The sequence below is a fragment of the Hypanus sabinus genome, chromosome 9, assembly GCF_030144855.1.
Source record: "Hypanus sabinus isolate sHypSab1 chromosome 9, sHypSab1.hap1, whole genome shotgun sequence".
Taxonomy (NCBI): Eukaryota; Metazoa; Chordata; class Chondrichthyes; order Myliobatiformes; family Dasyatidae; genus Hypanus; species Hypanus sabinus.
The window spans coordinates 18,587,751-18,731,929 of NC_082714.1; the positions used below are offsets into that span (position 1 = coordinate 18,587,751).

Here is a 144,179-nt window from a genome sequence, read left to right on the forward strand (position 1 = left end):
AGATTGCATCTGCTGTCGACCTTTTGCTGTGATAGGCAAATTACCGTGGGTCCAGGTCCAGGCCTTCAAAAGTGAAATTTTGAGAGTACAGAGTTTGTATTTTCCTGTCAGGTTAAAAGGCAGGGATAACAGGTTTCAGAAACCTTGGTTTTTGAGAGATAATTGAGATAATTGATAAATAAGAAAAAGAAGGAGGTACATAGCAGATATAGGCAAGTTGGAACAAATGAAGTACTTGAAGAATACAAGAAAAGCAAAATAACACTTTAAAGAGAAGTGCTGTTTAAAGAACTCATGAAGGAAATCAGGAGGGTTAAATGAAGGCACTAGGTTAACCTTGCAAACAAGGTGAAGGAGAATCTCAAGGGCTTCTAAGAGCAAAATGATAGCAAGGGAAAATGGTCATCTGGACTGGTAATCTAAACGTGGAGCCAAAAGAGATGAGATATCTTAAATAGATTTTTGTATCTGTATTTACTCCAGAGCAAGGCGTAGTGTCTATCAGGACTCTTGGCCCAGATGAAGGATCTCAGCCTGAAATGCTGACTCTTAATTCTCTTCCATAGATATTGCCTGACATGCTGAGTGCCTCCACCACTTTCTGTGTATTATTCTGGGTAATTCACAAAGTTAGTAACTTTCTCTCTCTAAGGATATGTTATTTTGACAAATGAATTGAAAAGTTGTCTCCAATACTGTACCACTGTTTATATTTGAACTATTCTCTTTTAGAGTCATTGGGATGTAGAGCACACAAATAAACTATATAGGCCTGTACCTGATTTTTTTTTTTGCCTGATCCGATTAAACTACATTATATAATTTATCTATTCAATTAAGTTCATAAGATTGTGCAACATAATTGTAACCATTGATGCACATATTATGGACCAGCTTCTTTGAAAACCATAATTAGGTACTTTGATCATAGAACAGAACTAGAGGCTATGCTTAAGGGTGAAACATGAAATGTTTAAGGGGAACATGAGAAGGAACTTCTTCACTCAGAAGGAGGTGAGAGTGTGGAACAAACTACCAGGGGAAACAGCAGATGTGGGCTTGATTTCAAAACTCAAGAGAAATTTGGATAAGTACATGGATGGGAGGGTTATGGTGCAGGTGTAGATTGATGGGACTAGGAGAATACTGGTTGGGAATGGGCTTGAAGGGACTGTTGTCTGTACTGTAACATTCTATGACTCTATAACTGATACTGTGCAAGAAGTTATTCAGCTCATTAATTGTGTCATTTCCCTTCTTTCCCCACTGAGTTCAATAATTTTCCTGTCCTGTCCCGTCACTTCTTGAAAGTCCCAATTAATAACTCCCAACCCCGGCAGTAGGTTCTGGCTCAATCTGCTTAATACATAATTTTAAAAAAACTACATTCCACATGTAGTGATTTCAGAAAACGTTATATCCGTACCCTTTGCTCAGTGAATTACTTTTTTTCACAAATAGCTTCCTCGATTTACTCTATATAAATAAGTCACTGTCTGGTACAGCTCGATCAGTCCTTTTTTCTTTAAGAACGATCCTAGCTTCTCCAGTCAGGTAGCTCTTTATTAATGGAAGTCTCATTCCCAGATGGATTGGAGATGCTATTCTGTTTGCAACAGTAATAAAATAGCATTTTTCTCATTAAAATGATTTTTGTGACGGATTGCCACTACAATAAACTTGCCTCTGCATATTTAATAGCACAATGCATGATTAATGAGTTGTATAAAACAGATGTTTTAAAAACAATGTTTTGTTGCATGCTTGTTGATAAAGTTAGGAGCACCTTGTTGTTTGTTACCATGGTGATCATTGATCTTAGGCAAATAATAATTGTATAATTTGAACTCCTGCAAATTGGGAAAACATATTGCTTACCAAGTCAAGTACATAGTTTTGTAACAGCACACATAATTTTATACAATTTGAAACAAACCCCTTGTTTCAGTCTGGCCATTATACACACGGGATGAAGCAAAATAGATTGTAACATTTACATAAATATTCTCCTTCAGCACCTCATATTGGTTCCTGTACCAGAGCTAATTTACATCAATCTAAGTTTCATATTACTCATGCTAGGTGAGAATTGATGAGAATAGATTTTGGAACTTCTCTTTGGCTGCTTTCATTTGAAAAGACTCTGCACACTAGATTCATTTATTGAGCTGACTCAGACCTGTAAATTTGATGATGACACATTGGTTGCTCAGAAACTTAATGGGTTTTTACATTTTCAACGTGATGGTCAGGAAGAGTATGCTTATGGTCATATCAGAACAGTTAAAAAAAAATACCTTGAGCCACTGCCCAAAGGAAGTGGTGGATTGTTTGTATTTCAAAATAAAAGGCCCTATTGTCTTGTGCAATATTCTGTAGCACTGGATGCAGGCAGCTCCAACGCATCCCAGTGACCAACTGTAGACCTCCATCATAACCTAAAATTAATGCTAATGCACAGGAACGCTAGAGGCTACAGTGATTCAGTCAGTTCTATCATAGGTACATCTCCAGCCAATACTGAGGACATCTACAAAAGACGATGTCTCAGGAAAGCCCTCTTCTCAATGCTGACAGCAGGCAGGAGGTACAGGAGCCTGAAAACCGATAGTTCAAATTCTGGTAACAGCTTCTTCCCCATGGCGCTCAAATTCCTGAAGGGCCTGAAAACCCTTACAGTGTAAATCAGTTTTTTTTTGTTCTCTCTCAATCTGCATTAGTGCCATTGTGTTCATTTTCTCATTTAAGTTAAAAGACCATAAGACATAGACTCAATGGGCTAAATAGCCTAACTTTGCTCCTGTCTGCCATTCCATCATGGCTGATCTATTATCCCTCTCAATCCCATTTTCCTGCCTTCTCCCTGTAACCTTTGATGTCCTGACTAATCAAGAACATATCAACCACTGCTTTAAATACACTCATTGATTTGGTGTGCACAGCCATCTGTGGCAATTAATTCCATAGATTCACTACCCTCCAGCTAAAGAAATTCCTCCTCATCTGTTTTAAATGGACATCCCCCTATTCTGAAGCTGTGCCTTCTGGTCTTAGACTTACTCATGATGGAAAACATCCTCCCCACATCCACTTGATCTCGGTGATGCACCATCAATAACTCTCGGAGACGTGAGGCAAGAGATAGGCTTTTATTAGCTGGAGGAAAGCACTGTCAGCAGCAAGAGACCATCACACAACATCCTGGAGACTGAGGGAGGAGCAGTGCCTCCAATTGCCTTCATACAGGGGTCTGTGGGAGGAGCCACAGGAGCAGTCAGTGGGGGGGGGGGGGGGGGGCGTGTCCAGACAGGTATATGTAGTTCACCACACTCGGCTTTTCAATATTTAATAGGTTTCAATGAGATTCTCACTCGTGCTTCTAAATTCCAGTGAGTCCAGGCCCAGAGCCATCAAAAGCTCCTGATATGTTAACCCTTTCATTTCCAGAATAGTTCTCCTGAACCTTCTCTGGACTCTCTCCAGTGCCAACACATCCTTTCTTAGGTAAAGGGTCTGAAACTGTTCACAATACTCCAAGTGAGGTCTGATCAATGCTTTATAAAGTCTCGGCATTACATCCTTGCTCTTACGTTCTAGTCTTCCTGAAATGAATGCTAACATAGCATTTGCCTTTCTTAACAACTCAACCTGCAAGTTAACCTTCAGGGATTCAGGGGTCTCATGTAGATAGGGTGGTGAAGGCAGCTTTTGGAACGCTGGCCTTTATAAATCAGAGCATTGAGTACAGAAGTTGGGATGGAATGTTAAAATTGTACAAGGCATTGGTAAGGCCAAATTTGGAATATTGTGTACAGTTCTGGTCACCAAATTATAGGAAAGATATCAATAAATTAGAGAGAGTGTAGAGACGATTTACTAGGATGTTACCTGGGTTTCAGCACTTAAGTTACAGAGAAAGGTTGAACAAGTTAGGTCTCTATTCATTGGAGCGTAGAAGGTTGAGGGGGGATTTGATCGAGGTATTTAAAATTTTGAGAGGGATAGATAGAGCTGATGTGGATAGGCTGTTTCAATTGAGAGTAGGGGAGATTCAAACAAGAGGACATGATTTGAGAGTTAGGGGGCAAAAGTTTAAGGGAAACATGAGGGGGTATTTCTTTACTCAGAGAGTGATAGCTGTGTGGAATGAACTTCCTGTAGAAGTAGTAGAGGCCAGTTCAGTTGTGTCATTTAAGGTAAAATTGGATAGGTATATGGACAGGGAAGGAGTGTAGGGTTATGGGCTGAGTGCGGGTAGGTGGGACTAGGTGAGATTAAGAGTTCGGCACGGACTAGGAGGGCGGAGATGGCCTGTTTCCGTGCTGTGATTGTTATATGGATTCCTAGACAAAGTCTAAGTCCCTTTGCAACCCTGATTTTTGAATTTTCTCTCTGCATAGTAAACAGCCTACACCTTTATTTCTTCTAACAACGTGCATGATCATACACTCCTCTGCCCTACATGCCATCTGCCATTTCTTTGCCCATTCTCCCAATCTGTCTAAGCCCCTCAGCAGACTCCCACCAATCTTCATAACTTCTGTAATCAATTCTGTCATCCAAATCAGTGATGCAAGTGGAAAAAAAACATTCCCAGCACAAACCCCTGCAGAACCAGCAGCCAATCAGAAAAGGCCACTTTCATTGCCCATACTTTGTCTCTTGCCAGTGTACCAACCTTCTATTCATTTAAAAAAAGTTGCTTTCTGTTTGTTTTTAAAAGCTTACCAATCCTCTAACTTCTCACTAATTTTACTATATTATTTGTTATAAACTGTATATAATTTGTTAATTTAAATGTATGCTAACTTCTGCAGTCATATACTGCCATTGCAGAAACCTAATTATCATGACTCTCATACTGTGTATGCATGTCTTTGACAATAAACTTGAACTCCCAGTATTTTACCATGATACATTTTGAAATCCCCTTAAATGATTTATTTCCTAGGCAACAGGGGCTTTATGAACACTTGAACTGGAAAATTCCTAGATTAGTCATATTTCAGATCAGAGAAATTACCTTGCATTAGAAACAGGAAGTTGTTTATTTCTGTGGAAGTTGTCCAGCATCAAAAAAAAAGCAAATTTTCCCTTTGCTTTAAGATTTTCCATTATAGGTAATAACTTCATTAATGATTTAAATGGTTGAAGTACTGCCAGATATCAGGGTGGAGATACATCTTCACCAAAGGAGGTGTAGGCGCTCCTTTCCTCTGCTAGCCTGTGGGTCTCCCTTGGGCAAGGTGTAGCACCTGCTAACCCCCCCCCCACCCCCACCCGATCAGGGTGGGTCATATGAAGTCATGGGAGCAGGTGGTGGATGAGCAGACGGTGCACATCACAAGTCCTGGTTATGCGACCACTGACGCCAGGCAATTGTTGAAGTATATTGATAATGGCTGAGGTTACCTGTCCTGTCAAGGCATTACCCAGAAGGCGGCAATGGCAACCTACTTCTATAGAGGAATTTGCCAAGAATAATCATGATCATGGAAAGGCCACGACTGCCCACGTCATACAACACGGCCCATAACGCACGAATGAACTGCTAGAAGGAGACCTTTGTAAATTGAAGAACAGTATAAAGATAAAACAAAGCATTATAAGTGGTACAAACAGGAGACTTGGGAGCAATGCTCTTTGTTTAGAATAGTTGTACTGTTTTAGACTTAACACTTAAAGATATAACAAAGGAATTAATCATGAGTGTCACTCATGGTGACCTGATATTGTAATATCAGGTGGAGGTTGTTATGCACATTTCTGGTCAAAATATTTGCCATGTTTTGGCCTTTTAAGTACTTAGAGAGTAGCTACTGTTTGGGAATAGAGGCCATGAAAGATGTTAGTTGTGTCTTAGTGAAATCAAGGATTTTTATATGTTTTAGAAATAAATTGCTTCTCTGCATCGGTCTGTTTAATTATTAACACTTCATAAACAGTTTACAGATTGTCGCGATTGAGGTGCAGGATGTAACAGAAGTCTTTACACTCCTCTAATCCTCCAAAAGACTTTCAATTGTACTTCCTAACTTCACTCTGCAAATGTGTGCAACCGCAGTTAAATCTTTTTTGCAAGATAAATGGCTTAATAACATCCTAAAGTATCTTAAAAATATACAACTGAGCTTGTTGAACAATTGCAATAAATTGAGTAAATAAACACACTTTCAATGAAGATCGACCACTGTGAGAAAGGGAGAGCTGACATCCACTTCAGGAAGGACAATAGTTACATTGAGTCAGCCGAGCCGTTCACAACGCTCACAAAACCACAGAAGCTGTGGGAAAATGTAGAAGGGCAACGATATAACTGTTACTGGATGAAATAAAACCTGTTCTCGGAATACATTGTATCCATGACCACACTTTGAAGAGGGGAGGATCATTTATACGGCACTTTTCTGAGTCTTGGGGGTACTTACAAGGATTTTTACAGCCAGGGATGTTTGTATGAGGTTTAGTCTCTGCTCCAGTTTAAAAAGCACAGCAGACAACGTGTGCATAGCAAAATCCCTGAGAAAGCATGTGATCACAGGAAATTGACCCTGACCAAGTAATGAAGGTCAGACGGTCGACAATCTATTCTGAATGAACACACTCAAATGTTTTAGGAACAGCTTCTTCCTCTCTGCCTTCAGTTTTCTGAATGGACAACGAACTCGTGTGTATTACTTCACTTTCTTTATTGCTGTCTTTTTGCATTGCTCATTTCATCTAATATATACACATCTTATTGCAATTTAGTTTTTTATTATTATGCATTGCAATGTATTTTTGCTGCAAAGCAAATTTCACAGCATATGCCAGTGAAGTTAAACCTAATTCTGATCTTTGAAATGGTGTCATAGAATCTGTCATGTCTATCTAACAGTTTCAGGTTAAAGCCTCGACTAAAAACTGAATGTAAGGCCATTGAAAAGTTCAAATCCTCAGAAAACATTTACAATAAATTTATCACTGTGGAATGGAGACAGTGGATAAAGTGGGCACACATTATCCTCACAGCAAGCTCCCTCTCCAGCTATGGAATAATGACTGTACAGTCTTGTTTCTGATGTTGAGTACTACATATTAAATACCAGTATGAACTCTTATGCTATATCTATGAGATGACAGACAAGATCTCCAAAAAAATAGGCAACACACTCAGTATAATTCCAGATTTTTCTGTTCAACTGCAGAACAGGACACAAATCCACAACTTTCTGACTTGGGTAAGAATCCTAATCCAGCAATCAGTGGCTGACAAAAACCAAGTTATGAATACATTTGGCATTTTTATGTGAACATTGACATCAGTATACTTTCAGATCTTTATTTGTACTTTGTCAACTGACCACAGCGAAGAGTTGTATGCCACCTTCATGATCACATCACTGATGATGTTCCCATTTTAGCATTTATTAAGGAGTTGCAGGATTTGCAGTGATAATGAAACAACAATAACGTATAACAACAACAATAACAATACCAATGAAGGTACTTGACCTGAAATACTGACAGTTAATTTCCCTCCTTGACTGACTGAGTTGCCCTAGAAGTTTGTTGTTGTTGCTCTAGAGCCAGCATCTTGTGACTCTTGTGTCTCCAGCATATTCCCAAGCCAGGAAGAAGTTCACAGTAGAGCACAGTATTGGCCCACAATGTTTTTCCAGTTTTTAACCTATTCCAAGATCTAATGCTTCCCTCTCACATAACTCTGTATTTTTCTTTCATCCAGGTGCTTATCTAAAGGTTTAAAAGTTCCTTAAGTACCTGCCTCTACTATTACCTCAGCAGCACATTCCATGCACCCCCAGTGTTAAAAATACACATCTCCAACATACCCCCTATACTTTCTGCCAATCTTCTCAAAATTACACCCTCTTGTATTAACTCTTCCTTTCCTTTGGAGAAAGGTGCTGCCAACTATCAATGCCTCTTATCAACTCATATAACCTCTATCAAGTCACATAACTTCTCTCCAAACACAAACGCCCCATCTTAATCAACCTTCTTGCACAAGACAAGTTCTCTAATCCAGATACACCCTGGTAAATCTCCTATTCTCCCTCTCTTTGGCAGTTGACATACCCCCAAAAGCTGACATTAATCAGACCCTTGAGATATTGAATGCTGCCATCACCAAACAAGAAACACCCCTCCCCAATGTATTTCAATTCATAGTAGAGAATTTTTAAATCAGGCTTGTTTGAAGAAATCTCTGCCTGATTATCATCAGCATATTACTTGCAGCACCTGGGGTCCCAACACACTTGGCCACTGCTATTCTACGGTTAGGAATGCCTACCGTACCATGCTTAGACCACATTTTGGGAAATCTGATCACTTGGCTGTCTTCCTCCTACCCGTGTACAGGGAGAGCCTAAAGAGCAAGGCTCCAGAGAGAAGGGCAGCAAAGAATTGGTTGTGGGAGGCAGAGGAGCAGCTGTGGAATTGCTTCAGGTCAGTGGACTGGACTGGGTTCAAGGACTCAGAAGATCTGAATAAATATACCATGACTGTTATGGACTTCATATAAAAAAGTCATTGATGAGTATGTCCCACAAAATCAGTCTTCCCCAACCAAAACACCTGGAAGATCCCCCTAATCTTCCACACTGCTAAGAATTCTGCCATTAACTCTGTAGTCTGACTTCAACTTTGACCTTACAAAGCATAACACTAAACACTTCCCATATTAAACACCACCTGCTACTTTTCAGCCCAGCTCTGCATCTTATCAGTGTCCCATTACAACCTACAACAATCTTCCACACTTGTCACAAAACCGTCAACCTTAGTGTTATCTGCAAACTTACTAACCCACCTTTCTACTTCCTCATCCAAGTCAGAGAGAGCAGGGGTTCCAGAACAGATGCCAGGAGGATGCCATTGATAGGAGATCTCTGGGAAGAATAGGCTCCATCTACTACCACCCTCTGCCTTCTGTGGACAAGCCAATTCTGAATCCACATGTCCCTGGATCTCTTACCTCTCAACTTTCCGAATGAGCGTACCATGGAGTATCTTGTCAATTAACTTACTAGAATCCACATCCTCTACCTTCATTAAATTGTTTTATCATTTGTTCAAATAATTCAATCAGGTTCATGAGTCATGACCTACTTCTCACAAAGCCAGACTGACAATTGCTAATTAGCCCATGAGTCCCCAAATGCTGCCTCCAAGAATAATCTCCAATGATTTGCCCACCACAGATGTAAAACTCGTTGGTCTAATTCCCAGGGTTATTTCCTTAACCTTTCTTGAACAAAGAAATAAAATCTGCCACCCTCCAATCTTCTGGTACTACTCCTGTGGCTAGTGGGGGATAAAGGTCATTGCCAGATTCAAGGTTAATATTCTCTTTCCTTGGTACCTCTGAGCAATGGAAGATCCTGGATTAGAGTTTGTTGATAGTACGTCTGTAGTGTAGGGGTGAACATAAGACCCTTTGCTTTGTATGGAGTCAGGCTTCACTACCGGAGCTACACCAAGTAAATGGAGAATACATTACCACTTCTTTGATTTGAGCCACACGGATGGTGGAAAGATTTTGGGGAGGTCAAGCACAGTAGTAATCTCAGTTTTTCCCAGATAAAATCATTTTCAGAGGCTAGTAAATGGAGGGAATGTGCAGACAGGCAACACATAAATTGTCACACAGACAGTTATCCTACTAATACTGTTTAACTAAGGAATGTTGCAAGTGTTTGGTGGAAGAACAGTCCAAGACATAGGTTGGAAGAATGAAAAACTAAGTATCGTGACTGATTCTGTAAGCTGTTTGAATCGGCTGCAGTGATGCCTAGTCTTGTGACCTTCAGATCTGAATGCTGTTTGCTTGCACAATTTGTTTGTTTTCTCTCTGTACATTGACTGCCTTTTGTTTTTAATGAGCTCTATTGGCGTCTTTGTTTAGTGGCTGCCTGTAAGGAGATGAACCTCAAGGTTGTATGAAGTATACGTACTTTCAATATGAATGTTCATTGATGAAAACAGGCTGATGTTAGGACAGAACCAGGCCAAAAAAAGTTCAATCTATGATGCTTTTCCCTGATGTGATTCTGCAAGATTTTCTACAAGTTCAGCAGATTCATTTTCTAGCCAAGTGAAAGCATTTTAGAAGTTGTTCTCATTATCATGTTTAAAAAGAACATGCATAAATAACAAGACCACCACCAAGTGGCCAAAGGCTGCATAACATGAGCCTATCCATTGAAGCATTTCAAAGCAAGCAGACGGATGCGCGTTTGTCTTTAAAAGGAGCATCTTGCGGCTGATTTGAGGGCATTTACAAGTCAACCACATTGTTGTGAACCTGGAATTACACATAGGTCAGACCAGGCAAGGGTAGCAATTTTCTTCCCCTGCAGGGTAGTAGTGACAATCCAGAGTTCTTTTTGCATGAGATTATTTACCTAGGTAGAGTTTGATAGCTGTTAACAAGTTTACATTTTAAATTATTTTCATGCACAAATCTAGTTCTCTAGAAGTAGAAATGATCTTCCCATGTTTATATTAAATATAAAGAGGTAAATTACCATAAGACAGGAACAGAGTTGGGACATTCGGCCCATCAAATTCTGCTGTGCCATTCAATTATAGCTGATTTATTACCCCTCAATTCCATTATCCTGCCTTCACTAATCAACTACCTATCAACCTCCACTTTAAAAATACCCAATGACTTGGACTCTACACCTGTCTGTGGAAATGAATTCCTTCTGGCTAAAGAACATCCTCATCTCTGCTCTAGTGACGCGTCCTTCTAATAGGAAGCTGTGTCTTCAGGTTGTGGACACCCCCCCCCCCCAATTATAGGAAACATCCTCTCCATGTTCACTCTATCCAGGCCTTTCAACACACAATAAGTATGTTCCTCCTTCATTCTTTTGAACTCCAGCAAATACAGGTCCAGAGATATCAAACCCTTCTCACATTAACCCTTCCATTTCCAGAATAATTCTTGTGAACTTCCTTTGGATCCTCTCCAATGCCAGCATCTTAAATAGGGGGCACAAGATTGCTGACAATACTCCAAGTATGACTGACCAATGCCCTGAAAAGACTAAAGACAAAAAGAGGAAAGAAATTAAAATTCAAAGCTACAGTAGGAAAAACAAGACATTTCATAAACACAAGAGATTCTGCAGATGCTGGAAATCCAGAGTAACACAAAATGCTGGACGAACTCAGCTGATCAGGCAATATCTATGAAAAGGAATATTCAGTTGATATTTCAGGCTGAGGTCCTTCTCAGCCAGTAACATTGACTGAATATTTTTTTCTGTAGACGCTGAGTTCCTCCAGCATTGAGAGCGCAAAATAAGGCTTGTGTTAACAATAAGAGTCCAGTTAAAGTCCACCTGCAATTCCAGAAACAAATTCATATCAAACTAAGATCTGCCCATTTTTCTCTCTACCCTTCTTATGAAGGGTCCTGGATTTGAAACATTTATTGTTCAACTTCCACAGATACTGCCTGATTGGATAAGTTCCATTTGCTACCAACAAGGTCATTAAATAATGCAATATAGATGAAGTTATCTAATTTCAGCCTTCAGTAACTAGTCTAACATTCCAAACATGATAAAATTTGTCACAGGAGTAGCAAACTATAGATAACCTACAGTGCCAAAACATACACTTTCCATTCATCATGATTCAGGGTACCAGCAATATTTTCTTAAATACATTTCAGATGAAGTAGCACTGAATGAATCAATATTAACTATAAATATTGGCAATGACTGTGGACCCACATTAGCTTGCAATAGAAGGGATCAGGTTACAAATTCTAACGCATCTAACGTTTGTAATCTGAAAGTGGGAAGGACAGAGACAGAGCAAAGGTAGTGCTGATTTGAGTCCTGCACAAATGTGGGAAGCAGCTTTGATGCACTCATTGGAAGAAAGAATTGATGGGGAGAAACTTCAGTAAAACTGGAGTATTCTCTTTTTTACCCCAAAACTGCCTGGTCCACTCAGTGTTTCTGTTTATATAACGCTACTAGCTTTAGTGCTTTCGCTCTCTCATGCATTGTACATTTAAAATATGTATTGCATGGTGCCCTCAATCTCAACACCCCCTGTTACCTTCCTTCTATTATTCTCAATCTCACCTTCACCCTCAACTAGGTAACATCTTGAAGTCAAAACCTCCACCAATGTCACTTCCCTACCCTCATCTCCTACAACAGCGGAGGCAAAGTCTTTGGGTATATTTAAAGCAGAGGATAAAAGGTTTTTGATTAGTAAGGTGTCGAAGATTATGGGGTGAAGACAGGAGAATGGGGTTGAGAGGGGATAATAAATCAACCATGATGGAATGGTGGAGCAGACTTGATTAGCCAAACCCCCTAATTATGTTCCTTATCTTATGGCCTTGAGCCTATTGACTCACCTTAAAAAGTTCATCCCCATTTCCAGTCCTCTACTCTCCACAGCACATCATTAATGCTCACATTCATAGCAAAAAAGTGGCATTTGCCCTGTGCTACGTCTCTATCTCACTGATAACCAACACTGGCGCACCTCAAACATGTGTGCCTTGCCTACTGCTCTACTCTCTCTACACTCATGTCTGTATGGCTAGGCACAGCTCAAATGCCATCTATAAACTTGACTATTGTTGGCAGAATTTCAGATGGTGACAAGGCAGCTTAAAGGGGATAGATCAAACGTTACTTGACTTAGTTTGAGTGGTGTCACAGCAACAATCTTTCATTCGTCAGTTAACTTAGTCAGCACCATCTTGGGCACTAATCCCCTCAGCATTCAGGACATTAACGAAAAATGCCTCAGAAAGGCAGCATCCATCATTGAGGACATGGCCTCTTCTTGCTACCATCAGGGAGGAGATACAGAAGCCTGAAGGCACACACAATAATTCAGGAATAGCTTCTTCCCTTCAATTAGTTTCCTGAATAGAAATTAAACCCACAAACACTAACCTCCCTCTTCTCTTTTTACACTACTTAACTTTAAATATCCTACTTACTGTAATTTAGTTTTTATGTATTGCAATCTACTGCTGCTGCACAACAAATTTCATGACGTATAGCTAACTGATTCTGCTGTAATCTCTTAGTCAGAACACTAAAAACACAGAAACAGGCTTTACAGTCCTTCATCTTATTTTCACAGCTAGAAACAGTTCAATTCCATAATCATATATTACGTAACAAGTTGCTTCACACTTCTAACCTCCCCCTAACACACAGCCTATGCTAGCATCATTTGCTCAGACCAGAGCTGCCTGACATTATTACAGCTCAGGGTGCTGGAGCTCAATTCTGGCACCATCTGTAAGCAATTTCTGTATGTCCTCTTCTTGGACTGTGTTTCCTCTGAGTACTCTGGTTTCCTCCCACAGTCCAAAGTCGTACTGGGTAGGCTAACTGGTCATTTTAAGTTGTCCCATAATTAGGTTAGGGTAAATTGAAGTTGCTTGGTCTGTGTGGCTCCAAGGACCTACTCCACACTGTATTCCTCAGTCTATATATCATTTGCCAAGAGCAACTTCTCTCCACTGATATCCAAATTTGCAACATGCCTGTAAATCTACAGTTACAGCTTATTTTCATTGAACAGGGAATTTGGTTTATTTCTGGTCTCGCTTTGTAGGTGGAATCCTGCATCCTTAAAGCTTTCTGAGTAACTTTTACTCAGCCCCCAGGACCATCATATTTATTTTAAATATAGTGACTGAACTGGGATGCAAAACTTCAGTTATGCACTAAATATTGTCAAAATAAGCTTTGAGTTCAGCCCTTTATTAAAGCTCCTACCTCACATGCTTTACCAACTGCTGTATCATTTTTGTACAATTTTAGAGTGAAAAACAGGAAAGGAGCACCATGCAAAAGTTTGGGCACCCCAAGAGACAAGAACATTTTTTTGAAAGAAATAAAAAAGAACTCCTACTAACTAAAAAAACCCATTGGGAGCACAACCCCGGAGCTACACATCATACAAGCTTCCATAGAAGAAAAACATCAATCCGCCAACTCAAATCCATTTAAACAAAAATCGGAAGGAAACCATATTAATTAACTCAAATCAGATGATAGGAACGGACAAATGAACCCCACCTTTTCTCAAAATCAAATCCAGGATCAAAAATTCGACTTCTGATTTTCTCCAAACTAAGACATTGCATCATCTGAGAAAACACTATATCAAAGTAGGAGCAGAAGCATCTTTCCAGTTCAACAAAATAGCCCTTCTGGCCAATAATGTAATGAATGCCATTACATGTTGGTCTGATAGAGAAATACCATGCATATATTGAGGGATTATACCAAAACTGTCAATTTAGGTTGTAAATTAATTTTTAAAACTTTAGAAATTGTAGAGAAAATAATTTCCAAAAATGTTTTAATACAGAACATGACCAAAACATGTGTCAATGTGGCTGTCTTGGTTTTGTATCTATCACACTGACAACTACAAAACATTTTAGACCAGGCATGGGCAAACTACGGCCCGTTAAGCTTTTTAATCCGGCCCACAGAACTTGATGAAATTATATTAATAAACCTTGTTAATGTTTTTTTCCCCACAATTCTGGCGTTTTCCCAATAGATGATGCACTCTATATACATTGACCTTTGTTGAGGTGCAGCGTATTACTCCACATTTGTGCTTTACTCTTTGTTCGGCTCGACCTATTTGTGTGAACAGGCGTTCAGCGTCATGAACATCAAGCCAGCCAGCCACAGATCCAAGTTAACTGACCAACACCTCAGATCCATCCTGAGAATTGTCACAACAAAACTAAATCCAGACTTTGATGCGCTGGCTAAAAAGGGAGACCAACAACACTGTTCCCACTGAAATTAAAATTAAGTTTCTTCGTTGTGTTATGTAAAAAATGCATTTGAAAATATTTTTTTCAATAAGCCTTACATGTTACATGCCATTTCTGTTAAGTGATGGACATGAGTAGTGCGCAGGTGCACGTACGTTCTCAAAATAAAAAATGCGCTCCAGATCAAATAACGGGCTCCGCATACTGGCGCGCTGTCACTGTTCTGTCCTTGTGCTGGTCGTTGTTGAGTTTTGGCAAAGGGGACAATTGAATAAGAAGGAGGACAAGTAGACCTGCATCTCCTACAGTTTTTGAAATAAAGACAGTCAGGAGGAGAGTGATGATGATAATATCTTGAAGGATAACAGAATTTTCAGTGCTTTAAAATTATAACTGTTACTATTAAAAAAGCTGTATTTTATTCATTTAATTTTCAGTGTTTTAAAAGTCATTTCAATAAATAGCTAAATACCATGGGACTTAAAAGACATATTTTGTTGTAATGCATTTGTTCATTTTCAATTGAAATTAAAGCACGTTTTCTACATATCCCATGATATTTTATTTTCTCTTATGAGGTGTATTACCAAAACACTCCGTCCATCTGCTCCTGGTCCGGCCCCCCTGTCAAATTTTAGAACCCTTTGTGGCCCACAAGTCAAAAAGTTTGCCCACCCCTGTTTTAGACAGTCTCTCCTTTATCAAATAGTAATGATGTACAATTTTAAATTGAATTAAAGAATGATTGGCACAGATCAAAGAACAGTTAACAAACTTCAGTTAACTTTTACCAAGGTTTCAGACTTTAATTAGCTTGTTAGGGCTGTGGCTTGTTCACAGTCATCATTAGGAAGGCCAGGTGATGCAAATTTCAAAGCTTTATAAAGACCCTGACTCCTCAAACGTTGTCCCAACAATCAGCAGCCATGTGCTCCTCTAAGCAGCTGCCTAGCACTCTAAAATAAATGATGCCCACAAAGCAGACTACTACAAGATAGCAAAGTCTTTTCAGGTAGCCATCTCCTCAGTTCCTCGTAATGTAATTAAGAAATAGCAGTTAACAGGAACAGTGGAGGTCAAGTTGAGGTCTGTAAGACCAAGAAAACTTTCCAAGAGAACTGTTCGTAGGATTGCTAGAAAGGCAAATCAAAACCCCTGACTGCAAAAGATCTTAAGGAAGATTTAGCAGACTCTGGAGTGGTGGTGCACTGTTCTACTGTGCAGCGACACCTGCACAAATATGACCTTCGTGGAAGAGTCATCAGAAGAAACCCTTTCTTGCGTTCTCTCCACAAAATTCAGTGTTAGAAGCTTGCAAAGGAACATCTAAACACGCCTGATGCATTTTGGAAACAAGTCCTGTGGACTGATGAAGTTAAAATATAACTTTTTGGCTGCAATGAGCAAAGGTATGTTTGGAGAAAAAAGGATGAAAAATTTCATGAAAAGAACACCTCTCCAACTGTTAAACACGGGGGGGGGGGGGGGGGGTGGACTGATCATGACTTGGGCTTGTGTTGCAGCCAATGGCATGGGGAACATTTCACTGGTAAAGGGAAGAATGAATTCAATTAATTATCAGCAAATTCTGGAAGCAATTACACCGTCAGTAAATAAGCTTAAGATGAAGAGGATGGCTTCTATAACAGGATAATGATCCTAAACACACCTTAAAATCCACAATGGACTACCTCAAGTGGTACAAGCTGAACGTTTTGCCATGGCTCTCACAATCCCCTGACCTAAACATCTTTGAACATCTGTGGATAGACCTCAATAGAGCAGTGCATGTAAGATGGCCCAAGAATCTAACAGAACTAGAAGCTTCTTACAAGGAAGAATGGGTGAAAATCCCCCAAAAGAGAACAGAATGCCGGAATTTTGATAGTGTCGGGGGCAAAAGTGACTGAAGTAGCCATTACTAGGGAGAAAGTGCTTGAAGGCATTAGTAATGATCTTCCAAAAATCAATAGATTTTGGCGTGGTTCCAGAGGATCAGAAAATTGCAAATGTCACTCTACTCTTCAAGAAAGGAAATTATAGGTCAGTTAGTCTGATCTCTGGTTGGGAAAATGTTGGGAGTCAATTGTGAAGGATGTGATTTTGGGGTACTAGAAGACACATGATTAAAATAAGCCATTGTTAACATGGTGTCCTTGAAGGAAAACTTTTACCTAATAAATCTGCTGGAATTCTTTTAAGAAATAACAAGGACAAACAATTGGCAGATATTGTATACTTGGATTTTCAGGCCTTTGACATGAAGCTGCTGAACAAGATAATCAGAAATAGGTTTAATATCACCAGCATACGCTGTGAAATCTAACTTCACGGCAGCAGTACAATGAAATACACAATAAATAAGAAAAAACTGAATTACTGTATTTGTCTATTAAATGGTTAAGTTGCAATAAGTATTGAGATAATGTTCATGGTGGGAGGGGTGGGGAAGAGAATCTCATTTAAACCTATTGGATGGTGAAAGGCCGACAGAAAGTATGTTTCCTATGGTGGGGAAGCCCAGGACCAGAGGACACAGCCTCAGAATAGAGCGACGTCCATTTAGAACTGAGATGAGGAGGAATTTCATTAGCAAGAGTGCCGAATCTGTGGAATTCATTGCCACAGGCAACGTGGAGGCCAAGTCTTTATGTATATTTAAGGCAGAGGCTGATAGATTCTTGATCAGTCGGGAAGAACGCAGGAGATTGGGACTGAGGGGGAAATGGATCAGACTCAATGGGTAAATAACCTAATTCTGCTCCCATCTCTATGGTCTAAACTGAGTCACTTTATGCCGGACCCATCAGAAGATTCAGATCCTCAGACATGGATCTCAAAGATAAACACTACACTTTTTTTTTTGCAGCAAAACTACTGTATTTCCACATTTAGGAAGCTTTGTGGGAAACAGAAGCTTTACCTTGATAGGAATCTTAATGGCAAGAATAGAATTAACAGTTGGGAAGGAATAACTTTGCAATACAAACTTCAAAGTCTTAGTGAGACAGATGATGGATAGTCAAGCAGATTATCTGTATCCAATGATTATAGCCAAATTTCCTATTGTCCTTGTGGGCAGGCCAAACTGCAGAAAACCTGATGATCAAAAAAGCCACCAAGATGCGAAAGCAAGAATCTAAAACAGTTCACAGCATTTACATCAAAACATGCAAACAAAAGCAAAGGGGAATACACACTACTGGACACAATACCACAGCAGTCACTGGACACCCAAAATCATGACTTCTTAGCACATTTACAAAATAACATTCTCCGTCACCCGAACATGTACAATGGGAGCAAAAGTCTGCCCCTTCTTCCAGGTCAGCCTCACGTTAAGCTCATCATCCTTGAATACAGCCCAGTTAGGATTTTCGGGAAAATATATTTTCAGGATGGCATAAAGCACCTTGAGTGTATCACAACACAAACAGATTTACATCTAACTTCAGAAGTCTTTCCCTTCTTCAAATATTTCAATCTCATCAATTGTGACATTTTGTCACAGCACTATGAAAGAAGTTTTACCCTAGAATCAGTGGAGCCAATAGGAACTTTCATGTATGAAGTGTCATTTCACTGTAAAAAAGATCAAACAAATTTTACTGGCGTAATAAAATTTTAGAAACAAACTGATAAAAGCAGAACCAAGCCCAACAGTTAAGAGTAGCAATCATTGCAGTTGGGCAGGTAATCACACCAACATTTGAAATGGAAATTCAGTTTAAGTACATAACTTCTTTAATACTCAACACATAACTTTATTACTCTAAGAAATAAAATGCTGCTCATCTGCATTTTGCTCTAAATCTATTTTATAATATTCAGCCACATTAAAAAAATCTTAACCTATCAAAAGACACTCTTGCAGGTTAAATACTTAACCATAAAAACAAAAATCTTAGTTTGTTGATGGACAAAGCAAATACAACACTATTTTTATAGAAAATTTTATTCAACATACAACATTTTCCAGCAAAAAGGCAATATACAGGAAAAGATTTCATACACTGCTACGTGAATTAAAAAGATAGAGGGAAGAGAAATTGTGAATTGCAGATTTCTATTTTACTGCACTCAACTAGACACGCTGCTGCAATTAGCTTAAAAAAAACCCAGTCTGAAATAAAACTACACGCAATGAATATCAACATCAGTGACTTTACCTGCAGACTCCTCCATGGGAATTTTATCCTTAGAGTGTTAAATTGTACATGTTCATCATTAAATATACATTTTTTTGTATTTTTTTAAAATTTTTACAAAGTCAACAGCTTACTACTTACGTTATTGAGCATGCCCTCTGTGCTAAAGGCTGTTTTTGTCATGTTATAATTTTTCACATCTCACCATGACAAAATAGAACATTCAGATTTTTCAACTTTGCCTTTTCCAGCCACCACTGTTTTAAAACCATCTCCCCACAGGCAGCACAGTAAACCCCACCTACTCCAGTCAGTTACCATTCGGAAGCACCAATGGCCATAGCATCAAAGTAAAACAAGCATAGCCAGATCTACAAACTCGCACCAGGCAGGATACAATGAGTACTGATTTATTATTATTGCCAAGGTGTTCTACAAAGAGTATGGTATGGGAACAAAAACCCAGGTCATGTTTAAAAACAAAATCAAAGACCACATTCAGCTGGGAGAAAAAAAAATAATCTCCTTAATATTAAGTGCCAACAACGTGCAAGATGTAGTACAGACACCATTTATTAATGCTGTGAAAGTAGGTGGTGTACAAATTCACAAAAATTCTGAATTCATCCAAACTACCTAAATAAAGAAAAACTATCCAAATGACTGTAAACATGAACATGCTGACTGCTTCTTCAAGCATTTGTGAAGTTTCACAACACTTGTAATTAGCAGCCAGTCAAAGATGTGAATCCTATGCCATCTGCTGTGGGTTATTCTAAAAGGCATGAAACCATTTAGCAAATGACTAGCTGTTTTCTTACTACTCAGCTCCTTCACTATGCTGCCACATTTTTTCACCTTTATAAGAAGAACTCACACCTGACTGCATTGCTCTTTGTAAAGGGTAAATCCATTTCTTTGCTCCATCTGGAAAATAGGCAGTCAATTGGTACAGGGAAGCCAAACCGAACAGCCTCAACAAAATAAAATTAGCATCAGCAGCAAATCCTGTCGCTGAAGACTTTTGACAAGGTGCACTTGTACCAAAGTTTTTTGTTACTGTTGTTGGATAGGTGCACAGTGTCTATTTGATTCTTTAAATTTATTTATTTTTTTTTAGACACACAATTTTGACCAAGTCATTTATTGGTGTCAGTTGTGAATCTTGATCGCTTTTTCCAGATATGCATAGCGACTTCTCTTTGGAGCTTTATTGAAGTGATCAAGTCCCAACCATGGCCTTGGCTGGGACATATTACCTGGAACAAGAAAAATACATTAGATACTTGAATAATTTTGATTATATGTAACTCAGTTGTTTGTCATAAATAAACTGAAGCTTTCGCATTGACTATCAACATCACTTAATTAGGACCACAAAAACTTTAAAATACAATCATCAAGGGTGTTAAAGCCCATGCATACAAATAAGAAACAGGTTCTCAGAGCTTCCCACACTTCTTAAAACACAATGATGCCACAGCCATTTCTCTACCTGCAGCATTCAGATTTCTCACTGTGAGCAAACATGCTTAAAATTTCTGTGACGAAAGTTCCATCATTATGGACAAAAACAGAATTGCTCAGTTTCATTTTACTCATTCACAAAATAAAATTTATTTATATCTAATGAAGGACCTCAAAGACTCAAAAGGATGAACTCTGAAGTGTCCCCTTCCCCAAACACACACGTTGCTGCCCGACTTGGAACTTTTCTGGCATTTTGTTTCTAGTTTAGATTTCCAGCACGTATATTCTTTTGATTTTCATTCTAGATTTCATTAGTAAAGATATCACCAAAATTTGCCACACATATATCCTCAGTGTATATGGGTCATTTATGCTTGTTTTAAAATTTGCATATTCTTGACACCATTAGCAAGGATCTGCTTTTATTGTTCAAAGTGATGATTACTGAACCAATGAAAATACTCCTTTTGTGCCTTTGGAGAAATACTTCACCAAAACAGCACCAGCAGTCAGAATAATCCAAGCCACTAGAACTGAAGCAACAGCTAGCTGGGTTACTGTGTTGAAGAGGGTTGTGAAGCAGTCTTTTCAAATTTGCCTGCCTAGAAATCTGCCACCATCATCTGCTTTACGATGACATACAAACCACAAATGTAACCAACAGGTCCATAATAGAACCAATTTCTATTATGTAGAAACGTGTAGACTGATAGCAAAAGAGGAATGCTAACACATCACTTTTCTCAATCTTACACTCTCAAAGGTTTTTAAACGTGGGCTATCGACTTTCTGTCCAATAACCAATTCTCATCATGTCAGTACATTGACTTCAAATTTCATATACTCTATTAACCAACCACTTGTGCGGGCCTTAAAAGCATTCCCAAAACTCAAATACACCACTTTCATTGATTTGTTCTACTCATATCCTCAAAATTGTTACATATTAATAAAATGTGAGTTTCCCTAAATAAATTCACATTGTAAAATGTTCATTATTACATGGTCAGAGAACACTACAGCACGGAAATAAGTACTTTGGCCCATCTAATCCAAGCCAAACATCAATCTGCCTAGTCTGATCAACCTGCACTCTCTTATCCAAATTTCAGTTAAATGTTGAAATTGATCCTACAGCTACCACTTTCACTGGCAACTTACCACCCTTTGTGAGAAGTAGTTCCTCCTCATGCTCCCCTTAAACAATTTACCTTTCATCCTTATCTAATGACCTCCAGTTCCAGTCTTACCCAACCCAGTGGGAAAAGCCTATTTACACTTACCCTACCAAAACCCTCAATTTTGTATGTCACTATCAAATCTTCCCTTAATCTTCTACATTCTAGGAAATAAAAGTACTAATGTAATCAATCTCTCCCTATAACTCAGGTTCTAAAGACTTGGCAACATCCTTGTAAATATTTTGTGTTCTTTCAACCTTAATGAAATCTTTCCTGTAGGTAGATGACCAGAACTTGATTCCAAGTTAGGTCCGATCAACATCTTATACAACTTCAACATAACATCCCAACTCCCATACTTAATACTTTGATCTATGAAGGCCAACGTGCCAAAGGCTCTTTATGACCCTATCTAATCATGACATCACTCTCAAAGTAGAATGAATCTGTATTCCCAGATTCGTCAGTTCTACTGTGGTCCTCAGTGCCTTACCTCTCACTGTGCAAGTCCAACACTGGTTAGTCCTTCCAAAGTCTAACATCTCACACTTACCTGCATTAAATTCCACCTGCCATTTTTCTAACTCATTCAGATCATGCTGCAAGCATTGATAGCCTTTCTCGCTGCCTACTTCGGTCCTAATCTTGGGTGTCATCTGCAAATTTACTGATCCAGTTGACTACATTACCATGGCAAACAACAGATCCAGCATTGATCCCTGCACCATACCACTTGTCATAGGCCTCCAGACAGAGAGGAACCCATCTATTACCATTCTCGGCTTCTCCTGCAAAACCAATGTCTAATCCAATTTACCACCTCATCTTGAATGCCAAACGATTGAACCATCTTGACCAACCTCCCATGCGGAACCTTGTCATAGGCCTTGCTAATGTCCGTATAGACAACAATCACTGCTTTGCCTTCATCAACTTTCCTGGTAACTTCTTCAAAAAAAAAACACTATGATTTGTTAGACATGACCTACCACAGGCATAAAACCATGATGACTACCACTAATCAGTCCTTGTCTATTCAAATAGTAAATTCCAGCTAACTGGGCCATCGGTTAATTGGCACAGTGGCTTGCTTATTTGGAGCAGTTTTTAATGAACAGAAACTAATTTTCAAGAAAATAGCTGGGACTCCTCCCTTAGTTTATTTGAGATACTATGCCACTTAACTGGGATAGGAGACTGTTGCAGAACTGCTTCTGACTGGCTTCAGTCACGTGCACTTGTGTGGAATCATCCACTTAGGCTGATAAATGCAGATGCAAAGAGCTTTAACTTTTGATAACTTATTTAGACTTAAAAATTTCAGACCCATGTCAAGATGCCACAAAAGATTTGATACTAGCTGAAAATATTACACTACACGGCTGTGCTGATTTTATTTACAGATAATCAAACACAGTAGCATACACTGGATGAATTCCTCTGTTAATAGCCTTTAGGAACTAATATAGGACTACAGTAGTGTTAGCAGTATTTGAATTTGTTCTGTATTTCATTTAAATACATAACTTGTCACTCAGTTAAAGTGTAGTCTGCCCTTTCAATACATATTTTTTAAACTATTCCTATATAAAGCTTCAGCTAATAGGGGTAGCCACTTAATTGGGCCAAAAAGTACTGGTCCCAATGAACCAGAATCCACTGTACTTCTAATTAGGGTGCCTTACAATATCTTCCTTCAGGTTTTCTGCACCAAACATCACAGTTGTGCTCATAAATTTAGCCCCCCTCCAGACTTCTGCCTTCACTGAAGTAATCAAGGGAAATACTGCATTTTTCAAAAAAAAGCCTGAAATCAACATATGGACTCTAATGTTCATTATTTATTCAAAATAATGGACTTCACAACATTTTAAAATGTTGCACATATCTGCTATCTCGGGTGTTTATGGGTTATTTCTTTGAAATTAATAAATTCTACTTTACCACAGAATTGTAAAATGTACGCCATCTCAAATTACATGCTGACATACTCAAGGGAGATAGCAGCTAAACTCCATGCAATCTTGAAAAGTCACATTCACTAGAAGGAATGAAGACTTATTTTTGATCTGAGCTCCTGCAACTTACATTATTTTAAAAACTCCTTTTTTCCCAACTGGCTAATTTAATGTTTGTCACAGGTTATCATTGGATTTCTCACTTGTGCTGTTTAATTCTAGCTTTTTAAATCATAACTTTACTTAGAAATATACTTTTTTAATGTAACTAGGACTTCACCACAAATTCTTATTTTAATGCTTCTACAGAGGATTTTTGGTTTTAGAATGAAAGGCAGGTGGCATTGAGTTCTGAGAAGTGCTGCATTTTGCAAGTTCTAAGGATAAGATGTACACCATAAATGCTACAGCTAACAAAGTACAAGCACTTCCAGTAGATCCCAAAACATTGCAGCATTAGTAGACAAAAGTATTGAAGCAAATATGAGATGCTGGCTTTCATTGGCCGGGACACAGAAAATAAACCGTATGAAGTTATGGTACAACTTTGAAACTTTGGCAACAAGCAAAGTACACTGCAGTACACAAGCACTGTAGGCTAACCACAGTATAGCATGGATGTGGTTGCACTGCAGAAGGTGCAGAGATTTATAAAGATATTGCCTGGAATGGAATGCTTTAGTGAGAAACTGTACGGACTGGGCTCATTTTCCATGAAGCTGAGGGGTTGTGTCTAACACGAGCAGCAAGGGGGTTTACAGTAGATATGAGAAAAATAAACATTTCACCCTGATAGTAGTTGCAACTAGGAATGTACTGCACGAGATGATAGACAAACATAAACATTCAACAATGAAAAGTTATCTGGATAAGCACCTGAATCGCTATGGCACGAAGCAGATGGATACCTGATGGCTGGCATTACTATACAGAGTCTGTTTCTGCGCTATTATAACCCTAGGATAAAAATCTTCCTTATCCACTTTACCTGAATAACTTACTTCTTGGCATCTTAAATAAATATCCCAGTTCTGAAGAAACCAACTCTAGTCTAGCCGAACTATCTTCGCAGCCAAATTTCCTCGACCCTGGCAGCCGCATGCCTTTCCTGGCTCATTCCCTCTTTTGAATTGTTACATCCTTGCTAGAATGTAATAACCAGAAATGGACAAACTACATACAGCCAAGTGTTTAATGCACTTCCAAGTACCTCTTTCCTCTTATTTTAACAGTCTTGGCTAATCAAGGGAAACATATCTTGATCTTTTTTTTTTTAAAACTGCCTTGCTATCTTTGCCCTTCAGTTCTCTACAGTTGTTCATGGGTTCATTGATGACAGAGGGAAAGAAGCAGTTCCTTAAATATTGAATGTGTGTCCTCAGACTCCAGTACCACCTCCTTGATGGTAGCAATAAGAGGGCATGCTCTGGGTGATGGGTGTTCTTAAAAATAGAAGCTGCCTTCCTGAGGCATAGCCTTTTGAGGTGTGGAAGCTGGGGAGGCTATTGCCCCATCAAGGAGCTGGCTGAGCTTACAAATTTCTGCAGCTTTTTTCTGATCCTGTGCAGTGACCCCTCCATACCAGACGGTGATGCAATCAGTTAGAAGCTCTGTAGAAATTTGCAAATGTCTTTGGTGACACCAGGTCTCCTCAAACTCTTAATGAAACATAGCCACTGTTGTGACTTCTTTGTAAATGCATCCTCAAAGATGTTGACACCCTGGAACTTAAAACTGCTCACTCTTTCCACTACTGATCTCTCGATGAGCTGGAGTTGCTTCATGTAAAAAAAAGCGCAGCACCAAGCATCTCCATTCAACCTTCAGAAGGCACTAAATAATTGAACACTTGGAAAATGGCAGAAGAATAGCAATGTCAATACGAGGTAGAGATTGAAATGCATAGTAATAGAAGATGAAAAATGACAGGGACAGGGAGGAGAAAAACAAAGGGCAGTGAAAGGAAGGTAACAAGAAGAAAGTGAGAATACTAGTCTGGATCAGCAGTTAAGATCCATGCAAATACACGTTTCTTCAGCATGGTTGCAGGAAAGCTCCAAAAATTAAAACAACTGAAGTGACACCTCACACAGTTAGTGGTCCCATAGAAAAAAGGTTAATGCACTAATTACGACTGAATGGTATGCTTTTGCAGTGAACTGGTGATTTACATTTCTTTGGTATACAGTGAAAATTCTAATGCCAATACACAAAATTGTGAACCTGGCTTTGCATTGAATTTGGAATCCAATACACAGAAATCACAAATGTATCTCAACAAGTCCATGTTAACTTTAGACATATAAATAACTTGGAATGAATGTATTATGCCATAGAAATAGCCTTCAGTATTGAAGATCCTAACAGCTCAGTTTGGGATCTTGTCAAAGAATGACCAATACTTCTTCATTTTGTTGTTATTTTCAATATTCAGGTTTTCATGCAAAGACACAAGTTACATGTACAAATAAACTTTTAATCTATTCCCAGTGTTACAAAAGCTTACCCGTCAACTGAAGAGTATCTGGAACAGGCCAGTCTTCTGAAAAAAAAGCCATGTATATAAAACTCCCACAAGAGATAACCCTTACTGCCCTCCAGCAATACATATTACAAACACAAGAAATAAATAATGACCATGGTTATTTCCATAAAATTTCTGTAATCAATTTAGCAGTATTTTAGGCATTCCAACCAACCCTTTTCACTTCCAAGAGGAAATAAATCTATTGCTACTCACTGGGCTGTGGTTCAAAATCTTTCAGGTTGATTTCATACTCGTCCTCATTTATGTACTGCTGCCGACCCATCATCACAATCGCAAACTTGAACTTTAAAAGAGATTTGATATTTAAATCAATCCTGAACAAAGTAAATGCAGTTGCACTTATTGCTCAAACAAGAGAAAATCTGCAGATGCTGTAAATCCAAATCAAAGCAACACACAAAAATGCTGGAAAAACAGAACAAGGCACGCAGCATCTATGGAAAAGAGCACCATGTTTCGGGCAAAGACCCTTTGGCAGGACTGGGGGGAAAAAGCTGAGGAGTAGCTTTAAAAGGTGGAGGCGGGAGAAGAAAAACACAAGGTTGACAGGTGAAACCTGGAGGAGGAGGGATGAAGTAAAGAGCTGGGAATTTGATTGGTGAAAGAGATACAGGGCAGAGGGAGGAGTTTGATAGAAGAGGACAAAAGGAAAGGGGGGGGGAGGAGGAGGACGAGCAAGGGGGGAAAGGGGTATGGTGAATGTTTCCTCCATCCCTGTCACAGCTGCTCTCAGGTTAAGGCTTTTCATTCCAGAACAAAGGACATGTTGTCCTTTAAAGATGGGGGCTTCCCTTCCTCCAACATCAACGCTGCCCTCAACTGCATCTCTTCAATTTCACGCATGTCTGCTCTCACCCCATCCTACTAGGGATAAGGTTCCTCTTGTCCTCACCTACCACCCAACCAGCCTCTGCACCCAGCACATAATTCTCTGCAACTTCCACCATCTTCAATGGGATCCCATCACCAATCACTTCTTTCCCTCCCCCGACTTCCAGTTATCGCTCCCTACACAACCCTCTTGTCCATTCATCTACACCTACCCCTACTCTTCCTCACTCACTACCATTTAGGACTCCAAACAGTCCTTCCAGGTGAGGCGATGCCACCTGTGGACCTGTTGGGGTCATATATTGTGTCCAGTGCTCCTGGTGTGGCCTCCTGTAGATAAGTGAGACTCGATGTAGATTGGGAGACTGTGTCACCGAGCAACTACGCTCCATCCACCAGAACAAGCAGAATCTCCCAGTGGCCACCCATTTTAATTCGACTTCCCATTCTGGTATGTTTATCCATGGCTTCTTCCACTGTTGCAATGAGGCCACACTTAGGTTGGAAGAAGAATAGCTTATATTCTGTCAGGATAGCCTCCAACCCAACGGCATCAACATCAATTTCTCAAACTTCTGGTAATGCCCCATTCCCCACACCCACTTTCCTTCGCTCACCTCATCTCCTTGCCTGCCCATTGCCTCCCTCCAATGCTCCTCCTCCCTGTCTTTCTTCCATGGTCTGTCCTCTTCTATCAGCTCTGTATCTCTTTCACCAATCAACTTCTCAGCTCTTTACTTCCTCCCCCTTCAGGTTTCACCTATCACCTTGTGTTTCTCTCTCCCCTCCCCCACTCTTAAAATCTTCTCAGTTTTTTCCCCTCCAGTCCCGCTGAAGTGTCTTGGCCCGAAACGTCGACTGTACTCGTTTCCTTAGATGCTGCCTGGCCTGCTGAGTTACTCCAGCATTTTGTGTGTTGCATTTTATTGATGTTTCTTTTCTGTGTGCGGAAAGCAGTAAATACATTTATTAAACAATTATGAATCGTAAACAAGAATATTTGCTTTCTCTTATTGACTACCACAATGAATTTGAAAGGTAAAATTGGAAGCACTTACTTTTTCAAACTCCTTCTCTTGGACTTCCAGTATTCCTTGAATTCGTTTCATAATCTCCCTGAATGGTTCGCTCTAAAATGTACGATACAGGTGAACTCTTGATCTTCAGAAACATTGTTAAAACTTCTCAAAATGCTCACAAATATTTCACATTGAACTCTTATAAACCGGTGATATTCTATAAATATATTTAAGTGTTTGATACACGAGGCAGCTCACCTGGCATATCCGCAACAAGAATGGAATTCCAAAAGTGCCAAAAACTTCTTTGTGAAAATGTGCCACTGGGATCAGTAATTCATTCTCTTTATCCAGTTCTACCTGATCTAGAGGAACTTCCTGAGAAATGTCAAATCAATACACTAATTAGAAAGTTTCTTTTGAAATTAGAATGTATATTAACAGTCTTACTAAAATAACGTACCTCTATTCTGAAAGTCCGGCTTGTTGCTGGAGATAAACATTCTAACAGCTCATCTTCCTGATGGACTCCAATTATTTTGTAGCTTACAATTTCCAGTAGTCTAAGCAAAAGCAAAAATAGATACAAATTATCTTTGCTTAAAGTTAATGCAGAATAATTTTTATTTCATCTTTGACTGCTCAGATATGATAGAACCGCATATTTTCCATACAATTGGACCAGTTTCGATTGCAAGAAAAAACCTTGCCTCTAAATTTTTAGCATTGTTTACAGAAATTGAGCCAGGAACATCTGACCATATTTTATCTAGGAATCAATGACAACTAGATAGCAATATAAGACCCTTTGAAGTACACAATTTGTTTTTCATTGTATAAAACATTTGGTGAATATTAATTAGCATCTAAGCATTACTTTCTTCAGGCAAATATGTTAATTAAAATCAATGCCCAGCCATTAACCTGTATGAAAATTACCAGAATGTGCAGTTCTATGGATGTGGACAATTTGTAAGTTACACTACAAAAATGTGAAGGAAGGTAATACTATTACTTGAAAAGTTAATTGAGCTGAATTTGTTTTGGATTAATCAACAAGACTACTGATTTCCTAATATGGATTACCAAGAAATAACAAAACAACATACCGAATCAGTTTACTATTAACTAATTCACATTGGCTATGTTAACAAGGAGGTGATTACTACACAATTCTTACCTTAGTTTACTGGATCCTTTATCTGACAACTCTACAGCTTTCTTACATTCTTCCAGTAAGTCACGAACACAACCATGCTTATCAGGATATAGTGTTATCTCCTGTAATAAAACCAAATCATGATTAATAAATGTTTGTCTATTTATAGCTGCAGAATCCAACAGGCTACCAGGAGCATTCTTGTGGCTATATTGTTTGTTACCATGTGGGCTCAGCTATACTGGCCAGACACACCTGACCACGTGATGGATTTCAGTTCCAATCTGACCCATGCACAAAACATTTTCATAGTTTGAAAAACATTTCAATAAACAAATTTAAAAAAAATCAATACTCTCATAAAACTATTTGAGCACAAGAAAATAAATACAAAATCTGAGCCACCTTCCTGTGGCTGCTTCTCCCAATACAGCAATGATCATTCAGATTAATAGGGTCATGCCATGTATACTGGGCAAGCCCAGCAACAGGGCGAGGGTCTAAATGCAAAGTGCATCTGATAGAATTCCCAGCTGATGTCTGCACTGTGTTCCATAGTCACAGTGGCAAGTCCTGCAGGTGTTCAGGTTCAGACTGGCATATGACCTCCAGCTTGTTGCTGACTTTCACATCACAATATATAAGCCTGAAAGCTAAAAGTAAATTGGCCATTTACTCAATCTAATCAGTCCAGTGAAATTGATACACTTATTCCTAGGCTACATGTTAGCAGCACCTGAAGGATAAGTTTACAATATTATAATACTATAAAAGAAACAAGTACTGGAGCACAATTTTTCAGAATAAAGATCCTGTACCTTTACGGCATATTTTTACTGTTAACAGACCATTTAGTGATGGGAAATGAGTGAAAGATCATCTTTTCATCTTACCACTGTGCTTACAAATCCTGGTGCAGGTTTACTATAAAAAATGCTCCAGAGTTAACAAAGTAGCAAAGCATTCTTCAGCAATAAGAAAATGTGAAATAACAGATTTTATCCAATCTCATTAGAGGTGTGAGCAGAAAGATCGCACATTTTTAAAATTTGCTTTGCCAGTAGATATTTAATCAAGAGCCCATTTAGGGTTTAGATTAAAATTTTTTTTTTGGTGTTAAGAGAATAATGTGTTATTGGGATAAGACAAAAAAATGAGGTTTATTTGGAAGTTCAATTTTATTGAATAGAAGATGGACTGAATGCTCTTCTGGTCATGTTTCTTGCGCTGGTACTTATTATGATTCACCTTTCTGGCAAAGGGCCATATACATGGATGAGGAACACTGAACCTAGAAGGGGGCTTCTAAAATAATTTTAACTGCAAGAATAGCATCTATATGTAAAAACAAATGTTTCATAACTCAAGTTACTAATTTTTTCAAAGGTTCATTTATTATCAAAGTATATAACTTTGAAATTCTTTTTCTCCAGATAGCCACAAAACCAGGGAGGAAAAGAACAGCGGCACGATCAACAATCCACAAATCCCCCTCTCCCGCATACAAAAAGATCAGCCAAAAACAGAATATAAACATAGAAAATAGGTGCAGGAGTAGGCCATTCGAGCCTGCACTGCCATTCAGTATGATCATAGCTGATTATCCAACTCAGAACCCTGTACCTGCTTTCTCTCCATACCCCCTGATCTCTTTAGCCAAGAGGGCCATATCTAACTTCCTCTTAAATATAGCCAATGAACCGGCCTCAACTGTTTCCTGTGGCAGAGAATTCCACAGCTTCACCACTCTCTGTGTGAAGAAGTTTTTCCTCATCTCGGTCCTAAAAGGCTTCCCCTTTATCCTTAAACTGTGACCCCTCGTTCTGGACTTCCCCAACATCGGAAACAATCTTCCTGCATCTAGCCTGTCCAATCCTTTTAGAATTTTATACGTTTTAATAAGATCCCCCCTCAATCTTCTAAATTCCAGTGAGTAAAAAACCAAGACTGAAGAAAGTCTGTTGTTCAGGTCTACATTCAACATGCAGAAAGTGTAGAAAACATTCTCTTGGCACAGCTGCAGGCCATCTTTTTAGAATGTTCTCCCCAATTTTGTTAAAATGCCACCCATTTTGCAACACTAAGCTACATGTCTACTCAATCTTAAATGTAGCCCAGAAGTAAATATTTACCTCTTCCCTATAGTTGCTGTTGAGCCATATACACTTGAAACTTCGTCTGTTTTCAAAGTCTGTGATCTTCATTTTCAACTAAGATCAGGAAAACAAAATTTTATTATAGCGCTAGAAAAGTATGAAATTTAAAACAAAGTGGAAAAAAATAACTGCAGGTGTGACCAGTTTCAATCTCAGCTACGGATATGCAACAGAGCTTGCCAGATTGAAGCATTTTACAGCCACTTGAAATTTCTAATCAAAAAGCAGCAACTTCACAATCTCTTTTAAGAACACCTTTTTTCTCGTTCGGGATTAAAATTGTTCCGACAACAATTTGTTTTTACAACCCTTTAATCCCACTACATACTCTAATTACAGAATAAGCAAATAATGAGTGCAATTTTAGAAACTTTAAATTCACGGATACTACTAAAATAGCTTAATTCCATTTTTCAGGCCAATAAGAAATTTATCTGCAATAAAATATGCAGTAATTATGTTTCAAACATTAAGCTGCCATGCAGCAATTTTGCAAGATTTATTGAGCCAAAAAAATAAATCATTAAATAAATCAAAGGAAGATTTTCTCATTTAAGCCTGCTCTACAGTTCCATATTCTCAATATGAGCTAGTAAAAACTTTGTAGAGAGGCTGCTGAGGAAAAAGCTATTGATGTGGTTGTGCTCCAAAACTACATTTGATAAAGTATCACATCATAGATTTTTCAACTGGCTGAAGGCTTATGTACTGAAAAGGGCCGCAGAAGCAATAATAGGACTGACATTAACAGTAAACAGCAGCAAAAAGATTGTACCAAGAGAAAGAAATTATAGTATTCCATCAACCCCCATGTTCAAACCACTACTTTTTAAAAAATATACATCTGGACTCAGGTGTACAGAGTAGAATTTCCAAATACATAAATGAAAAAACTTGGTACTTGGTGAACTGTGAGTATAGTAATATATTCAAGGAAACAAACAAGCTGGTGGAATAAGAATACTTGCTTGTTAAAATCAATACAGAGAAATGAAGCAGAAAATGGGGGAAAAAATTACACAAATCTAGAATTCTAAAAGGAGATCTGGAGCAAACACGAGGAAGTCTGCAGATGCTGGAAATTCAAACAACAAAACACACAAAATGCTGGTAGAACACAGCAGGTGAGGCAGCATCTATAGGGAGAAGAGCTGTCGACGTTTTGGGCCAAGACCCTTCATCAGGACTAACCGAAAGGAAAGATAGTAAGAGATTTTAAAGTAGTGGGGGGAGGGGGAAATGCAAAATGATAGAAGACCGGAGGGGGTGGGATGAAGCTAAGAGCTGGAAAGGTGATTGGCGAAAGTGATACAGAGCTGGAGAAAGGAAAGGATAATGGGACGGGAGGCCTCAGGAGAAAGAAAAGGGGGGGGGGGGAGCACCAGAGGGAGATGGAGAACAGGCAAACAACTAAATATGTCAGGGATGGGGTAAGAAGGGGAGGAGGGGCATTAACGGAAGTTAGAGAAGTCAATGTTCATGCCATCAGGTTGGAGGCTACCCAGCTGGTATATAAGGTGTTGTTCCTCCAACCTGAGTTTGGATTCATTTTGACAATAGAGGAGGCCATGGATAGACATATCAGAATGGGAATGGGACGTGGAATTAAAATGTGTGGCCACTGGGAGATCCTGCTTTTTCTGGCGGACCGAGCGTAGGTGTTCCACGAAACGGTCTCCCAGTCTGTGTCGGGTCTCACCAATATATAAAAAGCCACACTGGGAGCACCGGACACAATACACCACATCAGCCGACTCACAGGTGAAGTGTCGCCTCACCTGGAAGGACTGTCTGGGATCCTGAATGGTGGTGAGGGAGGAAGTGTAAGGGCAGGTGTAGCACTTATTCCGCTTACAAGGATAAGTGCCAGGAGGGAGATCGGTGGGAAGGGATGGGGGGGGTGAGTGGACAAGGGAGTCGCGTAGGGAGCGATCCCTGCGAAAAGCAGAAAGGGGGGGGGGGGGGGGGGAGGAGAGAAAAATGTGGTTGGTAGTGGGATCCCGTTGGAGGTGGTAGAAGTTACGGAGAATTATATGTTGAACCTGGAGGCCAGTGGGGTGGTAGGTAAGGACAAGGGGAACCCTATCCCGAGTGGGGTGGCGGGTGGATGGGGTAAGGGCAGATGTGCGGGGAAATGGGAGAGATGCGTTTGAGAGCAGAGTTCATGGTGGACGAAGGGAAGCCCCTTTGTTTAAAAAAGACATCTCCTTCATCCTGGAAAGAAAAGCCTCATCCCGAGAGCAGATGCGGAGGAGAAGGAGGAATTGTGAGAAGGGGATAGCCTTTTTGCAAGAGACAGGGTGGGAAGAGGAATAGTCCAGGTAGCTGTGAGGAGATCTGGAGTACTGTTTTTGGAAAGTGGCAGGGCACATTGAGAAAATACAGCAACTAATGTAACTGTACTTTTCAGAAATAGTTCAGCAAAAAGAGAAAGGAAGTTACCGTGAATGTTCATAAAACCCTTGTTTAGTTGTAACTGGTGATCTGATAGTTTAAGGGAAAACGCAAAAAAATCCAGGAAGGCTGTAGACAAGATCAAATTGATTCTAGAATTAGATAGTTTTTGTAGTGTGATTAGAAAGGAACGATTTGTCCTCCTTAAAAACAACCTGTGAGGATGATTTAGGAGGCATTTTAAATCATCTATACCCAAAACAATTGGGTATAACAAGCTGAAAAAGACCTTTTTGTTAAAGTTAGCTTAAAACATTGGCTGCCTTTCAAAACATAACATTCATACTTCTTTGCATTTTCATGTCACAAATACAAAAGTACTCCACATAAACTTGCAATAGAACAGATATAGATGATCATGAGAAGTGATATCACAAATTTATTTGAAAGTTCTAAACACATCTTTTACACAACTTTACTCAAACTTTTTGAACACGTTATTAACCCTGCAGATAATCATGCATACCTGTTGATAATAGAGTTTCTTTGGTTGCCTTGGCTTGAAGAACTGCAGCAGATCTCTAAGTGTGCCTTCATAATTATGTCTAAGAGGATTACCAGGGCCATCCCTGTAACTTTAACAATAAAATTCTTTAATTTCTGGAAATCTGTTAAAGCAAGAGCATCATGCCAAAAGGACTGGTTACTTCAAATATAAGTTGCAAAACACAAGACAAAATAAACATGTGGTCAATTGCATGGAAAAAAGGCAAGGGACACATCACCAGTTACTTTTGTTCTGTGCCTACAATTTTTCAACTCTAATCCCTGCTGTAATCACCCTTTACTCTTACTTCATCTTCAGTGAGCAAAAAATGAGTTCATAAAATAGCAGAAATTCCCTTAATTAAAAAGGCATGCTAGATCATCAGCAGCCACAGCTGATCAAGTATAGCAAGACCACATTCAAGGCCATATCTCCTCTGTATCTTGTCAAATTTACAAAAGTTAGATTACTTAAGAGTTCACTGTTGTTTAAGTTAGGAGGAAATATGCATTAATATACAAAAAGAATTTCAGCAATGAAATTATGTAGTCTTACCCTTGAGACTTGAAGAATTGAAGCAACATTGGGTCAGTGTTTAGTCGCTGAGCAACAGTCTTGGCAACCTACCAAAAAGAAAGCACATTTAAAACCTGGTGTTATAAATAGCAACTTATTAAAATTGGATATTGCAACTTAGTATCTATAATGGAATGAAGACGTTTGAAATAAGCACTGAACAGAAAAGGAGACCTCTTTAAAGTGAAAGTTCTATTTTTAACCATGTCAGCATAACTGCCCATCCCTAATTGCCCTCAACGTGGTGGCAGTGGTCACCTGGTGAAAGTACTCCCACTTTACTACTGGATTGAGAGCATTAGGATTTATACCTAGCAATAAGGAATATCCAGCAGTACATCTCTAGATTCAGCACTATGTGAGACTTGGAAAGGAACCCACAAACAGAAGTGTAGTGAAGTTGACTGAAGTTGAGCTTTTGAGAAGTGCTACCAGAATAACTTAAGACAAATGACCCAGAGCATTTTGTAAAGAATACATCTTGCAGTCACTGTGCCTTAGTATTGGAGACAATGAATAATCATGGTTAAGTGAGGTGGCAATCCAGCAGGCTGCTTTGCTCTGGATGACACAAAGACTTCTTCAGTATTTTTGGCACTATTTTCATACAGGCAATGGAGAGCATGCCAACCAACTTAAGCCTTGTAAATGACAGAGGCCTTGGATATCAGGAGGTAAGTAACATCCATACGATACTAATAACTGACTCACTCTTGCAGCCAATGAATTACCTGACTGCTCATTTTAATTTTGGGTCAATTGTGCCTCCTAGAAAATTTGAGACATGCAGATAGGAAAATGCCACTGAACATCAAGATCAGCTAGACTTGTTGGTGATGGTCATAGCCTGGCATAGCATGGTTATTAAATGACACTCAGCGCATACCTGGGAATCACCCAAACATATTTTGTTGCATTTTCTAGAAGCTTCAACTCTCCACACCCCACCTCCACTACTTCTGAAGTGAAGTTAAATGTCAAGAGTGGTTGGCCTAGAACACTACTTTGAAGATGAGTCTGGAACTGGGCTGATTGCATTTGTGGCTCCATCAGCAAAATATGTATTACATCATAATGTTGACAAGCTCTATTCCAGCATTTCATTTGCTGCTCTCTCATCTTCACTATTCCAATGTCTTACTCATTCCATCATCTCCGGATGTCTAGTAACCATGTCTGATCTTGTCTAACAACCCAGCAGTGATCATTTAAAAATAATCCATTTTATATTCCTGAAGGTTATGGGCTCTGTCCTTTACCTGAAATCACCTTAGTTGGTGTATTACATTTTGTAAAACAATCCTTCATTTAAGCTCCTTAGTAAATCACTGTATTAAAGGAATTACACAAATGTCAGCTATCAAATAAGCAGTATTTGACTTAACAGTATTAAGACTTAAAGGTCAGCTTTTTGATATAGCTGATAAGCCAAGGCTAAGGTAACAAATGTTTAGTTGCAAACATAACTACCAAACCCAGAGATAATCTACATGTATTGTAAAATATTCAATGCCCACCTTCAGAATGCTTTAAATGGAAGGTGCAATTGTTGGTACTGGTTCAGTGTAGCCAAATTCATGTCACTTGAGCCTAAATTTTACGACACCTATTTAAACCCTGAAGTGAACATATGTCAAAACTTTCATACCTGAAAGTAGTTCATTCTATTAGACAGAGTGACCACAAAGCCTGGGTCATTAGGAATAGTCTTATCACAAAAGATGACATCAACCCGATGGTAGAGATCCCGAAAATAATCTTTTGCTGTTGGCAACTCACTGGAGTCATTTTCTGGATCATCCCTGAAAACCAGTCAAAATATTTCAATGACTACATGGCCAAGCAATTCCTCCAAACATGAACTTAATTATGTTTTGTGCCTGCCATGCAATCAAAGTTTACTCTTTATGATATAATATTCACAACTGCAATGACATGGGAAGAAGGGATAAAATTCCATTAACTTTAATCGGAAAGTGTTAAAATTGTTGAGTACAAATTCTATTCCACTATACTCAAATGTTGCTTGAAGCGGTCACAAAGCAAACATTAATTTTGTTTAATCTATATCTGTTTATACCTATTTAGCCAAGCAGTACATTCCTCCATTCCCTGGTAAGCCAACAATTGGTTCTTTTTCCACATCAGAAACTTAATATACAGCAGGGCATCTCTTCACTAATGAAGTTCACGTATTTCGGGATTGTAACCCTAAATCCACGACTCCAGAATCTAGCGTCCAGAAGAGTTGAAGATAATTTTGCTTCCCTGCTCAGAAGAATGCTGATCAATATCAAATGATCAGTTCTATCTATTCCCCTTAATAGAAAAATGCCCAATTTAAGGAGGAAGATATAAAAATAAGCTGAGATTCAAGGAGTAGGGATGAACAGAAAAAAGGAGCTGGATGAGTATGATAGCTAGAAAGTAAACTAGAAGTAAAATTATAGCATAAGAAAAGCATTCGGCAGAGGGGAACAACTTCAGTTTGCCACAATTCACTAAGCTCAGTTGAAACTAGTAGGCTGGAGTGACAACAGGCCAATTCTGACCATTCTTCCATTTGTTTCCACTGGAAAAAGTTGGGGGGAAATAATTGAAGATGCATCAGACTTCTGGCAAGTAACCCAATGACCAGCCACCACAAACATCTAACTCCAGTAGATAAGAAATGCAAGCTGACATGCAAATAGAGAAATTCTACCCACATTATGCCAAGATTTTCAAAAATACACCTAAGATCAACATAATCCTTTGCCATAAAAACTTGTGTTGTGTTGTCAACTATTTACTTTTATAATGGCAGAACATAACATCTTTAAAAAAAGGTTTGCGATTTCTCAAATAATTTATTTAAACAATATCCTGGAACTTTATTATTGCCCTCTAATATCCACGTTCCAGCACATTACAAGTCAAAAGGAGGTAACTTACAAGCATGCAATATTTTAAATTGAAGAACCAATATTACACGTCATGTGTGGTGGCCACATATCTAACTAAAAATAACAAATGACACTGTCCTTGATGTTTTTGCTGTACAGCTAGGCTTAAAAACATAGTAACAGAATGTGTGCAACATCCAAGTTGAATGTGTACATCAATAACACAAGTGTTGAATGCTTGACTTGCTAGCTATAATTTTTGGCTTTCCAACATTGAATAGCACCTCTTGCCAATCGTAAGGATAAACATGCAAAGGCTAGGCAATTTCATTACCCAATGTGGAAGCAAGCTGAGGTCTGGAGCCTGTCACAATTGAGCAGTAACTCACACTGATGTTTTGTGCGTCTGCAGGGCGGATTACATTTTGAGCTGGGGTAGCAAATTTTGATACCTGCAAAATACTGGAAAAATAAGGTGGAATATGCTTTGAGCCACCAAATTGGAAAGAAATCAAATAGTTACAAGTATCCAGTGTCACTGATTACAGTTGTGTTTTCATTTCCTTTATAGTTTAAGAGAAAACCAAACTGTAGGTAGCATCACTGTAGACTTTAACTAGAACATATAAGTTTTGATGAAATGCAGCAATCCATTGCAGTGCTATACAAAAAAAATGCTTCCCCCAGCTCAAACCACATCAATACTGATTGCTAATCTCAAAGAGCTGAAAAGGGCTGCAGCTAGAAAAAAAAATCCAGAGTCTGTTCAGAACTCCAGAGCCAAAATGTAGTGCAATCAATATATCAGGGTGGCATAGTAGCACAGTACCCAGTGCAGCTTTCTCATAGCTCGAGTTTTGGGTTTTATTCTGACTTTGGTTGCTGTCTGTATGGAGCCTGCTCATTCTTCATGAGACAGTGTGGCGTCCCCCAGTAATCAGGTTTCCACCCAGATAGCACAGGCATGCAAGTTGTTTAAATGACAAATGTAAATTGGCCCTGGGTTGTAGGAAAACACGTGGAAATGGGGTTGAAAGGGCATGCAAGTAAATAGGATCTGTGCAGATAATCACTGTGAGGCAAGAGGCCTGAAGAATAAGAAATTACTGCCAGAACCATGTTTGAAAACATGAAGCCCCAGTCTAAATCTTGGCCCATAACAAACTACCTGCCAAGAACTGGACAGAAGTGGAGGCACTTCAATTAACATGAAGCACCAGGGTTGGGGTGGGGTTGAAATCAGCCTGGATTCCCATTCTAAATATAATTCAGATACACTGTTTGGAAGCACATCAAGGAGAATTTTGACAGTACTCCTGGCTAAGACTAGATGCTTTCCACCTGGTAAAATCCTGCACAAACAGGCTTTTGGGAAGTATACTGTATTGAAAACAGCCTGTTGCATCTTACTCCATTAAATGATAACTACTGTATGGTAAACAAATTACAAACCAAAATTGCCCTATTATTATCCAGCACCAAATTGATGGGTGGAAAATTAGTAGAACACAATTATAAACAAAAGGTTGAGCAGGCAGGTCAAGGAGGTCACTTGGCTTGCTCCAATAGGATTTTAAAATATATAAAGGCGATGAAACTTTTTTTGCATAAAAATCCCTTAAATTTTATAAGAATTATTTAAAATGAATGCAATGAAATTATTTCTGACGAATTTCTATCACAGAACTGCTTCATACAGCTGTGTACATTTGCAATCACCACTGCTGTTAGCCCACTCAAAATTTTCTGGGATTTCAGGCCTTACCATCCCACAAGTTAATAAAGTACTTATCAGACCAAAACATAACCTGATGAGTTGGACCCCTTAATTAACTCAAAAACATTACTTACTTCTGAAATACTATAATATCACCATCCATGAGTTCATCAAGTGCTTTATCAAGGGACACCTCATAATCTTGAATTCTCTCAGTTAAATTGGGTTTTACTTCCTGAAGTAAAGAGAGAATAAGTGAATTAAAGCAGATTTAAAAAAAATTTAAATTGTTACCATTTATCTGTTGCTGTAATTATAAAAGCCACATTGTTCAACAACCAGATATCAAATAAAAATTTATTCCTGATTAAAAAAAATAGTAATTCTGAAAAAATATGGAAAAAAGTCAGATTCACACAGCAATGCTATGGCTTTAATCAAATATTTCAAAACTATTTTAATGTTTGTTATGTTCATCATACCTCATAGAGGATAAGACTAGTTCCTTGCGGAAACCCTGCTCTCTCACACATGATCGGCAGTAAATCACCTGCATAAAATAGTGTACAAGTTATTATTTAGAATACTTTCAAAATTAATATGTGCAATATCAATTGGGAACTTACGGATTTTACACGATATAGGTGTGTAGATATGTCCACAGTAATTTAAACTCCTAGTTTTGGGGTCATACATCTTCAAAAACAACATCACATCATCTGGAAAAAAAAATTGTTTTATGGCATTATCTGCGTTATTGTTCACAAGAAGCAACGATATGAAAGGAAGTAAAAGTTTACAACCAAGTGACATCCTGCTCCTATTTCATATGGCTACATTCTGTGTAGGACCACTAGAGAACAAGACTGATAAATAACAAGAAACAAAGTAGTGCCAGTTAGAGATTTGAAATAGAGGAATTAAGGGTTATGGGGAAAAGAGTGAGGACAGCACAGTTTAGCCATGATAGTACTGAATGATGGGGTAGGTTTATGGGGCTAAGTGGCCTACTTATGCTCCTATTACATCATGTCACTTACTAATACCGTACCATGGTGACAGCATGCAGCATAGCAGCACAACATGCGATTGATCTGAAGATTGGGATTCAATTCCCACTGCTATCTATAAGGAGCTTGTACTATCCTCCATGGGTTTCCTCTGGATGCTCCAGCTACTTCACTCATTCCAAAGACATAGAGGTTAGGTAAGGAAGTGGCATTCTCTATTGACAGCAGAAAGATGGTAACATTGCAGGCTGACCCCAACATATTTTGTGGTCACTGACGCAAACTATGCATTTCACTGCATGTTTTTGATGTACATGTGACAAAGGTAACCTGTAATGTTTAACAGCCATCTCCAAGTACAGACAATCCCTGCATTAAAATCATGAATTACAGAAATTCCCTGAGGTCACAAATCACTAGCCTAAAATTTGAGGTATAGAATAAAACTTGCACTCACAAAACACATGTGCGAGTACGTTATTTGTGTGGCAAAACAGTAAACAAGTTAACTGAGTTTATTTTCAACCTGACGTGACATGGATTCACATAATATCACATGATGCAGGGCATTTTCTAGCATCACACCACCCAAACTGCCCAGATTAATGCTGCCTTTAATGACAAAATCAAAAAATGTAACTGCTGCCTATAATCACAAATCAACATATGAATACATTAACATGGACTTACGATCTTTATCAAATTTAGGCAATGTTGCTCCACTGGCTGCTAACTCTGGATCTACTGTTTCTAGAAATATTGTCCATGGGTTGTCATTATCACTCAATTCAATCATCTGGGGGAAATCAAATTTTGGTTATTAGAGCACATTTAACTCAAAAGTTGACTTTGTGTTACAATGTTCTAAAAATCAAATAAACACTTTTTTCTACACTGAAATGATTTAAAATGCAAACTACATTGATTGAATGGGCAATATACCAAACAGAATATACAAAGCAGGTAGCTTCTGATAAATGTTGGATAGTTATTTATAATGAACACTCAAATCAGAATTAGTGCAAGAAAATGCATGAAATCCTCCTAAAGACAAGCAGCATCTGTGATAAAACAAAGAATCATTTCAAAGCCTAAAGCTTAAAACATTCTTTCTACAGTATTATTCATGCTCTCAGTATCATCTATCAATTTTTGTAGTTTGTCTTCTTTTGCACATTGGCTGTTTCTCATTGTGGGCAGTTTTTCCTTTGATTCTATATTTCTTTGTTCTACTGTGAATTTAAGAAAATTAATCTCCAGTATATGATGGCATATACATACTTCAATAAATTTACCTCAAACTTTTGAAGCTGAACACCTGCATTTTATTTTCATTAAAAAGTAGTTAGTGCACCACTGCGAATTTACAGCCCAAGCTTAAGTAACTTTATCCTGGATACTTGCAGACCCATATCCCTTGTTTTCAGCCTGACTTTATAGGTTGCCTCTTCATTCACTGTTGCTAACAACTGAATTTTTTTTCTAAACCCCTCTTTTCCACATCACTTTCTTACTTCAAGTTCCACAAAATGAAGAAAATTCAAAATTACTGGATTATAGATGGCTTACAAGTCATCTCTCCAAATTTTAACTGTGAGAAATGTGTTTTCCTTTAACAGATAATAAATTTGAAATACATGACATCCAAGTAGTTAATTGAATCTCAACTACATTGCACTTAAAGGTCACCTGTAAAAGCTCAGTGAAACCATGCTACAAAGACAGGCCCATTTTGACTCAATCTACAGTGACCTTCAAACTATTAATTTATTTACCCCTCCAAATACTGCCACTCATCAACACACTAAGGACAGTGTGGAGTAGCTAATTTACCAACCAACCAACCACATCCCACGTGGCCTCAGGGAGAACTTCACAGAGATTCCAAGGTTAGGACTGAACCAGAATCTCTGGCACTAAGAGCTGTACCAGTGTGCCACCTGAAGTTAGGAAAAATAATGATAACAGCATGACAACATTACTTTTCAACGAGAGAAAATAAAGATCTATGTTTTTAACAAACCAGAGAGCTTTTTTTTCCACATCCAGTTTAAGGTTTTTACATAAACTGGAGACTCAAGAAGGCCAAATCTTCAGTTTATGTTAAGGATTTGAGGAATAAAATAGAGTGAGCTATAACTATGGCATATGAGAACACAAACTTACAGTTTTGTTGCTATCTGCTTCATAATCCAACATTGCTGGTCTCTTAGTTCCATTACTCCGGGCTTGCATTGGCCATAACCGTATCTGTTCCTGTGGATAACCCTAAATAATGAAAAGGATAAAATACTAGATGAAAGTCTTGGCAAAAGCGCCAAGTGATTCATTTTTTAATCCACAACTCTGCTCTAATTTCTACAAGTCAAAAGGTACCACAGAATATTTCCCATTTGCTTAAATAAATGTAGCCGATAGTTGCTCAGTAAGCTCAATGATATCCAAAACCAAGAACTCCTTAATCTGCACTTCATTTATTAGTCAATCAAAAGCTCCATCTAAAACTAGAACATTTTAGCTCCTGTACACCACATCAACGTCTGTACTAACAACTCATTAATGTTTCTTGGATTATAATTTACAAATAATTGAAGGTTATCATCCAAGTCAGTTGATTAGCTACTCTAATTTTCTACCCCATTATCACTAGCCCAAGTACCAGAATCTGATTCAAATTCTGGGAGCATTTTTTTTGAAAGAGGTAATATAAATAAATATTTGGACAAAAGACCGCATGTGCAGTTCTTTAAATGCACTTGTGTGAAAATAATACAGAATTTTAAGGAATGAATTCAAGAATTTAACATCCTGTAGCTGAAGGCAGGGCATCCAAAGTAGAACTGAAATGATCAACTTCCCAGTTCTGGTACCCTCAGCTGTAATCCAGGGAAGTACCAAAAGCATAACAAAATGATTATTAGGCAAATGACAGCAAAATATCAACAAAAATCACTGATTTACACCTTCAAGGACAGCTCTTACTGAAATATTCACCATTGTTTGCGATAAATTCTGAACAAATTCGGCAAGTGTGGAGTTTTTGAGGACTTTGAACACTGTATATTTCACTTTTTCTTCATCATACATATCGTTACCCTGATGTCCACAGAACTGGTCTTCTGTTACTATCTGAAATATAACATTGGAATTAGTTGCAGTCACACTGGCTATTTTTCTTCATCTCAGTCACTTCATTTCTTGAAATTTTAAATGGGATTTTAACAAATGAAATTGGATGCAGATGGTTTAAAATAAATTCTGGGCAGAGGACTAAAAGTAGCTGTTTCAGCTTTGTCTTTTGTGCAAAGGTGACAAGGATAAAGTACAAAGCAGACATCACAGCAAACATGTCAAGAGAATGAAAGTAAGACAAGCTTGTGAAAATTTAGTTCTCATGGAAATCTGGATAAAGTAAATCTGGAAAGGTTAGATTAGAAATAGATTAAGTAGTGGTCATAATGTTAATTTCATGTACTGCTGAAAAGCTGAACAGCATCCCAGTCTTCTGTCACAAGAAATCAGACAAAAGAGACAGTGCCACTCCTCTACTTTCACACAACGAGGATAAAAAATTTGAGTAGTTTTCAAGTAAGTGTGGGGCAAAGATGGAATTAGCAATTATTTAAAAATGAAAGCGAATTTTATTCATTTGGAAAGTGTACAAGTAAAACAAAAGGCCTTAAGACCAAGACAATGGAATAGAATTAGGTCATTTTGGCTCATTAAGTCTGCACCACCATTTATTATCCCCCCAACCTCGTGCCTTTTCCCCATAACCTCCGACATCCTGACTAATCACAAACATAATGACCTCTGCTTTAAATGTACTCAATGATTTGGCCTCCACAGTCGTCTGTGGCAATGATTTCTACGGATTCACCACCCTCTGGCTAAAGAAACTCTTCATCAACTGCTCTAAATAAATGTCCCTCTATTCTGAGGCTGTGCCCTCTGGTCTTGGACTCAGCCACCATAGGAATCATACTTTCCCCGATCACTCTATATGGACCTTTACATATCTGGTGGGTTTCAATGAGTTTTCCTTCATTCTTCTAAACTCCAGCAAGCACATGCCCAGAGGCATCAAAACACTCCACAAACGATAACACTTTCAGTCCCAGAATCATTCTCGTGAACCACCTCTGGGCACACTCCAATGCCACAACATCTTATTAGATAAGAGGCCCAAAACTACTCACAACGCTCCAAGTGAGGCTTCATTGGTGCCTGCCTTGGCATTACATCCTTGCTCTTATACTCTGAAATGAATGCTAAATTACATTTGCTTTTCTTATTACTACCTCAACCTCCAAGTTAACTTGCAGGGAATCCTGCACAATAACTGCAAGTTCCTCCGTAATTCCGATTTTTGAATTTTCTGTTTAGAAACTAGCTTGCTCCTTTAATCTTTCCACCGAAGAGCATGACCGTATACTTCCCAACACTATATTCCATCTGCCACTTCTTTACTCATTATCCCAAGACCTTCTGCAGACAGTGTCCTCAACACTACTGCCCCTTCACTATCACTGTATCACCTGTAAACATGGCCACAAAACCATCAATTCCCTCATTCAAATCATTAACGTAATGTGAAAAGAAGCAGTCCCAATACTGACCCTTGTGGAACACCATTAGTTACTGGCAGCCAATCTTCTGCCTGTGCAAGATCCTTCCTGTAATACCATGGGCTCTTATTTTAAATAGCTTTGTGTGTAGCACTCCTCAAAGGCTTTCTGAAGATCCAAATAAACAACATCCACTGACATCATCAAAGCAGCATAGAGCTAACAGAATCTAGTCTGGATTTATTCCACATTTGATTTTCAGGTACATTGGTCAACTCCTTGAAGTTCAGAGACAAATTCTGCACATGAGCATAGTGTTGCTAGACATATCAGGAAGGATGAGAGGAGACCCGATAGAGATGTATAAGACGATGAGAGGCATTGATCGTGAGATAGTCAGTGACTTTTCCCCAGGGCTGAAATGCCTAACACGAGAGGGCACAGCTTTAAGGTGCTTGGAAGTAGGTACAGAGGAGATGTCAAGGGCAAGTGTTTTTTAAATATATAAACGCAGAGGGTGGCGAGTACGACAGTGAAGGCTGATATGATAGGGTCCTTTAAAAGACTCCTGGATAAGTACATGGAGCTTAGAAAAATAGAGGGCTATGGGTAACCCTAGGTAATTTCTAAGTACATGGAGTTCCACAAGGGTTGGTGTTGGGACTGCTGCTTTTTACCATTTATGTCAATGATTTGGATATGGGCATGGGGTGAAGGTAGGAGAGTGGGGATGACTGGAAGAATTGGATCAGCCCATGAATGAATGGCAGAGCAGACTCGATGGGCCAAATGGCCCATTTCTGCTTCTATATCTTATGGCCTTACGTTCAGCACAGCATCATGGGCTGAAGGGCCTGTATTGTGCTATAGGTCTTCTATGTTCAATGTTTGTGCTATCATGGAGTAAACAGGTCTATGGATGCAGTTGTACCTGCACTTGCATGTAGAGGTGTGCCTCTTGCCTTTCCTTTCTCTTCTGAGCCTCTACTCTCTTTTCTTCTTGAAGACGCTCAACCAGTTGTTGTGGAATGTTGTGGTCTGTGACTGCCTGCAACACTTCACCTGTAAACAGAATTGTTTGAATATCTGCTCTCATGAATTATCTCAAGCTTACAATATCAGGACAGATATTCATAATAATACAAGTACAATACAATCCCTTTGCAATCCAAATATGACTCAAATACTTTACAGCCAGCAACTCCATTATTTAAAAATGCAAATATGAGAAAATCTGCAGAAGCTGGAAATTCAAGCAACACACAAAATGCTGGTGGAACGCAGCAGGCCAGGCAGCATCTATAGGAATAAGTACAGTCAATGTTTTGGGTCGAAACCCTTTGTCAGGACTAATGGAAAAAAGAGATAGTAAGAGATTTGAAAGTAGGAGAGGGAGGGGGAGACCTGAAATGACAGAAGACAGGGGGTGGGGGGAAGATGAAGCTAAGAGCTGGGAAGTTGATTGGCAAAAGGGATAAAGGCTGGAGAAGGGGGAATATCATAGAACAGAAGGTCTTGGAAGAAAGGGGGAGGGGAGCACCATAGAAAGATGGAGAACAGGCAAGGAGTTATTGTGAGAGAGAAAGAAAAAAAATTAGGGATGGGGCAAGAAGGGGAGGAGGGGCATTAACAGAAGTGAGAGAAATCAATGTTCATGCCATCAGGTTGGAGGCTATCCAGATGGAATATAAGGTGTTCCTTCAACCTGAGTGTGGCTTCATCTCGACATTAGAGGAGGCCATAGATTGACATATTGGAATGGGAATGGGACGTGGAATTCAAATCTGTGGCCACTGGGAGATCCTGCTTCCTCTGGCATACAGAGCGTAGGTGTTCAGTGAAACGGTCTCCCAGTCTGCGTCGGGTCTTTGTATATTCTTGTAAGCAGAACAAGTGCTACACCTGCCCTTACACTTCCTCCCTCACCACCATTCAAGGCCCCAGACAGTCCTTCCAGGTGAGGTGACACTTCACCTGTGGGTCTGCTGGGGTGATATACTGCATCCGGTACTCCCGGTGTGGCCTTCTATATATTGGTGAGACCCAACACAGAATCTCCCAGTGGCCACACATTTTAATTTCACGTCCCATTCCCATTCTGATATGTCAATCCATGGCCTCCCCTACTGTCAAGATGAAGCCACACTCAGGTTGGAGGAATAACACCTTATATTCCATCTGGGTAGCCTCCAACCTGACAGCATGAACATTGATTTCTCTAACTTCCATTAATGCCTCTCCTCCCCTTCTACCCCATCCCTAATTATTCTTTTTCCCTCTCACAACTCCTCTTCTGTTCTCCATCTTCCCCTGGTGCTCCCCTCCCCCTTTCTTTCTTCCAAGACCCTCCGTGCTATGACACTTCCCCTTCTCCAGTCTTGTATCCCTTTTGCCAATCAACTTCTCAGCTTCATCCCTCCCCCTCCTGTCTTCCATCATTCCTGACAAAGGGCCTCGACCCGAAACGTCGACTGTACTTTTTCCTACAGATGCTGCCTGGCCTACTGCGTTCCACCAGCATTGTGTGTGTGTAACTTCATTATTCTGCAGGCAAATAAGTGAATTTGCAAATATTCCAAATTAAACTGAATTTATTGGTAACAATTGCAAATAATAGCCAGAGCATACTTTACTTTGAATTTGACTAATTCCACTTGAAGACAGACCTAACAATTCAGTCAAAGAAAAATATGTACACAACATTGTAAGAGATTTCCTTCCCATGCCCTCGTGTAGAATTTGTCATATGTGTCAAACCTTAGGGTTACATAAATGAGCTGTCCAAAGCTTTAGATTATCCACGTAGATTGACTAGGTAACTATACTTTAACTTGGCCAGTCCCACTGCATATACACGACAGGCATTAACATCTGGGTCTAAGAACAGATGGCTTAAGTCTGCTGGTAAATATGCGCACTGAAAGATATACTAAAACTGTGAAGGCATTTCAACAAGCAAATAATTTTACTTACTTAGTTTTGATTCCCTGATGTACACTAACATGTAGGCATTAGTGCAATGTCGCACAGACAAGTCATCATCATGACCCCCATAGTTGTGTTCAATTGCTTCTTCTTTTGTACACCTTGATACAACGTCGTCATCGAATTTACACCACTCGAGAAAAACAAATGTCTAATTTTAGCCCAAGTTTAATTAAAACAGATCATTAAAGTTATTTCTTCAAATTAACTAAAATGCTCTAAAGTGTTTGCTGATACCCAGAAATAATAATAAAAACAATGGAAAGAAATATTCAACAGACCAGGCAGCAGTTGTGTAGAGAAAACAGAGTAAATGTTTCAAGTCAGTAACTTTTCATCAGATATGAAAGCAAGCCAAGAATGAAAACAGGGAAGAGGGTGAAAAACAGCAGTGAAACTCAAAACTACAAAAACAAAACAACTGGAATCAGGTTTATTATCACCAGTTTGTGTTGTGAAAGTTGATAACTTAGCAGCAGCAGTTTAATGCAATGCATAATATAGAAGAAAAAAATAAAATAAGTAAATCACAGTATACATATATTGAATGGATTAAAAATCATGCAAAAAACATTATAGTAAAAAAGGTGAGGTAGTGCTCATGGATTCAATGTTCATTTAGGAATTAGGTGGCAGAGGGGAAAAAGCTGTTCTTGAATCATTGAGTGTGCGCCTTCAGGCTTCTCTACTTCTTACCTGATGGTAACAGTGAGAAAAGGGCATGCCCTGGGTGCTGGAGATCCCTAACAACAGATGTTACCTTTCTGAGATACTGCTCCTTGAAGATGCTCTGGGTATTTTGTAGACTAGTACCCAAGATGGAGCCAACTAAATTTACCACCCTCTGCAGCTTCTTTTGGTCCTGTGCAATAGCCCTCCCATACCAGATAGTGATGCAGCCTGCCAGAACGCTCTCCATGGCACACCTATACAAGTTCTTGAGTGTATTTGCTGACATACCAAATCTCTTCAAACTCCTAATGAAATATAGTTGCTCCAGATTCTGAATGTTGGAAATAAAGCTGGAAATACTCTGCAGTGACCAGTGAGCACAACAGGGTTAACGTTTCAGATGAACTACCTTTCATTGGAACTAGTCGGATAGGAGAGAAAAACTGTAAAAGGTTTTGTATCCAGCTGAGCATTTATTACTCTTGCATTCTCATTCCTCCTAGGCAAGCACAAGCCTGTTCTGCAAATCTATGATCTTCTCGGTAGCATAGCGGTTAGTACAACGCTTTACAGCTCAGAGTTTAAGGTTCAATTCCAGCCGCTACCTGTAAGAAATCTGAATATTCTCTTTGTGACTGCATGGGTTTTTCTCCTGGTGCTCCAGTTTTCTTCCACATTCTAAAGACTTGCAAGTTATAGTTCGTATGTTGTGGGCAGGATATGTAGGCACCAGAAGCGTGGCGATGCACGCGTGCCCCAGCACATGCTCCCTCTTTTGGCTGTTGACACACAAAGTAGTTGCATTTCACTTTTGTTTCGATGTACATGTGACAAATAAAGCTAATCTATAATTTTTAAAAAATCTTTTCAGTATGCTGCCACTAGACATCCCATTGCCTTGTAACATTTCCAAAGGATATCTTTTCCCAGGTTGCTCTACTTTGTACTTCCATCCTCATTAACATCTCTCATTCTCACTGAACCTTCCCATGCAACTGGGAGGTATAACTCCTGCTTTGTTACCTCTTTCCATTCCAACATTCAAGAACAAACACAATTCACAGATGAGGCCAGGATTCATTTGCACCTCTTCTAATGCAGTCTCTTCTACATGGTGTTATCAAACACAGATCCAATGAATGTTTTAGGGAATAGCTGTTAGCTGTAAAGATGACCTGAGCTTCCAGCTGTTAGCCACTTCTGACAATGTCCTTCTGCACCATTCCAGCAAGGCCCAATTTTACCCAAGGAACAGAATTTCATTTTCTCATTAACCACTTTCATGCTTTAAGGATTAACACTAGATTCAACTTCAAATAGAGTTTCTAGCTGATTTTTAAAATCTGAAAGGTTAACCCCAATTTTTCTTCTCCAACAACATCTTTGTTTACAACTTGTATCTCAAAGTTACAATATTACTCTTCTGCTTGCTCTCCAGTCAAATATTTATTATTTAGTTAGAGAAGCAGCACAACAGGCCTTTCCAGCTCAATAAGCCTGCACTGCCCTGTTACAACTTTGTGAACAATTAATCCACTAAGCTGTACATCTTCTGAGTGTGGAAGAAAATCAGAGCGCTCGGAAGAAACCCATAAGGAGAACATATGAACTCCCTAAGGACAGCAGTGGAAATGGTTACTCGCACTGTTAACTGTGTTACCCTAACTGCTATGCTACTGTGCCATTCTACTTCCAATTCCTCCTGCCCTTCTCTGGGACTTCATATACAAAGGTTTTTATTTCTGTTCTGATGAAAGATCACACAACTGAAATATTAACATGTCTTTTGGAAAAAATGAATACAAGATACTGATTTCAGGAGGAGGAAATCATGAGCTAGTCCTCATTGATGGATCAGAGGTGAAGAGGGTCAGCATCTTCAAATTCTTCGGCGTTATTTCAGAGGATCTGCCCTGGGCGCAGCACGCAAGTGCAATTATGCAGAGGAAGTTCCTCTACTTTCACCCAAGTTTGCAAAGATTCAACATGACATCTAAAACTTTAACAAACTTTTATAAATGTGGGGTTAAGAGTATATTGACTATTTGCATCACAGTCTAGCATGGAAACACCAACAATGCCTCTGATTTTCCATTTTCTATAAAAGTAGTGGATACAGCCCATTCATCACAGGTAAAACCCTCCCTAGCATTGAGCACTACTACATGGAATGCTGTTGCAGGAAAGCAGCACCCATCCTCACCCAGGTCATGCTCACTTCTCGGGTTCTTGAACCAAAGGGGACAACTTCACTTGTCCCATCATTGAAATATTCCCATAACCTATGGACTCACTTTCAAGGACACTTCATTCCAAGTTTTTGACTTATTATTATTTTCTATTATTATTTTTTCTTTTGTGTTTGCAGTTTGTTGTCTATTGTACATTGGTTGCTTGTCCATCCAATTGGGTGTGGCTTTCATTGATTCTATTGTTTCTTGGATTTACTGCCCACAAAACCTAATCTTCCGCCTGTATATGGTAACATATACAGCATGATCTATGAAAATAAATTTACTTTATATAGACTTCTAGTAAATAAGCACAAGGATAAACTATGCTCAAATACACGTTTTGATCACCCAGAATTTCAACACATTACTGCAGCTTTTTAAAAATAATACACCCATCATGCACAGATGCTACACTTTTTGTTAAAATATACTTACTTTTCCATCACCCTTAGGGTTGAGGTAGACTACATAATGTCCACCATGATTATCCCCACTGTGCACCAGCACTGCATGTAGTATGTAATTAGCAGAATCCTTTGGGTCAGGTTTTTGAAGGAACTCATCTAAGGGCAAATGCTCAGGAAATTCAAATCTGAAAAAACACAAAAAGCTGTTCTTGGAAAGAGAAAACTGCTCATTTTATAGTGTAGCTCATATAAAGTGTATTGAACAGCTGCCTTTTAAGTTCAATCCTAACCTTTGGTCCTGTGTGCTGTTTGCACATTCTCACTGTGATGCATGGGAACCCTCTGGCTGATCTATTTTGCTCTCACATCCCATAGATCCATTAGTCAATAGATTAATTAGGCACTATCCTGACACCAAAATACCTTACCGATTCTTTGTTTTCAATACCCCACAACTACCTATCCAAGAGCATTGTGGGATGATCCTCACCAGGATAATTGCAATGGTTCACTACCATCTTCCCAAAAGAAATTAGAGATGTACAGTAAACATTAGTTTCGCCAGTGATACCCAAATCCCCAAAATTAATTTAAAAACAAAATTCACTACATTAATCGCTGCTCATCGATCATTTAAAATTAATCAGCTAGATATGCATTCTGAAGTTGAACTTGATAAAATAGGACTTCCTTGCAGTTGAAAACAGGCTTACTTTTTCCACATCACACTAACAAAAGGCAAGGTTTCATATTTGTAATAACTACAAATCATTTCCTAAACGAACTTGGATAACAACTCAGTCATCCTTCAAGAAATTTTACCAGTATTAAATAGCATATTGTTCTGAAATAAATGCAATGTTACAGATCCAAATTTCCCTGGTCAATTCTTTTTTTATTTTCTCCATACTTAGCCATAAACTTAACTAGATTTCTAATGTAAAACTGATTACAAATGCATCTCAATCACACAAAAAGTACAGTTTTAAGAGCAGAAAATCCAATCCATTTACCACACAAAGACTCAAAGGGCTGCATAAATAATTTACTAAAGTTAATACAATTTCTGTCCAGATTCTTTCATAATCTCAATCTAATGTATCTGACTTCCTTTATGTGCACGGAAGGCAATGAGGAGCAGTTGCGCTACATCTGTCATAAATCATTAGTGGCGAAGTTTCAATGTAGACCCCTGGTATACAATTTCTTTGGCTGCTGTCATGAGCACTTGAGAGAAAATGCACCAGCTATTTTGCAGTGGTTTAGTTACTCCACTACAGGTGTTAACATGAACACTAAACTTGAAAACTGCAGAAAAGTAGCATGCATGTACAATTTAGAATCTAAAACTAATTGCGCTGAGGCTGCTTAGAACAATGTTCTGCACTCATTTTCCACTGTACATGACATGTTGGACAGACCCAAAACAAACTATATTTAGCCATCATGTTGCAACAAAGTAGAGAAGCTCAATGAACCCAAAATTCATATTTGAATTGTATTCAGTGAAACTGTACCATTTTAATTTGAAATAAGATTTTCCAATGTCAAGGCACAATGTCCTCCCCCCCCACAAAAAAATGCTTACCTGTCATTTATTTTAATATTCTGATCAGTCTGTGGGTCATACATGAAACGCATAAGCTGAAGATGCAATACTGGTGGAAAAGTAAGAAATTTCACACCTTTTTCTGCATCCTGTAAACAGTAAATAAATATTAGCATATACATGCAAGATCAAATGTCCTTTAGGACAAGTACAGACAAAGTGATGCATCCAGAATCTCTGCTTGAAAAAAAACTGCCCTTTACAAATTTTGGAGTGACTGCAGATAGCAAAGATAGACATGAGTCAACCGCTGCAACAGATTTACAACAAGATTACAGAAAGGGAACTATTGGAATCAGGGAATTAACTGAATTTGCCTTGACAAGACTCCATAAACAATGATCAAACGGACAAGAGATTCTGCAGATACTGGAAACATAGAGCAACAAAATGCTGCGAAACTCTGTGGGTCAAGCAGCATCTATGGAGAGAAATATAAATTTGCCATGTTGGGCTGAGACTTTTCACCAGGACTTGAAGGGAAGAAGACAAAAATCTGAATAAAAAAAGATGAAGGGGGGAAAGCAGTTAACACTGCAGTAGTGTTGCAGTTAATTATTCAGTTCTAGTTTTATTTGGAATGAAAACTGATAGAAGTCAATCTGAGCTACAGGAGGTAAGCTTCAGTAATTGAAACTAGACCAAGTTTTACAGATTGATACTGTATCTTGCCACCAACTAAGCATTTCAAATGAAAGCATGCTCCTGTGATTCCTGTTCAGACTGAAAACTGGAAATGCTATTAAGCGGTGAATGGAACTCAAAGTTTTAAAATAAAACAGATTGTTATTGTGACAGAACTCGTATTCAAATTAATGCAGATATTTAACATGGTGTCTCAATACAACTATATAACTATTTCTCATTGCTAAATATTTACTAAAATGACTGATGCTGTGATACCATGCATCAGAAATGTACCTGTAAACCATGCTCTCCAGCATCGTATTTGTTATCCCCATCCAGCTGCTCCACTGCCACATAATCTTTGAAAGATTCAAATACTATGAAACAAAAGCAAGAGGTTGGTAAATTTGCTACAATTCAAAAGTTAAATATACAAATAATAACTGTACTCACTATTTTTCTTTCCCTTTATACTGAGTTGAATATCATAGTAATCTTCTATTCTCTCAGATCGATACTCCACATGCTTGCATTGAATATATGACTTCCAAAAGAAAAAAAATCTTTATTGGTTTCAAAGGTGCTTTAATCTCAGAGAAATGTATACAATATACATCCTGAAATTCTTGTTGACTTGACATTAACGAACAATGTAAACTTTAAGCAAGTAATTCAAAAAGCACTTACCACCATTTTTCCTCTGAATAATTTTGGAATAGTTCCCTCTACACAGGTTCCTTTCATTTTATTCTCCACATTATCCAGTAGCTGGAAAAACAGTTCTACTGTCAGATTTACTTTTTAAAAAGACTAAAATTCATGACAAAACAAACCAAGTATATTAACTAGAATAATTTTTACAGATCAATAGTGTATCTTGCCATCAATCAAACGGAAGCATGTTCTTATGAGTTTTCAGTCATAATGGCTCATAAATATACTAAATTTCTCATGGGCATTGATAAATTTTTGAAGTAATTATAACAACTCTAAATCACTTCAGTTTGGAATGACTTGCTTACTTTGTTTGCCCATTCAAAACCTTGTTACCCTCCTTATGAAAACCGAAATAGCTCTATCAATTAAATGCAATAACAAAATGATGGAAAATCTCCATGTCAGGCAACATCTGCATAATACTGCCCCACACAGCAAACAGTTAAAATAAAAGCTCTTGAACAAAATGCCAGCTGTCTGCTTCCCTCCATAGATGCTGTCTCATCCTCAGTCCCTCCAAGCACATCCTTTGCTGTTCCAGATTCCAGCATCTGAAGTCTCATGTCTCCATTAATATTGCAGTAACTTGCTTTTGCCATAAGCAGTCCTCAGCAAATAAGGGCATGTAGACGGTCACAGAAAACAGGTATTTATATTTACATATTATTTCAATGCCCAAGAGTTTGCTAAGGCCCTAATACAACCAGATGGAATATTTCACACCCCATTTCCAATACAGTAATTAACAAAGTAGAAGAAAATGGTTGCACCAATACTCAAGTTATGATAGGAGTAATTAATACTGTAGTTGCTGCTACCAAATATACAAAATACCATTTAAACATGCAAGATATTAGCTTGGGTTGCAAGTTACTTTACATATTTTCCATATAGTTTCCAAACATAAAGATCATTCCAATTATTGCAATATTCTAAAAGCAAACAATTCACAAGCACCAAACATGCAGCTTTAAAATAATCCAAGATTACTACACATCAAATAATATTTATCCACACAAAATTGAGGTTTATCAATTTAGGAAGGGGGGGGGGGGGAAGAAAATACAATTATACAAAATTTGCTGTCTGGGAACACAAAATATTTGTTAGCAAGCAAATATAATAATCAGCAAATATAATGAAAAGTTACCCTTCATCCCTATGCATGCAAACTTGTTTTTTTTAAAAAAAGGAACATTTAATGCAAATTTCACAGGGCACTGATTACAACAAGGACAGCTTTGGGCTCTATAAAGATATACCTGCATTGAAAGCAATCAAAATTACAGTCATGTTGATATTTCTTGGGATTTAGGGTTAACATGAAGACTGAGCATCCCCTGGAGTTAGGATGAAAGAAAAACAAATTTCTTGAAATGTTTAAGATTCTAAGGGGTGGTGGGGATGGTAGGTTGGATGCTAAGATATTTATTTGCTGTAATAGAATATAGACCAGTTTCAGAATGAGAAGTCATCTATTTAAGACAGAGAGGGGAATCTTCTGAAGGCAATGACTAATTTTAATCAGAGATGGGGAATCTTTGAATATATTCAAGTTGGAGACCAAGAAGCTTAAAACTATTAGGATATATTCCTTGGAGACAGAGTGAGAAAACAATGTTGAGAATAATATTGGATCAGCAGAGGAAGCATGAGGCTTCAATTTGTGTAAGCCTGCATGTTTCAAATGTTCAATGAATAAGAACAATTTAAAAACACTCAATTCTACAACAACTTATGTACATCTGTAAACTCCCAAGACATGTTATTGAATTAAACACAATAGGATCAATATAATTAAATATAACAATTACAAGCAATGGATTTATATATGGGGAAAAAAACTTACCACCCTGCAGAGTTCCTGGACGTCATGTTGCATAAAACTGTCTAGTGTTTCCCAACTGCATGAAAAAACATTTAGGACGTTAATTACAGTTCATAAATGGTAATGCTCTTTAAGGTGAACTGCAACTTTAGATATGCACAAATTTTCCCCCCAAAGCCCAATTCAAATTGTTGGTCACCACAAAACATTCAATGTTACAGAATGTAATGTACAATGGACAACAAACTGTGATTATGGAAATAACTCTACAAAACACACACGTCCTAATAGTTATATCTAATTTACAGTTGGATAGATGCAAGAAATTCAAACAAATCTTCACCCATTTGCTTTCACAAAGCATAATATACACTAAGCTGCATTTTAAAATTTTAGCTGTTATTTAGAATGATGTATTAATTATTACACCATCTACAATCTATTTGTTCAAGCATTGGGGAAGAACTAACAAAACATAAAATATATGGCACACAGTAAAACTAAAATGCAGCTGGAGCCCATTACAAAGTCAAAAAACGTAATATAATTTCCTCCCACAGCAGTACACAGTCCCCCTTACCCAAAAGACTTTGTCAGTTTCTTAGTTCCAACAGGTTTGTCACTGTGTTGCAGCTCATAGAATACCCTCTGCAATGCTAAAGGAACACTTTTGGATGAATCATCCCCTTCCGTTGGCATCATATAGACAGCCTATGACAAAACAGTAAGTTATTGGAAGAAAAGCAAACACAAAATGGTGAACACAAATTATCACAGCAATTTAGAATTCAACTGGAATGAGCACTTTCAAATTTAGTGCATTAAACTGGCGCACAAGTGAAATTTGAATCAAATGATGCAGCACTGCAAAACACCACATAATCGTTGTGTTGCCCAGTTTGTAGTCGAGATAAAAATGAAAAATAAAAAAATTAAAACATAAACGAACCAACAGTGGCCATTTTGGTGACTACCAACACAAGACCCTAATCATGAATGCAATCAGTTAGTCCTCAGCAGTGACCCTGAGCTTCAGGTTGCTCGCCACAACTCAACTGCCATATTAACTTACTTGGTTTCACAGAGCTATTCCCTTTATTTTATATCTCAATTCCCACTTGCTTGCAAAGGTAACCTGTTTTCTTCTGAAGGATCTTGCACCTAGAACGTTAACTTTCCTCAGATAACGCCCAACTTGCTGAGCATTTTTTGCTTTCTTTAGATTACAGATTTCTAGCCTGTGCTTTTATTTTTATATACAGTATTCTGTGTATCACTGGGAATAATCCAAAGTATTTATTTCAACTGTACCCAAAAAGCACTAGGAGAAAAGTGATAAGGCAAATCAGCCTCATGGTACATGGTGAATAGACAACTTTCATAAGGCAACTGTGAAAGTTAGGGTATATGCACCACCTGACATAAACCTCTTCAATATGGATATTGGAACTTCATCTTTGAGTAGAGCTAAGCCAGATCATGCCCTTACATAACATATTGTTGCTGTTTCCATAACTGATTGGTCAGAAGATGCAGAAATTATGATTTACCACAGGACCTGTGGTGGTAGTGCAATCATACTAAGGGAACTGCCTGGGTACTTAGCTTGCAAGCTTAATTCTTAAATTTTTGAATTTGGATCACAAGTACAGAAAAAAAATCATGATTGCAGTATCATTCATCTGCCAATTTATCTGTGAAATGACATCCACATTACCTTTCGCAGTTGATTTGTGAAGAACAATGTTTGCAATAAACTATTCATATAACAAGTTGCTCCTTGGTTCTTCAATCCTACGTAGCCTGTGTGCTTCTTAGAATCCCACCTGAAAAAAAACATTAATTTGTACATTTTGCAAAAATTCAGCAGTTTCCAATTTAAGATTTCATGCTTCTTAGAAGGCTCAACAACATTGTTAAGCAGGTTTTCCCATTTTACCTCCTATGTTTTATCAGCAAGCTGAAAAATCAGGATTTAATGTTTCTTTGTGCATTACCAATGTACTTAACCATTAACTATTCATGTAAATGTCTCTCATTTAATCAGCTTCCAAGACACCCAAGATATAATTCTAATACTTACGCTACACCATGTGGTGCATCAGCCTGAACAAAGACTTCAAATGTAACCTTGTCATCTTCTATGTAACCTTTTTCAGCATCAGTTGCTTCCTAAAGAGATTTTAAATAGACTTTTAACGAGCTATTCAATTAGAAATTTCATTCCATTGCTTATTGGAAAAAAGTGATTTTTATCAGTAAACTGAAATTTTCAGCCTAAATGATGAGACCAGAATTCGTGAGCGCACTAGCATAGCAAAGATGGCGCTGGCTAGACACAGCAACACTTTGCAGGCGGCTTAACAAACCTACCAATAATTCCACTAAATATATCTTTTCAGGGCCACAACTACTGCAACTTCCCACTGGGAGGTGTGCTTTTGAACCATCTGTACAACCTGGCATTTTTGTGGTTTCCTAAAATATTCACAAACTGTAATGTCAAAAATGCAAGTATAGCCATGGTGGCCACTGCTGGAGCCGATTTCATGGCTGGACTGAAGGGTCAGGGCCTAGGCCTGAGAACATATAATAAATCACTATTTTAGCTGATTTAACCAGAAAGCCAGATAAAAAGATTACGGTGTGCAGGCCGAGGGCAAAGGATGAACCAGTGTTCGACTCACTACTCCACAAGGCTTTTCTCATCTCAGCATTGAAACTGGCTCTGTGGCTGTAGCCTGCAGCCATCTTGCTCCTGGTTCAGCTGCAGTGCTGAAATAGCTCTATGGATGCAGACTTCTGGGAACTCTGCAGTTCATGTTTCGAGGACTGTTCCGCTGCCTTTTTTTTAAAAAAAGAACTAAATCGTTTGCATTATTTGTTCTTTTTTTTAATCTATGATTTTTTTGGATCTATGATTGTCTTTGAAGTGCGGAGTTTTTTGCGAATATTGTGCTTCTTTGTTTTGTGGCTGCCTGCAAGATGAATCACTATGTTGTATATGGTATACAAACTTTGATAATAAATGAATCCTGTGCTCTGAATTTTGATCAGTAAGACAATGAAGCAATTTACCTAATGGTGATGTAGAACGCCTTTTCTTGAAAATCAACATATTCTTCAAATTCAGTGATTTCTAACTCACTGAAATTACGATTTCAGACAAATATCAATAATGCAAACAATATCACAGCAACACCATGACCTCAGAAAGGACTGAAACTTCAGCCCAATTAAAACACAGATGTAAGTCACAGGCAGCTTGGAAATGACAGGAAATTATTTCCAACATCACTTAAATTTTAGGTTTAGAATCAAGTAGATTTGATTCTAATACTTTATTTGCATCAAAGACAAAAATAATGCAAGTGAATAATCAATTCCTAAAACAATTTAAAAAATGTGAAGTTTAAAACCCAGTTGGAATCAGAATATAACAGATCATCATAGATTAAATACCTACGGGCCCAAAACATTGCTGAGGATTCCTACCGCCTATCCCACAATCTTTTTGAACCATTACTGTCAAGAAGAAGGTGCAGGAGCATCATGATTAGGACAGCCAGACCGGATAACAGCTTCTTCCCTCGGGCTATAAGCCTAATGAATGCTCTGCCACCACCAAGGTCTCATCACTGGGATAGTGAGCTGTTTTACTGTTTACCTGTGCTGCATTCTGCAAACACTTTGAATTCTTTTTTAATAACTTATTTGTGGTAATATGTTGATGTACTGTGTGAGATGTATGTTTTGTGGATGAACTGTGGTCCAGAGATGTTCTGTTGTTTGGCTGTATGCACAGTCAGTTCACAATAAACTTGAACAGAAATATTAACCATAATAACTCTGCACTTAAGTTTCATTAGGATACAAATAAAAGAGTAGCCAGATGAAAGAAATTAAGGAGACCTGCAGTTCCCTAAACTTTCTGTAGTACAGCAAATATACAGGAAGGTTGCAAAATCGTGGAAGTAGTACTGAACAGAACCAGTCTCTACAAATTAATTGAGGGATAAATAGCATTAAAATCTAAATCTTGGAACTCTTTCATATGCTAATAAAGGTGACATGCACTTCAAAAGAATGATCATCCATAAATCAAAGTGGAGTTTGACAGCACCTCTTCCAATTTGGAGCTATGCTTGAACCAATTTATGATGCCGTTCATCAAGTATTGGAGATTAACAATAGTCCAGAATTCATGGCAAATAACCATGAGGCTTTCCAGTGTTCACCATTACAGTGGGAGTAACCATGACAATATGGTGCAGCCACCATAAGCAAAATGTATAGAAATCAGTGATTCCTTACCATGAATACTTCAAGCAGTTCAGCATAACATCTTTGAAGTGCAAGATTTAAATGGCACACTAAACTTCAACTATTACTCAACAAACTTTGGCACTAGGACACCACGTTTGCATCATCATGCCCTCAAATTCCAAAATTCCACAGCTGTTTAAAATTGAAAAAATCAGTTTATGATATTTCAATTTCTACCTTAATCTTGTATGCATGCTCCAATCTTTATTTCAGCTCTGTAAAACGTTTGAAGAGTTGATTAAAAACTGCACTTTATTTCTTGATTTGCTCTGAGAATTCTTCTAAATAACTGGTCGCTGAACCTGCTTGATTGCATCACTACTGCTGGACACCAGAGATCCTCAAAAGCTGGCGCTTGACAGCAACAAATGAGTGATCTTTTTAAGAAACTTGAGGTCGGCAGCAAACAGTGTTGCTTTGCCATTAACCACAAAATTAGGTCAATGGTGATTTTTTTTTTCTCTTGAATATTGTCAAGGGATCTTAAATTTGATGCTGGTCTGTAATTCATTTGACAAGCCTCCTTTGCAATCCAGGATTGTCCATGTTTCGATCTTGCTGGATTGACAAAATGGATGTTTCGGCTATTTGACCACTTGAGTCGCCACATGCACTGAATCCAATTATTCAATCTCTTGACAAGTCCTTTTTAGCTGCTTGGCAAAACAGTAGCAGGAAATGAATCAGGCTGCAGATGGCTCAGTTGTAAAGGATCAAAGACCTCACTCCAGCAAGACCATGACAGGCACCTGGAAACATGGACAACCTGGATTAGATAGGAAGCTTGCCAAATGAGTTTGATTAGCAGCAAATTTAAGATCATTTGACAACATTCAAAAAAGAATTCCATATGGTGGGTAGATGACAACATGCCTTGTTCCAGTGTAGAATTTTTTTACATTTTAAATGCTTAGTCACATCCCTGCATTTCCTCTCACTTTCCGGTAGCAGTTTTGAAATTGAGAAATGAAGACCATCATTCCAAATTTGCAGTCTGATTGATTACAAATCAGAAAAGTCAGTCTAAGTAAAATTTTCAGCACTTACACTCCATGTCATAAAATTAGAGAAACCCCAGTCATTTTCCTTGTGAAAGAAAAGGTGACTAATCCTTCGACTAAAGGTCTTCTCTTCATCTTTGTAGTTAATAATCTTCAACACAGCTTGCGCATGACAAGACCATGACCTATAGAAATGAACACAAGTAAATGTATTTTTTACAAAATAAGCATAACTAAATTTAAAAATTAAAACAATGTTATGTCCGTATCCAGCTGCATAGCAAAATACAAATTCAGATTTATAAATACAGGATATGCACATTTTCAAATAAAGGAATATGCCTTCTGAACTACAAATTCCTAGATTATGAAGCTTGCTAACTTCTCTAGCAAGCCACCAGATTAAAAGTTGCTTATGAGATATATGGGAAATACTTAGTTTATAATCCGATTAGAATTTACTCTGCAACTGCAACCTTCCCAAAATAATCCTATCCCAACATTCAGATACGACTTCAGACACGACTAAAAATTTCGAAGGACTTCAGGTGACCCTCTCCCAGTAATCTTTCATTTTGAACTTTCAGAAGATGATGTAATTCAAATTAAATCACTTGGGAGATTAATATCTTGATACATTCTATTCAAGCAATCTAAATTCATAAAAACCTATATAACTTTGTATGGAACTATAAAATGTGTTTTGTCAGTCACCCATCACAGCCCCTTTTAAGTAGCTAATGAATTCATTTGCATACATTAAATCTATTAGTTTCAGCAGCTCTGTACTTCATACATTTACTTTCTCAGGGTAGAAAAATGAGTTGATATACCACTTACATATAGAACTTGTAAATTTTACTTACGTAGAATCAGACTCAGCATTGCATTGTAGGAAAAATCCAACACTCTTCTGATGAGGCCGATCAGGATGGAAGCGAGGCATTACCATAATTTTCCATGGCAAATTTCGCACAAAACAAGGAGCACTCAACACTGACTCACTAAGCCTACTAAACCGTTCCACAGTATAATGAAATGTAGCTTCTGAGCGCCAACTGGTATCTGTCAAAACCAAGAACTGCATTTTAAAATGGTGGCCTTGTTGATTGGTATTTAATCCTGCAGCTTTCAAGTGTTAGCACAAATCCAAATCAATACATCCAATACAAATCATACTTCTCACAGTAGCCGAGTGATAAATAACAATTATAGTAGAAAATAATTTTCAACTGTAAGATACAAATTTGTCATTTAAGTGCACAGATATCTACTTCTCCATTATAACTAAACACCAGTTACATTGACTTTGACTGCTGAGCTATAGATTTGTAGCTTGAGGAAAGGCACCTTTATTTGAAATAACAGCTTCTATTGAGAACAGCTTAATACTAGCAAAGCTCACTTACAAACCAAATTTGCACAGAAGCATATAGACCTTCAGTTAAAAAGAGCAATGTTTACACTCCATATAACAATGATAAATTGGTCATAAAATAATGACTAGTGACCAACTTTATTGAAACATTTGCAAAGAACCAACACCGAGTCAGTTTGCATGGATTTATGAGTAAGTGGTAGTGCAGCTGCTTTTTCCCCCATGAATATATATTTGTGGAAAGCAGCTCATATTCCTTGAATGATGAGAGTATCAGGAGGTAGGGAAGGAAAGGAGGATTACAACAAAAGAAACAGTAGAGTCTGGTTAATTGGGCCATAGGTTAATCAGGGCTGCCACTCATTTGGGATAACTTTTAAAAAACAAAAATTAATCGAGAGTGTCCATTCATTTATTTGGGACACTATGCTACTTAATTGGAATAAGAGGCTGTTGTCAAACAGTTTCTGACGTGTGCATTTGCGTGGCCGTTAACACAACAGAGTGCTTTGAGCAAAATAGCTTTTAAAGAGCATCAGTTGTGTGTTTGTGTTCAAAGAGGAGTGCTTTTTCATCACTGATATTTGGTGAGAAATAAGCAGCAGGACACTTCAGAACTGTTTGCTCACTGTGGTTTCAGGCTAAGAGATGCAAGTAACAGCTGGGAGTGAAAATTAAACTACATCACTACTTCGTTCGGAACTATGAAGAATTTGAAGCTATGGAAATTTGAAAGTATTGACAATCATCGACAGCATAGTATGAAGGTAGTCCATTATCTGCAGATGAATTCCTTTGTTGATGAGTATTAGGAATTAACAGTTTTATAGTACAGGTTGATCACCACAAATCCAGAATGATTAGGACCTGTGCAGTGCCAGATTAGCGATTTTGCCAAATCACAGGTGGTTAGGTTAGGATTCAATAAATAAACACCTCTAACCCACTTAAAAACCCTTTCATCTCTCACTGTTTTCCTTATGCACATCTATTTCTTCCTGATTCACTGTGAGCAAAGAACTGGAGCAACTTTTCCTTTTGTTTCTTTATATCATAAACTGTGGAAGAGCTAATGTTATAGAAGTCGCATATGCTTTTCAAAGACACACCACTGTCATTGTTTTTCCCTCCAGAACTTCCACCTTGTACAGATAACATGAGAAGCACTGCCTTTATTCGATGAAGATGTGACTGGGGCTAAATAGCAGAGATTTTTAAAATAAATTCAGAAGAGGGGAACGACTTGCTTCCTTTAAAGACTGTGCCAACAACCAATTCTGCTAATGGTGCCAGTAAAACAGTGGCGGAAGGTTGGCAAGGCAATATGGGAAATCTGAAACCAGGCAAAATGTAGCAAAAGGTCAGAGTAGGGAATGGGGAGAAGAAATTTGGTTCACGGAAGAAGTTGATATTCGATTGCTGGTACTGCAGTTGTACTATTTTGTCCTGTACACTATTACCCAGCAAATACGAGGAAATCTGCAGATGCTGGAAATTCAAACAACAAACACAAAATGTTGGTGGAACACAGCAGGCCAGGCAGCATCTATAAGGAGAAGCACCGTCCATGTTTCGGGCCGAGACCCTTTGTCAGGACTAACTGAAAGGAGAGATACTAAGAGATTTGAAAGTAGTGGGGGGGGGGGGGGGGAGAGGGAGAAATGCGAAATGATAGAAGAGGGGGTGGGGGTGAAGCTAAGAGCTGGAAAGGTGACTGGCGAAAGTGATACAGAGCTGGAGAAGGGAAAGGATCATGGGACAGGAGGCCGCGGGAGAAAGAAAGTGGGAGGGGGAGCACCAGAGGGAGATGGAGAACAAGCAGGGTAATGGGCAAAGAGAGAGAGAGAAAAAAATCAAACATGTCAGGGATAGGGTAAGGAGGGGAGGAGGGGCATTTTCTGGTGGACCGAGCGCAGGTGTTCAGCGAAACGGTCTCCCAGTCCGCGTCAGGTCTCACCAATACATAAAAGGCCACACCGGGAGCACTGGACTCAATATAACACACCAGCCGACTCACAGGTGAAGTGTCGCCTCACCTGGAAGGACTGTCTGGGGCCCTGAATGGTGGTGAGGGAGGAAGTGTAAGGGCAGGTGTAGCACTTGTTCCACTTACAAGGATAAATGCCAGGAGGGAAATCGGTGGGAAGAGATGGGGGGGGGGGGGGGGTAACGAGTGAAGCGGGGGGGGGGGGGGAAGGGAAAGATGTGCTTGGTAGTGGGGTCGCGTTGGAGGTGGCAGAAGTTACAGAGAATTATACGTTGGACCTGGAGGGCTGGTGGGTGCACCAAACTCATTTTTCCCAATTTATCTGCATATTGAAATCCCACACAACTATTGTAACATTTCCCTTTTGACAAGCATTTTCCCATCTCATTAATGCTTCAGGTCTGCATTTAGCAAAGAGAAATAATTCTCCAGAAATATTAGGAAATCAACAATCTAATGATTGCAACAAACAGAACCATCAAAAACCTAGGGCCTGACAACTTTTAATCTGATTTACTAAAGGAGATACCATGGAACTTGTGATTCACTGGTTATCTTTTTCCAGAATTATAATGATTATGATATTGTTCCTGAAGATTAGCAAGTGACAAGTGTAAATTCATTATTTACAACAGGAAACAAACCAGTCATCTTAACATCAGCAATGAAGTAAATACATGCACCAAGTGACAACAGGACACTTGGGAAATAATAACCATATTAGACAAAATTATTATTGATCTCTGCTAAGCAAATTACTATTTGACAAGTTTACTGCAGCCGCAAAGTTTGAATAAACTAGTCTCGAAATGATTTACCGACTGCGTATCGTTATTTCAGCGCTGTGTGTAGCACATCGCTACATTGGTGTCCCCGATGGTCCAAATGGGATTTGGACCAAAGATGACCGACTCTTCATCTGTTCACGCAGTTTCACTAAAACTGCTGACTTTCTGGACGCTGCGACCATGTGTGTGGTTTAACCAAGCAGAAGCCCAGTTCAAGATTCAGCAGATATCCTCTGATTCCATGTGTTACTACCACGTGGTGAGTGCCCTTGACCAGGAGACGGCCGCCCAGGTAGCGGATTTCATACAGTCACCCCTGGAAGGAGGCAAATATGAAGCATTCAAGGAGCTGCTCATTGGGACCCTTGGCCTCTCACGGCATGAGCGGGGTGCCCACCTGCTTCACCTGGACCGTTTGGGAGACAGACTACAGTCAGCATTGATGAACGAGATGCTGTCCCTGGCTGATGGACACAAGCCCTGCCTCATGTTCGAGCAAGTGTTCCTGGAGCGACTGCCCGAGGACATACATCTTGCTGCTGGCCGACACAGATTTCAGCGACCCCTGGAAGGAGGCGCTCCGGGCAGATGTGCAGTGGAAAGCCAAGAGGGAGAGCGTGGCATCCGTTCGTCAGATTACCAGGCCACGTGCCCAACAACAGACCAGACCAGGCCCGGCAGGGGGAGCGCACACAACACAGAGGCAGGAGTGAGGAGGCCACTGAACAGTGGTGTTTCTACCACCAGCGGTGGGGCACAAAAGCCCGCTGTTGTCGCCCGCCCTGCAAGGGCCAGGGCCAGCTGCCGCTAATGACTTTGGCGGCTGGCCACCAGGACAGCCTCTTGTACGTCTGGGGCAAACAGTCGGGACACCGCTTCTTGGTCGACACCAGAGCGGAGATCAGCGTCTTGCCCCCGACGGGGTACAACACCCGCAACAGGAAGCCAGGACCCACCCTGAGGGCCGCAAACGGCAGCACAATACAGACCTACGGCACTCGCACAATGCAGCTGCAATTCGGCGCCAGCCGGTTCACATGGGACTTCACACTGGCTGCCGTGGTCCAACCACTCCTGGGGGGCGGACTTCTTGCGAGCTCACAGCCTGCTGGTCGACTTGCAAGGGAAAAGACTGGTACATGCCGAGACTTTCCAGACATTCTCCCTGGGTGAAGCCAAGTTGCCGGCCCAACACCTGGTCTCCATCACGCTGTCAGACAATGAATTCACCAGAATCCTGGCAGACTTTCCATCGATTCTGGCACCGCAGTTCACGGCAGCCATGCCCAGACACGGGGTACAGCACCACATAATGACCCAGGGATCACCCCTCCATGCCCGCGCACGGAGGCCCCCCCCCCCCCGGAAAAGCTCCGCCTGGCAAAGGAGTTCAAGAGGATAGAGGAATTGGGGATCGTATGGAGATCCGACAGCCCATGGGCCTCCCCCCTGCACATGGTGCCCAAAGCAGCCGGGGGATGGAGACTACCGCAGACTGAACGAGGCTACAACACCGGACCGCTACCCCGTGCCGCACATACAGGACTTTGCAGCAAACCTGTATGGGGCAAGAATCTTTTCTTCCCCAAGACCTTTGAGATGATATTCTGCACCAAGAACACAATTCAGATCAGAAAAGAGGAAAAAAAAATTTCTCCTGCCCTAGTTGGTTCTTGGATTAGGATGACAAGTTTTCAACCCAAGATGTCATGCACAATAACTTTAAAAGCACTTAGGGCAATTTTCCGCATCCTCTTCTAAAATCCCAGTGTTAACAGTAATTGAGCTACCTCAGTCCAGTGTAACATGCTTGGTTCACACCCAAATTTTATCAAATATATTAAGTAATATAGCTCTTTGATATTTGCACTCAGCATTATGACCACTGATTTATTTTAGGACATCAAATAATATCCAAACTATTTATATTGTAGCATAGATTTTCCAATTTTAATGAAATTTCATGGTCAAACTGTTTGAAACAGTTCAAGTGTATAAATGCCAGATGTTGTTTACAGGGATTTCCATGTTGGTGGGGGGAGGGTAGAGGGAGAAAAGGAAAAAGGAGCAGACAAGAAAAGGAAACTGCAGAGCAGCTTCATTCAGTCTAGGAATATACCTAGAATTCAGACGAGGCACTCTATGCAGCAAGGGAAGGGGGAGTGAGTGAGGAACAACTAATCTTTCAGGTAAAAGATCAAAACCCTAGTTCTTGAATGCTGCTATAGACTAGTGAGCTCATTCTTTTTTTTAGATTTCCAGCATCTTCCCTCTACCAGGAATTGAAGATACAGTAAGTTTTGGAACAGTTTCCTCCCTCTGAAGTCAGATTTCTGATGGACCCATGCATAAATAATTTATTTTCTTATTGTACAAGGCATTTATTTTATTATGCCTTGTACTGAATTGCTGCCACAAAACAAATTTGATAGCATACAGCCAGTTAAGTGCCATGGTTATCCAAGAAACCCAAATCTTCGGGAGGCAGTTTGAAGTGTGACGATGCAATACACTTAGTAAGAATGTTTAAGGTGCAACAAACCTCAAACTGATTCAGGGCAAAACACTGCTAATCTGCTATCACCTATCAACTCTAAAAACACTAATAGGCAAATTTTATGCTGTAACGTCTCAGTGCAAGAATGACTGCTCAGCAAATGCTAACTCCCCAGAATAAGTTGAGATTTGTGATTAATTTTTGGGAGACTGCATGCAACATGAACAGCTGAAGCATTTCTCATTACCTAGCACAATACATCACCATTTCAACTCAATTCTGTCTGAGCTAAACTTGCACTCAGTACTAGAATTTTAAGTTATCCTGCACTATAACTGGAAATACTGGCATATTAAATAAAGAATATTCGCGTCTTATCTAACATTCCTGCAGTTTGGCACAGCCTAAACACTAAAAGGCATGAGTCTGGCAAAGACTTGTGTTTTACAAGTTCAGTTGAAGCTCACCTTACTTCAGTGCTTCTGAGTTGAAATTAAGAAATGTGAGATCAGGAAAAATAAAAATATCTTAAATCTTTACACTTAAGTTACATTTGCAGTCATTTTTCACTACAAGTTAAAATATGCATTCATTAGCAAAACAAATTAAACATTTTAAAAGTTGATGTACAATGGACATACACAATTGGTAGCACATTGGCAAATTGCTTGATGTGGCCATGCACATTACTTATTTGTATGCACAACTTGAATGAATGAGGAAGAACTGAGAAATCTCTCAAGATGTGCATCAAGTGGGGGAAAAAATTCTGTGACCAGTATTTTTTAAAAAATCAGAGAGCATCTACCCCATGGGGAGGCATCTTGCCAGAAGTGTGCAATTCTCAATCTTCCATTTAGTTGTGTAAATATATAACGCATAAGTGTTCATTCATGGAATGTCCTTAAGAAATATTTACCCAAGTATAAACCAACAGTATTATCTGTATGTTAGCCTTTAAAACTTCACAATGGGATAACAGGGAACCCAAAATCATTGTAATTACAAATGTACAACCAGATACAGCAAGGATACAATGCCTAATCAGATGCAACTATTTTGAATTCCTATTGTTTAAAATTGGTGGCATGTCATCAAGTATGTTCTCCAGAAAGATTTTACTACAAAATTCAAAGGGGAAATCATTTCAAATATTAAATATAATCACCCTGCCTACATTTCTTTATATGAAAAATATCTCACTCACTGCACTAGTTTCAATGCCTTTAGTATTACAATCCAGCAGGTTACACAAATGTAAATGAGTTTTTAAAGTTATACACTGATTACAGAGCATGTTTGTGGTCTGCTGCTATAGCCCATCCACTTTAAGGTTCAACCTTTTTGTGTATTCAGAGAAGCTCTTCTGCACATCACTCTTGTAATGTGTGGTTACTTGAGACAGCGTCACCTTGAACTAGTCTGGCCATTTTGCTCTGGCACGCCATTAACATAGACTTTTCGACCACAGAACTGCCATTCACCAGATTTTTCTTGGTTTCCCCACCCCCAATCCTCTGTAAACTCTGAGCTTGTGCATGAAAATCTGAGGAGATCAGCAATATCTGAGAAACTTAAACTACCCAACTCTCACTAACAGTCACTCCAAAATCAAAATTCTTTATATCATGCTTCTTCCCCATTCTGATATTTGGACTGAACAACTGAACATCTTAACCACGTCTGCTTGCTTTCATTCATTGAGTTGCTGCCACATGATTGGCTGATTAGACATGTGCATTGCAAGATGGTGTACAGGTGCACCTAGTAAAGTGGCCACTGAGTGTACCGTACACAACACGAGGACATTGGTGGAAGACCAAGTCAATTACAGGACTGGCACCATTAGGTGAAACTGTTTTTGAATAACTGCCAACACACTTTCCCCTGTCAAATAACAGATTGGGGGGGGGGGGGGGGAAGAGTGGGATTGTGAAAAGAGACAAGGGAAGAGGAGCAACTGAAATGAGGGAAGTTGACGGTGATTGAATGAAACAGTATCTTCAGTTTCACTAATACAAAGAAACAGTATTATGCGTTTTGGTCACTTAAACCTGCTCTACCATTCAATACATGCTCAATCATCCAAATTCAATACCTTATTCCTGCCTTCTCCCTAATTATATTAATCTGTAACTATCTGAACTACTTGTAATTTTCCTTTCAATAAACCTATTCTACTTTGGTCTCCACACTTTGGTTGAAGAAATTCTTTCTCATCTGTCCTAAATGAATTACCTTAGGCTGTGACCAACAGTTGGGGATTTCCTCATCTTGACCATATGCCACCCAATCTGCAATAGGATCTTGCAAACGTCAATGAAATCAACTCTCATTCTTGCAAAGACCAACAGAAGTATGCCTCACTATTCCAATTCTCTCTATCGATCCCACCATCCCAATAATCAGTCTTGGCAGCACTCACTCCATTGCAACACCCTTCCCCAGATAGGGAGGCCAGAATGGTAAACAGCCAGAGATGTGGTCTTATCAAAGTCCACACTACTCCAATTGGACATTGCTACTGCTCAACTAAAATCTTGTTGCAATGAGGGCCACATACCCTATCTTTGTAGCTACCTGTGGCACTGTATATTGACCTGCACCAACTGGTCAAAAAAAGGACATTCTGGTCTAAATGCGCCATTCTACCTAATCAATTTCATTCAGACAGCACTCTGCCTTCTTGTTTATAAATTCAGAGATGATTTCACACTTAGCTTTCATGCACATGGCCACTCACTCAGCCTGTCCAATTCACTGGATTTTTGCTGCATCTTCTCCACAGCTCATACTCATTCACTGCGTTATGTCGTGTTGCAGTACAATAAATTCAAGTCAAAGGAAAACATCACAGCAAGATAAGAATAATGAATAATTTGATAGGACAGTGATTTCAAAGTGCATAGTTGAGGGCGATGTAAGTGAGAAGAGCAGGAAATACAAGAGAGAGAACATTTATGCAGCTGCCTAAATATCCTTAACCACAGTAGACACAAATAATTTCAATTACAGCAGCTATCATATTCCAAAAAGCAAATATATAACTAACCAACCATCAATACATTGTTTCAGACATGCTAGAATAAATTTCCGGAAACTTTGTTAAATGTTGGTTGCATGCCAAAAGATTTCAGTCAAAACTGAACATTTAGGAGTCAGCGGAATTAAAACATTCAGTTGTCAATTTTAAAGCAATTATAAAAACAAAACATTACCATCCTCCATGTCTTCCTCTGTATTGTTGTGTCCATCTGCCATTGCTACATTACCATTGATGACTGGGTTAGGGGTAATTCGTGGAGGATCATCTGCATCCCCAGCTAAAAAAAATTTAAACACATTAATGCTACAGTCACCATATGTATCTTTAGACAAAAATATATTTTGAATATCCTAAAAATATCAGACAAACTTAACCATGTCTAACAGTCATCATTTAGTGGCTACACTAAACCATTTTTAAGACATGATTAACATACAGATATGAATTAGAAACAAAACATTCTTTAAGGCATCGAACAAGAGGCAAATCAAAACATTTTCAGCATTTTGTTAACGAGGCATTTTATAAAATTAAGAGGATAATCATGCTCAGAGCAGAATAAACAGCAAAGTAGGCAATGAGCAATAGCATCACAATATTGATTTTGTTTTTCGTCTGTGTTATTTAGATCGGTATTAAAGTGGGCAGGTCTGGTTGGATGACAAGCAGTATAGCAGCGATCCTACTAGAAAGGCTTACAAAATAAATTATTTCTACTATTGTGCCAGAGCTAAATGAACTTAATTTGCTCTATCTGTGATCTACTGTGATCCCATTAGCAGACTAAGAGATAATCTTCAGAATAAACTGGCACACTCACAGGAACATTGTCTATAGTAAAAGCAACAAATGTATGTCAGTTTGTGTCTTAAAGCAGAAAACAGTTCATATGCCAGTTCAGTGGACCCCTGGCAGAGTATAAACATCAAGCCTCTCCTTCCAAAGATGTTCCTTAACATGCTGAATGTTTTAAGAATTAATGGCCCTCCCCACCCCCCGATTATTCTTGGGCAATTATCACCTACAAAAATTGGGCAGAATATCTATAATCATCCATGGCAGGCTCATGGGACTCAGTGGTTCTCTCCATTTTGGCCTCCAGTGCTTTGTGGCAGAAGGAACTTGAAGGTACAGTAATGTGGCCATTTCCCCTAAACACAAGGTGGCACAGGGCAGAGCTCTGTCAACTAAAGTTTAAATTTAGTAGTTTAAAATGTGGCTGAATTAAATCATTGTCTCTGAATTTTAAAAAAGCTGAAGAATGCACTCAAAAATCGAAGTAGCACTGTAATCCCAAGAGAAAACAAGGTTTAAGGAATTCCTTGGATTCGAGGAACACTCAGTTTTAAATTGGTTATAAAGTTCTGGAATTATTTCCAAAATGCAGAACTAGAGGTTGCTTGCACTTCAACAGCCAAATGGCAACAGTTTAAAACAGAACTATCTGTAATATCTAACACATACTAACCCAACATTCTGTAATAATAGGTATCAGAATCTTATCTAGAAAGCATGCCTGGACCGTGATATACTTCCCACTTGCCCACTGACAATCACAGACACACCTCTAACATCATTTATAAATTTGCAAATTTTGCTGTTGTTAAGAGCTCACTCAGAGGGCACAGGCCATTCAGGAGTGAAACAGATTGGGCTGAGTGGTGTTGCAACAACCACCTCCTCCTACTAAACATTGGCAAGATCAAGAAATTGATTGTGAACATTAGGAAGGAATCAGAAAAACACACACCAGTGAGGGCTCAGCAGTAAAAAGGGTGAGCAGATTCAAATTCTTAGATGTCAGTATCAAGCCAAGTTTATTGTCATTTTGACCATAAACTGCTGGTACAGTACACCGCAAAAATGAAAACAACTTTCCTCCAGGACCCTGGTGCTACATGAAACAACACAAAACTACACTAGACTACAGACCTGCATGGGACTACATAAAGTGCACAAAACAGTGCAGGGTAGTACAATAATTAATAAATATTAATAAATATCTTGAAGGAGGTGGGGAAAGAGAAATCTGTACTAGGCTCTACACATCAAAGCAATCACAAAGAAGGCAAGTCATCTGTTGTATTTCATTAGCAGTTTAAGGAGGGTATGTCAACAAAAGAATCTTGCAAATTTCCAATGTACAGGAGGCTGTTGAGAGTTGTAGACTAAGCCAGCTCTATCAAGCACAACCCTCCCCATCACTGAGAACATCTTCCAGAGATGGTGCCTTAAAATAACATCCTTCATTAAGGACCTTCACCATCCAAGACATGCCTTATTGTCCTACCATCAAGGTGGTGGCATAGGAGCCTTAAGATGTACTCAATGATTTAGGTACAGCTTCATGCCAGATTTCTGGACAGTCCAAGAACACGACTTATTATTCCTTTTCTTGCACTATTTTGAAATTTATAGTAACTTTGTCTCAGCACTGTGCTGCTGCAAAGTAATGAATTTTACGTCATATAATAGTGATAATAAACCTGGTTCTGATTCAAATGAGTGCTGCTACACAGCACCTTGACAGCAACCTTGACTTCCTAACCAAGAGACCACAACGTGTGGATTGGAAATAACATTTTCACTTTGTACAGAATCAATACTCACACACATCAAGAATATGTGCTTAGCTCACTGCTCTACTCCCTCTACTGTGTGACTAGGCACCACCCAAAAATTCGTCGACTATACAACCATTGTTGGCAGAATTTCAGATGGTGACGAGAGCATACAGGAGCGAGATATATCAGCTAGTTGGTGTCACAGTAACAACTTCACACTCAATATCAGTGAGATCAAAGAACCAATTGTGGACTTCAGGAAGGGTTTAAAAAAAAGAGAACACACGCAAGTCCTCAATCAGGGTGTCAATCTCTGAGGACCTAACCTGGACCCAACATTTCAATGCAACTACGAAGGCAGCATGATGGTGGCTATAATTCATTAGGAATTTGGGGAGATTTGGTAAGTCACCAAAAACACTTGGAAATTTCTCTAGATTCAGCAGCATGGTTTCGTGCTTGGTAGGTCACATCTAACCAATCTTATAGTTTTGAGGACATTACCAGGAAATTGGATGAAGGCAAGGTAGATATTGTCTACATGGACTTTAGTAAGGCATCTGACAAGGTTCCACATGGGAGATGAGGTAGTAAATTGAATTATAAACACTGGTTTTATGGGAGAAGCCAGTGGTAGTAGAGGACACAAAATACACTGCAGATGCTGTGGTCAAATCAACATGTACAAACAAGCTGGATGAACTCAGCAGGTTGGGCAGCATCTGTTGAAATAAGCAGTGACGTTTCGGGCTGAGACCCTTCATCAGGACTGAAGGAGGGGACAGGGGCCCCATAAAGAAGGTGGGGGGAGGGTGGAAAACCAATCAGAGGAAAGATCAAGGGGTGGGGGAGAGGAAGCAGGGAGGGGATAGGCAGGAGAGGTGAAGAAGTAATCTAAGGGGAAAGCACTGAGTAGTAGAAGGAGGCAGAATCATGAGAGAGGTGATAGGCAGCTAGAGGAGGAGACAGAGTGAAAGTGGGATGGGGGAGAGGGAGGGAGTAGAGGGCTGCCTCTCTGACTGGAGACCTGTGACTAGTGGTGTGCAGCAGGGATCGGTGCCGAATCCTTTGTTGTGTGTTGTCTATATCAACGATCTGGATGATGTGGTTAACTGGATCAGCAAATCTGCAGATGACACCACAATCGGGGACGTAGTGGACAGTGAGGAAGGTTTTCATGGGTTGCAGAGGGATCTGCATCAGCTGTACAAATGGACTGAAAAATGGCAGATGGAATTAAATGCAGACCAGTGCGAGGTTAGGACCAACTAGAGTAGGTCTTATGGTAGGGCACATAATTCATTGAAAATTACATCACAAGTAGAATACTGAGTACGGAAGATGGGATGATATGTTGAAGTTGCACAAGATACTGGTGAGGCCCAATTTGGAGTATTGTGTGCAGTATTGGTCACCTACTGTATCTACAGGAAAGATGGAAATAAGGTTGAAAGAGTACGGAGAAAATTTACAAAGATGTTGCTGGGTCTGGAGGACCCAAGGAAAGATTGAGTAGGTTTGAACTATATCCTTTAGAACATACAAGATTGCAAGGGGATTTGATAGAGATATAATAAATTATGAGGTGTATGGATAGGGTACATGCAAACAGGCTTTTTCCACTGAGGTTGTGTGGGACTACAGCCAGAGGTCATAGGTTAAAGTGAAAGGTGAGAAGTTTATGGGAAACATGAGGTCAATCCTCTTCACTCAGAGGACCACGAGTGTGGAATGAGCTGCCAGCATAAGTGGTGTATGTGAGCCTGATTTCAATATTTTAGAGAAGCTTGGATAGTAGGGATACGGAGGGCTATGATCCTGGTGCAGGTCAATGGGAGCAGGCAGTTTAAAAGGCTTCGTCGTGGACTAAATGGGCCAAAGAGCCTGTTTCTGTGCAGTACTTCTCTTTCACTATGTACTGTGGAGAGCATTCTATCTGGCTGATATGGGGAAAGGTGGGGAGTGGGGGGGGGTGGGGAACTACTGTGCACACTCAAAATAAGTTGCAGAGTTGTCAACTAAGGCTGATTTATACTTGTGTGTCGCATCTACTCCAAAGGTATCGTGTACCCTGCGCCATAGGGTGACGTGCACCTCTCCAGAAAAGTTACTCACACGTCGCGGAGACGCAGACCGCAACAACTGTGATCGGTCTGCTTGGTAGCATCGCATTTCCTCCTACGTATTTCCGGTTGCTTCTCCGCCATGTTTGTAGGCTGTGCGTACACAGATAAGAAATAGATGAACCAAATTGTCAAAACTACCTGGCAACATGCAAAAATGTTTGAAATGCATTTCCTCGTCTATGTCTCTCATGAAGAAACTCAACACAGTGGCATAGAAACCCCACCGCCAACTAGTGTTTTGGCGCACCCCAACGCATGCTCGTTACAGCACAGTGTGACACAGAAGTGAAAATCTGGGCTACGGTGCAGCCCGTACGCACCAGTATAAATCAGCCATTAGTCAGCTCCATCATCCTCTAATATCCAGGATATCTTCAAGGACTGAAGCCTCAAAAAAAAGGCAGTATCCATCATTACCCAGGACATGCCCTCTTGTCATTGCTACCATCAGGAAGGAGGTATAGGAGCCTGAAGGCACACACAAAAATTCAGGAACAGCTTCTTTCTCTTCTTGATTGTGATTTCAGAGCAAAGCATCACAGAGACAATCTGGCCTTTGTGTAAACATATAAAATATATATCCAAAACCCAAACAGCCATACAAAATTCTCACCTCCACTGTATGGAAACAGAAGCAAGCACACAGTAAACCCCAGAGCGCACCACCTACAATTTCCATTCCAGGTCACACAAGATGCTGGCTTGTAAAAATATTGTTCTATCGTTATAGCCCCTAAATTCATAACATTGGCAAGGACTGCAGTGCATAAGTGTATCCATTCTCTTTAAGTGTTATTCAGGACACACACCATTATTGGCCTTAGCAGTGATGTTCACAACCTAAATGCAAATATAAACCTATTAATGCATTTAAAATACAGTGAGAAGACTACTGAAGTCCTTTCAACCTCCTCTTCCATTTACCATTGTGGCTGAACGACCAACTTCCACATCACATTTCTCTAGGCTTTAAATCCCTTTGCTTCAAGTATCTGAATATTCCTGAGGTAGATAGAAAAAGACTCTCCATTACCCTGAAAACTATTGTAAAGACTCACATCCAAATTAATGGGACACCACTTTTTAAAAAACAGTGACTTCACTGCCAGTTTGTACTACAGTGGAAAACATCAAAGCTACATTCACCTTGCCTACATTCTTCAGGAACATGCGTTTCAAACAACTCAGACAGACACAACGCTAGACTGTGCAACCCTTCCTTATAAGGCGTGCAATACATTCCAGCTATTATCTAGTACAAAATAAAGCTGCAACTCAACATACAATATCAACACCTTCCAATGTACTAACATCCTTCCATATTTGTGACTAATATATAGTACAGATGTCATCTCACTAACGTCCAATATAAATGGGAAAAAACTACACATGCCTGTATTCAATACCTCTCAATATATTGTAGCATTTATCATTACAGATTTAATATTCTCCTGCCAGCATAACATCCTCACCAAAAGAATTGTTTCACCATGTAGTGTAACACTACACTTCATTTACATGGCAACATTATAAAAAGTAATCAAAGCCACTTTTCAAAGCCCTTCACAATTTGCATGATAAAAGAATTGCAAGGTGAAAGGTCTGAAGAGCAAATTGCCCAAAACCATTATGTTTACAACCTGTAAGAAAGCAACAATCTGTAGTGAAGAATTGAAAATACTCTACGTATCTGGCTTAAAATGCCCTACTTGATTTGAAAGCTATCTCAAAATTCTTCCAAGTAGGTCCATCACAAAATGTTCAGTCAGACTTTGAACTACAGCAGAGATTCAGTTTACCAAGCTTGTTTGTTTAAATATCATGCCCTAAAGATAACCTTAAGCTCCAACCTTACCCATATGTCCTCTTGTTTTAGACACAATCATGAAAAATTAATTCTTACTATCTACCCATCACACAATTTTGTATCTCTACACTCTTGGTTTCAGAAAAAACGAAATTATTAATTCTTCCTTGTAACTAAGATATTGCAATCCAGTCAAGCTGGTCAATTACCTCTGCAAACCTGAGGGCACTACCCGTCCAGTAAGTGTGGCAACCAAAATTGCAGTGCTTATAGTGTAACTTAACCAATGGTTTATATAGTTGGAAAATTATGTTTGCGTTCTTATATTCTGTATCATAAATGTCAGTAATTTCACTTGTCCTTAACTTTAACTCTTACTCTGGTCTCTAAAATTTCTACATTTAGTTTATTCAGTTATACTGATGAAACTATGATTAATTTTACACTCCAAAATTGGTGAAAAACTGATTTCTCTACTCATGAAAATGAATTCAGTTTAGGATTGGAAGTAATTTTTTCTTCTACTGTCATGCTAGTCATCCAATTGGCTCTGCTCCTTGGTTTAACAAAAACCAAGACTAGAAGCTAACCAACACTTGTCTAAGTAGTGGAAGACATTATAGCAAAAAGATTAAAGTAATGGAAAAATATCTTCATCTGGTGAAACGCAAGAAGATTTGATTTGAAGCTCCTTAATAGGTTTCTATGATTTAGTCTTTCATTTAAAGATTTAAAAACAAGGGCACTGTTATAATTTTTATATTATGCACTTCTAAGAGCCACAAAATATAGGTTCACCATGTATTAAGTACATATGCTATTACAACTGCAAACCAAGCTCAAGATCCCAATTATCTAATGACAGGTTCCAGAGCACAGATGCTAAGAAATTTTATGACCTGCTCCTCGAGCACCGACTCATAGATGAAAGCATTTTTCTTCTAGAGTGCTCAATTCTAGGACTGACACCGAAACAAATCAAATTTCAATTTTTGACAACAGGATGGGTTTCCAGCAGTAAAGATGTCCACAAATACTTTGGTCAAACGTTGCACAAACTCTGTGACGATGGAAAACACACTATGAAAACCGGTTCCGGTAGCTAAGGTCTACAACATTGAGTAAAATTCAAAATCAAGTGATGTCGTCAAATGGTTACCATCTAAGGAAAGGACACAGGTCATGAACATCTGGCAAACAGCTAAGGTAAAAGGTATTGGTAACCAAATACAAACAAATTTAACAGAAGAAATTAACCAGAAGTTTGAGAAAATTATAGCATCCTACTCAGCCGAAAGTAGCATCTTGCATGGGTATGATTTGATATTTCAATACACATTTGAATACATTTGCTAACGACATTTAAGAAATATCTAGACAAATACTTGAATCACCAAAACAAAAAACCTAATCAAAGGATCCAAATGTGGGTAACTAGGATTGGGGTAGATCGTTACAATGGACATGGCTGAAAGGTCCCAATTTTGCCTGTCTATCTGACTCCATGGTAACCTGAAGGAAGTTAAATTAGAAATTGGTTTGCTGCACAGTAAGACTTACAATGTCCCAATCCAATATCTCAACTGACCAAATTAATTTTAAAAACTACAACCTTTTTGTCAGACAACAGATGTCTCTAAAGCCATTAGTCCCTGTACTTACTGAAAATGGAAGTTTATTTTAACTGAGAAAATTTTAACTCCTCCTTGCTTCATTACATTTTGTAGGAAGACATTTATCTTAAACTGTTCAATTTGTCTTACTTCTCAATTAAATCATACTCTGTACTCTGAAATAATGTACTGACATCATAAATGTAAGTTCATTGTCTATTCTTTAACACAGTAACTATCTTGGGAAACCAGTGCAAAACACATAGGCCAAAACAAGTCTATTATTCATTACTTTTGACTCTACTACTGTAACAATACAGATGGAAAATAAACATATTGAAACATCAACCTCAAAGTACTGTTCTATATTTTATTACCTACACTCACTTTTCATTTTGTTGGCCCCTGCTGTTCTCTAAGAGCCTCACACAGCGGTGTGAAATTTCAAGTTCATTATTGTGAAACAAATTTATCCTACATTCTATAATTCACATTCTAAACTGTCTACATTGAGAACAGTTCTTCTGCACTTCACCAACCAGGAACAGTTGAAGACATCAAAAATGAGCATGCTTAGTTATTAAACAGTTGACAAAGTTTTTCTTAAAGCATCCCCACTTTTAAACTGGAAGTTATTACCTTCACAGAAACCTCTCATTTCAAAACAATGTTGTCATAAAACAGCCTAACCGCCTTCAGTATTTGATATATTCAAACATCATTAAATTCTATAATTTAAAAAAATAACTTGCAGGATAACAACATCTATAAGCACAGAACCATTACCAACCTAACGTTTAATATTGTAAAATGCATTAAAACAATTGGCACAACATCAAGGGCAAGCAGTCAATTGGAAATAGTTTTCACTGCTTGACTAGTCTCCCAAGATGATATTCTGCAAATTTACTCTCACACCACTATGGCTACAACATAAAGTTATCCAGACAACTGAAAATGTAAATATTTAGTTTATTCACAATGGGAGGAGGGAAAGAAAAATCTGTGATCCGATGAGTCTTCCGCGATTCTTGATGGCATTGTTCTTGGACATGAAGTGCTATGAGTATTCTACTGAATCTGAATCATGCCATGTAAAAGAAAAAGCCACATGCTCATCTGGCATTTGATGGCATTTCTAACATACCAGCTGGTTCAACTCATCTAACTCAGAAGACTTAATAATTATTAATTTTACAAATAATTACATAATTTGACAGCCATAATAAAAGGAAATGTGTACAAAGAGGCTTGCAGAAGATTTTTTTTTACAGTAGCTATGAGAATCAAGCCAAGTGAAACAAAGATTATGCTCAGGTTTTCACAATCTGCAAAGGGAATGTGTTTCCAATTATGACAATGCATATTGCAAGAGGAGAGACCCAAAAAGAATGGTTTCAATCGTGACAATACCACTTTTTAGCTTGAAAGACAACTTCCAACAATTCAATTATTGCCAGATTGGTACTCAAAATTATCATCTTGGAATCCATTTCTTATGGACCTAAACAAGATTCCTCAGTAATATTTCATGTCTCATTTACATATACCGAGTAACCAAAGTACACAGAACAAAAACACTTCCAACAAGATTTACAAAACCATTTCCACCATAGTTAATGTAAATCCCAACAAATGACCACATTATAAAGTAGTTCCTTCAGAAAGGCTCAAAAAGAGCCTGTGCTTGCCAGAATGCAGTTTTATTTTATTTAGAGATACAGTGAAACAGGGCCTTCTGAGTCACACCACCCAGCAACCCATCGATTTAATCCTAGCCTAATCTTGGGACAATTTACAATGATCACTTAACCTACTAACCGGTACATCTTTGGATTGTGGAAAGAAACCAGAGCACCTGGGGGAAACCCACACAAGGAAGAATGTACAACATGCTTACAGAGGACGCTGAAATTGAACTCCCACTGAGCTGTAATAGTGTTGCACTAACCTCTAAGCTACCATGGATGATACCTGATGCAACATTATATTCAGACTGGTTACCTACCTACCTATTTATGCGGATTTAAGACCAGCATACTAATACATATATCCCATATCAACAACTTGATGCAAAATACACAGATGAGGATTCAAGACATTATGACAATTAGCATTATACAAACTAAGCTCAATAGAATTTGCACCACTAGTAATTTAAGAATATTTCTCTACAGCAAAACATTTGGATATGACATAATGCAGAAAGTTGAGCCTTCACAAAACCCACATTAAGTGTGGCTTACTAAGTGATCATACAGAGACTATAAAAAGGACACAAGTGTTCACCATCCAAGATAAGAAATTTCAGAATTGTCCTGTGAAAATCAAGTGACCAGAAACACTAATATGAAGGAATGAGGAATCCACACCAATTTCTCCTATAGTTAAAAGTCATGACAAATTTTTATTTGACAATTTTTTTTGAAAACCTGTAGCATTAACTTGGAAACTATCCTCCCCATCACAATCCAATAAACAAACAATCTCTGTAACTGAAACAAACTGCAACAACTGTAGAAACATCTATGGTAGCCATCTTACTGACACTTCAAACTGCTCTTGCGGAGCTAAAGTTCTACAATTTATACCATCATGCACTGTTAATCAAGTCCAAGAAAAAGATAGCTATATCAGTTTGAGACTTAATTTTTTGAAAAAAGAGCCTTAACAATGCAAATCCATTCTGCAATCAGAAATATGAATAATACAATTCATATATGATTGGCAAATGATAGTTAAAACTAGCATCTATAGTTAAAATGAAACAGTTATTCTGCCTTATACTAGCAGTTCAATTCACAAGTCGTATTTTCATAAAACAGATAAAACGGGTTTTGTAATTAGTGATCATGTTGTAAAATCGCAGTAACATTTACTATACATTTGATACAGGATGTCCTATAACATTAAGATCCAAAAAAATGCTCTGGTCAAGTATTAAAATAATTACAAGCTCTCAAGAGTAGGACCAAGCTGTCTTTTTATTTGCAACAAATCCACTAATACTCTCTGCACTTTATTCTGAGTTCTACTACCCAATCCAAGTATGGACCAGTCAGGAATTGCCTTAAAGTACCATCAAATGGTTGGTTTCAGTAAGCCAATGCCAATCCCATAGCCAAAATTAATCTACTTTCAAATGCCATTATAGTCACTCTACTTTTGTTTTGCTCTTTCTCTCCCCGAACACCTCAGGTCTGTTTCATTCCCTGTCACAAGAGAACATACTGAAAGCTTAGTAGTACCAGGCAACATGGCCATTATATTCTGAAGTGCTTATTTCTGTGACATTCACATTGTTTCAGTTCCACAACTGAGATCTTGCTGCATCAATTCCATTTAAAACCATTACAATCCAGCCATATCTGTTATTTTGCACTACTGCAGATTCCAAGACATCGAAGATCATGCTTTAGTGCCTCTCAAATTGCTTCCACCTTAATCGGACCCAGTTGGATACATTACCTTCAACTTGCTGCATGTTGTAGTCTTTAAATATGCACTATTTAAAAACTACAGATACATGAAATGCAAAGTGGTAGAAATATGCACAAGTGTTAAGGTAATTAGATGAATCATATACTCAGAACCAGACAATCTAGCTTCAGAAGAGTTAGAAAGTAGCATTAGTAATAATTAGAAGAATAGAACAAAAAGTAAAATAGTGGATATTCACAAGTGAGCAGTATCATTGGTCAAACATTTAAAGCCAGCAAAGCTTTAAAAAACAAAATTTGTCACTTTCAGCTCAGTTACTCTAATCTACACAAATGTGATACTATGTTCCATTAGACAATATCACAAAATTTCAAACTGCTTTTCAACTCAGATGACTTAAATACAGTTAGCCCCCCTTATCCACGAGTTCCACATGTGAGAATTCAACCAACCTCAAATAGAGAAAAGCTGGAAGTGCTCTTCCAGCACTTGTTGTTCAAGCATGTACAGACTTTTTCTTCTTGTCATTATTCCCTAAACAATGCATTATAACAGCTAGTTTACATACCATTTACATTGTATTAGATATTATAAGTAATCTAGAGATGATTTAAAGTATATGAGAGGATGTGCATAGGTTATCGTGGATTGGGATTTTAAAAAATCTGAAATTCTCTGACTGTGTAAGTCAGAACAGGTACATCTGGTATTATTTAGCGTCAGTTAGTCAAACTTTTGTCTTACTATATAGTATATATTTTACCTTTCTATTCATATAAAACATTTAAAAACGTATGTTTCAGCGCCGGACTCAGTAAGTTCCCGAGTTCGATCCAGTGACAGACCCACTTCCCAGTGTGCTCTCCTTCTGTGCCTGGTTGATGTGGAGGATCAAAAACCCAATAATTAAACTACTGCCTTGCTTAGTAATAATTGTAGCTTTCATCGGGGCAGGGCCTTTCACATGCTCCATTATTCTCACTTTATCCTTTAGAATTGTTCCTAACATTGACTGACTGTAGCCTAACACTTTTCCAGTGACTGATGGCGTTTCACCTCTTTCCAATCGTTTTATTATTTCCACTTTATTTTCAAACGTGATTATTTTCATGAACGGAAACACTGCAGATTCAGAGCTCGGTTGCCAGGTCCTAAGGTCCCGTTAAGACAGGTTGAATAAGGGACTTGAGCATCTGCGTTTTTTGGTACTTGCGACGTGTCCCAAAACCAATACCTCGTGGATAAGGAGGGCCGACTGTATAGCTGCCCACAGAAGATTTGAAATACCCAACGTATGCATGGAAATGAAATTGATGAAAATCCACTATAGATATTTCTGGCCCAGCAAAACATGAATATATCTGTTAAGATGTTTAATAAATCTGCCTTTTATAACCTCAAAGAACCAATATTCCTATAACCAGAATAATTTAGAAATCAAGGGCAATTTGCATGAAAAAGTACTTCCATAACAGCTAAATAATCCCTCTATCTGGCCGAGGCACAGCAACAACTCTCTGATACTTCCTCATGATCATGACCCCACTAAGGAGCACCAGGCCATTGTCTCCTATACCATCACCAACCTTATCAGCTCTGGGGATCTCTCACCCACTGCCACCAACCTCATAGTTCCCACACCCTGCACTTCCTGTTTCACCCTCCTACCCAAGATCCATAAATCTGCCTGACCAGGTAGACCTATTGTCTCAGCTTGCTCCTGCCCCACCGAACTCATTTCTGCATACCTTGACACTGTCTTATCCCCCCCGTTCAATATCTTCCCACCTATGTTCGTGACATTTCTCACGCTTTGAAATTTTTCAATGATTTTAAGTTCCCTAGACCCCACCGCCTTATTTTCACCATGGACGTCCAGTCCCTATATACCTCCATCCCCAACCGAGATGGTCCCAAAGCTCTTCGCTTCTTTTTGGATTCCAGACCTAACCAATTCCCTTCTACCACCACTCTCCTCCGTCTAGAGGAATTAGTCTTTACTCTCAGTAATTTCTCCTTTGGCTCCTCCCACTTCCCCCAAACCAAGGGTGTAGCCATGGGCACCCGTATGGGTCCCAGTTATGCCTGCCTTTTCGTTGGCTTTGTGGAACAGTCCACGTTCCAAGTCTATACTGGTATCCGCCTCCCTCTTTTCCTTCGCTACATCGACGACTGCATTGGCGCTGCCTCCTGCACGCATGCTGAGCTCGTTGACTTCGCCTCAACTTTCACCCTGCCCTCAAATTTACCTGGTCCATTTCCGTCACCTCACTCTCCTTTCTTTATCTTTCTGTCTCCAAATCTGGAGACGGCTTATCTACTGATATCTACTATAAGCCTACAGATTCTCATTTACCTGGACTATTCCTCTTCCCACCCTGTCTCTTGCAAAAATGCTTCTCCCTTTTCGAGAGAAGAAATCCGCTTCATACAATTCCTCTGTCTCCGCCGCATCTGCTCTCAGGATGAGGCTTTTCATTCCAGGACGAAGGAGATGTCTTCCTTTTTTAAACAAAGGGGCTTCCCTTCCACCTTCAACTCTGCTCTCAAATGCATCTCTCCCATTTCCCGCACATCTGCCCTCACCCCATCCGCCCGCCACCCCAGCGGGATAGGGTTTCCCTTGTCCTCACCTACCACCCCACCAGCCTCCAGGTCCAACGTATAATTCTCCATAACTTCCGCCACCTCCAACAGGATCCCACTACCCAGCACATCTCCTCCCCCCCCACTTTTCTGCTTTCCGCAGGGATCACTCCCTACGTGACTCCCTTGTCCACTCGTCCCCCCATCCCTTCCCACCGATCTCCCTAAAGGCACTTATGCTTGTAAACGGAACAAGTGCTACACCTGCCCTTACACTTCCTCCCTCACCACCATTCAGGGCCCCAGACAGTCCTAGGTGAGGCAACACTTCACCTGCGAGTCGGCTGGTGGTATACTGCGTCCGGTGCTCCAGGTGTGGCCTTTTATATATTGGCGAGACCCAACGCAGACTGGGAGACCATTTTGCTGAACACCTACGCTCGGTCTGCCAGAGAAAGCAGGATCTCCCAGTGGCCACACATTTTAATTCCATGTCCCATTCCCATTCTGATATGTCTATCCATGGCCTACTCTATTGTCAAAACGAATCCAAACTCAGGTTGGAGGAACAACACCTTATATACCGCCTGGGTAGCCTCCAACCTGATGGCATGAACATTGACTTCTCAAATTTCCGTTAATGCCCCTTCTCCTTACATTCTTACCCCATCCCTGACATATTTAGTTGTTTTTTTTCTCTCTGCCCATTCTCCATCTCCCTTTTGTGCAGGAACCCCCCCCCCTTTCTTTCTCCCGAGGTCTCCCGTTCCATGATCCTTTCCCTTCTCCAGCTCTGCATCACTTTCGCCAATCACCTTTCCAGCTCTTAGCTTCATCCTATCATTTTCCTTTCCCCCCCCCCACTCCTTTCAAATCTTAGTATCTCTCCTTTCAGTCAGTCCTGACGAAGGGTCTCTGCCCGAAATGTCGACAGTGCTTCTCCCTATAGATGCTGCCTGGCTTGCTGTGTTCCACCAGCATTTTATGTGTGTTGTTCGAATTTTCAGCATCTGCAGATTTCCTCCTGTTTGCTAAATAATCTGCTATAGTATTTTTGTCATGGGCTTTTTATTAATAAACAGACATGTTTACTGTGCAATCCAAAAGTCTGCACCTCCAATAATGCAAGTTAGTATTCTGGCATAATAAGTCTCTGGTCTTTTAAAGGAGTACCTAATAAACTGAGGAAGATAATCTTAGCAACAGCAGTCAAGATGAGATAGCAATTAAATTGTAGAACACAGCCCCACTGCTTCCATTTGATGAAATCACCTCTCATTTTGTATGAAATTTCTGAATTTCAGGTGGCTTGACAGGATGGAAGCAGTGAAGATGTTTCTCTTAATTGAAATGATTAAAACAAGAGGTTGTCTCAGAAAGTCAATCCATTCAGAAAATTCCTCTATCCCAGATGGCAAGGAGGATTTCACTGAATTTGCTCAAAACCGAGCAAAGATTTCTGGATTAAGGAAATTCAGGAATGTTGTGGGGAAAGTGGCATAAAAGTCGAAGATGGCATTAGTGAATGGTGCAACAAGCCCTAAGCTAGCTCATACTCTATTTTTAGATAGACTTACAAACCTATGGCTCCATTAATATTGTGAGCACACAGCACAAGTCTTAGCAAGGCAAATCGTTGATGAAAGTCTAATTTACATTTTTAATAAATGCTTTCAATATCACCTCTCATCTTCAAAGAAAATTCCCATGGTATTTTGTATTTTTATTGATTACCTGCTTTGGGCATAAAAACATTACCAGTTGGGCCAAGAACATGACTTTTAAGCACTCCAAGAAGCAATTATATACAGCTTCTTCACTCCCTCTTTTAGAAAGCATTTTGGTTTGAGTATACAAAATGTGCAGTACTGAAAATGCACCAAATTAATTATTTCTTCATTGGTCCTACAATGAAGACACTGCATAACAAAACATTAGAGTCACAGTAAGGCAATCAGCTGCTTAAATTGCATTAAACAAAAATTTCCTTCAACTAGCCCACAGATATTCCAATTGCACACTTATACATCCATCTCTTCCGTGTTTCTATATCAATGTCAAAGACAGTTAAAGGAATCATCCTCAAAACACTCTAATTGCCCACACAAAGTCTAATTGGTTATTGAGAGGTTTGCAGAAACTATGCATCAGTTTGGCCTCATCACCAGTCTGGACAAAACAGAGGCCTTATTTCAAGCTGCACCTGGATCCACTGTTGTCCGGCCTTCCATTACCATTGAAAGCACAAAACTAAGGGGAGCAAAGGAATTTAAATATCTCGGCAGTGTCACCTCTGGTGATGGTTACTTGGAAAAAATCTACATCAGGATTTGCAAGGTTAGTCAGAGCCTGGGCTGCCTGAGTTCATGTGCGCCTTTGCAAGCACAATATCCAGATGTCCACCAAGATCAATTTGTACAAGGCTGTTATCCTAATTAACCTCGTGTGGTTGCAAAATGTGGACCATATTCAAAAGGTAGCTAACTGAAAATGCTGGAGCACTTCCGCACATGCAGCCTGAGATCCATTATGGGCATCTGCTGGCAAGACTGGATTACAAACTTGGAAGTCCACAAAAGGGCAGACTACCAGTATTGAAGCCATAATCCTGAAAGCACAACCTTGTTGGACTGAACAAGCAAGGAGGACTCCAGACTCCCCAAGCACCTGCTCTATGGCCAGTTATCATGGGCAAACAGAAACCATGATAGAACTCTTATGGGGTATAAAGACTGTGTGAAAACCAGCATTGCTTATAGCATGCTTGTTCTCTGGAACACAGAGGACAAGGCAGAACTGGTTGCTGCACCTTGGTTAAACTTGCTCAGAACATCGAACCTGAACCTGGTGACACGGACTGGAGACCGCCTGACAGAAGACAACAGCAACTGCCGTGCCTACAGAAACAGGACAGCTCCTTTGTCCCAACTGTCCAAGAACTGGCCTCTACAATCACCTCCAAACACATCAGATGAGCTGCACAAACACAATTGTTATTGTTGAAATCAAAAGACAACCAACATGTCAATGGCTAGCAACACCATACAACCTGCCTGTTTTTGCTGAGTACAATATTTTAGCTCCAAAATAAAACAAAATTGCTGGAAATCTAGAGCAGCACACACAAAATTCCAGAGGAACACAGCAGGTCAAACAGCATCTATGGAGGAAAATGGATTTCCAACAACTTGAAACTAGACCCCTGATTAGGACTGGAAAGAAGAGAATAAAAGGGACAGGGAGGCAAGAATGATACAAGTAACATTCGAACTTGAGCCTACAGCTACAAGTAATTGAGGTCATCAATATTGATGCACAGTACTACAAAAATTTTATTAATACTAAATAAAGCCAGAAAAAATAACAATATTCAATGAATATATAAAGCTACAATGCTTTGTGGATGAATGAAGAATAATTAGTGGGAACTGGAACAGCACAACATCCTTGATAATCTTAAAATTCTGAGATGTATTAAGTAACCAGAGATTATAATTGCACATTTCCATATTGTATTTAAAATATTTTCTTATAATAAATAGTACAAATCATTGATCATATGTGGAAACATTAATTTTTGCTTCTACTTTACTGACCAGTGATGGGAATGCACTGTGCACCCGACACCAAATTGCTCCTGCAGAGAACTAGATCTTTCAGCTTAATTTTTCCTACACATCATATAAATGCCATTGAGAACAGCTACAATTGGAAAACCCAGTCATTTGAGAATCATTAAGTTGTTAATTTCGAGCCTTGAGGAAGATACATTTAGAATATATAAACAAAATGTTACTTGGAACATCAACTTTAGCTCAACTAATTTCTGCATCTGAAAGAGAATAGGATAGAAAAGAAAGAATAAATTACTACTGGAACTAATTTCACACAATCATAGTTTTGTAAAACAAACATGTTCTCTTTGATTCTACATCATCCCTTAGAAGGTGGTGGGTAAAATGTCCTCATTGGGTCTCAACGTCTCTCTGTAACTGGATCTTGGACTTGATAGAAAGGCTAGTCAGTCCAGTTGGCAGAAACATCTCTAGCTCCATCACACCGAGCACCAGATCTGCGAGCTCAGCCCGTTGCTCTTCATGCTGATGATGCATGACTGCCCAGCTAGATCAGCTCAAACCGAATTATCAAACCCGCTGATGACACAACAGAGGTTGGCTTCATCAGCGACAGTGAGATGGCAGAATAGTGTGAGCACAACTTGAGTCTCAACATGGACAAGACCAAATAGGTGACTGTGGACTTTAGGAAGGTGTAGGCTGATCACTCTTCACTGCACACCAGCCCATGGAACTAGGAGCACCAACTTCAGGGAGTGCACATAACAGAGAACCTCACCTGGTCCCTCAACACCACCTCTTTGGTCAAGAAAGCATATCAGCATTTCCACTTCCTAGAGATAGAGGCGAATGGGGCTCCCTACCCGCAATCTAAACAATTTTTACTGAAGCACCATCTGGTACAGGAATTGCAAGGCATCTGACCGCAAGTCCCCACAAAGGACTCTGAGAACTATAGAAAGGATCATGGAGGTCTCTCTTCCACCCGAAGATACTTATCCAAAGCACTGCATATGTGAGGCCTTTAGCATTGCTAATAATACCTCCCATCTGTCCAACAATCTCTTCAACCCCCTACCATCAGTCAGGAGGTACTGTAGCATTAGGACAAGCTATTTCAGGACAGGAAACAGCTTTTTCCCCCAGTCCGCAAGACTACTGAACTCTACCACCACCCAGTTCTCATCACATATGAAACCCAGTAAAGTTATGCTTCCTTTTTAAACTTGTCATAAGTGCATACTAATTGTTAATGGTAGTATTACTTTATGCATGTGAGTTATATGAATTGTATTGTGCACCTTGGTCCAGCGGAACTGTTTCATTTGGTGCTACAGAGGTATGGTTGAATGACAATACAATGAACTTGAATAAACTTTTAGCACTAGATGATTAACATTTACCTATTTTAAAATTAAAGTTACTTTTCAACCAGATGTAACTGGAAAATATAGTATGAACACTTCATTGAAAATACATTATATTCCCCAAATAAAGTGATAATGTGCTATGTTCCCCCTCCCCCAAAACCCCATAATTATCATCTATTCTGCAGTTCAGCCAACATGAGCAAAAACATGGAAGCCAAATGTTTCTGTGGCTCAGTAGTCCAACTCTTGTCTGAAACAGGTGGCCACGGCTTTAAATCCCATTTTGAAATGACACTCCAAAGTGATGTGCAGTTCTATACAGTTAAGTACTGTCTTTTAAGAGTTAAGCAAAACTCTTATCTTCCTTCCCACTATATGGTAAAGATTTCATTCCATTATACCAATACCATATAGTTTATCATTCAACTGAGATCATGAATATCTGGTCGACATTCCTAAGGATTATGGAGCCTCACTTTCAGAGAAAACTATATTTCAACTAAACTTAATTTGATGTTAAAATATTCAGAATTTTGAAAGATTGCAAAAGATGCTTTAAGTGATGCTACTATCAGTTGTCCAGCTGAACCACCATTATAGCTTTACCATTTAGTCATCCAGATTACAAAACACAAATTGACCTTAAAGTTTGTCTGTTCACATCCAATTTAGTGAAGTGTCTTTTCGAACATGCTGAAGAATAGCCAACTCGAAACTAATGACCGCATTCCCAATTTAGCATAAGACATCTAAAGTATGCATCAATATAACATTGACAATTTACCCTAGTATCAATGTTAAGATGCATCAAAATAACATTTTTACTTTTAGGAGAAATTGTGGATGGATTTTCAAAGATTTGTTAAGAGTGGCAAATGACAGATTAATAACTATAACTGAACCAGGGATTATGTTTTCCAAGCACCTTATTTGAAAACTTATATGGAGTGGCCTTATTAACAGCTACATTGCAAAAGAAAAACGGCCATTTTTTTTTAAAAACAGTAATAGAAATGATAGTAGGACTGTTACCCACAATGAGACAGCGGGGCAAATGGACTGAGGGTACATTGTAACAATCCAACTGGTGAAAACATTGGATAAGCAGCAAGTTCTAATCACACAACAACATAATTGACATTGTTTACACTTTATGCCATTCAGTTTGTCCTCAAAATAATTACACAGCTCTGCGAAAAGTCCAAACATCAACAAGTGCCTGGACAACTGCATATTAAGGATTGACTCTTAAGTTGTGCTTATGGGAGGAGAAAATGTAGTTTCAAGAACTGTGGCCAGTAACAATTTAGAAAGATGTACGAATCAATGTTGCTTGCACTGTTAATATTTTTTAGAAATTAAACTACATCTTTATTATGGAATTGATTAAAAAGTTAAGATTAATACAAAGGTTTAATGAAAATAAACCTGTATGTTGGCTGTCTTAAGTATTTCATTTCCAAAAGTAATTCAAAATAAAATCATTAACATACTGTCATTAACCTCTGTTCAGAAGTCACAGTCGAAGAAAAATAGACACTGACGGTAAATAAAACAAGCCAAACCAGCATGAGATAGCAAATGCTGCAGAGATCTGGAGGCCATTGAGTCGTATCAGCCCTGGAACCCTGCAGCCAAAGGCCTTGTTTGCTACACTTCAAAACACATGTTTAAATGAAAACAGACACCTTGCTACTTAAGGATCATACAATAAATAATTCGGGATCTGGCAGACTGATAGAGGGAAGGGTTAACCGGAGGGAGGCCTGGGGCCCACTCGTGGTGCCCAATGGAAGAGGGGGAGGGGACCTAAACCCCGCGCACTCAGCCTGCGGCCTAGCGTTAGCTCGGGGTGTTTGTTGTAGGGAGAAGGAATATTCTTGTTGCTGGCGGGTGGAGTGTGGGCAACAGTGCTGAGTAAGGAGGGGGCTGCGGGTTAAGTCCAGGCGGTGGGCCTGCTGCTTACCTTCCATCTCCATCTCCTCGGGCTCGCTGAGGTGTTGCTCATTCTGCTCGGGCTTGGTGCAGTGGTTCATGGTGTCGCCGCCGGCCTCCGCCTCGGGCCCCCTCACCTCGGGGTTGGACGCGAGCGACGGCTCCCTGGTGACAGGAACGGAAACCCGGACGTATTTGCTCGCGATTCGCCCAATCTCGCCCGGGGTTTACGCGCTCGAAGCTTCCCCCCTCCCCGCTCGTCACGGCAAAGGGGGGAACTCGCCTCGGCCTGCACCCAAAGAGGTGGGGGGAGAGCCAGCGCCTCCCGAGAGGAGAGGGTGGGGGGGGGGGGGACAAGAGGGAGGGGAAGAAGGGGAGGGGAGGGAGGGAGCCGAGAATCAAAATTAGCGGCTTTTTATTAAGCCAACACCGGAGGAGGTGCGGGCGGGCGTCTTCCAAAACAAAATTAGTCGACGCCGATTTGGTGGTGGGGGAGCGGGCGTTCGAGCAGCTCGTTGCTTGCGCTGAGGTGGCGATCAATAGCCTGGCTGGCGCCTGCTCTCGCTCTACCCTCCTCTCTCGCTGTCTCTCAAGCTGCGACCCGCTCGATAGGCCTTACTACTGCCGCCGCCGCCTCCTCCTTCTTCTTCTCCTCAGCCCGTTGCTCGCACCGTGCAGAAAATGGCGGTGCGACGCAGATGTCACGTCCGCAGCGCGCATGCGCGGACCGGCTGGCTGAGGAGAGGAGGGGCGGGCGGGCATTAACGCGGTGGTGAGGCAGAGCGTCGTCTCGTCAGCAGACCGCGGCAACCGCGGGGGGGGGGGTAAGCGTGCCAACCGAAATACATGTAATATTTATCCCAACCATTCTCCTTCCTCACTCCTTCTCCCTACACACACAAAAAAAGATTCCCGTATTCTTTGGACAAACCTCACACCGATGGGCTGAGGGGCCTCACTGTTCGGGATGCCGCACTGTCGCGAGTGCTGACACTGGAGCGCTGCCGTCCCCTCCGAAAGAAAAAAAAGAGAAACTCCAATTTAAAGAAAAGTTAACTTTATTTGAATTAAATAATATTTTTATTTAATTACATTTCGTGCAATACTGCAGCGCAAAAATGAAAATACTGCAGATGATATAAATCAAACCAAAAGAATTACCTCCAGTTTAAATTCCATGCGGAATATTTTGGAGGACCGAGAACCAAAAAAGAAAAGTACTAAAAGATAAGATAATAAATAAAGAGAAAATTTAATAATTTCTTGTCTTCTAACTCTTGGACTATTAATCTGCCTCAGTGAACAATACTAATGTAAATGTAAACTGGTAAAAATATCCAGCCTGACAGGCAGCATCTGGAGAGAAAAAAAGTTAATATTCTGAATTGATGGGCATTATCAAAACTGGATTGTCAACCTAAAACATGAACCCATTTTACTCACACTATAGAGGCTATCTGGCCACTGAATAGTTTTGCTTCATATTTTCAGCATTTGTGGATTTTTGAGATTAGATAATCAAAAACCAACTGCTTGGCTCTTGCTATTTGTGAGCTTGTTATGTGTAGGCTTGCTGCCACAATTCCAATAGTAGATAACCTACTAAAGGATCAGAATCAAGTTTATTATCATTAACACATTGGAATTTGTTGTTTTGCAGATATAATGCAATATATAAAAATTACTATGTTTCAAATAGAAGTAGTGCTACAGATGTGTTTGTGTTCATGGACCTCAGAAATCTGATGGCGGAGAGGGAGACGCTGTACCCAAATCATCAAATTTGAGTTAAATGGCTGCTGTGCCTACTATTTGATGGTAGTAATGCAAAGAGGGCATTATTGGTGAGGGTCTTTACCTTCTTGAAGTGCTGCCTCTTGAGGGTGCCCTCAATGGTGGGGAGGGTTGTTCCCTGTTTTCTGATCTTTTTGTTGTAAACTGATGAAAAAGAGGTAAAAGTCACTACATTTGTAGAGAAACAAAGTTTGATCCTGATCAAGTTACAGAAATCCAAAGTGTGTAGTGTATTTTAAAGTGTGAAATGTATTTTTTTAATCTAGAAGTGCTGGTAATACTCAAGATCCAAGGAGAAAGAAAAAAAAAGTTTATTTTGGGTCAGTTTATCTTACAACAGACATTTGTTGGGCTGCTGAGTATTTCCAGAATTTTGTGTAAATTATTTTACATATTTTTAATTTGGTCTTATTACACATATCATAAGCAATATAGAAGTAATCAAAACACTTACAGGCTTTGAAAGTTCCAGCACTAGAGCAATGGAGGAGAGTCAAATGCTAACTGTCAATTCAATTTTAATATATTTCAAATATATACAATATGTGCATTACACTCAAATATGGATATCATTTTAAATATTTCTTTTAATATACTCTGAAGGACCTTGTGTGCTGCAGTGGTTGAGATGCTACTAGTACAGCCATAATTAAATAAAAATATTTTCTGAATGATTAGGCGCAAATTATGACCATAATATACAGCAGCAGAATTAGGCCATTTAGCCCGTCAACTCTACTCTGCCATCATCATGGCTGATCCTCTCAGCCCCAATCTCCTGCCTTCTCCCTGTATCCCTTCATGCCCTGATCAATCAAGAATATATCAACCTCTGCCTTAAATACACATAAAGACTTGGCCTCCACAGCTGCCTGTGGGAAAGAATTCCACAGATTCACCACTTTCTGGCTAAAGGAATTCCTCCTCATCTCTGTTCTAAAAGGACACCCCCTCTGTTCTGAGGCTGTGTCCTCTGGTCTTAAGACTCTCCCACCATAGGAAACTTCCCCTCCACATCCACTCTATCAAGGCCTTTCACCATTTGATAGGTTTCAATGAAGTCAACCCTCATCTTCTGAATTCTGGAGAATACAAGTTGAGAGCCATCAGATATTCTTCATATGACAAGTCATTCAATCCTGGAATCATTTTCATGATCCTCCTTTGAACCCTCTTGAGTTTCTGCACATCCTTTCTTCGATAAGGGCCCAAAACTACTGACAATATTCCAAGTGAGGCCTCACCATTAAAGTCTCAACATTACACTCTTGCTTTTTTATTCTAGTTCTCTTGACTCAGCCTGCAAATTAAGCTTTAGAGTATTCTGCACAAGGACTCCCTTGTCCCTTTGCATCTCAGATTTTTATGGTTTCTCTCCATTTAGGAAATAGTCAACCCTTTCATTTCTTCTACCAAACTGCATGACCATATACTTTCCAACATTTTATTCCATCTGCTATTTCTTTGCCCATTCTCCTAATCTGTCTGTCTTTCTTAGCCTCTGTACTTCTTCAAAACCAGCTGCCCTTCCACTTATCTTCATATCGTCTGCAAACTTTGCAACAAAGCCATCAATTCCATTATCCAGATCATTGACATATAACGTAAAATGAATCAGTCCCAACACAGACCTCTGTGGAACTACAGCAGCAATCAGAAAAGACTCCCTTTATTCTCATTCTTTGCCATTCAGCCACTGCTTTATCCAGGCTAGAATCTTTACTGTAATACCATGGGCTAGTAGCTTGTTAAACAGCCTTATATGTGGCACATGTCAAAGGCCTTCTGAAAATCTAAGTACACAACATCAACCAATTATCCTTTGTCTATCCTGCTTGTTACTTCTTCAAAGAATTCTAACAGATTTTCACCTGAGGAAACAATGCTGACTATGACCTATTTTATCACGAGCCTGCAAGTGCCCTGAAACCCAATCCTTAATAATTGATTGCAACATCTTCCCAACTACTAAGGGCAGACGAACTGGCCTCTAGTTTCGTTTCTTCTGCTTCAGTCCCTTCTTGAAGAGTGGCGTGACATTTGCAATTTCCGAGTCATACAGAACCATTCCAGAATCTAGAGATTTTTGGAAGATCATTACTAATGCCTCCACAATCTCTTTAGCCACCTCTTTCAGAATTCTGGGGTGTACAGCATCTAGTCCAGGTGACAACTATCTTCAGACCTTTCAGTTTCCCAAAAACCTTCTCTCCAGTTATGGTAACTGATGACACATATCTTTTGAAACTAATTAGTTTGTGCCTTGTGAATTATAAGACAATAAGATAAAGGAGCAGAATTAGGCCACTTGGCCTATTGAGTCTGCTCTGCCATTTTATCAAGGCTGATCCATTTCCCTTTCAGCCCCAATCTCCTGCCTTTTCCTTGTGTCCTTTTATGCCCTGACTGTTAAGGAATCTATCAACCTCTGACTTACGTATACCCAATGAGTTGGCCTTCACAGTCACCCGTGACAAGGAATTCCACAGATTCACCACTCTCTTGCTAAAGAAATTGTACCTCATCTCCATTCAAAATGGACATCTCTCCATTCTGAGGCTGTGTCCTCTGGACTTAGAATTTTCCACCATAAGAAATATCATCTCCATTGCCACTCTATTGAGGCCTTTCAACATTCTATAGGTTTGTGAAGAATATGAACAACTCATTGGGTCTGTTAAAAATCATAGGTTGGAATTTTCAGTATCCATTGTCAAACATAGAATGCAAATTGTCAGCAGAATTAGGTAGAATAATACAAGAACACTAAAGTGAATCATAATCGATTTTTAAAAAGTACTGACAATGTGTATCTTAAAGCCAAAGGAAACCGCAGTAAACTTGTCAAGGTTTAACTTAATCTGAACAAAACCTTTTACGGAGAAGAGAGAAATTTAGTTTCTTACAAGAACAAATGTTGATTTGAAAAATGTATATTGAAGCCACAGATGTGCAAGCAAGTTAATCTTGGAAGCAATATTGCAATAAAAATTAATTCTTCATGCAGAAATTGGAAAAAGATCAATGTAAGTACTTCCTGATAACCAATCAAGTACAACTGAACTAACAGTGAAGAACATAGCTTTCAGAAAGACTGCAGAACCATGATGGGCTAAGTAGCCATTTTCTGGCCTGAGTCATTCAATGATTCTGTAGTTATACATTAATAATCAATAAGCTTTAACAGTGTGCTACAATGAAAAAGATTTAAGTTCTCAAATTATGCTGTGAAGGTATAAATAAAGAGCCCATCAAGTGGAAACACATGGCCATGCCACTCAAATTATCTGTAAGTGAGTGGCACAGTAGTTCGGAAGCAACCAGTGCAAGTCAGAGGACACTTTTGAGCTTGGGTACATTTATGCCATTACTGTGTTTTATATACCTTTTACCAAAAATGTTTCTTTGGAAGATATTTTTCTTCTGCTTAGGTGGTATACTGGGATTGTGGTTGATAAGTTTCCACTTCAGTTCCGTTGTTTCAGAGGTAACATTGTAGGACTTCCTGTATTCTACCACAGATGGGATGGAAGGGCCCCAACAGTAGGGGCGAGTAGTTTGTGAGGTGGTGCATTCCTTCTGCTATTTAGTCTGAGCTTCAGTATAGCGGCAATACATGAATTCAAGGTTCCCAGTGCCATTCCAAATGATCCTTCTCCACTTGTGCCAGGTATTCCCAGGAGTCAGAGTGAATATTGCATTTTTTCTTTATGTTGTTTTGTTTGGCCATCTTACAACCTCTAGTTTAGAACAGAGTGTCTGCTTCAAGTTCTGGTATCGGGCATGTGAGTGACATGTAATGGAAGCAAGTGAATGTAATTAGGGCAGAGGTTCTCGACTGGAGTCCACGAACCTCTGGGTTAATGGTAGGGGTCCATGGCATTAAAAAAGTTGGGAACCCCTGAATTGGGGCTTCAATACTGGGAATGAGGATGTTGAGATAGGTTTACTTATGCTCCCAGTGGATTTCTGGAGATTTGCAAAGACTGTGTTTGTGGTAGCATTGAGGTCATAGAAGCATATAGTAAAACAGGAAGACAAAAGGTTCTGCCATGTTGAAAATCTTGAGCAACACACACAATGTGTTCAAGAAACTTAGCAAGTCAGGCAGCATCCCTGGAGGGGAATAAACAATTCACATTTTGGTCTGCAACCCATCATCAGGACTGGAAAGGAAGGAAGCAGAAGATAGAATAAGAAGGTGTGGGGAGGGGAAGGTGAAGCCAGGTGAGGGGGAAGGTAGGTGAGTGGAGGAGGACTAGCCTCCCCTCTATGGACTCTATCTATACCTCTTGTAGCCAGCATAATCAAAGCCCCTACCCACCCCAGACACTCTCTTTCTCCCCACCCCCATCGGGCAGAAGATACAAAAGCCTGAAAGTGTGTAACTCCAAGTTCAAGGACGGCTTCTATCCACTGTTATCAGATTCTTGAATGGACAGACTTAGCCTCATAATCTACTTCATTGTGATTTCGCACTTTATCATTTACCAGCACTGCACTTTTTCGGTAGATTTTACACTTATTCAGCATTGTTATTGGTTTACCTTATTCTAGCTCATTGTAATATTTTGATCTGCACAAACTGCATATTAGAGAAGCTTTTCACTTTGTCTCAGTACATGTGACAACAATAACCCAAAACTGGTACCAAAAATGAGTTGGGTTAATGATGTAGCCTTGAATGATATCAGTCTGGAAGCCTCTCATATTCCGTCGAGGTAGCCTCCAAACTGATTGTGTGATTATCAATTTCACCTTGTAATTTTTTTTCTTTTCCTTTCCCCCCTTCCTCCTTATATTCCCCACTCTGGCCTATTGCATCCTCTCCCCACCTTCTTGTCACCTTCCCCTGGTATCCCTCTTTCTCTCATGCACCATTCTCGTCTCCTATCAGATTCCTTCTTTTCCAGCCCTTTACCTTCTCTACTCAACTGGCTTCACCTATCACCTTCTAACTATCCTCCTTCTCCTCCCCTCACCTTTTTATTCTGAAGCCTTTCCCCTTTCCAGCATCTTAGTTCAAAACGTCAACTGTTCTTTCATTTCCATAGATGCTGCCTAACTTGGAGTTCCTCCAGAATTTTGTGTGTTGCATACAATACTCAGATGTTGTATGACTTGCGAGCAGGGAATTATGTTGGAGACAAGTTTTTGCTGGCAGTGGAATTCAAGAAGGATGCTCCACAAGTCCTTTCCACAGAAGAGGGGATGAAATCTTTGGTGAGGTTGAAACAGCACAGAGTGGTTTTTCTGTTTCTTGCACCCTCTCAGTTGTGTAGTGTTGATTGTGTCCACTTTACCTCAAGATGGATTGAATCCACACTGCATTTTGGAGACTAGCCCTTTAGCCACCAGGAATAAGTAGTCAAGGAGGACCCTGTCAATATTTTTTGCTGTCGAAGCATGCATGGTGCCCACACCTGCTCCCTACACTGTGGTTCTCAGTGTATTTCTGATACTCCCCTATTTTCAGATAGTGAAAATTAGATAGTTCATTTGTGAATAAAGTTTCAGAACTACTGCAAAATACTGTCTGCTCCTGAGGTTTTATTGCATTTTCAATTGGCATATGGGTTATTGCTCTTCATAAGTGGGGACAAGAATGGGCTGATTGAATTTATAATGACCAGAATGATTTTGCCACAGAAGCGGTTTGAAATATTTAGTGCGTTAAACAGCACCTGTTGATTTTCCAACAGCACGCCTCCACACATACTGTCTGATCTGCTGAATGTTTTCAGTTTTTTTTTGGTTTCATTTCAGATTTACAGTATCTTAAGTTATTTTTGTTTATTAAGCTAGTCATTTTTAAGTATTTATGTAATGAATTAAGGAGACAAAAGTAAGGAATTACAAAGAGTGCTGGTAGAAATATTGCAAAATTCAATGGATATAAAGAATTGGTCTTTGAACTTTGAAATTGCATGACACAGTCTCAGACCTTGTTTTATTATTCTGAAGGCAACATATTTCCATGAGCTAACTTCATTTATATTTAAACATTTTGGACATGGATATGTGATCAGCTTTTAAGTAAGAATTCATCCGAAAATTGAGAAGAATATTGTCTGGGGGGGCTAAGTTGGCAATGCAGCTCAATGTAAAAGTTAGAACCATGATCCTTCAATTATTTTCTCTTTTTCCAGGGAAACATTTCTGATGTATCCTTCAAGTCAAAAGACAGCAGAATTAATATTCCTTCAAAAGATGGAATTTACTGCAGTCACAAAATCAATGTGAAATTCTTTGAGACAATGGTAGAGTAGATAAATGGGGCCAATGTGGTATTTCAAGTCAAGTCAAGTCAAGTCAAGTCAACTTTTATGGTCATTTCGACCATAACTGCTGGTACAGTGCATAGTAAAAATGAGACAATGTTTTTCAGGACCATGGTTTACATGACACAGTACTAGAACTAGACTGAATTACGTAATAAAAAAAAACACAGAGAAAGCTATACTAGACTACAGACCTACACTTGACTGCATAAAGTGCACAAAAACTGTACCGGCATTACAATAAATAATAAAAAGGACAGCAGGGCAAGGTGTCAGTCCAGACTTCGGTTATTGAGGAGTCTGATAGCTTGGGGGAAGAAACTGTTATATAGTCTGGTCGTAAGAGCCCGAATGCTTTGGAGCCTTTTCCCAGACGGCAGGAAGGAGAAGAGATTTTATGACGGGTGCATGGGGTCCTTCATACTGCTGTTTCCTTTGCGAATGCAGCATGTAGTGTAAATGTCTGTGATGGCAGGAAGAGAGACCCCGATGATCTTCTCAGCTGACCTCACTATCCGCTGCAGGGTCTTGCGATCCGAGATGGTACAATTTCTGAACCAGGCAGTGATGCAGTTGCTCAGGACGCTCTCAATACAACCCCTGTAGAATGTGATGAGGATGTGGGGTGGGAGATGGACTTTCCTCAGCCTTCTCAAAAAGTAGAGACACTGCTGGGCTTTCTTTGCTATGGAGCTGGTGTTGAGGGACCAGGTGAGATTCTCCGTCAGGTGAACACCAAGAAATTTGGTGCTCTTTATGATCTCTACTGAGGAGCCGTCGATGTTTAGCAGGGAGTGGTCGCTCCGTGCCCTCCTGAAGTCAACAACCATCTCTTTTGTTTTGTTCACATTAAGAGACAGGTTGTTGGCTCTGCACCAGTCCGTTAGCTGCTGCACCTCCTCTCTGTAAGCTGACTCGTCGTTCTTGCTGATGAGACCCACCATGGTCGTGTCATCGGCGAGCTTGATGATATGGTTCGAGCTGTGTGTTGCAGCACAGTCGTGGGTCAGCAGAGTGAACAGCAGTGGACTGAGCACGCAACCCTGGGGAGCCCACGTGCTCATTGTGATGGTGTTGGAGATGCTGCTCCCGATCCGGACTGACTGAGATCTCCCAGTCAGGAAGTCTAGGATCCAGTTGCAGAGGGAGGTGTTCAGGCCCAATAGGCTTAGCTTTCCAATCAGTTTCTGAGAGATGATTGTGTTGAATGCTGAACTAAAGTCTATGAACAACATCCGAACATATGTGTCTTTTTTGTCCAGGTGGGTTAGGGCCAGGTGGAGGGTGGTGGCAATGGCATCATCTGTTGAGCGTTTGGGACGGTAAGCAAACTGCAGGGGGTCCTCTGAGGGGGGCAGCAGGGTCTTGATATACCTCATGACAAGCCTCTCGAAACACTTCATGATGATGGATGTAAGTGCAACGGGACGGTAGTCATTTAGGCAGGACTACCTGCCTTTTAACAAATATTTCTCACACTTCTGGGCTTGGGTATATTTATGCCATTACTGAGTCTTATATACCTTATTTACCAAAGGTATATAAAGGGTACTCAGAAATAATTTAGAGTTTTAGTCACATAATGCTTGTTCCTGTACTAATATCCAGACACCTAGACTTAATATGAAGCCAAGCTAATATGAAGTTCAAATTACATAAATGCAGCAGGGGAACTTATATGTCTAAATTATATAATAAGTTAATTTTTAAAAATTATGCTATCAGTAATGATATTCATAAAAATACCAAATTGAATTTAAAATCCTTTTGACCACTTATGTCCTTCAGGGAAGGAAATATGTCAGTGACTGAGGCCTGTTTATTTGTGACTCAACACACAACAATCTTAACTCTTAACTAACCCTGCTTAATTGGAAGTTGTGTGTGGCAGCATGGAATAACTTTTGGCTCAGCTACTATGCTCACAACTAGTGAATGAATTAAAAAAATGTAAACAGCTATAATAAGAAAGGCCACGGTTGAAGGAATGTGGGCATTACAGGTAAAATGTTGTCTTATACTCTCAATGTCTTCTTTATTAGGTACAGGAGTAGAACCTGGCATGGTCTTCTGCTGCTGTAGCTCATCTACTTCAAGGTTTGACATGCTGTGGATTCAGAGATGCTCTTCTGCACACCACTGTTGTAACATGTAAGTATTTAAGTTGCTGGCATTAGATTGCAAGAGAGGGAATTTGTTGAATGCCTATGAGATGGCTTTTTAGAGCAGCTTGTGCTTGAGCCTACTCGGGGAAAGGCTGTCTTAGATTGGGTGTTGTGTATTAACCCAGATCTTATAAGGGAACTTAAGGTAAAGGAACCCTTAGGAGGTAATGATCATAATATTATTGAATTCATACTGCATTGTGAGACGGAGAAGCATAAGTCACATGTATCATATTGCAATGGAATAAAGGGAATTACAGAGGCATGAGAGAGGAGCTTGTGGAGTTGGATTGCAGGAGGATTCTGGTGGGGATGACAGCAGAGCAGAGATGGCTGAAGTTTCTCGTAATAGTTCACAAGGAGCAGGATGGATGTACCCCACAGAAGAAGAAATTCTCAAATAGAAGGGGTGGACAACCCTGGCTGACGAAGGAAGTTAAGGACTGCATAAAGTCAAGGACGGGGTGTATAAGGCAGCAAAAGTGAGTGGGAATTTGGATGATTGGGAAGCTTTTAAAATCCAAGGCAACTAAAAAAACTATAAGAAGGGAATAGATGAAATAGGAGAACAAACTAGCCAATAATATAAAGCAGGATACTGAAAGATTTTTCAGTTATATACAAATCCCATTTCCAGAAAAGTTGGGATATTTTCCAAAATGCAATAAAAGCAAAAATCTGTGATATGTTAATTCACGTGAACCTTTATTTAACTGACAAAAGTACATAGAAAAGATTTTCAATGGTTTTACTGACCAACTTAATTCTATTTTATAAATATACACAGATTTAGAATTTGATGGCTGCAACACACTCAACAAAAGTTGGGACAGAGGCATGGTTACCATTGTGTTACATCACCTTTCCTTTTAATTGCACTTTTTAATCGTTTTGGAACTGAGGATACTAATTGTAGTAGATTTGCAATTGGAAATTTTGTCCATTCTTGCTTGATATAAGACTTCAGCTGCTCAACAGTCCGTGGTCTCCATTGTCTTATTCTCCTCTTCATGATGCGCCATACATTTTCAATAGGAGATAGATCTGGACTGGCAGCAGCCCTGACAAGCACATGTACTCTGTGTCTACAAAGCCACGATGTTGTAGCCCGTGCAGAATGTAGTCTGGCATTGTCCTGCTGAAATAAGCATGGATGTCCTGGGTAGAGACGTTGCCTTGATGGCAACATATGTCTCTCTAAAATCCTAATATACGCCTCAGAGTCAATGGTTCCTTCACATACATGCAACTCACCCATGCCGGGGGCACTGATGCACCCCCATACCATCACAGATGCTGGCTTTTGCACCTTTTGCTGATACCAATCAGGATGGTCATTTTCATCTTTGGCACGGAGAACTCGACGCTCGTTTTTTCCGAAAACTAGCTGAAATGTAGACTCATCTGACCACAGCACACAGTTCCACAGTCTTTCGGTCCATCTGAGATAAGCTTGGGCCCAGAGAACTCGCCGGCATTTCTGCATAGAGTTGATGTATGGCTTCCTCCTTGCATAATACAGTTTCAAGTTGCATTTCTGGATGCAGCGACGGACTGTGTTAAGTGACAATGGTTTTCCGAAGTACTCCCGAGCCCAAGTGGCTGTAATTGTCACAGTAGCATGACGGTTTCTTAGGCAGTGCCGCCTGAGGGCTCGAAGATCACGCGCATTCAACAGTGGTTTCCGACCTTGCCCTTTACACACTGAGATGTCCCTGAATTCTCTGAATCTTTTCACAATATTATGTACTGTAGATGTTGAAAGACCTAAATTCTCTGCTATCTTGCATTGGGAAATGTTCCTTTTGAACTGACTAACAATTCTCTCATGAATTTTGGCACAAAAGGGTAAAACACGACCATCCTTGCTTGCAAAGGCTGAGCCTTTGATGGATGCTACTTTTATACCCAGTCATGATACCTCACCTGCTACCAATTAGCCTGTTTAATGTGGAGTCTTCCAAACCAGTGTTACTTGAATATTCTGTGCACTTTTCAATCTTATTTTAACTCTGTCCCAACTTTTGTTGAGTGTGTTGCAGCCATCAAATTCTAAATTTGTGTATATTCACAAAATACAATTAAGTTTGTTAGTAAAACTATTGAAAATCTTTTCTTTGTACTTATGTCAGTTAAATAAAGGTTCATGTGAATTAACATCACAGATTTTTGTTTTTATTGCATTTTCGATAATACCCCAACTTTTCTGGAAATGGGGTTTGTAAATAGTAAAAGGGTAGTGACGGTTGATATAGGAGCACTGGAAAAGGATGCTGCTGAGGCAGTAATGGGGGGGCTAAGAAATGGCAGAGGAACTTAATGAGTACTTTGTCTTCACTGTGCAGGACACTAGCTGTGTACCAGAAGTCCGGGAGTGGCAGGAGCAGGAGTGAGTGCTATTGCTAGTACAAAGGAAAAAGTGCTAGGCAAGCTCAAAGGTCTTAAGGTGGATAAGTGACCTGGACCAGATGGACTACATCCCAGAGACCTGAGGGAGTTTGCTGAAGAGATAATGGATGCATTGGACATGATCTTTCAAGAATCACTTGATTCTGGGATGATCTCAGAGGACTGGAAAATTGCAAATGTCCCTCCACTACTTATGAAGGGAGGAAGGGAAAAGAAAGGAAATTATAGACCAGTTAGCCAAACCTTGTTGTATGGGAAAGGGTTGGAATCTATTATTAAGGATGAAGTTTTGGGGTACTTGGAGACTAATGATAAACTGGACACATTGAAGGCTGGGGCAGAACAAAGGACCCTACGGAAAATCCTGGCACTTCTTTACAATCTTTTTCACCCTCTGCATGCCATCTTGGCTGAACAGAGGAGCACTTTTAGTATTGACTAAGACAACTGTGTTGCTCCGAAGAATGCTATATGAGGTCATTCTTAACCTTGGCCATTAGGCTGTATAATGAACCATTGGGAAAGTGATGACCCCTCCTGTTAGACTGTCTGTGGTAACTTATTTTTTTAATTCTTTCTACATCTCTTGTAATATTTGTATATCTGTCCATTTGCAATGCTACTGTGATACAGTAATTTCCTTTGGGATCAATAAAGTGTTTATCTATCCATCTATCTAAAATAAGTCAAAGTCAGCATAGTTTCTGTAAAGGGAAATCTTGCCGGACAAATCTGTTAGAGCTGTTCAAGGAAGTACCAATCAGGATGGACAAAGGAGAGGCAGTGAATGTTGTTTACTTGGATTTTCAGAAGGCATTTGATAAGGTGCACACATGAGGCATAACAAGCTAAAATCCTATGGTGTTATGGGAAGGATACTGGCATGGATAGAGGAATGGCTGACAGACAGGAGGCAGTGAGGGAGAATAAAGGGAACCTTTTCTGGTTGGCTGCCAGTGACTAGGGGTGTTCCTCAGGGGTCAGTCTTAGAGACTGACTTTTCACATTGATTGTCAATGATTTAGATAATGGAATTGATGGCTTTGTGGCAAAGTTTGTGGATGATATGAAGGTAGGTGGAGGGGTAGGTAGTATTGTGGAAGCAATGCGATTGTAACAGGACTTAGACAAATTGGAAGATTGGGCAGAAAAATGGCAGATGAAAAACATTGCTGGGAAATGTATGATAATACATTTTGGTAAAAGGAACAATAGTGCGGACTATTCTCTAAATGTGGAGAAAGTTCAAACATCAGAGGTGCAGAGGGACTTAGGCGTCCTTGTGCAAGAGTCCCAGAAGGATAATTTACAGGTGGTAAAGAAGGCAAATGCAATATTGGCATTTATTTTAAAGGGAATAGAATATAAAAGCAAGGAGATGATACTGAGCTTTTATAAGATACTAGTCAGGCCACACTTGGAGTATTGTCAACAGTTTTGGGCCCCATATCTTAGAAAGGATGTGTTGTCATTGGAAAGAGTCCAGAGGAGGTTCATGAGGATGATTCCAGGAATTAAAGGGCAGACATATGAGGACCATTGGGCAGCTTTGGTCCTGTACTCACTGGAATTTAGAAGAATGGGGGAAGGGTGGGAATGCATTGAAAACTACCAAACGTTAAAAAGACTGGATAAGGCAGATGTAGAAAGGATGTTTCCTATGGTGCTGGTATCCAGAACTAGAGGGCACATCCTCAAAATTGAGGGGTGACCTGTTCAAACAGAGCTGAGGAGGAATTTTTTTAGCCAGAGAGTGGAGAATCTGTGGAATGTACTGCCATGGACTGCGATAGAGGCCAAGTCTGTGGGTATACTTAAAGCGGAAGTTGATAGTTTCCTGATTGGTCAAAGTATCAAAGGTTATGGCAAGAAGACAGGTGTATGGGGTCGAGTGGGATCTTGGGTTAGCCATGATGGAATGGCAGAGCAGACTCATTGGCTGAATGGCCTAAATCTGCTCTTATGTCATATGATCTTCCTGTCAGCTTGAACCAGACTGGCTATTCTCTATGTTGTGCATGAAAAATTCCAGGAGATCGGCAGTTTTTGAGATACTCAAACCACCCCATTTGGCACCAACAACCATTCCATGGTCAAAGTCACTTAGATCACATTTCTTTCCCATTCTGATATTTGGTCTGAATAGCAAGGTTCAAAAAATTCAAAGAAACTCCTAAACTTTTTGACTATATCTGTATGCTTTTATGTATTAAGTTGCTGCCTCATAATTGGCTGATTGGATAATTGCATTAACAAGCTGGTGTACCCAATAAAATGGCCACTGAGTGCAAATAAATTAATGGTACATAATTTCAAATGTAGTGCTCACATTTTGTAAAACACTGGAGAAATTACACCAAAGAATCATAATTGTGAAAAACACTGGCAGAAAGAAAGAGGCAAAGTTTGAAATGGACATTTTTATATTATAAAATAGGAGACATGATGGTACCAAATGAAACAGTTTGCTTTGAATACATTGTGGACAGAGCAACCACGTGGAACTGATTGACCAGATGGAGAAGATTTCAGGCATATCTCCTGTAATGATCAAAAAGTGAAAATTTGATTGGAATGCATCTTTTCTGGATTGGTTTAAGCACCCTGGTTAATATTTATGGGCAGAAGAGATCAAGGTGATGACTGCTGTAGAAGAGTCAGAATATCCCATGGTGCAGTGGGTTGGCTACAGCTATAAGTTAAAACATATAACTGCATCTGTTGTAGGTTGAATCAAGGGTGGTGATGAGTCAGCACATGGAAGGGAGATTGAAAATCTAACTGAATGATGCCACAACAACAACTTCTTATTCAATGTCAGCAAAACCAAGGAGTTGATTATTGATTACAAGCGGAGGAAACTAGGTGTCCATGAGTACATCCTCATCGGGGATTAGAGGTGGAGAGAGTCAGCAGCTTTAAATTCCTTGGCATTATTGTTTTAGAGAATCTGTCCTAAGTCCAGCATGTAACTGCTATTTTAAATAAGACCTCAGCGCCTCTACTTTCTTTGGGGTTTGTGCAGATTTGTTATGTCATCTAAAACTTTGACAAACTTCTTCAGATGCTCAGTGGAGAGTATACTGACTAATTACATCATAGCCTGGTATGGAAACACCAATGCCCTTGAATGGAAAAAAAATTACAAAATCTACTAGATACAGCCCAGTCCTCTCAGTCCAGTTGAAGCCTTCCCCACCATTGAACATGCCTGCTAGGAGCACTGTCGCAGGAGGACAGCATCCATCATTAAGGACCCCCACCATCCAGGCCATGCTCTTGTTGCTGCCATCAGAAAGGAGGTACAGGAGCCTCAGGTCCTAGACCACCAGGTTCAGGAACACTTAGTACCCCTCAGCCATCAGGATCTTGAAGCAGATGGGATGACTTCAATCACCCTGACACTGAACTGATTCTACAACCTATGGACACACTTTTAAGGACTACAACTCAATATTCTTGATATTTATTGCTTATTTTTTCTTCTTCTTATTATTTTCTTTCTGTATTTGCTCCATTTGTTGTGTGCAATTGTTCATTGATTGTTTCTTTCTACCTACTGCTAATCCTCTCAAGAAAATGAATCTCGGGATTCTACAAAGTTGTATACTGTATATGTACTTTGACAATAAATTTAGTTTGAACTTTGAGCTATTATTGATAGTTATCATCTTGTGGAATACTGTATGAAAAATTTACAGGTACAGTTACACCAGCTCCCTGTATAATTCAATGGACACTTGTACCTTATTCAGTATGTTGGGCTTGCACCATTTCTGAAAGGTTTGATGCACTTCAAAGTAAATTTTATTATCAAAGTACGGATATGACGCCACATACAACCCTGAGATTAATTTTCCTGCTGGCATACTCAGCAAACTGAGTATAGAATACGCAGTAACTGTACGGAATAGTAACTGGAACAGGATAAATGAAAGATCATCCAGAGTGTAGAAGAGAACAAACTGTGAAAATGTAAAAATAAATAAATAGCAATAAATAACGAGAACATGAAATAACAAGATAAAGAGTCCTTAAAGTGAGATCATTGGGTATGGAAACATCTCAATGGATGGGCAAGTGAGCGTAGTTATCCCCTTTTATTCATGAGCCTGATGATTGTGGGGTAGTAACTATTCTTGAATCTGGTGGTGCATGTCCTGAGATTCTTGTACCTTCAACCTGATGGTAGCAGCAAGAAAAGAGCATGGCATAGATGATGAGGATCTCCAATTATGTATCCTTTGACAGCTTTTCATGTAGATGTGTTCAACGGTTAGGAGACCTTTACCCGTGATGTACCTTTTGTGGGATTTTCCATTCAGAGGCAATGGTGTTTCCATACCAGGCTGTGATGCAGCCAGTCAACACATTCTCCACTACACATCTATAGAAGTTTGTCAAAGTTTTTGATGTCATGCTGAATCTCCCTAGACTCTTAAGGAAGTAGAGACGCTGCCATGCTTTCTTCACAATTGCACTTACATGCTGGGTCCAGGACAGGTCCTCTGAAATAGCAATGGGCAGGAATTTAAAGTTGCTAACCCTCACCGCCTCTGATCCTCTGATAAAGACTGGCCCATGGACCTCTGGTTTTCCTCTCCTGAAGTCTACAATAAATTTGTTGGTCTTGCTAACATTGAGTGAGAGATTATTGTTATGACACCACTCAGCCAAACTTTCAGTCTCCCTCCTATATACTGATTTGTCACCATTTTTGATTCAGCCCACAAATGTGGTGTCATCAGCAAACTTGAATATGGTGTTGGAGCTGTGCTTAGGCATGCAGTCATAGGTGTAAAGTGAGTAGAGCAGGGGGCTAAGATATTGTGATGCTCCTTTGACGATGGAGATCATGGAGAAGATGTTACCAATCTGAACTGACTGGGGTCTACAAGTGAGGAAATCCAGGAAAACTAATGCACAAAGAGTTTTTGAGTCCAAGGTCTTAGAGTTTATTGATTAGTTTTGAGGGAATGATGGTATTAAATGCTGAGCTGTGATCAATAAAGAACATCCTGATGTATGCATCTATACTGTCCAGATGTTTCAGGTTTGAGCTAAGAGCCAATTAGATGGTGTCCGCTGTGGACCTATTGCTCCGGTAGGCAAATTGAAGCAAATCCGAGTTGTCTCTCAGGCAAGAGCTGAAATGTTCCATCCCTAGCCTTTCAAAACACCTCATCTCTTTGGATGTAAGTGCAACTGGGCAATGAAGCAGGTCACCATACTCTTCTTAGGCACTGGTATAATTGAAACCTGTTTGAAGCAGGTGGTTACCATTTGCTGCCAAGGCAAGAAGTTAATGATAACAATGAAGACACCAGCCAGTTGATCAGCACAAGTCTTTACTACATACATGGCCAGGTACCCTGTCTAGTCCCATGCTTTCCTTGGATTCACCCTCCTGATACATTTGCTGTTGCATTTGGAGAGGGGAGATAGAAGAGAAGACTTCAGTGTGAAGAAAGGTTTGATTGCATAAGGTAAAATGTTACTTAATTGAAAGATACATTAGAACAGGCCTGAATTGTCACTACTGCATGACATGGTTCATGGTTACAGGTTGTGCCATCACTTTTAGGTTGCTCTGGATAGCCAAAATAGCCTATGACCCAAAAATCACCCAGAGTTGAGGTTGTTATACACTGAGCTCTTACTCCAACAAGTCATCTAGAATATGAAATATCTCAATTCACCACTTTTTAAGAATCAGTGAGGTGGGTACAGACAACTGATTCATACTGAAGAGGTAGAAGAGCACTTTTATAACTGCAATTTTAAGTTGAATTTTGCCTTAAAAAAAAGATCAGTTCATGTAGTGTTATTGAGGCAAACTTTGTTGTCTGGTCTTGGAGAGTGTGGAATGTCCACAACCCTAGGCCACAAGTCTACTGTTTCCAGGTTCAGCCAAGTTTCCATAGTGTCAGCGAGCTGAACTTGTGAGTCATGTTTGGGATTGGGAGCTCATCCTTCAGGGAGCAGGAAATTGCTAGCAGCTGGACATGTGCCAAGGAGCTGGAATAAGTGCTTGAAGGATGAGATAATTGAGCCCAGCTTTTCTTACTGGCGAAGAAGAAGAATAATAATTTTCCTTTGGGAAATAAAACGCAAATTTGAGCAGAGTGCTCAGGTTGAGGTATAGTATATGACCAAACAGGAGCAAGTATCAATGCCGCTGGAGGGAAAGAAGTAAATTGACTCCCTTGTTATTGATTGTTATTGAACAGTGATACCAGTTGCTGACACTGACCTGCCCAAATGTTTCAGTCTATCAGTTACTGATCAACTGATACCAATTTTGTGTCTGAATTTGGAATTAAATTTATAGATTGGGCTTTTCACTTTGCCAGATTCAAATGTGAATGTGTGGATGGGAGATCAACCTTCAGCAATCGTGCCCTGTTCTATTCTGGGTAATTTTCTCATCACAGCCTATTTTGCTTCATCTTGTTTTGTCAAAGAGAACATGGATGTAGATGATGGAACATCAGTTTTTCAAAGTAAGTTATTCTATTATAGTTGATGGTTGGAGCTTTGGATAATTTCTCAAGGAACTTATGGTGAATAATGACTAATGTGAAGGATTTCACAGCTCATTTTCTGATATTCTGCAGTTCACTATGGTCCTTCCTGGATCTATCTCAGGAGTAATATTGCAACACAAGCTGTGGGTTCTTATAACAAATTCAAGGAATTATCCAAGTGATATTTTCTTTTTAGCAATATGGTTTTGAACTTTCTATTTATTTTGGACATGAGCCTTTGACCAGCCAAAACCTCTCAGGAATTAGAGGACAGAGAACAGTCAGATCTTTGGACTAATCATCCAATTTCATACTTCATTGCTTCTCTTCTGAGCTTGTTTCTGGAAAATAAAACTAACTGGAACTGCCTGTTTATCCTTTAGCATTGCATGCTAGATAATACATATACAGTATTATAATCTCAGTGAAATTTTCAGAAGAATAAAGGAATAGATTTACACTTCTATTCAAGACCAAGGGAGGGAGATGATGAAATTCTGTTGCAGCAACCTGCACTATCCCTTCTTATTTCCATCTTCATTAAATACAAATATATTAATGATTTTTAAGGCAAATTGTAAAATATGATAGGAGATAGTTCAAAATATCACTCAATATTAGTAAATTTTGTGCAAATCATTGTGGTATGCAGTTAAAAAATGCTTGTAAGCCTGGATTGTCAGAGAGATAGGTCACTCAAGCTGCTATAGCAATGCTTACAGAAAAAATACTTTAATGTAAAATGATAGCACTTATCCTGTCAGCTCCAATGCTGACTTCTAGTAGAGCAAATTCCATTTGTATCATTCATCCTTCCCTTATGTTCCAATTCTTCTCTCATATGCCCATCAACTTCCCCTTTGATTCTTTTTGCCATCTACCCACACTAAATGGTAACTTACAGGAGTAAATTAGCCAACAAGTATGTTTTTGAGATACCAGAGGAAACTGGAGCACCTGAGGAATCTAATGTAGCAGTGCTGAAGTTGTTGCAATGCCACACAAACTACCCAAGTCTGAATTAGATCATAAGACATGGTAGTATTTGTCCATTCAGACCATTGAGTCTGCTCTGCCATTCAATCATGCCTGATATATTTTCCCTCTCGACACCATTATCCTGCTTTCTTCACAAAACCTTTGATGCCCACACCAATAAAGAACTCCTACTTTAAATTTACCCATTGACTTGGCCTCCATAGCTATCTGTGGCAATAAGTTCCAGATTCACCACCTTCTGGCTAAAGAAATTCCTCCTCATCTCTTTTCAAAAGGGACATTCTTGTATTATTCTGAGGCTGTCCCCCTTCGGACTTGACTCTCCCACTATAGGGAAAACATCCTGTCCACATCAACAGTACGATATTCGATACAGTATTGTTCAAAAGTCTTAGCTATATATTATACATACACACACACACACACACACACACACACATACATAGAGACAGAGAGCGTGAGCAAGCTAGGGTGCCTTTTGCACAGTACTGTAGTAATTTTATGTATTGCACTGTTGTTATTCTTCTCCATGCCTTGTAGCACATCAGGTGGTAACCTTACAGTTTCTGTAGCATTGTCCGTTTTTTTTTAATGAGGCCAAGTTGCTAGGTCGACACTTAACCCAATGAGGGACCATTTGCCTTGAAGTCTGGTGAGAGTACCACTATACCACCAGATGGTTAATTGCACTGTATTAATGCCGCAAAAAAAAACCAAATTTCATTACGTATGTGAGTGAAGATAACCTGATTCTGTGATGGGTCTCTGTTGCAGACTGAGAGTGGGAAGGAGAGCAGAGAGAAGGGAATCATGGGGAAAGGGAAATGGTGGAGGAGGGAGTGGGAAGCACTAGATAAACATTCTGTAATGATCAATAAACTAATTATTAATCAAATGACCTTGCCTGGTGTTTCAGGACTGGGTGTGTCTGCACTCCCACCACCCCCCCCCCCCCAAACCCCTGGCACTCCTTCTCTGCCACCTGTCCCACATCCCTCCTGCGATGTTCTGCTCTCTCCATTCCCAACATCCTTTGCTCCCACCAGATTTTAAAACTTACTCTCTGCTCCATGTTGACAAATATAGACAAAAGTCTTAGGCACCCTAGTTACATATAGGTGCCTAAGAATTTTGCACAGTACTGTAGCTTTCAATGAGATCCCGCTCATTCTTCTAAACTACAGCCTTAGAGCCAATAAACGCTTCTCATAAGTTAGCCCTTCCATTCTGGTCATTCTTGTAATCTCCTCCAGACCCTTTTCAAAACCAGCACATTCTTTCTTAGATAAGGTGCCCTAAACTGCTCCAAGTGTGGTCTAAGCAAATTGATTAAACAAACATCACTGGTGTTATCATTGTCAACTTGCTCTTAAACATCACACAGCCAAGGAGAATTGTTGTGATTTGGAAGACAACAACTAATTTCAATAAGCAAGCTTCTGCAATTAGAATTTGACCAGATATCTATTTCCAGTAATCTTGTTGAGAAATAAATATTAGACAAGTCATTAGGAATAACTGTCCTGCTCACTGGATCTCCATCTGAGAGATAAACAAGTTCTCAGTTTAAAGTTACAGCTGAAAGCTGGCAACTGTGAAAATTCAAGTTCCTTCAGTACTGCATTGGACAGTCAGTGCAGTATCTTTATGTACATATCTCTGGAGTGTGGTTGAACCCACAAGATATTAATTCAAATGAAACTAACTGAGTAATCACTGGAACACTTTTGCCTGGGTCAATTAATATTTTTTAACAGTAGCCTTGAATCAACACCAGGGAACCAGACTATCTGTACAATTCCACATCCAGCATTAAAATAACTGTATTTAATGCTTTAAACAACATCCATAAGAAGAAAGTTTCTAGGCATCCTCCGAGCTCAAACACTCACTCATTCTGCAGCACTGGTGAGCACAAGGTTTTTGCCATTCCACTGCTGAATGGCACAAAAAGCTACTGTGACATTGTATTCTCTTACCTTGCTCTTCTAATTACAGCCAGTTCATCCAGGAAACAGTTCTTCACTCGTGGGAAACAAAGTCCTGAAGGTGATTCGACCTGAATCACCTCTTTGCATTTAACCACAGATTGCTATTGGTTGGGTTTCAGGAGCAGGCTGATGGCCTGTTTCCTCAGTCAAATGGTGCATGGGAAATAGCAACCTAAAGATGAGAAGAAGATAGTTTGAAATACAATGAACATAATACGCAAACCTATACTAGCCCTGAAATAAACAGTACTTATACACGTGATATGGGTATTTTCTGAACTGTAATTTCAGCTGCTAGTACTTAAATAGACTAAGCTGAGAACATCAGGTGTATTAACTTGTGACATTTTCTTATATAATTTTTGACATGAATCCACCAAGGAAAACAAATTGAAGCTTACACCATTAGAGTCCTAGAAAATCTTTGTACCTAGGATCTTAGTACAGTGTTTATCACCTCAGATTCAGAAAGTGTCAAAATTTCATGACCCTTCCAAGTATTATGATCCTCCCTTTCACAACAGATCCTACATCCCTCTTGCCTTCTACCACTTTATATTAGAGTGAGATTTACTCTGTTCAAATGGGATGCAAGCTGGAACAAGAACAAACTACAGTAATATGATCGGGGGTGTGGTATTAATGTCACTCAAAAAAAATTATTTTTACTTTAAGTATTTCTAATGTGCCATTTAGGGCTGGTGGGCCAAAGTGATATAAGAAGTCCAGATACTACCTCTAGGCCATTGCGAGTACAAAGAGGCAATTTTGGACTAAACTAGAATCACAGATGGACGGACACTTAACAGTTGAAGCAGGATTTGCACAATACAACTTCCTACAAGCAAGATCAGATAGTATAAATGAAAATTACCAGGTGTTCTCAAGCCTTTTATGCACACTTTGATGAGAACTATGAGCCCCCACATTTCTGAATGGTTCTGTAATTTCAGTTTCTGAGGCCAACATCTACATCCTTCAAGAGGGTGAATTCAAGAATGGCATCTAGTCCAGATGGCAAACCTGACCAGATACTAAAGATCTGTGGGAACCAACATGCTGGTGTATTTATAGACATATTCAACCGCTCTCTTCTGCAGTCTGAGATTCCCACCTGCTTCAAAATGGAATCTTGTACCGGTGCCCAGGAATAGTTTGGTTAGTGTCTCAATGATACTGCTTACATCAATCATAATGAAATACAACATCTCCTTGCTGATCATCAGCACACTGCAGCTCAAGGCTGCATGCTTAGCCCTCTGCTCTACTCGAAACGCTGTGATTGTGTGGCTAAGCACAGCTGTAATGCCATCTTCAAATTTGCCAGTGACACAACTGTTATTGGACGAATCTCGGGGGCAATAAGTCAGCTTACCGGGGTGAGATAGGACACGTAGTTGAGTGGTACTGCAACCACAGCATCTTGCTCAACGTCGGCAAAACTAAAGAGCTGATAGTTGACTTCAAGAAGGTGAAGGAGGACAAACATGAGCCACTGGAGGATCAGCAGTAGAGAGAGTAAGTACCTTTCAATTCCTGGGCATTAACCTATTGGCTGACCTGCCCTAAGCTGAGCACATGGATACCGTCCTTTTTCAGCTACCAGCATACAGGAAGTACAGAACCTGAAGTCCCGGTTTCAAGAACAGTATTTTCCTTCAGCCACTTGGTTCTTGAACCAACTGCTGAAACGCTAATATTTATAGTTCAGCAACACTTAGTTCTCTTTCCCCAAAAATAGACTTTTGTATTATAATTGTGTACTTTCTTATAAAATGTATTTATAATTTATATTTACGTTTTCCTTGTGAATGCTGCTTATATGATACTAACTACCTGTCATGCTGTTGTAAGTTTTTCATTGTATCTGTGTGTCCATGCACTTGTACATGTGACATTAAACTCGATTTTGACCTATTAATGACAAGGTGAGGAGCCACGGTAGTGTTGCTGTTAGCATGATGCTATTACAGCTCAGGTCGTTCTGGAGTTCGGAGTTCAAATCTGGTGCTAAGTAGTCTTTGTAGTCCTTCCCAAGGAATGCTTGGTCTTTCTCCGGGTCCTCGGTTTCCTCCCATAGTCTAAAGATGTATCAGGTAGCTTAGTTGCTCATGATCAGGTTGGGGGTAATTGGGTTTGTCAGGGGTTGCTGGGGCGATAAGGCTAGAAAGGCCCAAAGGGTCTACAGCATGCTGTATCTCTAAATAAATAAATAAGTAACACTTTGAGCTAACTTTTTGAGCTTACCTTTATTTTGCTCTGAGAAGCAAAAAGTAAGGAAATAACTGCTTGTACTGGTAATGCTGGATAAATAAAGTAGCAAAGTCATGGGCAAGTTAATGTTATCTCAGTATTATAAGACCTTAAGGTATAGGAGCAGAATTAGGCCATTTGGCCCATCAAGTCCACACCACCATTTCATCATGGCTGATCCAATTTTCCTCAGAGCCCCAATCTCCATATTCCTTCATGTCCTGACCAATCAAGAATCTATCAACCTCTGCCTTAAATATACACTAAGACTTGGATTCCATAGATGCCTGTGGCAAAAAATTCCATAGATTCACCTCCTTCTGGCTAATGAAATTCCTCCTTATCTCAGTTGCAAAAGGATGCCCCTTTATTCTGAGGCTGTGTCCTCTGGTATTAAACTCTTCCACTGTAGGAAACACCCTGTCCACATTCACTCTATCAAGGCCTTTCACTATTTGATGGGTTTCAATTAGATCACCTCTCATTTTTATTAATTCTGGTCAATAAAGATCCAGAGCCATCAAAAGCTCTTCATATGACAATCCATTTAAAGCTGGAATCATTTTTGTGAACGTCCTTTGAACCCTTTACAGTTTCAGCACATCCTTTCTAAGATAATAGGCCCATAGCTGCTCACAATACTCCAAGTGAGGCCTCACCAGTGCTTATTAAAGTCTCAACATTACATCCTTGCTTTTATATTCTAGTCCTCATGAAATTAGTGCTAACATCACATTTGCCTTCCTCATCACAGACTCAACCTGCAAAATAAGTGAGGCCTCATCAATGCTTTATAAAGTCTGAACTTTACGTCCTTGCTTTTATATTCTGGATCTCTTATTATGTCTCCATTGTAGTATTTTATTGCACACTCCTCTGAGGATTGTCACCTTGTCATGGTGGAGAGGCTTGTATGTTCCTGAGATGCTGGCTGGAGTTTAGCCATCTAGCGTTTAGCTCCTGGTAGAGTCGCTCATGATAATAAGGTTAAGGGGAGGTTCCAGACAAAGAGCAATCCTACCAAGACCTCAACGGTGGAGCTGGTGGAAGATGATGACACATCATAATGGCTGTGAAAATGGAGGAAGGCTGCAGCATTGAATGGTTCCCTGTCATCTTGCATTCCATACCACTGGAGCTGACCCTGATTTATCAAGGACTGTATGGTGGCTGCCCAGTAATTGGTGTCTCCATACAAAACAAAGTCATGCACAGGCATTCTCAATTCTGGGAATCCTCCCTAAGATCCCTGATTAAATCCCATGCCAGTCAGCAAGTGGCGAATGATGCAGAATTGTGAGGTCTGGAAGCATCTCAAAATATATTGATCCTGGATTGGCCTCTATAACCCACCAATAGACAACCCTTAGGAAAACAGCATGTTCAACTCGAGTGGTTGCACTTTTGCTATCTTGCACACTTCAAGTGTGCAAGTATTCAGATTCATGTTAGTCTGCTGTATATACACAAGGGTGCAATGAAATTCCTTGCTCGTGTGAAGCTTACTGATTAACATTATACACAGTAATAATAAATACAACCATAAATACAGAGACAAGTGAAAAACAACAGAATTCTGCATGGTATCGTAGTGCAACTTGAAGTGGTGAGGAAAGAAATGCTGAAGTGACCATCGCAGAAGAGGTGGGTTTAAGGGGTTGAGAATGTGGTAGCATCACTGGGAAGAGCCCTGTGAAAGATGTGATTGGCTCAGAAGTCTGATAGCATTAGTGTAGATAGATGTTTCCTTTACAATTGTTTAAGGTTATCATGCAAGACATAACTGAATTGAAATATGCTCCGGAAGGCAAGTTGATTTTTCGTTCTTATTTTGTGATGTCATTATGTTTAGAATCATTTCCTTCTCTGGTATTGAAATTTGTAAGTGAGGTCTCAGTGCAAGTTGCACTGAAATCCTGTTGACCAAGGCATGCATTGCTTTTCAGAACCTGTAACCAGATCGTTCCTATTAGGATGCCTCAGCAGCATTTTCTCACTTTCTAACTTTGACCCCAAATTCTGCTAAATTGCTCCTGATGTTTAGGTGCTAGGAACATTGATTTTTGACTAATTTTCCATAATTTTCTTGGTGGTGTGAGCATGAATTTTACAGGCTGAGTAAAATGAGACAGGCACATACAAATAGCAAGCGAGTTTCTGAGGAAATGGTTCAATTTTGTTTTGTCAGTCTGTGTTGGTCTCAATTTTGCCACCATTCTAAAATATAATTATGGGAGTTAAGAAGTAGAGTGTTAGGATTAGAAGATGGAAAAATCAATGTCTAGAACTTCATTTCTAATAAATTGTACTGAGTATATTATATAGGAGCATCAATGCACTGTGCTCAATAACTGAAATTCATCATATTGATTTCAGTGAATACAGTATAAGAGAAATACGACACTGATGCTGCATCCGCATGACATAAATCATAAACACAATCTTCATTACATGTTAAATTTTACTAGGTAGAAATTTTACTTTGGAGATTAGTGCTAGAGGGATGTGAGAGTATCAGCCATTTATTTATTTATTGAGATACAGTGTGGAATAGGCCCTTCCAGCCCTTTGAGCCACACCACCCAGCAATGCTATTTGCCCCACTTTAATTCTAGTCTAATCATGGGACAATTTAGAATGTCTATTTAACCTACCAGCCAGTACGTCATTGGATTGATGGAGGAAACTGGGGCACCGAGAGGAAACCCACATGATCATGGGGAGAACGTACAAATCCCTTTCCTTTGTACTAGCAATGGCACTCACTCATTCCTGCTCCCTGACACTCACAGACCTCTGGTAAACTGCCAGTGTTTTCCACAGTGAAGACAGATACAAAATGCTCATTAAATTCATCAGCCATTTTTTGTCCCCCTTTACTACTACACCAGCATCATTTTCCAGTGGTTTAATATCAACTCTTAGCTCCCTTTTACTCTTTATATACTGAAAAAACTTTTAGTATCCTGCTTTTTATTATTGGCTAGTTTGCCCTCGTTCTGTTGACCTCAGTAGCAAACTAAGGTAAGTATTGGATCTAAGAATTGGTAATTAGCAAAGAAACTGAGATTTAGTAATAAAAAAATAAAAGCAGCAGAGATTCTTAACAATTATTTTGAATCAGTCTTCAAGATAGGAGACTGAAAACAGAGAATATAGGTTGGCAATCACTAATGAGTGGAGTGCTGCAGGGATCTGCACTGGGACCTCACAGTTCCTTTTGCACTATAGCAATTTTTTTATGCCTACACTGGACTGCTGCCACAAAACAGCTAATTTCTTGACTAATGACAGTGACAATAAAACTAACTCTGATTCTAACCTCATCGATTTACAATCCATGTCAAAGACTTGGATGAAGAGACCGCGCGTCTATAGCCAAATTTGCTGAAGTAACCAAGTTAGTTGGGTTAGCAAATTACAAGGTGCACAGATCCTTTAAAGGAAGTTGGCAGGTGGAGTACAGTGTAGGAAAATGTCAAGTTATCCATTTTGTAAGGAAGAATCAGAAAGTAAATTATTCTTTAAAGAGAGTGAGACCACCAGATCTGGTGTAGCAGAATCTGGTGATCTAAGAACAGGAAACACTACAACTAGCAATTATGAAAGCTAATGGATTGTTGGCTTTTACTATAAGTGGCATGAAGTATAAAAGTAGGGAAGTTTTGAAACAACCTTACAGGCAACTCGGGCAAAAAAAAAAGAAGGCATTTTGATCTTCCAAATGATGAATAATGGACATAATAGGGATCAGATCTGGGTTTAACTATCTTGCCAGGATTTTACTGTCCTGTGTCAGTAGCTTGGAAACACTTTAACCTAAACAAATACTTCACTGGCACTGGCACTCACTGCTGAGTATTTCCAGTCTTCATTGCTTTTATTGCAGGTTTCGCACATCGGCAGTGTTTTATTATAGATTATTTGCACAGCCCCACATGATGAAGAAAATAAGCGCTTGAAGTAGAAATTGACATCTGAGTTAGTTCTGACATTAATTAAAGATCACGAGTAATATTCTATCCTATACAATTTCCTGCCCAGAGCCCAAATTCCTTGAATCTTTTAGTGATCACAAATCTTTCAGTCTCAGCCTTGAACATGGCCTAGATATATCCACAGCTCTCAAGGGTAGAGAATTCCAAAACATCATAACCTTCAGCAAAAGGAGATTTCTCCCTGTCCTTACCCCGAGACTTATAACCCTTTGTGTGAAGTTTTAAGTCAGTCTAAGGAGAAAATGAGTGAAACTACACCCCTTACTGTTGAAGTCTTTAGTCTAAGGAAAGAAACGAGTGAGGCTACACCCCTTACTCTAAGGAGAAAACAAGCCACTGAGAATAAGAGTTCTGGGAAGAAAAGAGGTATGCAGTAGATAGACTTCAGTGATCTCTCTTCATCGGAGCATGAAGCCAACTTCAGGAAGCTGACGACATGGGCAGAGGAAACGGCAAAATGGAAAGGACAAAGAGGAGGAGGATAGCCCTATAGGCAAATGTGAGTGAGGAAAGAAACAACCCCATTGCCCCCCAGCTTCAGGAGACCGGGAGCAGCACATTGTTTGACACACCCCAGCTTCAGGAGACTGGGAGCAGTGTGGAATCCACTGTACCCCAACTCTGGGATTTGGTGAGTACAGAATAGTCAGAGCCCAGAACAGAAACTCAGGCTGATCTCCCAACAGTGGGCCCAGCACAAAGGGCCCACATCTTAGGGAAGACCACTCCTAGAACCTGAGCCCAAAAACAGTGCTGCCGTTCATCAAACCTGCGGGCCTAAAGGCTGATTGGACCATGTGTCTGTGAGTTAAATGTGCATGGTATGAACTGTCAGATCCGTCCAGAGTAGTTGAAATATCATTCCCACACATACTGCCCTCAGGATAACTGCACAGAACTCCACCTCTGTAGATTTGATAAGAGTGTCTAGAGAAGGGTGCAAGAGTCCCTGTCACAGAGGACTTTGATCTATGGGCAGTTCCCAAGTACGAATGTACACCCCCCTCCCCCCCCCCCCCCCCCACACCGTTTCTGGAAGATCAGCAGCATAGTGAAAGCTCTATCTGAAACGTGTTGGTATTTCCAGCACAGTGAGATGTCTTTAAGGGAATACTGCCAACTGGCACATTCCAGGCTGCAGGAGTATATGCTGAAAAATGCAGAGAAGCTTAGAACAGCCAATGCAAACATCCTGTGGGGAAGGACCACTGTCTGGGTCTTTCCACTACTAGACGTGGAGGGCAGATACTAATGTGGAAACCACTCAAAGCCTGAAGAGGCGTATTACCCCAGGACGTCACATGAGTGGGAATGGTGCTTTGGTTAAAAAGAAGGTAATAACACTACAGACCAAAAGTATTGACCAAATGACTTAATCATTTGAGGAATTTTGCACTTTTATTCTATGTATACATATTTTATTGTGAATAAATTTTAGTTTTGAAATGAAAAGCAGCCTTTCAACATCTCCCTGTTATTGCTGCTCAGAATTTAATAGGTCTGGCCAGATGCCACAGGTGACAGTGATTGCCATAATCAATGCACACACTCAAGGGCTAGATAAAGAAATCCTTCCTGTTAAAAATTTAGTATCTTCCTCTGTTTGAAAGGGAGAATTCTAATTTTACTGACTTACCTTGTACAAGCTAAGCTGCACAGCGTGGTCTGATGAAATGCCATTGATATATTTCCAGTATTGTGGATGACCTGTGACTCATCCTGACAACATCACTGAGTGCTCAGACCCAGCTATAAATATCCCATCAGCTAGTTGGCTGCAATTGTAAAGCAGCAATTAGAAGCTTTCCCAAATATCACAGAACTATTAAGAAGATCATGATTTCAGACTCTATACTTTGTCATGTGCTGAAGAGAGAGCAGCACAAATTAAAAAGGAAGAATATTATGGGTTGTTTTTTCATGGCATTGCTAAAATTGAAGTCTGGCTACCTGATCAAAGCCTGACAGGACCTGTCTGCATGTATCATGTTTAGACTGTGTGGGTGCATGGTTTCTTTAAACATTCAGATGTAGGTTAGGCTGGGTCATGTCATGCTGTACTTTATCCAGGTCTGGGTGACTGGCTTGCTATAATTGCCTCTGTCCTCTGTGCTTTATCAAAAGCATAACAAGTATTTTAATGTGCTTTTATGCAGCTGCCTCTGTGATCAGGTCAGGTGGCAAAAGTTATAAGTACTTGAGCTCAGGGTAGGTTTAGACTGTCTGGGATCCATTCGGTTTGGGTTGGATTTTAGTTATAAACTTGATTGGATCTCTAGCCAAAATTTTCTAGATCTGGAGTAGGAGAAGATTGCAACAATTACAGATTCTGGGCAATTGGAACAACTATATTTGATATCTTTTGCATTACATGCTACTTGACTATGAGAAGAATTAAAATTTTTCATTTTTCCAGTGTTTGGCAAAAGTCGATCCAACTCCAGGGGAAGAAACTACAATTTTTGCTCTATTTATTTATTTCATAATTTACAGTAATTTTGTTGTCTGCACTGTGCTGTCCTGCAAACTTCACGTCCTATAAATTAATGATAATAAACCTGATTCTGATTATGGTGGTCAAGTAAATGCTTTTTGTGTTTCTCTGTTATTTCTAAAATAATGTTCAGAAAATGGCAACAATTGAGACAATAATTTTGGTAGTTCTTTGATTGTTGCTGGAACTAGAAAGGTTATCTGACATGATCTACAAAATGTTTTCCACCCCTAACACTGGTGAATTAACATTCTCTAATTGAGCCTACTGGTCAGATCGGAGTGGGTTGGTATCCAAAAAAGTGTTCAGATGTTATCTAATGAACTCCTGCTTGCAAACACTGATTTTCAAAGGTGCCCTTTTAACAACTTGGGCTGTAACTCTGCTAGGGAGCACATGTTTTTCATGTATTCAATCTCTGTATTCAATCAGTTTCTCCACTCTGGTGAATGTGAATTATGCAAGTAGGTTAGTTTACATGGGCATCTTGATCAGTATGGATAAATTGGGTTGAAGAGCTGTTTCCATGCTGTATAAGTATATGACTTAAGCCTTGCTTAGATACAGATTTAAATTGAAGTATCTGGTTACAATTAAGATTCCAATGTCATAATAATCCAAACTAGCTAGAAGATATCCAAGAAGCAGTTCTGTAAAGAGCCTGGGCTGTGGAAATTTGAATCATAGGGCCTCAAGGGGGAGCTCTCCAAAGGTCAGAGTCACATGCCTTCCTAGACAAAAGGTCAGTCATCCCAGCCTCAACATAACACAGCAAAGGTTCCTTAGGTAGAGTGCTGGGCCTGGCCACCTACAGTTTTTATTAATCAAAGATCACTCTTTAGGACAGAACTGAACTTGTTTGCTGATGATTGGACAATTATCAACTCTTGTATAATTCTTTGAAGCAGTCCATGCCTATATGCAACAATGCTCTAACAACATCCAGTCAAGGGTTGGTAAATGGCAACTAATGCCCTTACCAGACTATGAGACCCTAAATCTTACGGTCCCATAGAGGGAAGATGGATCAGCCATGATGAAATGGCAGAGCAGACTCGATGGGCTAAATGGACTAATTCTGGCCCTACTACAGGGGTAGGCAACCTATGACCCATAGGCTAGATCCAGCCCGCAAAGGTATTTTGACCAGCCCGCGAGCGAATATTGGGATACTATGCTTATCCAGCCCGCGAGCGATCTGTCCTTATTCTGAGTGTTTCACGTAACCACACTGATGGACATGCATAGCATCTTGTTACACTGGCTCCAGGTTCTGTTTTTTCCCAAACCAAACAAATGATGGGAAGGCAGACTACCTTATTAATATATATTAGATAATCTACGTGCATGCGCAGGTTTTCAGAAGGGATCATTCAAATTTGTAAACAGAAACAGCGTCACTGTGTTTTAACAAGAAATCTACGCTAAATATCCAGATATTTAAATATGCTACGATACCTGTTGAGTAACTCACTTTTCAAAATAAAATCGAAGAAAAAAATTCCAATGGCAATGAATACAAAATGCAGGAAGGTAGACTGGGTCCTGAAATTTCCAAGACACTTGGACACTAGATTACTTCTTCATCGAGCAAGCTAGGAAACTAGTCTGTCTCATTTGCCTAGAAAATGTTGCCATGAAGAAGGTGCCAAATATTAAGTGACATTACGAGACCCACCATAGTGGAAATTTTAACAAGTTTACTGGGCAAGCAAGGAAGGATGAAATTGAGTGAATAAAGGCTAGTTTATGAAAACAAACGTCATTTTTTGCCAAGAAAAGCAGTGAAAATGAAGGAAATACCCATGCCAGCTACGAAGTCTCAAAAAGTATTGCAGAAAAGATGAAGCCTTTTACAGATGGAGAGTTTGTCAAGGAATGTTTACTGGAAGTGGTGGATATTATTTGCCCTGAAAAGAAATCTTTATTTGCATCTATCAGCCTGTCAGCAAGAACGATCACACGGCGAGTTGAAGAAATCTCAGCAGATGTTAAAAGTTGTTTAAGGGATGCCTGCAATGAATTGCAATTCTTTTCAATTGTGCTTAATGAGAGCACAGACTTGAGAGACACTGCTCAGCTTGCAATGTTTGTGCGGGGAGTGACCTCAACTTTTCAAATTTTTGAAGAGTTTATTCAATTAATTCCTGTGAAGGACACGGTTACTGGAAGTCATTTTTGAAGCTTTGTTGAAAATTATGACAGAAATGAAACAATGTGTCGAAGCTAATTGGCATTACAACTGATGGGGCACCAGCAATGGTGGGATAGAAAAAAGACATCATCACATTGCTGCAAAGACAAATGGAAAACCTTGGAATTGCACAGAAACTGGTTAAAATTCATTGCGTTATCCATCAAGAGGCATTTTATGTGCCAAGTCTTTGAAATTAAAGGATGTTATGGACATTGTTCTGAAGGCAGTGAATCTGATCCTATCTCGTGGATTGAATCATCACCAGTTTCAGCAGTTTTTGTTGGATACAGAGGCAGAATATAGGGACCTGGCTTATTTCTGCAATGCACGCTGGCTTAGCCGAGGGTCAATGCTGGAAAGAGTATTTGCATTGCATGAAGAGGTGGTCTGATAGATTCAAAAGATGCCTTGATTGAAATAAATTGCAACTAAACTGAGTTCTTTAATTACTAATTGGCATCCTTGGTTAAGCACAAATGATTTTCTAGCAGGTGTTATTCATTAATTTGAGGCCAACCATAACCTAGATGTATTTAAACGGGTAATTCCCATATTTCAAGTTTTTTTATGGCATTTATCTGGCCCACCGTCTGCTCATTAATACACGATCCGGCCCACAGAGGCAAAAAGGTTGCTGACCCCTGCCCTACTACTTACCACCATATAAGTACCACAGTAGGTCAGAAGCAATGTATCACGCAACGTGACTTATGTCCTGACAACCAAAGGCCCTTCTCCTTGCCATTCCCATAAGGCATAAGTATGACGTATGAGGGTGTCTCTCCACTTGGCTGCAAGAGTGTAGCTGCAGCAGCATTCAAGAAACTGAAAACCTTCCACGACAAAGCAGCCATCTTAATTGATGATGAAGGGTCTCAGCCCAAAACTTTAACTGTTTATTCCTTTTCACAGATGCTGTCTGACCTGCTGCATTCCTCCAGCATTTTGTGTGTGTTTCTCTGGATCTCCAGCATTTGCTGAATCTCTTGTGTTTGTAGCCCTCTTAATTGGTATCCTATCAACCACCCTAAACACTTACTGCTTCCACCACCTATGCACATCTAGGTACTCTGACAGCACCTTCCAAACCCTCACATTCAACCAATATGAAAAGTACAAGGGCAGTGAGGATGTAGGAACTCCACAAACCTGTCAGTTCCAAATCACACCATTGTGACATAGAAACATATTGTTGATCCTTCATCATAGTTTTTCTAAATCGGGGGTTCCCAATCTGGGTCCATGGACCCTTTCATTAATGGTATTGATCCATGGCATAAAAAGGGTTAGAGAGCCCCTGATGTAAATCCTGGAAGTCCCCTACCCAACAGTATGTCCAGAATACATTAATCAAAAAGATGGCAACAGTAAGAGGGGCAAAAGTTTAGGGGTAACACGAGGGGGAACTTCTTTACTCAGAGCGTGGGAGCTGTGTGGAATGAGCTTCCAGTAGAAGTAGTAGAGGCAGGTTCGATTTTGTCATTTAAAAAAAAAATTGGATAGGTACATGGACAGGAAAGGAATGGAGGGTTACGGGCTGAGTGCAGGTAGGTGGGACTAGGTGAGAGTAAGCGTTCGGCACGGATTTGAAGGGCTGAGATGGCCTGTTTCCCTGCTGTAATTGTTATATGGTTATAAGATAAGTGTAATCATTTGGCAGTGATGCCTAAAACTGAATATAAAAAAGAGAAAAAGTGAAGAAATTAGTAAATCCATCACCACATACGAACTAAAGTTCAGAATCAGAATGCCGCTTCAGGGTAGTTGGTTTTATATAGGGACAAATTCTTCATTTGTTTACAACAAGTATATGACTTGTGTATATTTTTGAAATGTGTCAGTATATAACATTGTTATAAAAGAGTGGTAGAGATCTACATTGTCACGGGCAGAAGTACATTTTTTAGGCATCCAGACAGGATTGAAGATGACTTCCATTCCAATCTTGTAACTTCGGAGTTAATGATGATCTTAAAGTGGTGTCTGCTGAGGCAAGTGGGAGTCTTTTCTGAAGTTAGAACCTTCTGTTGCTATTTTCAGAGCTGTGTTTCACAATGCTTGGACTTGAAGTTTTCACCAATATTGTCGTGAGCCAGGGATTCTCAAGAGTCACTTGAAATTATGCATTTTTTCAAACACATCCTTGAATATTTTTCTTCCAGTGATCTCTTCCCATGATGGATTCAGATTCAAATTAATTTATGAACATAAGCACCAGGGTTCAACGAAATTCCTTGCTTGCATGAAGCTTGCAGAGTAAGTAGAATCCATGATAATAATAAATGAAAGAAAGACTGCAGCTCTGAGTATGAAAACATCAGAATTGTGCATACAACAACACACACAAAATGCTGGTAGAACACAGCAGGCTAGGCAGCATCTATAGGGAGAAGCGATGTTGACATTTCGGGCCGAGACCCTTCGTCAGGACTAACCGAAAGGAAAGATAGTAAGAGATTTGAAAGTAGAGGGGGGAGGGGGAAATGCGAAATGATAGGAGTAGACCGGAGGGGTTGGGATGAAGCTAAGAGCTGGAAAGGTGATTGGCGAAAGAGATACAGAGCTGGAGAAGGGAAAGGATCATGGGACGGGAGACCTCAGGAGAAAGCTTTCTTTCCGCTGGAGCGGGGGTGGAGGGGAGCACCAGAGGGAGATGGAGAACAGGCAAATAACTAAATATGTCAGGGATGGGGTAAGAAGGGGAGGAGGGGCATTAACGGAAGTTAGAGAAGTCAATGTTCATGCCATCAGGTTGGAGGCTACCCAGCTGGTATATAAGGTGTTGTTCCTCCAACCTGAGTTTGGATTCATTTTGACAATAGAGGAGGCCATGGATAGACATATCAGAATGGGAATGGGATGTGGAATTAAAATGTGTGGCCACTGGGAGATCCTGCTTTTTCTGGCGGACCGAGCGTAGGTGTTCCGTGAAACGGTCTCCCAGTCTGCGTCAGGTCTCACCAATATATAAAAGAGCACCGGACGCAGTATACCACATCAGCCGACTCACAGGTGAAGTGTCGCCTCACCTGGAAGGACTGTTTGGGGCCCTGAATAGTGGTGAGGGAGGAAGTGTAAGGGCAGGTGTAGCACTTGTTCCGTTTACAAGGATAAGTACCAGGAGGGAGATTGGTGGGAAGGGATGGGGGGGGGGGGACGAGTGGACAAGGGAGTCGCGTAGGGAGCAATCCCTGCAAAAAGCAGAAGGGGGGGAGGGAAAAATGTGTTCCCTGTGCTCCCGGTGTGGCCTTTTATATATTGGCGAGACCCGATGCAGACTGGGAGACCGTTTCGTGGAACACCTACGCTCGGTCCACCAGAAAAAGCAGGATCTCCCAGTGGCCATACATTTTAATTCCACGTCCCATTCCCATTCTGATATGTCTATCCATGGCCTCCTCTATTGTCAAAATGAATCCAAACTCAGGTTGGAGGAACAACACCTTATATGCCGGCTGGGTAGCCTCCAACCTGATGGCATGAACATTGACTTCTCTAACTTCCGTTAATGCCCCTCCTCCCCTTCTTACCCCATCCCTGACATATTTAGTTGTTTGCCTGTTCTCCATCTCCCTCTGGTGCTCCCCCCCCCTTTCTCCTGAGGTCTCCCGTCCCATGATCCTTTCCCTCCTCCAGCTCTGTCTCACTTTCGTCAATCACCTTTCCAGCTCTTAGCTTCATCCCACCCCCTCTGGTCTACTATCATTTCGCATTTCCCCCTCCCCCCTCTACTTTCAAATCTCTTACTATCTTTCCTTTCGGTTAGTCCTGACGAAGGATCTCGGCCCGAAACATCGACATTGCTTCTCCCTATAGATGCTGCCTAGCCCGCTGTGTTCTACCAGCATTTTGTGTGTGTTGTTGTTTGAATTTCCAGCATCTGCAGATTTCCTCGTGTTTGCTCTTTAGAATTGTGCATAGTAGTGCAACCTGATCTTATGTAAAAAATATACTCAAGTGAGAATAACCAAAGAGGTAGAATTAAGGAAGACAGCCTGGAATCAAACCTGAATCAGAATAGTATGGTTTTTTGAAAGTCTCATGTCAGCGTGGGAATGTATGGGGTGTTTTTTGACTAGGCTAAAATTGAGTTAATTTGGAGAATTTTTCAGTGACAGTACTAGTGGTAACTGTAGGTGCTCCAGGTCTTAGAAGCATATAAATGAACAGAGATCAATCTTTCCTGGTAGATGAGTTTTGTGCAGAGTCTATGCTCTTGATCTTAAAACACCCTTCCCTTCCTGACTGATGCACTCTTCCAACCTCCCCTGCTGTATAACACCATCCTCTGATAGGAAAGATTCACAGTAAAATTCTGGAAAACATGAACTACAGCTAATATCTTGGGAGCCATCTCATATTGAAGGCAGACATAGGTGATGAAATTCATTATTGACTACAATGCACTCATTGTACTGTGTTACTCTCTAGGGCATTATGTTTTGTGTGGAAAATATGCATCCATTCCCTTGAAAACACGTGGCTTGCGGTCAGAAAATCAGTGTAAGTCACAGTTTTGAGTTTCAACATGTATTTAAGGAACGGAGTTCTGGAAATAAGAACGTTTAATATGGCAATCTATAAAATTCCATATCATATAGATGACATGAATGCTGAATTTGATTCTTTACAACAGGACACAAATCTCGGGTAATTGCAAATGAAAAGCAGCTGTAATGTCTTCCCTGTTGCAATCCATGATAAACTGGAAAGACAATGGTGCTGAGGAGAAATTACAAAAAATTTTAACATTCAACATTTTTCTGTAAAACACCACGGATAACATAAATTGTGGAAAAGTATACAGGAAAGCACCTACAAAGAAAGGATTAGATTTTTGCAATAGTTGGGAAATTATTGAGTCAGTGATGACAAATCAAGAGTAGATAGTCAAAAAATTTATCACACCCCCATGACCAAAGACAAAATCACCAGCTCCACAAGTAAAGCCCAGGCCAGGAATTAATGAGCCCATTGATGATTTCTCAGTGAGCTAGTTAGCACAGCAAGGTTAAGCACATTGAAGAAAATGATTGTTGTACCAACTCATTTAGGAGTAAGCATAGGCAGAAGTGCAGGAAGTTTTGATTGGGAAGGCAAGCCATGCTGCAATACAGGCTATAGATGCAGCCAAACCATAGAAAACTATAAGCTTTTAGAAGAGGCCCTGAAGCAGAATACAATCAGCATGCTTGAGAGACATTTAAACAAGCATTTAGAAGGGCAAGGCACAGAAAGGTACAGATGTATTGCAGGCAAATGGAATTAGTGGAAGGGCCAACAAAGTCAGTGTGGAACTGATGGGCAGAAGGCCTGTTTCTGTGCTGTACAAGTCTGTAAGTCGAGAGGGACAACATCTAAGATGAAACCTACTTAAGCTGCCGCACACAGCTCAGTACCAGGAGAAGCTGAGTTGACGTTGCAGGATAATAGCAAATAAAGCATGAGAAACAGTAAGTTCCTGAGGATGATCTCACAGGAATAAAAACTTGTCCTCTATTTTTATTACGACCATAAGACATACAGCTGATGAAGATGAGTTGAGGATTGGGGGATTACATACTGTGGCTATTCCCGTATCAAATGGGTAAGTGTGACGTTATCTACTTTGGTATGAATAGCAGAGGTATTATTTGAATAGTGATAGAGATTGTGAAATACTGATATACAAACAGTTCTGAGTGGCCTTGTACAATAGTCACTGAAAGCAAACATGCAAGCATCAGTTCAGAAGGAAATGGTGCATTAATTGTTGTTGCAATAGGATTTGAGTTTTGGAGCAAGAATATCTTGCTACAGTTTCATTCACAATTGCACAGGGCATAGGATGTTGCGTCTTCATTTTGAGGACTTAGATGTATTACTCATGTTTTGAGATAATGCTAGCAAATATCCTTTGAACTTGTCCCTTGTTGTCTTAAATGCATGCCTTCTACTACTAAACATTTTGACTCTGGGGGAAAGATTTTGGCTGTCTGTCTATGCCTCATATAACCTTATCAGGTATCCCCTAAGCCTCTGCCTCTCCAGAGACAACAACCCAAGTTTGTCCAACCTCTTCTTACAGCACATGCCTTCTCATTCAGGCAGTATCTGGTTAAACCGCTTCTGCACTCTCTCCAAAGCCTCCTATAATACTTGAAAGCTTCAGCAGCATCTGTGATAGAGAATCAGTGTTGGTGTTCCAAGTTGCTGATTGGAAATTCCGTTGGAGGTAGAGGAATACCACTGACAAGCAACAGAAGGTCCTAAAGTATTGGAAGAAGTTCTGTCATGGCTCCCTATCACAGGATTCTCAGCAGTGTTGTGGGAATCAGCACTGTCCGTTCCCCAAATGAGCAATGCAGCTTTTGCCTGAGTCAGCATTGAATAGCAAAAAAAAAGTTCTAGGGTGTGCAGGATGTGCTACAATTGTATTATAATGCTGTTCAAATCATCCAGTGATTGCCCATTTGTAGTGCCTCTCAAATCCAATACCACAAGATGGCACTGTAAAGGCACATTGCCAGCTTGGTGAAATACCCAGTTTGTCAAATCTAAATCAATTGGCTCTTCCAGGATGAGGTGTTTCAGTTATGAGAAACTGGTGAGGCTAGGTCTGTTTTTCCTTAAGTGGAGGGGGTGGGGGGGAGGTTATAAAACTATAGATAGATAGGACACACTGCAGAAAGCATTTCCCTATGTCAAAGATAATTGAAATCAGAGGACATATATTAAGTGTTAGGGGTGAGAGACTTAAAGGGAATCTGAGTGGGGAGCTTTTTCACCCAAGCAGTTGAGGACTTGGAATACATTGCTTGACAGAGTGGTGAAAACAGCGTCACTAAAAACATTTAAGAAATGCTTAGATGAGCACTTGAATTATCTCTGCATAAGCCCATAATACATCAGAGCAGATGAGTCGGCCCATGAGTCTGCACCAACACTCGATCACAGCTTATTTATTTTCCCTCCCTTTTACGCCTTTGGTAATAATCTTCCACCTTAAATGTACCCAATGTCTTGGCTACAGAGCCAACTGCGGCAATGAATTCCACAGATTTAGCTCTCTCACGAAAGAAATTCCTCCTCATTGCTGTTCTAAAGGGATATCCTTGTATTCTAAGGTTGTGCTGTCTGATCCTCCTAGACTCTCCCACTGCTGGAAGCATCTTCTCCATGTCCAGTCTATGTAGGCTTTTCAACATTTGGTATGTTTTAATGAGATTCTCCTCATACAGTATATCAGCACTTCCATTCCCATGAACCTCCTCTGGACTCACTCTAATGCCAGTACATCCTTTTAGATATGGAGCTCAAAACTGCTCACAGACTCCAAACGTGGTCTGACCAATGCCTTATAAAACCTCATCATTACGTACTTGCTTTTATATTCTCGTTCTCTCAAAATGCATGCTAACATTGCATTTGCTTTTCTTCCCATGGACTGAACCTGTAAGTTAAGCTTCAGGGAATGCGGCACTAGGATCCCAAGTTCATTTGGATCTCCATTTTCTGACTTTTCTCCCCTTTCAGAAAATAGTCAATGCCTTTATTTCTTCTACCAAAATGCACTTCCCCACACTGCAGAAGGCTGATGGCCAAGTGTGGGAAGGTGGAATTAATATGGATGGCTGCCCAATGGTCAGAATAGATGTGGAAGGATGAATGGCCTGTATCCCTGCTGTATGACTCCATGATACATAAATAAGGCAAAGTGGAAAGAGAAGGCTTCAGAGAATACATTATGTCCAAGGCTGCCACTAGTAGAACATCAATAGTGGGAAGCTGCACACACGGATGTGTTATGCAGAACGGAGATCTAGTCATTCCTTCAGGCTGTTTAATAAGTAATCCATGTGCACAAAGCTAGGATCAACAAAATTATTGGTGAAATTACTCCGCTGCATGTGATCAATGCATTCAGGGCAAGTTCACAGGAGTAACAAGAATAACAGGGAGGAACTCCCATAATGTCCCTTTTTGCTGGCCCACTGAATGACTGGGGCTGCCTAATGGGGTTCAAGATCCTACAGCAATAAACACTTGGCCAAAGTTTGTGAAGATCCTGTTCTAGGCCACCGCCCAGAAAGGATAGATGTACATTGTTCAAATGGTTTTATTCATCAAATATAGGAATCAGTAGCAAGGGCAGTATCTAATGGCTGTCCCTATTTGTCCATGAACTGTGCAGCAATGGTTATAACACAAATTGTCCTCCATTTTAGAGAACACTTAGTCAACAACACTGTTCTGAATCTGTAGTCAGGCCAGATAAAAACAAAGGACGTCAAATTCCCAATAGTACATAATGAGCCAGATATATTTAACACAGTTTCATAGTTATCATTACTGATATAAAGACATTTTATAAATTCCAATATTTTTTTTTATTTACGTACTGCTACAATGTGCTGGGGGGGGGGGGGATATATGAACTTACTGTCTCCGAATTTATGCGGGGCTTTGAATTACTCATCCAATAGTTAGTGATGCTGTACCCAAATTTGTTAACATGCTGATTGATTGTCGAGCACAGACAGTGAAATGCCTGTTTTACACTCAAGACAGTGCCAAGCTGTGACAGTGGATAATGTCCACCTTAGATTTCAGGGCCGATGGCAGAGCTATCCAAGAATGCTGGTGAGGCATTTAGCAAATTTCTACAGATCTGGTGACACAAGTGGATCTGGTGCGACCCAATGATTAGCTTGCCCCAGCCTGTTTCAATTGCCCAGCCTTATTTCCTGCTCCCACCTCCAGCCTAGCACAATGAATGGAGAATATACCGAGCAATGAATTGGTCTGCTGAGAAAACACAACTGTGTCTGTCTTTTTTACTGTAATCACTCCTTGTTGTTTTGGTCATGGGTCAGAATTTTGTGGGAATTATAAACACGCAGGCATTCTGTTCTCGTTTTAGAAAGGCACAGGGTTAGATGTTTGTAGTGCTCTGTGCTGCTGCAAAAAAAGATAATTTTATGGCATTTAGACCCTGGTTATGTAACTGCAATGAGAATAAACTTCAAAATAAGTTGGCTTTCACCAATGTGTCACTTCTGGAACATGTGGTGACAAAATATTATTAACGTAACACCTAGTGTTGCAGATGAGTTTAGCAATTATAGCACTTGAAATGAGTTAAACTTTCCAGATCACAGAGTAAGTCAAATTTGGGAGAGCTAGTATGGAATAGTTTTTAAGGTTTGAATCATTCGACTGTGATAGAAATACAGAAGGAAGCAATGGTCTAATTACTAGTAAATGCTGTATAACTGTTCATCAGAGGATCAGAGGTGAAGAGGGACAGGAACTTCAAATTCCTGAGTGTTATTATTTCAGAAGACCTGTCCTGGGCCCACCATGTAAGTGCAATTATGAAGAAAGCATGGCAGCTCCTCATCTTCCTTAGGAATTTGCAAAGATTCTACCCACAAAAAATGAAAGTCGGGTTGTATATGGTGACATATATGTACTATGGTAATAAATTTACTTTAAACTAGTTTATCTCTTACTTTTAAGATGGAGCTGAAAGTTGTCAATCAGCCAGATGTAGAGTGTCCTGAAGAGGTTCACTTATATTCACTTCTGGAATGTAGGTAATCCTACCATTTATTGGCCATCCTGTTTCTTGAGAGATTGCAGGGAGCCGATTAGATACAGGACAGAGCAGTGATAAATCTTGACCTTGCCGCAATATACACATCCCAAAAATTAATAAACAAGTGATAACCTAAGGATACGAGATTTTCTTGGATGAAGGAAGTGATTAAATCATAAACATGAGAAATTCTGCAGATGCTGCAAATCTAAAGGAAAGCACACAAAATGCTGGAGGAACTCTGCAGGTCAGGCAGCATCCATGGAAATGAAGAAATAGTCAACATTTTGGGCCGAGATCCTTCTTCAGGACTGGAAAGGAAGGGGTAAATGACAGAATAAAAAGGTGGGGGAGAGAAGGAGGCTAGTTAGAAGGTGATAGGCGAAACCAGGTGGATAGGAAAGGTAAAGGGCTAGAGAAGAAGGAATCTGATAGGAGAAGAGGGGGGTGATAAGCTGGTGAGTAGAGGTAAGAGGCTAGAGTGGGGAATAGAAGAAGAGGAGAGAGGGAGGGAATTCTTTTTAACCAGAAGGAGAAATTGATATTCATGCCATCAGGTTGAGGCTAGCCAGGAAGAATATAAGGTGTTGCTCCTTCACCCTGAGGGTGGCCACATCGTGGTTTAAGAGGACCAACTTGTCAGAAAGGGAGCGGAAACGTGAATTAAAATGTTGGGCTTCCGAGAAGTTCTGCTTTTGGTGGATGGTGCGGAGGTACTCAATGAAGTGGTCTCCCAATTTATGATTAAATCAGTTTGTTCCTTTCCACCAACCTGATGGCTTTCAGTTGAAATGTGTTTTTTATTTTTTTGTTTTAAAATGAATATAAATACCTGTGCTGCACTGATGGATTTGAGTTGAAATTCTCTAGATTATTAGACTAGTAATGAGTCTATTGCCCCACTGTGTCAGGTATCAAGGAACCCCAGGTTTGTTTACCGGAACATTAAACTCTTTGCTGAAGTCCTCCAGTCAGTCCAATTATGAAATAAACTGTCAGAGGGCAGTGAAGATCTTCATCGCTGGATGGTCTGGATGTTTGTACAAATGCAAAATACCGTAGAAGCTGAAAATCTGAAATAAAATTTGTGACCTGAGGATCTATAGGTGAACAAGCAATCTCTGGTTGAGGGTGCAACACTTGGATTAGGTCGAACATGGAGTTAATGAAGCAAAGTTGGGCGGGGAAGTAAAATGAAGCCAGGATTTTATTGAATATCAGACCAGGCATGAGGGGCAAAAAGGGCCAAATTTTCCATATTTTAATGCATGGTTACATGAATTAACAATTCAGCTACACTTTCAGCTGCCACCAGCAAAACCCAACTACTAGTATCCAAACTGACCGATTTCAACAGTATCTGGTCCACCCAGATGTGAGGAGGGCAGACAAATGTACATCAAAAATCTATGAAATCCAATCCACAGAACATAATTCCAAACCAATATCCAAGATTCACAGCTCAAAAACTTAAAATGTCAGCCTTTAACTGTTGCTGATTATGAAGAACTGAGCAATTGGTCAGCAGCCCTTAATGGGAAGATATTCCATGAGTGAACAAAACCAATTCTTCCTTGTGCATGAACAGAGCATCAGCTGCTTGTCAAGAGGCTGCCGGTGACTAGTGGTGGGACCGCTTCATTTTACATTATATGTCAATTGACTTGGATGATGAAATTGATGTCCCTGTGGTCAAGTTTGTGGACAATGTGAAGATAATTGGAGTGAAAGGTAATTTTAAGGAAGTAGAGAGGCTTCAAAAGGGTTTAGACAGATTAGGAGAATGAGCAAAGAAATGGCAGATGGAATACAGTGTTAGGAAGAGTATGGTCATGCACTTAGGTAGTGAAATAAAAGCGTAGACTATTTTCTAAATGGAGAGAAAATTCAAAAATCTGAGGTGCAAAGGGACTTGGGAGTCCTCGTGCGGGATTCCTGGAAGGTTAATTTGCAGGTTGAGTCAATAGTGGAGAAGGCACATGCAATGTTAGCATTTATTTTGAGAGAATTAGAATATAAAATCAAGGATGTAATGTTGAGACTTTATAAGACACTGGTGAGACCTCACTTGGAATATTGTGAACAGTTTTGGGCCCCTTATCTAAGAAAGGATGTGTTGACACTGGGGAGGCTTCAAAGGAGGTTTATGAAATGATTCTGGGATTGATAAGCTTGTCATCTGAGGAGTGTTTGATGGCTCTGGACCTCTACTCATGGGAATTCAGAACAATAAGGGGGAATCTCATTGAAACCTATTGAATGGGAAGTCCGGTGATGTCATCGTCGAGAATGGCAGCTTAAGTCACTAGCTCCTCTGGAAAAACACGTATTAAGCCCCATTAACCCGTCAAATATAATATTATTCAAAAAATATTTGAACTGAAAAGAGGGGCAAGAATGGGGAGAAGAAATGGAAATTAAAAAAGCAACACTGCGGAGCCTGTGTCCGAGAGGAGTGCAGCGAGCGGCTGTCCGACCCGACCGTGTGCTAGCGAGGCGGCTGCTGGGCCTCGTTCAGTCGAAGCGGCGAATATGTTCGAAATCCTGAAAGAAATAATGGAGGTCCAGAAAGATATAAAGCAGCAGCTCTGTGATATTAACTCAGAGCTCGCCAGCGTTAATCAAAAAATAGCGGTGGCAGAGACTCGCATTGAGAAGGTGGAAGATTGTGTTCAAAACGTGGAACGGATACTGAGCAAGACAATAAAAATCATACATCACCAAGGTAAACTGCTTGATCTGGAGGGAAGATCATGGTGGAAAAATATCAGAATCTACAATGTTCCCGAAGGAGCGGAGGGCCCGTCTATGACAGAGTTTGTTGGAAAGTTACTGCGGGACGCGCTGGAGCTTCCCCCGGCTATGAAGCTGGAAATTGAGAGGACGCACCACGCGCTCATCCCAAAACCTACCCAGGATAGAAAGCCACGCCCAATTATAATAAAATTCCTTCGGTACAGCACCAAGGCAGAGATTCTACGAAAGCCCTGGGGTAAGAAGAGAGTGTTTTACAATGTTAAATTAATATATTTCGACCAAGATTACCCCCCTGCGGTCCTCCAGAAATGCAAAGAATACTCCGAAGTAAAGCGAGTATTAAAGCAAAATAAGATTAGATTTCAAACTCCTTACCCTGCTAAACTTCGAGTGTTTTATGACAATGGGACGCAGTTGTACCAGACAGTGGAAGAGGCGACTACAGACATGAAGGCCAGAGGGTTGCCCGTCAGCATGACCAAAATGAAAGAAAGCCTGGCTGAGGAATTGTCCCGCTCGGCTTGGGAAATAGTGCGAGAAACAAGAAAGCAGGAGATGGGAGGAAGCCGAGAGAAACATATCAGGAAGAGACTGGGAGTTTCCCAAAGACAGTCCTCACCCCCTTCAAAAGAGCCATAAGGTTTGGCTAACTTTAAAAATGTTGAGAAACTAAACAGAAGCAAAAGTACATGGTGATATACCTATCTTGAGAAATACTTATTATAATGTGGATTTTATATTACTTAGTTGTTATTCTTTATCACTTACTCCTTTTTCCCCACCAAAATGAGAATATATATATAAGTTCACTGACTTTTATGAATACTGCAATGGGGGCCCTCAACTCACAAATAGGAGGGGTTATCCCCCACAGCTAGACATTTCCTATAGCTCAACGCAGGGTCATTTACTAGAGACCTCAGCCTTGGAATCACACGTTCATTGCTATTTTTGTTATTATTTGAGTTTCTTGGTTCTGATTTGTTCAGGGAGTAGATCGATTAAGTTTTATTCTAATTTCAATGATACATTGACAGATAAATACAGATGGCTAAAGACAAGGTAAAATTCATTTTTTAAAATGTAAATGGGCTATTAAATCCAATCAAACATAAGAGAATTTTATCCAAAATGAAAAAAGAACAAGCCCATGTAGTATATTTACAGGAAACTCATTTAAGTGATAATGGCAATAAAAAACTAAAGAGAATGGGCTTCACTAATCTGTTTTTCTCCTCATATAAATCAGGACATAGGAGAGGAGTTGCTATTCTTATCTCAAGTAAGCTAAATTTTGAAAAGTATTCGAAATGGGAGATAAAGAAGGCAGATATATTCTGGTAAGGGGGAATATAGACGGCAATTCAGTTACTCTATTGAATATATACGCACCCCTGAGAAGTGATATTGCTTTCTTTCAGAAAATTACTGATATTATGGTAATGGAAACAGAAGCTCTCCTGATATGTGGGGGAGACTTAAATTTACAATTACAACCAAACTTAGACTCTTCCAATAGGAAAACCTATTAAATAAAATCTTTACATAAGAAAGTTAATACACTTTTTGAGGATGTTGGTTTAATTGATATATGGAGGGACCTTTTCCCTGACAGAAGGGATTAAACTCATTATTCTGCTCCACATTCTGTATATACAAGAATAGACTACTTCATAACATTTGGAAAAGACAAAGACAAAATAAACACTTGTGGAATTGGGACAATAGATGTAAGTGACCATGCACCTATATATTTATCTGTTGATTTTGACCTACAACCAAAGAATACTATTTGGAAACTAAATTCAAGTCTACTCAATGATCCATACTTTAAGGAACAAATTAAAAAAGAAATTGGTCTCTACTTAGAATTTAATCTGAAGGCGGTCTTAAGAGGGAAAATTATAGTGATATCTTCATATAAGAAAAAAATAAGGAATAAAACATTAGAGGAATTACAAAATAGGCTGAGGGAACTAGAGAAAAAACAAATTGAATTTGGCACAGGATACATTAGGGGAAATTAAAAGAATTAGGAATGAAATAAATAATTCGGCTATGCAAGAAATTGGGAAAAACAATGTTTCTGAAACAGGGACATTATGAAAGTGGATCGAAATCTATGAAAATACTGGCGTGGAAACTGAAAAAAAAAGATAGCAGAAAATACAATTCATAGAATTAGGGACCCAAGAACGAAAATGATTAAAAAGAACAAGCTAAGTGAAATTCAAGAAGCTTTTGAAGTGTTTTACAAAATGCTATATTCCAAAGTACCAGGGGGAAGCATAACCCAAATTGACACCTTCTTGAATTCTCGAGATTTACCCACTTTAAGCGAAGAACAAAACAGAAGGATGACTGTTGACATAACTGAAGTTGAATTAAAAGCTGCAATTAGTAGGCTTAAATTAAGCAAGTCACCAGGATCAGATGGGTATACGGCAGAGTGGTACAAAGAATTTAAAAATGGGTTAATTCCTATTTTATTCCCCACACTGAACTGGGCTATTAAAAAGGCACAAATACCACCCAGTTGGAAGGAAGCGATAATCTCAGCTATACCGAAAGAAGGGAAGGATAAAATGGAATGCGGGTCATTTAGACCAATATCCGTTCTTAATGTAGATTATAGGTTATTTACCTCCATCATGGCCAAACGATTAGAGGAGTTTCTACCCATATTGATACGTAATGATCAGACAGGTTTTATACGACAACGCCAGACACAAGACAATATACAAAGGACACTTCACATTATGGATCATATGCAAAAAAATAAAATTGAAGCAATAGTGATAAGCGTGGACGCTGAAAAAGCATTTGATTCGTTTAATTGGCATTTTCTTTACAGAATTTTACATAGATTTGGTTTCCAAGACACAATTATTAAAACTATACAGACACTATATGACAATCCTACTGCTAGGATTAAAATCAATGGATATTTATCAAATAGTCTTACCCTAGAAAGGGGCACGAGACAGGGTTGTGCATGGTCACTACTACTCCACGCTATATCTGGAACCATCAGCTCAATACATCAGACAAAATGAAGATATCAGGGGAATTACTATTAAAGGGTCAGAGCATAAATTGGCTTGTTATGTGGATGACATTTTGATCTATCTAGGGCAACCAACATACTCTACCTAAATTGATGCAATCGTTTGAACAATATGGTCAATTATCAGGATACAAGATCAAAATAGATAAAACCCAATTACTTTCATATTACTATAGCCCACCAAGAGAAATTGAAAGTCGATACCCCTGGGCATGGCACACAGAGTCTTTCAAATATTTAGGCATCATTATGCCAAAAGATTTGGCAAAATTATCAGAATGTAATTATCAGCCTCTATATAAAAAAATTAAGGAAGATGTGGCAAGATGGAGCCTGATTCCTTTTCTCAGTCTCAGTTCAAGGATTGAGTCTATTAAAATGAATATACTGCCCAGACTGTTATATCTCTTTCAGACCCGACCAATAGAGACGAATCAAAATCAATTCAATGAATGGAACGAGATGCTATCAAGGTATATTTGGCAGGGTAAAAGGCCTAGAGTTCATCTCAAAACTTTGCAATTAGCAAAGGAAAAGGGGGGATGGAGCTTGCCTTCTCTTAGAGATTATTATTTTGCAGCACAGTTGAAAGCTGTGATATGTTGGTGCAACCCATCATGTAATGCTCAATGGAAAAACATTGAGGAGCGGGTACTTCCCATTCCCATACAAGCAATTTTGGCTGATAACAACCTGCAAAGGTACATAAATACTATTGATAACCTATGGGTGAAATTGACTCCTAAAATATGGAAAACCACTATGAAAGAATATAATCTAGAGGGAGATATTGCAATTCTTAAATAGTGTGCCTATGACTCTGATTTTACACCAAATAAATTGGATGCTAGATTTAAGGACTGGACAGCTAAAGGAATAACAGTTCTTTGCAACATAATGAAAGAAGGAACACTATTCAGTTTTGAAATGCTTAAAGAGAAACACTTATTAGAAAAACAAGATTTTTATCGGTATTTACAGATGCGACAATATATTAATAAGACGCTTAAAAATGTAACCAAGGCAAATACATGCTTGATAGAGCTCTGTAGAAAAGCATATAATTCAGATAATGGTAGTAGAATCATTTCAAACATATATAAGGGGTTGTCAAATTTTAAAATACATTCGACTTCATACATTAAAACAAAATGGGAGAAGGAAGAAGGGATAATTATATCTGAGGAAGAATGGTCAACAATATGGAGATATCAATGGAAATGTACCAATTCACAGAAATGGAGGGAATTTGGATGGAAAAACTTGATAAGATATTTTATTACACCCTCTCAGAAATCCCATTATGATAGTAACCTCCCTGTTTGCTGGAGAAATTGGGGAAATCAAAATGCAAATCATTATCATATTGTTTGGGACTGCCCTGTTTTCAAAAACTATTGGAGGGGGATACACAATGCCCTACAAAACATCTTTAAATGTGAAATACCCTTGGAGAGTAAGAACATATATTTTGGATATATACCTCAAGAATGGTTGAAAAGAGATAAATATTTGATGAATATACTGTTGGTGGCTGGTAAAAAGATTCTTACTAGGAAATGGTTATCACAGGAGAGCCCAACTTTAAATACATGGATGGAAATTACAATGGACATTTACAAAGTGGAGAAGATAACAGCATCTGTTAATCATAAGCTGGAACAATTTGATTCATATTGGGAAAAATGGTTTAACTACATAATGTCTCATTATTCTCATGATTTTATTCTCACAAATCAATGAAACTGTTGTAAAAAAAAGATCACTCCCTACTTGTACACAGTTCTTTCCTTTTGCTTGTTTTTTCTTTCCACTCTTTTCTATAAGTGTATACCCCAGATAAATACTTTGTGGAGATTTTGTGATATATATGATTATGTGATATACATGTACAATGTCTGAAATACATCTTATGGAAATGTTTGTTTGATGAACTTCAATAAAAAAAATTACTAAAAAAAAAGAAACCTATTAAATGTTGAAAGGTCTAGTTAGAGTGGTTGTGAAGAGAATGTTTCCTAGGGTGGGGGAGACTAAGGCCAGAGGACACAGCCTCAGATTAGAGGGATATCCCTTTAGAATGTTGACGAAGAATTTCTTTAGCCAGAGAGTGCTGTATCTGTGGAATTCATTGCCACAGGTGGCTGTGGAGGCCAAGTCATTGGGTATATTTAAGACAGAGTTTGATAGATTCTTGATTAGTCAGGGTATAAAGAGATATGGGAAGAAGGCAGGAGATTGATGCTGAGAGGAAAAATGGATCAGCCATGATGAAATGGCAAGGCAGACTTCATGGGCCCAGTGGTCTAATTCTGCTCCTATATTTTATGGTCTTCCAGTCCTAGACTCCCCCACTTTAGGAAACATCCCCTCTATGTCTGCTCTATCTAGGTCTTTCAAAATTTGATAAGTTTCAATTAGATTCCCTCCTCATTTTTCTAAACTCCAGCGAGTACAAACCCAGAGCTCTCAAATGCTCTTCATATATTAACCCTTTTATTCAAGATTCAAGACTGTTTAAAGTCACTTCCTTTACACAAGTGGAAGGAGAAAAAATAATTTTTACTCTGGATTGATTGAAGGAGCACAAAAAAATCCCATAAAAGATAAAGTACGTAATAACAATAATAATCATTATAATTATATAATTACTATTCTTATTGTGTACTTTATCTGTTGTTCTGATGTTGTAATTAATAATAATAATAATTTTGGTTTCTCAGCTCAAGCTAATAAAACCTAAGATACAGGCATAGCCAAGCATGCTCATTTCTCAATTGCTAGGAACTTTCGGACTATTCCAGTGGTGTTTGTATTCTGCTTTCTGAAGATTTACATAGATGTTGTTGTGTAGCCCTAATTGTTTAATGCTATTGTATAGTGCCTTTGGGATGATATCTGTCGTAGGTATTACAATCAGGACAATGTATACCTTGTCCATGTTGCAAAGTCTTTCCATCTCCTCTTTTAATTCAGCATATTTCTGGTGTTTTTCACTTACTAATTTCTGTAAGCTATGTGTGTTTGGAATGACTATATCTATTAAGTAAGTTATTCTTGCTTGTTTATTCTGTAATATTATATCCAGATAGTTATTATGGATTGTCCTATCCTTATTAGTGGACTGGCCGTAGCATAATTTGTGGTATTATTATTATTATAACAAATAAATATTATTATTAAATTATGACCAATCCATTATTACAGATAGGACAATCCTTAGCAATCCCAAAGGCAATTAAACAATGGGATTAAACAATTAGGGCTACACAGCAATATCTATACAAATCTTCAGAAAGCCACATAAGCACATAAGAAATAGCAGCAGGAGTCGGCCATCTGGCCCGTCGAGCCTGCTCTGTCATTCAATAAGATCAAGGCTGATCTGGCCATGGACTCATCTCCTCCTACCTGCCCTTCTTCCATAACCTTTATTTCCCCTACTATGCAAAAATCTATCCAACCTTGCCTTAAATAAACTGAGGTAGCCTCCACTGCTTCATTGGGCAGAGAATTCCACAGTTTCACCACTCTCTGGGAAAAGAAGATCCTCCTCATATCCATCTTAAAACTAC

The 144,179-nt window shown here is 39.6% G+C and overlaps 1 protein-coding gene across 7 annotated transcripts; it reads right to left on the reverse strand.

Annotated features, from left to right (window-relative positions):
• Nucleotides 1–18,727: 18,727 nt before the first annotated feature.
• On the reverse strand, nt 18,728–92,817 carry usp7 (ubiquitin specific peptidase 7 (herpes virus-associated)). 7 transcript variants are annotated; one of them, XM_059979169.1, is made up of 33 exons: nt 92,712–92,817; nt 92,124–92,257; nt 71,245–71,349; nt 62,243–62,441; nt 61,423–61,561; nt 58,133–58,221; nt 57,767–57,875; nt 56,630–56,760; nt 56,071–56,125; nt 54,192–54,272; nt 53,958–54,048; nt 53,799–53,881; nt 52,857–52,966; nt 51,297–51,453; nt 47,944–48,088; nt 45,902–46,032; nt 43,397–43,531; nt 42,569–42,670; nt 41,093–41,198; nt 40,019–40,111; nt 39,875–39,942; nt 39,527–39,627; nt 36,439–36,592; nt 34,770–34,837; nt 34,194–34,302; nt 31,250–31,327; nt 29,139–29,239; nt 28,422–28,521; nt 28,217–28,336; nt 27,998–28,069; nt 26,301–26,391; nt 26,067–26,102; nt 18,728–20,210 (listed from the first exon to the last, which is right to left on the reverse strand). In XM_059979169.1, the coding sequence occupies exons 2-33, from the start codon at nt 92,191–92,193 to the stop codon at nt 20,104–20,106; spliced, it is 3,336 nt and encodes a 1,111-aa protein (XP_059835152.1). In that variant the 5' UTR covers nt 92,194–92,257; nt 92,712–92,817; the 3' UTR covers nt 18,728–20,103. The 7 variants fall into 7 exon arrangements, with proteins under 7 accessions (XP_059835152.1, XP_059835156.1, XP_059835155.1 ...); XM_059979173.1 differs by adding an exon at nt 75,752–75,852 and having other exon boundaries at nt 92,124–92,802; XM_059979172.1 differs by having other exon boundaries at nt 34,194–34,296; nt 92,124–92,802.
• Nucleotides 92,818–144,179: the final 51,362 nt, after the last annotated feature.

Excerpts from the sequence above, each read along its gene's own strand:
- usp7 (XM_059979169.1), bottom strand. The coding sequence starts at position 92,193 with ATGAACCACTGCACCAAGCCCGAGCAGAATGAGCAACACCTCAGCGAG. Across the intron at positions 34,303-34,769 it reads CAATTCTTCAAGTCTCAAGG|TTACAGGGATGGCCCTGGTA; the intron begins GTAAGACTACAT and ends TTATTGTTAAAG. Across the intron at positions 28,337-28,421 it reads GCCGGACTTTCAGAATAGAG|GAAGTTCCTCTAGATCAGGT; the intron begins GTACGTTATTTT and ends GACATTTCTCAG.